Genomic DNA, 136,100 nt, shown 5'->3' with positions numbered 1-136,100 from the left:
ATGTCACTTCTTTTTTGCGGATCTGCAGCGTTTTTGTACCCATTCCATTATAGAAATCCGCAGGGGTAAAAAACGCAGCAAATCCGCACTTGCGTTTTCTGCCAAGAGATGCAGAATCCGCACCACAACATCCTAAACCTATTCCGCAACGTGTGCACATGGCCAAAGGATGAGCACTTGGTCAGCCAGTAGATGGATGAATGTCCTACAGATGCAGTCTGTGACTCACGGATTCTGCAGCGAGAGATGAGCTTATCACACAGAATGGTCAGGTTTATACAAGGATTTTCTAAGTTCTATCCATCTGACATTTCCAGTGAGGGATCTTAGGCCATGTTCACACAGTGCGTTTTTTACTGCGGAACCGCAGCTGTTTTCCATGCAGGGTACATAACAATGTAACCCTATGGAAAACAGTCACCGCTGTGCACATGATCCGTAATTTCGTTTAAAAAGCCGCGCAGAATAGCTGCGGCAAAAAAGAAGGAGCATGTCACTTCTTTTTCCTGAACCGCAGCGGTTCTGCACCCATAGACCTCAATTGTGAGGTCAAAATCGCAGTAAAACCCGCAGATCAAAAATATATCTGCGGGTTTTACTGCGATTTGATGTGCAGAACCGCTGCAGCAGGAAGTGCGGGGGAGCGGGCGGAAGTGCGTGGGCGGAGTGTGGCTGCCCCCCCGTGCTCCGATCCCGCCCCCCCGTGCTCCGATGCCCCCCCCCCCGTGCTCCGATGCCCCCCCCCCCCCCGTGCCCTAATCTCCCCCCCTTATACTTACCCGGCGTCCCGGTGTCCGTCCGGCCGTCTTCTCCCTGGGCGCCGCCATCTTGCAAAATGGCGGGCGCATGCGCAGTGCGCCCGCCGAATCTGCCGGCCGGCAGATTCGCTCCAAAGTGCATTTTGATCACTGAGATAGGTTATATCTCAGTGATCAAAATAAAAAAATAGTAAATGACACCCCCCCCACTTTGTCACCCCCATTGGTAGGGACAATAAAAAAATTAAGAATTTTTTTTTTTTTTTTTTCACTAAGGTTAGAATAGGGGTAGGGTTAGGGGTAGGGGTAGGGTTAGGGTATTTTCAGCCATTTTAGCCCTAAAAAGCTTCCTAGGAAACACACAGTCTCTGCATAGAAAACTGCATAAAAAAAGGATAAAAAAACGCATCAAAAAAGGACCAAAAAAAGGACCTGCGTTTTCTGCCAAGAGCTGCAGTTTTTTAAAAAAACTGTCCTGAAAAAAAAAGGATGGAAATCCTGAACGTGTGAACATACCCTTATACTTTTCTTGAAAGCGATTACTTTAGGTCAGGATCACACTGGGGTTAATAGGGCCCAGTTGTGGAATTTATTACCGTGGCCCAATGTGAAAGCTACGTGGTCAAACAAAGCAGAACCATGATGTAAACAGTAAAAGAATCTAAAGAAACCCAAGAAAACGATAGGGTCTTTGTGACCTCGAAGTAGGTTGTTCTATCTGACAACCCTGTCTTTGTTTTTTGTTTTTTTTTGTCCATGAGGCTAGACACAAGATCTTTGTTGCTGAATCCATATAGAGTTTTCACAGACAGTTTTTAGAGATTTTGGTCCTACCTACTATGTAAATACAATACACCTTAGGCTACGTTCACATTAGCGTTCCGCTAATGTGCGTCGCTGTTGCGTCGGCGACGCAGCGGCGACGTGCCCCTATGTTTAACATGGGGGACGCGTGCGTTTTTTTGGTTGCGTTTTCCGACACGTGCGTCGTTTCCGACGCTAGCGTCGGACGCAAGAAAATGCAACAAGTTGCATTTTTCGTGCGTCCGATTTTCGTCAAAAAACGACGCACGCGTCGCAAAACGCAGCGTTTTTGCGTGCGTTTGCGCACGTTTTTTGTGCGTCGTGCGTTGCGTCGCCGACGCACCGGCGCGCAACGCTAATGTGAACGTAGCCTTACCCACACACTGGACACAAGCACACACGAGACACACAGACACAGATAAAGTACAGCAAATTACACTGGTCACAATTCCAGGTAATAATAATCTTTTTATTTCTATAGCACCAACATATTCTGGCGCACTTACCATTTTAGAGGGGGCTTGTACAGACAATAATAGACATTACAGCATGACAATAATCACATAAATCAACATATACCAAGAGGAAGCTTACAATCTACGAGGAAATAGGGGCGAGAGATAAGGTGGATGGTAGCAAGTTTGGTCACAAGTAACGGTCACCAGACAGTGTGTGTAAAAGTACAGACACAGAGGGCTATTAACGTGCATGAGGGATGTGAGGACAGATGGCGTGAGGGTCCTGGTTTTGAATAAAATATTGTGTGGGCAAAACAGGGATAGTTAGAGAAGTGAGGTGGGGTGATAGGACAGTCTGAAGAAATGCGTTTTTATGGTACCCTTAAGACTTAGTATTGGGATTAATCGGAGTGTCCTGGGTAGTGCTTTCCAGTTACACCGCACACATCCTACACATACATAGGACACGTGCTGCAAACTGTCCCACTCATGAGGTGGTCACAAGCCCAATTGCACACAAGATGCATAAAACACGAGACACATGCCATGCACATAAGACAAATGCCGCCCACACGAGACACGTGCCGTGCACACGCGAAACAAATGCCACATACAACGCATGCCTCACACACAAGACACTTGTTGAAAACACCCAAGAAAAATGGCGCACACACATAAGACATTAACCATACAAATGCCCCACACACGTAACACAGGCCGCGCACACATGAGACACAGGCTGTCATACACTTTACAAGGCCGCGCACACATGAGACACAGGCCCTCATGCACCTGACACCGGCCGCGCACACACGAGACACCGGCCGCGCACACACGAGACACCGGCCGCGCACACACGAGACACCGGCCGCGCACACACGAGACACCGGCCGCGCACACACGAGACACCGGCCGCGCACACACGAGACACAGGCCATCACATCTGACACAGGCCGCGCACACGCGAGACACAGGCCGCTCACACGCCTGACACAGGCCGCTCACACGCCTGACACAGGCCGCTCACACGCCTGACACAGGCCGCTCACACGCCTGACACAGGCCGCTCACACGCCTGACACAGGCCGCTCACACGCCTGACACAGGCCGCTCACACGCCTGACACAGGCCACTCACACAAGTCACGCATGCACTGAACATGTCCGTCACTCATACAGCTCACACACCAGACTCATGCTGCACATTCGCTTCTCACAAATAAGACAAATGCTGACACGCCATCCATGCGCTGTCCAATTACACATTGATTAGCCACATTTACTAGACTTTTGTGAAATATTAACTTGTCATAGAGACCCAGCTCCCAGGAAAAGAGACATCTTCACTTGCGATATTGCATACCAACGGGGTTTAGTGCCATATTTTTCCTCAAGGGGTAGGTGTAAATAAATATCTAGTAATGAATCATTAATCGTCTTGGTTCCTTTCACAAATGTTAAAGGGGAAAACTTTGTTTATTTCTGAACGACAAAGGTGACCAAGGCTATTTGTTGTGTTGGGTAGACAGGGCTCCCATCGGGTGTATGACCTTTGTATAGGTTGTACGCTGGAAGAAAACTCCTGACATGAACAATAATCAATAAACCATAAAGTTTTATTAACCCGATGGAGAGGCCTATTTTCACCTCCTTTGGGCCGCTATATATAAGATTTTTCAACATGGGAATTTTTAGGTGATGGGTGCCACTTGCGATTCATACAAGAAAAGGTATTGAGGTTCCCGTAAATCTCCGGCCGGGAGTTAGCGGCACAAAGTCTGAGCGAGTACGGCCCCCGAGATATTGGTCCTGATAGGTGGTCACAATGCGATGTAATATGGCGTGGTTCCGTTCACCCAACCGTACTTAGGTTATGATAGGTCTCCAATCATAACCTAGAAGAACATGTCACGTAGACACATACTTTTTGTAATATATTTAATTGGTTTGCAAGATCATTGGAATTTAGCCTCAACATTAATAAAACAAAAGAAAAAAACCAACAAGAGTAAAAATCCGGACGGTTCTCACAGATGGTAGACTGGGAACCAAGGTCTCTAAGATGCCAACCTTGAGATTTTAACCATAGCACATTGAAAGTCAAAATTATAACAAGATAATATCATAGGCTGAGATTCAAGGTCACTAAAGGAATCTGTGAGAAGAGATATGTTTGAGTGAAAGTTTGTGTGTAACCCTTAAAACTTCCTGATTATTTCAGTCTGAAAACCCCATTCCTCCGGGTTATGTCAGAATGTTCAAGAGTTGGGAAATGTGAATATGTGTCAGGAAGGAACCTATTACTTATAGCAGGTAAACATTGGGAGCTTTCTATGACCTAGGTGGCTCAGTGGTTAGCATTGTTGCTGTACAGCGCTGGAATCCTGGGTTCAAATCCCACCAGGAACAACATCTGGAAGGAGTTTGTAAGTTCTCCCCCTGTTTTCTTGTTTCCCCCACATTCCAGAGACATACTAATAGGGAATTTATATTGTGAGCCCCAATGGGGATAGAAATGATAAAGTCTGTAAATTGCTGTGGAATATGATGGCAATTTATAAAGGAGTATAATAACTCAATGGAGGTCATAGGCTCTTTAGATGCATCGATCCAGGGTACTGCTGATCGGCTGATCTGTAGTCTTTTTAAGCACGTTGACAAACATTTTATGTACCCAGCATGATCGTTAATACAATTGTTCTGTCCCCATACAGTACATGTTATCGGCAGCACATTACCTGTTTAAACAGGACGATGTGCTGCCGATAAACATAATTTTTGAGCCAGCTTACAAATTATTCTGGACAAACAAGTGTTGTGAAAAGGTAAAAAAAGGTCCATTAAAAAATATGTTGGGTGTGCACAGAACAAGCCCAACTGTCCAGTGTGAATTCTCCTGACCGAGTCCAGAAGCACCGTGTAAAAAAAAAAAAATATCACCAAAACTCACCGTGGGAACGTCGCCTAAGGGAAAATGTTTTGAAGGAAAAAAATCAGGTGTTACAGTTGTGGTAGGGGACACACAGGCTTTGTTTCTTGAAATGTATAATAATTGTCCGAAAATCTTCATGGAGTCCACTTGCCCCCTTATCTGCAGAATTAAGTTCTATTCAAGCCATGAAATAGAAATATATTTCCTGAAAAGTAGATACATTTTTTATATTCTCTTAAGAGCTTCATTTAAAGGATTTCTAAAAAAAAAAAAAAATTAAATACTCCCATGGCCAATCCATCTGCCCATTTACCTTTATAATAAAAAATTTGGATGACATTATGTATGTGTTTTTTGTGACATATTCATAGGCTTGTCGAAAAGGACAATCTTTTGTCCTCTACAATGGTCCCTCTGTTGTCATTTATAGCATTACTATTCTCATATGTAAAAAGAGGCCATTGTCATCAGAGCTACCAGCCTCTGCAACCTGGCACTGCTTATCCTTAGCACTGAGTATCATAACAGGGTTAAATATAAGAAATATTGTTTTATTTGCTGAACTTAAGATTAATATGTTACTTTTTGTTCCATAGATGGAGGCTGGTGGCGAGTGATGGTTGTCCATCACATTATATACATGTATTGTTAGCTATACGTTGCTCATGCTTTCATTCATTGTTACAATATAGTGTCTGCAGCTCGCGTCATATTCCTTATGTTTCAGATTTCATCTTTTTATGTTCTTTCACTACAATTAAAGGGGTTATCTGGGACTATTTTGTTTTTTTTTACTACAGTCCTAAGAACTAGTAGGCAGGCAGTTACCTACGTATCTGTCTGTTGTAGTAGGCACCGATCTCCGCTGTCCTAGACCGATCTCCGCTGTCATAGACCGATCTCCGCTGTCATAGACCGATCTCCGCTGTCATAGACCGATCTCCGCTGTCATAGACCGATCTCCGCTGTCATAGACCGATCTCCGCTGTCATAGACCGATCTCCGCTGTCATAGACCGATCTCCGCTGTCATAGACCGATCTCCGCTGTCATAGACTGATCTCCGTTGTCATAGACTGCTCCTACTGGCAATTCTCCAGCTTCTGCCGATGTCACTTTGACATTGAAGCGGTTCCTCTTCCGCTCTGCCCTGTTGATGGGATGTGACTGGCGATGTCATGCCGATTGACAACTGGCTCCCCGCTACCTAACTGCGGGGAGCCGGCTGTATATTTGCATGACACAGGCAGTCACATCTGGAGCAACCCAGAAGAGCTGCTGTGTTGATGTGGAGCAGAAGCATTGAATGACCGCTCTCTGCTGGTAGCGGATAGAACATACAGGTAGCAACTACCTGACTGTTAGTTTTTAGGCTCTTAGTAAAAAATATATAAATTTTCCTGGATAAACCCTTTAAAGGCTTCAGTAGGCAGCAAAAAGTTAGGAGACAACTGATCTAAGCAGCTGGAAAGATGTATCATGGAGCCTAAGGAAAAAACAGGGTATTTATAGATTTTCATTGTTCTCCTGCAGAGGACCATTAGTGCAGCTTTGCATGGTGACTGCAGGTTTCCATTGTACACAGCCCCATGTGCAGGCAGCATGTTATAGAGCAGGAGTTGAGTACATTGATGTAGAGTTTTGAAGAAAAAAAGAATTCAGTACAACTTTATTCAGATAAATCCTTGTTCATTATATGCTTTGGAGTCCAGTGGGCGGTGCTATTTAGTGGTTGAGGGCTATATACGTATGCACAGTTATACAGGGGTGGTATATATTTAGAAGATGCATTTTTTATGTTTTAGGAGATTAACTTAACTAATGCCTAAAAAAATATATACCGGTATATTTTTTCTAGGCAAATAGTTGCTCACTGACCATTATTAATGTCACTGACTGTCAGTCATTGACTAGGACCGCCCTCTTGACCTCTGTCTGTAATGAGCAGGGATTTACAGGAATATATGACATTAGTCCAGTATCACACAATTTTTTTTTCTCAAACGTGAAAAACAGATTACATCGGCTCCGCCAGGCGTCTACCATACATCGGCTCCGCCAGGCGCCTACCATACATCGGCTCCGCCAGGCGCCTACCATACATCGACTCCGCCAGGCGTCTACCATACATCGGCTCTGCCAGGTGCCTACCATACATCGGCTCCGCCAGGCGTCTACCATACATCGGCTCCGCCAGGCGCCTACCATACATCGGTTCCGCCAGGCGCCTACCATACATCGGTTCCGCCAGGCGCCTACCATACATCGGTTCCGCCAGGCGCCTACCATACATCGGTTCCGCCAGGCGCCTACCATACATCGGCTCCGCCAGGCGCCTACCATACATCGGCTCCGCCAGGCGCCTACCATACATCGGCTCCGCCAGGCGCCTACCATACATCGGCTCCGCCAGGCGCCTACCATACATCGGCTCCGCCAGGCGCCTACCATACATCGGTTCCGCCAGGCGCCTACCATACATCGGCTCCGCCAGGCGCCTACCATACATCGGCTCCGCCAGGCGCCTACCATACATCGGCTCCGCCAGGCGTCTACCATACATCGGCTCCGCCAGGCGCCTACCATACATCGGCTCCGCCAGGCGCCTACCATACATCGGCTCCGCCAGGCGTCTACCATACATCGGCTCCGCCAGGCGCCTACCATCCGCCGGCTCTGCCAGGCGCCTACCATACATCGGCTCCGCCAGGCGCCTACCATACATCGGCTCCGCCAGGCGCCTACCATACATCGGCTCCGCCAGGCGCCTACCATCCGCCGGCTCTGCCAGGCGCCTACCATACATCGGCTCCGCCAGGCGCCTACCATACATCGCCTCCGCCAGGCGCCTACCATCCGCCGGCTCTGCCAGGCGCCTACCATACATCGGCTCCGCCAGGCGCCTACCATACATCGGCTCCGCCAGGCGCCTACCATACATCGGCTCCGCCAGGCGCCTACCATACATCGGCTCCGCCAGGCGTCTACCATACATCGGCTCTGCCAGGCGCCTACCATACATTGGCTCGCCACGCGCCTACCATACGTGGGCACCTCCAGGCGCCTGCCATACGTGGGCTCCGTCAGGCGTCTACCATACGTCGGCTCCGCCAGGCGTCTACCATACGTGGGCTCCGTCAGGCGTCTACCATACGTCGGCTCCGCCAGGCGTCTACCATCCGCCGGCTCTGCCAGGCGCCTACCATACATCGGCTCCGCCAGGCGCCTACCATACATCGCCTCCGCCAGGCGCCTACCTCGACACTACATTTTGGGTGACGTACCGTGTAATCACTGGGTAGTGTACCAGCTGGCCTGTTCTACACTTCTTCAATTCTTAGGAAAGCTCTATAGATTTCCTCTCTATGAGAGTAAAATCCTGACATTTGACTTTCCTATTTGTATACTTTTTAGGCTATGCTCTATTCCTGTTGTTGTCTAGATTGGGCTATTTTTTTTTTAACCAGATGACTATTTTTTTCATTAAATTAAAAAAAAATAATAATTTATTTACCAATATGAAATGGCTCGTTGTGATCTGCTTTATGTTTTTATGTTGTGTATATATTGTAATGCATAAATTAGTATTTTTCATGTTTCTTAAATATCTATTTTCTTATAAATCAGATATGATGTTCCTTTTAATAAAAAGCTTTAAGCTGCGCCAGGCTTTGCTAGTGATTATTTGGCTGTGGGTGGTAACAGTAATGTCCAGTGTTTTGGGCGGATGCTATTGTGTCATTTTACTGACTTTTGCAAATTCTAATGTGACTTATACCAAATACTTTACATAGTCATAATAGTGTAGATCCGTTATACACAATGCAGGAAAAGGTAAGTGTGACAATCGCTACATCCATACATTTCATTGGGGTTGTACAATGAGGAAGATATGGGGGCTCCCGACCCCCATTCTACCAATCTATGTTCAATCGGCATCCCACCAGTAATCATACATTTATCAGCTATTGACAGGATATATTTTGTGAGATAACCCAAGATCGGAACAAATTCAATACTGTCAAAGCCCCTGAACCAGATGGCATTCATCCACGGATATTGAGGGAGTTGAGTGCAGTATTTGTTTCTCATCTTTTTATAATCTCTTGTTGGTGCCACAAGAATTGAAGATGGCTGACGTGGTAACGTTATTTAAGAAGATGGGTCTGTAAAATTTAACAATAAGTAGTATGCAACATTTTTGAAGGCATTATAAAAGATGACCTGAAAAAATACAGCTCTGGCAAAAATTAAGAGACCACTGCAAAATGTTCAGTTTGTCTGATTTTTCTCTTTATAGGTATATTTTTGAGTAAAATGTAAATTGTTCTTTTATTCTATAAACTTCTGACAACATATCTCCGAAGTTCCAAGCAATAATTTTTGCAAAGAAAAATAGTCAAAATTAAAACGAAAAATACCCAGTGCTTTCAGACCTTAAATAATAAAAAGAAAACAAGTCTATAATCATTTAGAAACAGCAATACTAATGTTTTAACTCAGGAAGAGTTCAGAAATCAATATTTTGTGGAATAACCATGATTTTTAATCACAGCTTTCATGCGTCTTGGCATGTTTTCCACCAGTTTTTCACTCTGCTTCTGGCGCAAAAATGTAAGCAGTTCTTCTTTGTTTGATGGCTTGTGACTGTCCATCATCCTCTTGATTACATTCCAGAAGTTTTCAATGGGGTTCAGGTCTGGGGATTGTGCTGCCCATGACAGAGTTTTGATGTGGTGGTCTCTTAATTTTTGCCAGAGCTGTATATTGATTGGAGAGAATATTATAATAACTGACAATCAGCATGGATTCCTGAAAGATAAGTTGTAACTAGCATGTTGTGTTTCTATGAGGAGAGGAGTGCAAATCTGGATATTGGCCATGTAACTGATTTGATTTATCTGGCCTTTGAAAAAGCAACAGCCTCTTAATGAAGCTCCAGAAGTAGGGAGTGGTGACACTACAATTCATTAATATGTATGATAAAAAGAAGAGGGTCCAATACTGACCCTTGTGGTACCCAACTGTTAACTGTGACCCATCTGAGTGTGTTCCATTAATAACCACTCTGTTTCTTATCAGTGAGACAGTTGTTAACATATATTTTCCTCCAGTCCAACTGCTGTCGTATTATGTAACAACCTTTTAAGTGCACCATATCAAATGGCTTTGAAAAATCCAGATAGAGGACATCCATGGCATTACTCAGGCTCAGTCTGGAACTTACCTACCACCTCATAGAAGCTGATCAGTTTAGATTTACATGGCTGATCCCTCATAAACCATGTTGATACCAAGCTATTCGTATTGAAATACTCCAGGATAGCATATCTTATAAAACCCGCAAAGAGCCCACAGTAGAGGTTAAACTTACAGGCCTCTAATTTCCATTCTCAGATTTTGTCTGCTTTATGAATATTGGCTGCACATTTGCTATGCTCCCGTCCTGTGGTACAGACCCTATCATTATGGAATCCTTGAATGTTAGAAATGATGGTCTGTCTGTCATGTTACTTAATTCCTGCAGTATTCGGGTTGTATGCCATCTGGGTCCCAGGATTTGTGTTCTTTAAGGTACCGTTACACTAAACGACTTACCAATGATCACGACCAGCGATACGACCTGGCCGTGATCGTTGGTAAGTCGTTGTGGGGTCGCTGGGGAGCTGTCACACAGACAGCTCTCTCCAGCGGCCAACGATCAGGGGAACAACTTCGGCATCGTTGAAACTGTCTTCAACGATGCCGAAGTCCCCGGGTAACCAGGGTAAACATCGGGTTACTAAGTGCAGGGCCGCGCTTAGTAACCCGATATTTACCCTGGTTACCATTGTAAAAGTAAAAAAACCCAAAACACTACATACTCGCATTCCGATGTCTGTCACGTCCCCTGGCGTCAGCTTCCCTGCACTGTGTAAGCGCCGGCCGTAAAGCAAAAGCAGAGCGGTGACATCACCGCTGTGCTCTGCTTTACGGCCGGCCGGCGCTGACACAGTGCAGGGAAGCTGATGCTGGGGGACGTGACAGACCTCAGAATGTGAGTATCTAGTGTTTTGGTTTCTTTTACTTTTACAATGGTAACCAGGGTAAATATTGGGTTACTATGCGCAGCCCTGCACTTAGTAACCCGATGTTTACCCTGGTTACCGGTGAACACATCGCTGGATCGGCGTCACACACGCCGATCTAGCGATGACAGCGGGTGATCAGCGACCAAAAAAAAGGTCCTGATCATTCCCCACGACCAACGATCTCCCAGCAGGGGCCTGATCGTTGTTCGCTGTCACACATAACGATATCGTTAGCGGGATCGTTGCTATGTCACAAAAAGCATGACGTTGCAACGATATCGTTAACGAAATCGTTGTGTGAAGGTACCTTTAGTGTTATTGAGGTGGTGCCATACGTTCTCCTTGGTTAAGCAGGTAACGTTTAATAGCAAATTAATGGTGTCCCTGATCATGTCATCCGTCATGGGATTTTCTTGTGAATATACTGTAGTGAAGAAAGTGGTTAGTAAATTGGCCTCAACAATTATGCAAACTAGGGGGCAGATCAGAAGTAGGTTACTGTGCACAATCCCGCTGACAGGGTCACTTTTATTTTGGGACTAGCCCTATAGAGAGACGAACGGGCAAATCTTGCTCAGTCTGATCCTGCAAACATATTGGCGTCCACCTGTCCTCTAACTCCTTCCTACAATCAATCACACATTTTTAGAAAAAAATTTTTTGTTCTGTAAGAAGTTTAAAAATTGGGAAAAACAAAATCAGGATTGTCGGCAGTTTGCATCAGTTTTTCAGTTAGTCACACATGACCTCCAAAATGGAGAAAACAAAAAAGCCGCTGACTACAGATCCTGAGCCTTGGGCATTGTTAGCATTTTCGGGAGCTGCTGCACTCGATTGCGGGTTATAGTGACCTCCACTGGAAATCCTTGGGTACTACAACACCTCTATTGTCTGCTTTGTATATAAATGTGGCTGTTATTATGAAACATGGTCTACAGTAAATGATGAGAAAAATGCCCACTATCATGAGTGAATACACGTCTTCATGAGTTGCTTATATTTTACACGTTGCATTTTTTCTCTTTTTCCTGCATTGAGCAGGGGATTGAACCAGGTGACCCAGGAGGTCTCTTCCAATGCTACCATTCTATGATTCTCGGGTGCAGTGTGTTGTCTTTCTGATACTCCTCATACTCCTCTTCGCTGCAGAAATTACATTGGCACTGGTATAAACCTACGTAAAGTCTGGTGTTTTTATAGTATCCCCTTAATGGGCACATCTTTAATACACACTCAGACTTCAGTTAGGATTCTGAACACCTCATCAACTCACCATTCACTTTTTAATTGGCTTCAATCACTTCTCAATTATCCCACACACCGCAGCTGCACTTGAGGAGGGCGGGTGAGACTCTAGAAAAGGACGGACTCAGCTGCGGGCCGTAACTACCCTGATGAAGAGGGCTGTTTACCCTCGAAACGCATTGGTATAGTGACCCTCCCGCTCATCCGTTCTCCCCCTTGTGGTGACGTCACCCCAGAAACTCCGTCCCCTCATTTGCCGCGGCATCCTCAGCGTTGCTTCCGGCCGGGCACGCGAGGACTCACCGGCTCCCAGCTGAGCGGCCGCACGCTATCTGCTTGCGGTCCTGCGATCATCACTTAGAACACAGCAGCCTCCTGGGATTTGAGGTACGCCATACAGCTCTTTAACACCAGCGGACCTGGCAGTGAGTACTACTAACGTATTATTATTTACAATATTTTTTACATACTCACTGTTACACTATATTATCTCCCCTTCTAAAATTCGCTATTACAGCTTAAAGCTAAACACATCCGCATCTATACGAGTATGTTGAGATACGCAAGCCACGTCCGCTACTTAATCAGTAGTAAGTACATGAATTATAGAGTTCACCCAGATAGATCATTTAGATTGATCACTATCTTATCCATAATAGGTGATTCCTGCAGAAAAGTGCATCCTCTACACCAGGATTCCCATTGGTGTAATATACACAAAGGACCAAGATTTATACTTTCTAGCATTCATCAAAAAGGATCACCATCCTATTACATTATCTACTGTAACTATAGTAAGTCCAATTGGATGAGCACTACTATATTGTTTCATTAGTGTCACTGTTATCAATACCATTTTCCCCCAATAGCGGACCACGCACCCCTCTACACTTCAGGAGCATCTTTTCCTCTAAAAAGCATTTGGAATCCAATCTGAATTTGTGCTACACCTTCAGTAAGTTTTTTTTCTTCCTTTAACTCCCGACAGTATAACAGAATCAACTAGATTCACTTCTCTATATCATTTACATATAGAAGAGCGCGGTGTTTATTATTGTTTTATACATTATTAGTGAAGAGCGAATATACTCGTTACTCAAGATTTCTCGAGCATGCTCGGGGGTCCTTCGAGTATTTTTTAGTGCTCGGAGTTTTAGTTTTTCTTGCCGCAGCTGAATGATTTACATCTGTTAGCCAGCATAAGTACATGTGGGGATTCCCTAACAACCAGGCAACCCCCACATGTACTTATGCTGGCTAACAGATGTAAATCATTCAGCTACGGCAAGAAAAACTAAAACTCCGAGCACAAAAAAAATTCTCGGAGGGCCCCCAAGCATGCTCGAGAAATCTCAAGTAACGAGTATATTCGCTCATCACTATACATAATCCTACAAGTAAATGTTGATCCTTTACCGAGCCTTGTCACATGACTTAGAATAATAGCCAAACCAGAATCTCAATTTGCAGACACTGTGACAAGGCTCATTAAAGGGTCAACATTGACTTGTAGGATTGCCACTTCCAATAGGTGGCACTAGAGTTCTAGTTCTCTTCCTCTCTGAAGAGACAATTTGCATAATTTGCTAACAAGATAAATTAATTGGGGACTCTTATGTCAGCCATGTATTACGATGTGGTGGGCATTAGGGAAACCTGGCTGGACAAAAGCCATGACTGAGTGACGGACATAAAGAGTTACACGCTTGCAGGAGAATGGAGCACAGGAAATAACATGCTACAAAGCCGTGACCTTAAAGGGACACTGTCACCTGAATTTGGAGGGAACAATCTTCAGCCATAGAGACGAGGTTTTTGGGTGTTTGATTCACCCTTTCCTTACCCGTTGGCTGCATGCTGGCTGCAATATTGGATTGAAGTTCATTCTCTGTCCTCCGTAGTAAACGCCTGTGCAAGGCAAGATTGCCTGGTGCAGGCATGTACTACGGAGGACAGAGAATGAACTTCAATCCAATATTGCAGCCAGCATGCAGCCGGCGGGTAAGGAAAGGGTGAACCAAACAGCCAAAAACCCCGCCTCCATGTCTGAAGATTGTTCCCTCCAAATTCAGGTGACAGTGTCCCTTTAACAAAACTCTGTGGAAGTGATCTAAAGGAGAGAAGTTGCAGGAATTAGGCAGTGTTGTGGGTCAAGTGATGGTGACGAAGCCAGCCTTCAATATAAAAGGTCAGCATGCCAAAACGGGAGAAAATTTGGCTCCAAGGGAAGTAGTAGGTGCTTCCGCTGCAAGTCCAGTGGCCGAGACAGGCCATAGCCATGTGTGCCAGCAAGGCCCAGACTCAGATGATGGGCAATCACCAAAGACCAGAGTCATGCCAGTCAAGGTATAGACTTCACCCGTCAATGGTCAAGGCTCCTAATCTAGATAATGCCTGCCAACAGTCAAGGACCAGCCCCCATCGATACAGACCAAGGAGACACTCGTTGGTGGTCAAGTACCGAAGAGACCTTGAGGATAGCCTGCCAGATAAAAGTTTGGGCCGGTCATCGGAGGAGACATGTGTGATGGCCCGCCTCTTTCAGCACGGATTTCCAACTAGAACTTGGTTGGACTGTATACCCTAAACTAATCCTAAAATTCTTTATTATATACTAACCCACATATCTGTTCATATAATTGTTTGCCAGTAATTCTCTAAAAATTGTTCCTGTGTGATTTGCCTTTAATTATAACCCTTTTACCCATATAATTCTGTTAAGTGAATAAAGTAAATTGTTCCCGCCTGTTGTCTCTGTGGTTGCATTCAGTCCTCCTGCTTATACTACATTCAAAAATGAAAAAAATGTAATTTTGTTAAATCCCACTTAAAACCTATGCTCAATGATAACATAGAAGGGGGGGGGGACTGTGACTATGTAGAGGCACTATGGGTAAGTGCACGTGGGGATGGCAATATTGGAAAGCTTCTTAATGGAGTTTGCTACAAGCCTAATACAGCTGAACATATAGAGGATTAAATGCTGCAAGAAATTAAAAAGGCAGCAAATAATAATGGGGTCCTTATTAACCCCTTTACCCCCAAGGTGGTTTGCACGTTATGGACCGGGCCAATTTTTACATTTCTGGCCACTGTCCCTTTATGAGGTTATAACTCTGGAACGCTTCAACGGATCCAGCTGATTCTGACATTGCTTTCTCGAGACATATTGTTTTTCATGATAGTGGTAAAATTTCTTTGATATTACCTGCGTTTATTTGTGAAAAAACGGAAATTTGGCGAAAATTTCGCAATTTTCCAAATTTGAATTTTTATGCAATTAAATCACAGAGATATGTCACACAAAATACTTAATAAGTAACATTTCCCACACGTCTACTTTACATCAGCGCAATTTTGGAACCAAAAATTTTTTTTGTTAGGGAGTTATAAGGGTTAAAAGTTGACCAGCAATTTCTCATTTTTACAACACCATTTTTTTTTAGGGACCACATCACATTTGAAGTCATTTTGAGAGGTCTATATGATAGAAAATACCCAAGTGTGACACCATTCTAAAAACTGCACCCCTCAAGGTGCTCAAAACCACATTCAAGAAGTTTATTAACCCTTCAGGTGTTTCACAGGAATTTTTGGAATGTTTAAATAAAAATGAACATTTAACTTTTTTTCACACAAAATTTACTTCAGCTCCAATTTGTTTAATTTAAAAAATTATCTTTTCGCCCCCAATTTTTTATTTTCCCAATGGTTAGAGAAGAAATTGGACCCCAAAAGTTGTTGTACAATTTGTCCTGAGTACGCTGATATCCCATATGTGGGAGTAAACCACTGTTTGGGTGCATGGGAGAGCTCGGAAGGGAAGGAGCGCCGTTTGACTTTTCAATGCAAAATTGACAGGAATTGAGATGGGACGCCATGTTGCGTTTGGAGAGCCACTGATGTGCCTAAACATTGAACCCCCCCCCCACAAGTGACACCATTTTGGAAAGTAGACCCCCTAAGGAACTTATCTAGATGTGTGGTGAGCACTTTGACCCACAAAGGGCTTCACAGAAGTTTATAATGCAGAGCCGTAAAAATAAAACACAAATTTTTTCCCACAAAAATTATTTTTTAGCCCCCAGTTTTGTATTTTCTTGAGGGTAACCGGAGAAATTGGACCCCCAAAAGTTGTCCAATTTGTATTGAGTGCACTGATACCCCATATGTGGGGGGCGGGGGGGGGCGGGAACCACCGTTTGAGCGCATGGCAGAGCTCGGAAGGGAAGGAGCATCATTTGGAATGCAGACTTAGATGGAATGGTCTGCAGGCGTCACATTGCGTTTGCAGAGCCCCATATGTACCTAAACAGTAGAAACCCCCCACAAGTGACCCCATATTGGAAACTAGACCCCCTAAGGAACTTATCTAGATGTGTTGTGAGAACTTTGAACCCCCAAGTGTTTCACTACAGTTTATATCGCAGAGCCGTGAAAATAAAAAATCCTTTTTTTTCCCACAAAAATCATTTTTAGCCCCCAGTTTTGTATTTTCCCAAGGGTAACAGGAGAAATTGGACCCCAAAAGTTGTCCAATTTGTCCTTAGTACGCTGATACCCCATTTGTTGGGGTAAACCTCTGTTTTGGCACACGGGAGAGCTCGGAAGGGAAGGAGCACTGTTTTACTTTTTCAACGCAGAATTGGCTGGAATTGAGATCGGACGCCATGTCGCATTTGGAGAGCCCCTGATGTGCCGAAACAGTGGAAACCCCCCAATTATAACTTAAACCCTAATCCAAACACATCCTAATCCCAATGGTAACCCTAACCACACCTCTAACCCAGACACACCCCTAACCCTAATACCAACCCTATTCCCAACCGTAAATGTAACCCTAGCTTTAGCCCCAACCCTAACTGTAGCCTTAACCCTAGACCTAGCCCTAACCCTAATGGGAGAATGGAAATAAATACATTTTTTAAATTTTTCCCTAACTAAGGGGGTGATGAAGGGGGGTTTGATTTACTTTTATAGCGAGTTTTTTAGCGGATTTTTATGATTGGCAGCCGTCACACACTAAAAGACGCTTTTTATTGCAAAAAATATTTTTTGCGTTACCACATTTTGAGAGCTATAATTTTTCCATATTTTGGTCCACAGAGTCATGTGAGGTCTGGTTTTTTGCGGGACGAGTTGACGTTTTTATTGGTAACATTTTCGGGCACGTGACATTTTTTGATCGCTTTTTATTCCGATTTTTGTGAGGCAGAATGACCAAAAACCAGCTATTCATGAATTTCTTTTGGGGGAGGCGTTTATACCGTTCCGCGTTTGGTAAAATTGATAAAGCAGTTTTATTCTTCGGGTCAGTACGATTACAGCGATACCTCATTTATATCTTTTTTTATGTTTTGGCGCTTTTATACGATAAAAACTATTTTATAGAAAAAAATAATTATTTTTGCATCGCTTTATTCTGAGGACTATAACTTTTTTATTTTTTTGCTGATGATGCTGTATGGCGGCTCGTTTTTTGTAGGACAGGATGACGCTTTCAGCGGTACCATGGTTATTTATATCTGTCTTTTTGATTGCGTGTTATTCCACTTTTTGTTCGGCGGTATGATAATAAAGCGTTGTTTTTTGCCTCGTTTTTTTTTTTCTTAGTGTTTACTGAAGGGGTTAATTAGTGATATAGTTTTATAGGTGGGGTCGTTACGGACGCGGCGATACTAAATATGTGTACTTTTATTGTTTTTTTTTTATTTAGATAAAGAAATGAATTTATGGGAATAATTATTTTTATTTTTTTTCATTATTTAGGATTTTTTTTTTTAATTTTTTTTACACGTGTGGAAATTTTTATTTTTATTTTTTTACTTTGTCCCAGGGGGGGACATCACAGATCGATGATCTGACAGTTTGCACAGCACTCTGTCAGATCACCGATCTGACTTGCAGCACTGCAGGCTTCACAGTGCCTGCTCTGAGCAGGCTCTGTGAAGCCACCTCCCTCCCTGCAGGACCCGGATGCCGCGGCCATCTTGGATCCGGGCCTGGAGCAGGGAGGGAGGTGAGGAGACCCCTCCCTGCGTGATGCTTCCCTGTACCGCCGGCACACCGCGATCATGTTTGATCGTGGTGTGCCAGGGGCGGCCCACCCCACATGGACGGAATAGTACGTCCATTGGCAGAAAGGGGTTAAGGCAGATTTTAACTATCCAGACATTCAATGGGACATAGAATCTTCTGGTTGTGCTAAAAGCTGCAATTTCTTATCCGCAGTTCAGGATAATTACCTCTCTTAGTTGGTAGATGAACCAACTAGGGGAGATAATCTGCTGGATCTGGGCCTGTCAAATAGACCAGATACAATTTCAGATCTACAGGTCAGGGAGCATTTGGGATGTGGCGACCATAATATGGTACGTTTCAATGTGATATTCAAAAAAACATTTAAAAGGGGAAACCTAAAACTTTAGGAAAGCTGATCTCAACAAATTAAGCAAAGAGCTTAATCATGTAGACTGGGAGCATGCCATGGTAACTAGGGATACCGATCATAAATGGGGCATGTTTAAAGAGCCACTGTCACCCCCTCCAGCCGTTATAAACAAAAAGAGCCACCTTGTGCAGCAGTAATGCTGCATTCTAACAAGGTGGCTCTTTTAGTTTTAGGTTCAAGTATTACTAAAATAAAGCATTTTTATACTTGGCCACAATTCTTGTCTCTAGCCAGGAAGGCGGGTCCTCACTCCCCAGCTCTAACCGCTCCTCTGCCGTCACTCCAATCTTCCTGCGCTTTCGGCGCCGCCCCCTCAGCGCTGTGTACGTTTCAAAACCGGCGCCTGCGCAGTGTTCTGCTGGGCTGCGCAGGCGCAGTAAGCTCTGGCCGTCTGACGTCCCAGCCAGGCTTGCAGACTGCGCCTCCGCGGGCATTGCGGCCAGCCACCTTTGGAATCCCCGCCCCACACTGTGCATAATGCATAACACAGTTAAGCTCCGCCCACTTCCACACTTCTTCCATTTAGGTCCGTCTACTTCTGCATGCGTCCTGCGTACCTATCTTTAACATTGGGTATGCAGGACATGCGGATTTATGCAGATGCGTTGTTTTGATGCGCCTGCTGACCGCACAGGAACACAACTTGTTGCATTTTGTGTGGACGGCGGGCACGTCAAAATGATGCATCCTCATACATCTGCATGTCCTGTCTACCCAATGTTAAAGATACGTACTCAGGACGCATGCAGAAGTAGGCGGACCTAAACGGAAGATGTGTGGAAGTGGGTGGAGCTTAATTGAGGAAGTACGCAGCCCTCCGCAAAGCCCCGATACACAAGTGTGAACCCAGCGTTATGGTGAGACAGAATAATCAAGAGGTCCGAGGTCAGTGAAAAGAGGGCTTGTAATAGACAAGAGGAATAGACAAAAGTGTAGTCAGGTTACAGTCTGAGGTCAGAGTATCAGGATGGTAGCAGATCAAGACAAAGGGATAAGTCAACTAGAAGGTCAAAAAGGTAAATTCACATAGGCAATGGAAACCAGAATACAACCTAGAGTAATGAGCAAGCACACACATACCTATTGAGCAAAGCTACAATTAATAATGGTCTGACCATTGTCAGAAGACTAAAGAGCCCTGTAATCACCCAGAACAGATGACATCGGCAGGAGGTCCCACAGATCCAGCCATAGCTGCCAATCAATACACAAACCCCTCTGCCTCAGATTGGCCAGCAGAGCTGTTACTCACAATCCTGACAGCTCAGCAAGGCCTTGATCCCATAGGGTGGCAGAATTGTCATTCACAGCGTCCCTCAGACACTGTACGTGGTGGGGTCGTGAGTGTTCACCACCTGATATAACTACTTTAACACAAGAAGAAATACATCTTATCTGAGCAAATTAAACATTGACAAATCCCCGGGGCCAGATGGCATTCATCCACGGATATTGAAGTAGCTGAGCTCAGTACTTGGCAGACTACTGTATCTCATCTTCTTAGACTCTCTTGTAATAGGGCTAGTGCCTTTGAAGGATTGGAGGATGGCTGACATGGTACCGATATTTAAGAATGGTAAGAAGGTGGATCCATGCAACTACCGTCCGGTTTGTCTGAAATCAGTAGTGTAGGCATCATAAGAGATGACCTGCAGAGATATATCGCAGTAAATCTATTTATATAATTACCTTAAATTGTCTGTCATCCATTTCCTTCTGGACGTCCTGGAATCCCAGAACTCCAAACGGAGGAAGTTCACCGACTGCCATACTGGATCACCCAAGTGATGGATGTCTCAATATGGAAATTGCTGCTGGTACCAACCTATTGCGCGGTGCCACCAGCGGAACACAGTCGCACCACACACACACACTCACACACACTATACACCGTACGCACCACACACACACACACACACACACACACACTCACGCAGCCTTTTGTGCGGTACCGTCGCGAACACGCCGCCGCCGGGATCAGCCAAATGATTCACTGACTGCCGCCATCTTTGTACAGAAGGAGCGCATGCGCAGTTTTAATGCGACCGCCGCATTATCTGTCTGCACAGATTAAAAAACGCAAACGTTAAAAAACGCAAACGCATGAAAAAAAGCATGTAAACGTGTCAAAACGCCGTGTTTTTTTCACCACATCCAAAAACGCATGCGTGTAAAAAACGCAGCGTTTGCATGCGTTTTTCCACCATGCGTTTTTTTTTTTAAAACGCATGCGTTTTAAAACACAAGTGTGAAACCAGCCTTAGTAACCCGATGTTTACCCTGGTTACCATTGTAAAAGTAAAAAAAAAAAACACTACATACTTACATTCCTGTCGCGTCCCCGGCCTCAGCTTCCCTGCACTGTGTAAGCGCGCTGGCCGGAAAGCACAGCGGTGACGTCACCGCTGTGCTTTGCTTTATGGCCAGCCGGCGCTGACACTGGGGGATGCCTGTTGTGAATTCCGCTCTTGGGCTCCCTCCGGTGGTTGTAAGTGGCACTTTTGTGAGTTCTGCTCTTGGGCTCCCTCTTGTGGTTTCTAGTGGTATGGCTGCTCCTTGGAGTTAGCTGTCATCAGCTGCCTCCACTTATCGTCTCTTCTGCTCTGCTATTTAGGTCTGGCTCTTTCTTCAGCCAGTGCCACTTGTAAATGGTTCCTGGTTGGATTCACATCTCTTTGGAGTTCCCTGTTATCCTGACTAGTTCAGCTTAAGGTACCGTCACACAGTGGCATTTTGATCGCTACGACGGCACGATCCGTGACGCTCCAGCATCGTAACAATATCGCTCCAGCGTCGTAGACTGCTGTCACACTTTGCAATGTACGACGCTGGAGCGATAATTTCATGACGTATGTGCGATGTAGAAGCCGTTGGTTACTATGCGCACATCGTATACAATATCGTGCACACCTTTGTTACACCATGCGATCATGCCGCCACAGCGGGACACTAGACGACGAAAGAAAGTTTCAAACGATCTGCTACGACGTACGATTCTCAGCGGGGTCCCTGATCGTAGGAGCGTGTCAGACACAGCGAGATCGCTGGAACGTCACGGATATATCGCTGGAACGTCACGGATCGTGCCGTCGTAGCGATCAAAATGCCACTGTGTGACGGTACCCTAAGCTAAGTTTTTGCTTGCTCTTTTCTGTCCATAGATTGTGGACTTATCCATTCTGTGCTTTCTGTGTTTATCCAGCTTATCAGTGTGAATTGATTCTGTCTTGCTGGAAGCTCTGGGAGGCAGATTTGCCCTCCACACCTTTAGTCAGGTGTGGAGTTTTTTTTTTTGTAAACTCTGCGTGGATTTTTGTAGTGTTTTATACTGACCGCACAGTATTCCATCCTATACTAGTATAGATGGTTAGCACTCGACTAAGTAGAGTAACGGTGCCAGTGAAAGGGAACCCAATGTTCCATAAACATAAGTCAGATATAGAATCACTGCACTCAGTAGAAAGGTATGCTTTCAAGTGGATAAATTTTATTTGTGATGATTGGTGAGGCGACAGTTAAACGTTTCGGCCGAACTCCGGCCTTTATCATAAAGTCGCCTTTTTGGTCATCTAGAAAATATTGGCACCGTATATGTTAATTTTTCCAATTGGACGCAATGTATCCAGCTTAGTGGATGATCCAGTGGGGGGTTGCAGCAGGTCAGGGGAGCAATGTCCTGACAGTGGCACCTTGGGAAATATTGGTGGCGCAGCGGTCATGCGGGAGCACAGGCGTGCTGGTGCAGTGTGTGTGCTGGTGCAGTATTCCATCCTGTCCTATCTATTTAGCTAGACTGGCCTCCTGTGCTAATCCTGGTTTCATTCTGTGTATGTCTTTTCCCTCTCCACTCACAGTCATTATTTGTGGGGGGCTAATCTATCCTTTGGGGATTTTCTCTGAGGCAAGATAGTTTTCCTGCTTCTTTCTTTAGGGGTAGTTAGCTCTTAGGCTGTGACGAGATGCCTAGGGAGAGTTAGGAGCATTCCACGGCTACTTCTAGTGTTGTGTTGAGCTTAGGGTCTGCGGTCAGTACAGTTACCACGTCCTTCAGAGCTCGTTCCATGTTGCTCCTAGACCACCGTATCATAACAGACGCCGAGATCAGCGCGCCATGACTGCCAGTGCTGCTCACACCTGGTAGGTGTATTAAATAATGTTATAGCTATTTAAGGTAGGGAACACGCCATGTTTTGTATACTGACCTTGAGGAAGACGCTAGAGGCGTCGATACGCGTGGGTCTTAAACAACTGCACAGCCTGCTATAGTTCCGCTCAACCTATCCTGCTAGGAGCCCTACTACTGCCTAACTTGTTTAGGGAGGGTAAGATATATAGGACCTGAATATCAGGGTCTAGGGATTCAGATGTTATTTATCTCGTCTTAAGGGGAACTTATTTTCTATCTCTCCTCTGGATCCTTACTTAGGGGGCACAGCAACGTGTGTCTGGATTTAGTCCAGGATTTTGGATTTGGTGTGTGGTAATACATTACATTATATTACGCCCATTTTTTGGGAATATTGACTTTGTGATCTATGTACTTATGCATATGAGCTGTACAATGTTGTTTGCTGTGTTATAGCATTTAACTGTTATTTGTATGGACCCGTTACCCCATGTCACATTATGGGGTTTTTAATTGTTTTTATGTGTTTTGTTTGATGTTCCCTTAATAAAGTTGTATTTTGCTTATTTTGAATTGTTGTGGTGATCCCAATTTTTATGCATACACTTTTTCTTGCTTGGTTCTATGTCATTTGAAGTATGCAGGTGGTGATCCCCCAAAGTGTACTGTATATGAAGATGGTGCCCGCTCATTAAGTGTGTTTTTGGTTGGACGCAGGGAATCTGACGCTGAGGAACATGACCGGAATGTAAGTATGTAGTGTTTTTTTTTTACTTTTACATTGGTAACCAGGGTAAACATCGGGTTACTAAGCGCGGCCCTGCGCTTAGTAACCCGATGTTTACCCTGGTTATCAGTGAAGACATCGCTGAATCGGCTGGTGTGGATGAGCGCCCTGATGTCCATGGAGACGGTGTCAGTATTGGGTACGGTCTAACACATTTGTTGGATAATCGCTGAATCGGCGTCACACACGCCGAATCGGCGTCACACACGCCGAATCGGCGTCACACACGCCGATTCAGCGATGTCAGCGGGAGATCCAGCGACGAAATAAAGTCCTGGACTTTCCCCAGCGACCAACGATCTCCCAGCAGGGGCCTGATCGTTGGTCGCTGTCACACATAACGATTTCGTTAACGATATCGTAGCTACGTCACAAAAAGCAACGATATCGTTAACGATATCGTTATGTGTGAAGGTACCTTTAGTTCTATTCAGTTTATTGTATTTGATAATATAAAGACTATACATGTTGTATTTAGTTTTATTTGAGCAAAAAAGCACTGAAGCAATGAATCATTTTTTATACATTTTAAATAGAGAATTAGAAATTTTAGAGCAAGGTACAGCTGTGAGTAATGACCAGAAGCATTTGTGTCTAAGGCCTCAAGCACACTAGGGAGAAAAAAATCGCGCAAAAATCGCACAAGAGGACTGAAATTTCAGTGTGAAAAATATACAGAAGAACAACTGTTATTTGTTTCCATGCTTTTTATTTTTGTTATAAAAATAATAAAAAAAATACAAGGAATAAAACAATTCCACACATATTTACAATAGGCTTCAGTGGGGGGCTGTGTGTGTGTGAGAGGCATGTCCTTCTTGTGTGACTAGCATTTCAGCACTCACTCAGCAGTCTGCACTGTCGGAACATACCTGGCACTGCCTGGGTATGTCCCTGGTACATTTGCCACACGTGTATTTGTAGCAGTCAACACATCTCTCAGTAGCACAATTGTTTATGCATCGATGGTTGACCTGACACTTCACCCTTTTGCCAGGGCTGGGTGTGGAAGGTTGTTATCGAAGCAGTTTCTCCTTGTGTGCCTTCTTTTCAGTCACATGAGAGCCACCTAACTCTTTTGCAAGCTCAACCAGGAAGTCCACCCGTATCTCCTGCACCCCAGTGCATGCCTAATAAAGAACATGAGCATTCAGTGCTGCCATGTCAATCATGTTGTAGAACACGGTGACTGGCCATCTCCGTGTTCCTGCACGCACGCTGTACTCCCGCACCATTTGGTCCATTACATCCACACCGCACTTTGTGTGGTTGTATTGTGTGACCATGTTTGGCTTCCTTTTATTGGTATCCTCAGTCTCAACCACGCTGTGCATGCTGCTGAGAATGTAGATGGCCTTCTTTCGTTTGGGTGCATACACTGTCAGTGTGGCACCAGTGGTTGAAAACACCTGAGTGGTGAATTCAGTGCGGTCCATCTGTCTAGCGGATTGAGGAAGTTCCCAGCGACTCTTGTTGACTGTGTCGAGGATAGTGGTTTTCCGGCTAAGCAGTCGTTGTGCAAGTGACAATGATGTAAAGAAATTGTCTGTGGTTACAGTTCTGCCCTTGTCCATGAATGGTTCCATCAGCCTCATCACTACAGTTTCGGACGGTCTCTCCCCGCTGGGAAGACTGGGGTCCTTGCCAAGATATGGGAGGACATTACAGATGTACTTTGATTTCAAGTCGCAAACCACCCAAAACTTGATGCCAAACTTGTCTGGTTTTGTTGCAATGTATTGCAGAAAACTGCAGCGAGTCTTTGACGGGAAAAGCTGTTCATCAATAGTGATGTGTCGACCAGGGTTGTAGGATGCGATGCAGTTGGTGACAAACGATCTCCGCACATCGGAGATTGCAGCAAACTTATCAGTCTCCACTCGCTCACTGCATGTGGACATGTCATCAAAGCGTAGGTGATGTCTTGGAAACGGTTTTGGGTCATAGTTGCAATGATCCTTGGGTTTGCCAGGTTTGCTGACGAGCTGTCACGTAGTGATGGAACCTTGGTCACCCCCGCAAGATAATGACTGAAATAAATGCCATTAGTTCCAGGAGACCCATGAACCAATCCACCTGCTCCGTGTGACGTGCATGTTGAGTAGTCCATTCTTGAATGCTACGAAGCATGTCAAGAGTGATAAAACAGAGGAAGCTCTGAAGGTGACTCTGGACACTTCGTCTGGCCTTAGCACTTGGCTCTCCATCTGTAGGGTGCGGTTCTATTGGGGTGAAATGGAGACGTTTCCCCACTTGTACTTCACGCCACACTGTGCCATCTTTTGCGGTCTCTGTCGGCTCACTTGCCAACCGAGCTCTCTTTTTTGGTAGAGGAGGAGTCTCCTCATCTGCAAGATAAATAATTTCAAATTAACATTTTGTTTTGGTTCTAAATAAGGCTAGGTTCATATTTGAGAGAATTTCAGTTCCCTGCGAATACAGCAGGGAACTTAGAAATTTTCTCAGCCTCCGCATGTTCCCCGCATGCGGGGAACGCGGTCCCTAGCAACCCGCTGTGTTTACTGGTTACCAGCTACACAGCAGGCTGCGGGGAGTGCGATTCGCACCCCCGCGTCCCCCCCCCCCGCACAGAGAACTCCTCAAGATGCGTTCCCTGCGGAGGGGGGATGCGGGGGTGCGAATCACACTCCCTGCAGCCCGCTGTGTAGCTGGTAACCAGTAAACACAGTGGGTTGCTAGGGACCGTGTTCCCCGCTCTCCCGCATGTGGGGAACATGCGGAGGCTGAGAAAATTTCTAAGTTCCCTGCTGGATTCACAGGGAACTGAAATTCTCTCAAATGTGAACCTAGCAAAAACATAGTCAGGAAATAAAAATAGGTAATTTGAAAAATCTAACCTGAAGACAGCTCAGAGTCCGAATCCGGTTGAAGGACTTTGTCTTCTCCACCAGAGTCAGAAGGGTTGGTGTTGTTCAGGATCAGTTCCAATGCCTGATGAATGGTGCGCCTTCTCTGCATTTTGTTTCTTGTGAACAAAATAGGTGAAGCAGTCACCTATTTATCCCCTACAGCGCAAAAGGCTGCATGCAAATTTGCTAAGGTGGGGGCTGGGGGGTGGGCAGACACACTCAGGAGCAGCTTACATTCTTTTGTTTACACTCTCTTACAAGACTTTTGTTGAGGTGGATCAACACAATTGCCCCCTGCAGATTCCTCAGGCAATGGCCACATTTACATTTACTGTGAGCGCCGGCCGTAAAGCAGAGCACAGCGGTGACGTGACCGCTGTGCTTTACGGCTGGCGCTCACAGTCTGTGCCGGAAGCTGACGGCGAGGGACGTGACAGACATCGGAATGTGAGTATGTAGTGTTTTTTTTTTTTTTTTTTTACATTTACAATGGTAACCAGGGTAAATATTGGGTTACTAAGCGCGGCCCGGTGCTTAGTAACCCGATGTTTACCCTGGTTACAAGTGAACACATCGCTGGATCGGCGTCACACACGCCGATCCAGCGATGACAGCGGGTGATCCAGCGACGAAATAAAGTTCTGGCCTTCTAGCTCCGACCAGCGATATCACAGCAGGATCCTGATCGCTGCTGCGTGTCAAACACAACGAGATCGCTATCCAGGACGCTGCAACGTCACGGATCGCTATCGTTATCGTTCAGAAGTTGCTTAGTATGAAGGTACCTTACGGGTCATTTGATCCTCTTTCGGGACTTCAGGGGGGAGCTCGAAATTTCTGGGACTTCTAGTGCTAATGGCCATAGAAATATACACTAGAAAATAAACCTAAAAGTTGCAAATGAAGTGCATTATTCTAGTCCTTGAAGACTTGGTACAATTAGATCTGCTGTGATTACCGTGCAAAATAAGCCAATTATTTCAGGTTTTGGAAGGATTTGCTTTTGTTTGCAAAAATTACATTGATCAAATAGGATTTTCAGGTTCTAGACAAAAGCTTTAAACATAGGAAAGGGCAAATTAATTTATGTCAACATGAGAAGGGGACGCTTCCTATCATGGCTGTCAGAAAAAGGTCACCTGATAAAAAGTTTATGTAAGTATCTTGGAGCTGATTACATTGTTCTACATATTTTCAAAAGTTGTCAAGTTTGATTACGAAATGAGCTATTTTTTAATGATTTTGACCTCCTGAATTAAAATGTGACAATTAAATATTTTAGTTGGTTCTTGTTCCTATGATATGAAAGCGTTTTCCTTTTACTGCTACGTATAATTAATGTACTACATCAAAAAGACGTCCCGGAAGAAGCAGGTGGCGAAACGTACGTCGGGGTGAGTGGACGCCGAACGGGTGTATAGATGAGATGCGGTAAGCACTATTTACTTCTAATTGTTAGGCTGGCTTACATGACTTTACTATATCTAGAGTGTAGCTTTGTGGGCACACATTAGGCTTAGGAATTTTCCTTGCTACCCCCTCCATGGCTGAGTAAATTTGTATTGATACTTTGTTATGTATTAGGACATGGGCGGTATTGATTGAAATCCTGGCATTTCATTCATGTTGGAATACTATAGATACTCTGTGCCAGAGTTTATGTCATGAGATATGATCGCTGCTAGCTTATAATACCGGTTCATATCTTTTCACCGGTTTTTCCTGTTCGGTTTCCACTATACGGTGTTTTTGCTTTTTTAATATTGTTTTTAATGTGGCTTAATAAAAGTTGTATTTTATTTGCATCATTTGTGGGATCTCTTCATGTTTCCATTTAAGATTATTTAATATGGAAGTTTTGGTGTATAGTATAATTAATGTAGAAAAATTTCAGTATATTGAAGCATTATTAGTTTTATAAATATAGAGATGCCGAATATTTTGTGATGCCAATTTTATGATATCTATTTAGAGGAAAGTTAGCAACAATTCAAATAACTAAATCTAAAGACTATTGCAAATTATAAAGGTACAGAAATTACACTGCAAAATGTGGTCCTCATTCAGTGACAACTCATTTTTGCTTGTCTCTTGTACTCCTGCATTGGATCATATCTTCCAATTGTCCAACAATAATCTGCAAGCATTGATAATTCCATTTTACTTGATATACAAGGGGCGTTCATTAAAGATTTCCTCTGACCCACTTGTGTTTATCACAGGACGCTGAAACTGCACAAGTGTAATGATATAAGTCTCTATAGGTTACATGCCAATTTGCAACTCAGAACTGATAACGGTCTTGATTTTACAGGTGCTGAAGTGGTGTGAGGTTTGAAAATGGACCGAGTGGAATACAGAGCAGTCATCAAGTTCCTATACTTGAAAGTATGCACACCAAAGGAGAAGTTCGATGACTTGAAAGAGGTTTATGGTGATGATTCCCTATCATATGACGTAGTCATGAACTGACATCATTAATTCAAATGTAGTCGGACTTCGGTGCAAACAGCTCCAATTCCAGGGCGACCCCACTCTGCTATTGATGAACACATCATCCAGCAAGTGGAGGTTGCCATTTTTGAAACTAAGCCGCTTAACCATTCGCCACCTAGCCCAAAATGTCATGATTTGTGTGGGATCCGTGGAAAAAATCATCCAAGACCATCTTCACATACATAACATATCCGGCTTGCTGTTTCCCGGCTTCTCACAGAATCAGGAACTAGTCAAAAGCTCTCAGGCTCTATTGACGATGTGCCGTGGAAACCAGGAGGACTTTTTCAACAGACTGATCACACAGGATGAAAGCAGGGTCCATCAATATGATCCTGAGACTAAAGTCCAGTCGATGCATTGGAAGCATTATGACTCACTGCCTCCAAAGAAGGCACGTGCCCAACTCTCGGTAGGCAATGTCATGCTCACAGTAGTTTGGGGTGTACTATGTCACTGGGGTGTACTATGATTCACTGCTGGGGAAATTGCGGGAGGCTATCAAAACCAAGAGATGTGGCATGCTCACCAAAGGTGTCCGCAAACGGCAAGACAATTATTATTATTATTTATTATTATTATACAATTTTATAGCACCATTTATTCCATGGCGCTTTATATGTGAAGGGGGCAGACATAGACAAGCACAATAAGCATGAGCAAAGCAAGGCAAACACAAGTACAGAAGGAGAGAGGACCCTGCCTGCGAGGGCTCACAGTCTACAGAGGATGGGTGAGGATACACTAGGAGAGGGTAGACAATGCGCCAGTTCACAACTCGCATGTTGCCCAAATGGAAGCATGCTCCTGTGGCTTTGAAATTCTACCGCATCCCCCTTATTCACCCAACCTCGCACCATCGGACTTCCATCTCTTTCCAACAATTAAGCTAATTTTAAGGGCAAGCATTTTCCAGATGATGAGACTGATTTCCGAAGTCACAACGTGGCTTTTGGAGCAATCTGTCAACTTCTACAACAGAGGTGTTTGAGATGAGATGAGAGAAGTGTCTGTCCCTAGGTGGCACCTATGTAGAGAAGGACTAATAACTGACAAGTTTTCTTGCTCTCAGTCCTCAAATAGTGGGTCAGGAGAAATCTTTAATGAATGCCCCTCGTATTTTCTCCATCACCGCAATATCTTGGTGAAATCTCTCACCGTTCTTGTTGCTCACTGCTACCCAGTTTGGCGAAAAAAAGGTCTAGATGTGAATATAAAAAATGAATCTTTAAGGACATGTTACTGGAATTGAAGGTGGCGCATTGCCATTATGCAGCAAAACGGCTTTTAGGCTTGTTTTGGATATATGGATGAAGAGCCTCCATTCCTCTGAATTATAACTTATCTTCAGAGCTTCCATTGAACTGTTGATGTTGTTGCTGGAGCGCCCCCAAGGGCAGCGGGGTACTCGGTACCAGGTCCTTTGGTTCACAGGGCGATGTCACGGTGGCTGACCCGGTCCGCGGCCCTGGGACATCCATTTAAAAGGGAAAGGTCTTTAAAGGGGAAATGTTTGTGACGCCACCTGTGGTATTCGGTCAGGGTGACCGACGCTGCTTTAAGGGGTCCGCTGGGGTAATGTTATGGCAGCTAGATGGTATACCTTCCCACAGATGAAGTATGTCCCCAGGGCTTCCCAGTGTGTAGATGGTGGATGGTGAGAGGCGCAGTGAAGAACGAGGACACAAGGTTGCAGTCTCTTTACCTTTACTGAAGACTTCAGCATCCACAGTCCAGAGCACCGGATCACAGGGCAAACAGAGTCTGGCTGGTTTTAAGGCAAGTCCAGAGTCCCCTTGTCCAGGTGGAAATCAGTAGCCTTCCTCTAGCGCTGCAGTGTTGTAGTCCCTTACTGCTAAGCTTCTCATAAGATCCTCACAGATGTTGTAGATGCTATGTGTCTCTCTCTGTCCCCCGGATAGGATAGGACAAACCCATATGACTGGTGGCTTGAGGCGTTTTTACAGGGACTCTATCATGCCCCAGCCTCTAATGGGTGCCACCTTGCCTCCAGGGTATAGGGAGGGCAGGTAACGTGAAATTACCTGCCCTGCCGGTCTCTGGAGCAAGGCATAAAGGAGCGTTGCTCCCTCAGTGTTCTGGCTAACAGGATCCTGCGCCTCAGAAGGAGGCAGCCTGTGTAGGGCTGATCCCCTCCTGGAATCCACTCCTTTGCTACGACTTCTGTCACCCTCTCTGCAATACAGTTCTCCTTCAGTGTCTTTTTCTAGAAGCTGCAGCTCTCAGGGCAGGCACAGCTCCGTGTCCTTCTTCCTCGATTTCTGACAGGATCCCACCCCTGTCAGGGACCAACTACCTGAGCGAAGCTCAGCCAGCAACTCACTAACTTTCCCTCCAGATGACCAGTTTTACCTAAGTGTGGGGAGTGACCTAATAAATAGGAGAAGAGCTCCCCCTGGTGGCCTGGAGTGTGAAATGTTTTGCATGTTTGTGATACCTGGATGCAGTTGTCCTTCTTTGCCTCCAAACGTAATATCACTCTCCCCTAGAGGGAAACGACATTACTGCAACGACCAGGACCCTGGGGCGTTGCATTGTATGCCACAAAATTGCCCTCCATGAAGAAGTATTGGACATGATCTTTGTATGGGTGTATTGCAGATGGATTGTTTGGATACTGTAAAGTCCACTTATTTTTCCTTGAAACTCCTTTCTTATTGGGGGGCACCATGCAGAAAAAGCAATTGGTAGTGTAATTAGTTGGATCTCTCATATCATTGGGGCTTCAAAAGGCATAGATTGTCTCTTCCCATGCAACCAATGGGTAAGATATCATGCACGTCTATTGCATCTTATTGTGTGGAGCCCAACTCTTGTCCTGGTTTCCTATTCTGCAGACAAAATTTCTTCTGCTACCTGATTATTTACGATTTGAAGGTTTTAAGCCCCACTGCAAAATCTGTACAATGCTCCTCTACTTTCATGTGTACTACTGGTGTAATAAAAAGTGATCAATGAGTCATATATACAACAAAATCATATCAATAAAAACTACAGCGCAGTATGCATAAAAAACCTTTCATACACTTCCTTTGAAGGAAAAATAACCCATCACAAAAAACAGAGACACAAAGATTTTTTTTTTTGTTTTTTACAAATTGTGGAATTTTTTTTGTCACTACTAATATATTTTAAAAATACAAGTTTGGTAATGAAACTGACATGGTGAATCATGCTATTCGGTCACAATGAATGCCATTAAAACAGAACCCGAAAAAAACAATTTTTCACAGTTTCACCCAGTTTGGATTTTTTTTTCTTCACATTTTCAGTACATGATATGATAAAATGAATGGTGTCTTTCAAAAGTAGAATTTGTCCCGCTAAACACAAGCCTTTATGCTGCTATATTGAAGAAGAATTAAAAAAGTTATTGCTCTTGGAAAAGGTGAAAAAAAACCAAAAGTGCAAGAACCCCCCCCCCCCCAAAAAAAAAATAGCATTTAACAATAACAATTTTGATTTTTTTTTTTAATTCTGTTGCACATTTTCAAAGATAAGTACAGACATCTGTGACGAGGATGAAAATGACTTTCATACAAAATGTCACCCACGTGGTACCACCATTTCAAGAATTCTTGTCCTATTGCCTTTGTAAATAAGGTGTTACTCTTCATATCTTATTTATGACCAAATTACTTCTGCTCTTCCTTATCCCGTGACACGGACACTCAGATTACAGCAGATTCTTAAGGTTCCTGTCAATTAAGATATAAATTCTGTAATATAATAAACTTATCGGCAAAAAGAAAAATCTAAAGACAATATAAACATGCTGGCACATCCAAGTATGACCCAAGGTTGTCTGACCCACTTTTCTTGATATCTGGAAATGCAGTTATATGTTTGTATATCACAAGCTGAGATATTTTCAAAAAGGTGGTACTAATCATGCAGGGTGCCCAAACTTTTGCACATGCCCATTTTCCTTTTTTAAATTTTTGAAATGTAAAGGACGAAAATATCTTTTTTTTGTTGCCTAAAATACAAAGGAAATGTGCCATCTTTAACTTTAGCCTTTTTAGAGATTATTTAATTTTCAACTTGCTTAATGATTCACAATAACAGTAATTTTGAACAGGGGTGCCTAAACCTTTACATGCCACTGTAAGTCCCCAATGCGCTCTTCATTAAACAAATAGCTTTTATTATACTCACTTATTGGGTGGTCTGGTCCAATGGGCATCACTGGTCTTGATTAGTGATGAGCGAATATACTCGTTACTCAAGATTTCTCGAGCACGCTCGGGAGTCCTCCGAGTATTTTTTAGTGCTTGGAGTTTGTTTTTCTTGCCGCAGCTGAATGATTTACATCTGATAGCCAGCATAAGTACGACGTGGGGGTTGCCTGGTTGCTAGGGAATCCTCACATGTACTTATGCTGGCTAACAGATGTAAATCATTCAGCTGCGGCAAGAAAAAATAAAACTCTGAGCACTAAAAAATGCTCGGAGGACCCCCGAGCGTGCTCGAGAAACCTCGAGTAACTAGTATATTCGCTCATCAGTAGTCTTGCTCCAACACCTCCTCTCTTCATACTTCACGTGGATGACACGTTCCACATCATCCACACAGTGTCCTCGATAACGAGCTCCTGCGCAGTCACAGTTTTCTCTGTCTTGCCAAGGTCAGAGCGAAGTAAAAAAGAAAAACCCAGAGACCGGTTCCCTTTGATCTCTGCGGTAGAGCTGGAAAACTTGGGCTCTTTGCAGTACTGCTCTTCATTCTGCAGTCATCATGTCACTTTAGGCCTGTGGCCTGCAGTACGGCATAGTGAATCACTGGACAAGCCATGGGCAAATCGACATAATGATGTTATTGCGCCGGGACACTGACGTTATGTATGAGCGATGATGTCACTGTGTGGGTTCATTAACACATTGTCACTGTCTGACAGTGGGTTCGCCGAGGTTCTGTCAGTAGATTATTATTTTTTTAATTTTAATAATACTTGTAGAGAGACTGTGGGGGCATCATAACATGTGGGGATATTTAAAGAGGTTATCTAGTATTTTTTTCACTTTGTGCCTAAAATCTAACAGGCAAGTACTTTCTATGCAGAGGCAACTACTTGACTGTTGTACCTAGCACGGGCTCAGAGCAGTGACTGACACCTCCTGCCAGCGATTCAGCTGCTCTACATCAATTAAGCAGCTCTTTTTCATCCAGGCTGCTCTGTCGATGGGGTGTGACCATCAACATCATTCTGAAGGACAGTTATGCAATGGGCAGCCGGCTGTCTATCAGCATGACGTTGGCAATCACGCCTTGTCAAGGTAGGAGAGTGGAACTGAAGTCCCTGTTGCATCGGCATGGTGTCCGTGGAAGCTGCTGAATCGCCGGCAAGAGAGACCTTAAGGCCTGAGTCACACATGCGAGAAACACGTCTGTGTCTCGCATGTGAAAAGCAAGCTCTGGCGCCGGCACTTGGTAGCGGAGCGTGCGGCTCCATATTTTGCTATGCGGCCGTATGCTCCGCTCCGAAGTGCAGGCGCCAGAGCTTGGATTTCACATGCGAGACACGGACGTGTTTCTCGCATGTGTGACTCCGGCCTTACCTGTGTATTAGCACAAGACCAACACCAGCTTACACACAAGGCAAAAAACTAAGACATCTAATTACATTGTTGTAAAAAAGATGGTTATAGGGAAGAAACAACAGAAGCACTATTGAGAAAAATATTATTATATAAATGTCACATTCACATTCTCACTGAGGGAAACAAGTGTATGCCAAGTGAGTCTTGCATAGAGAATGTCAGGGATGGGGAATATAGGGTTATACATGGTGACCATGAAGATAAATAGCTGTCCATGTAATACAAGAACGGCATGGTTCTGCCACAACAGGACCCACTATTCAATAGCGTCTCTTCATTTGACTTATAGAGGGTAGTCGTGAGCGGACCTGCACCTGTAGACACTCAGACTGTAGGGAAGAGTGAAACCCTGTGGAAGTTTGGGTATCCGGTACGAACCCAGAACTTTACACTTTGGATTTTCTCTTTCCTATCAGACTGTAGTCCAAAATGTCATCCCAAAGGGTTTCCATTTTTTTCAGTGGAGGTCATAGATTTAGTTAGTATACGTTTCTTATATAGCACTATCATATTCCGCAGCACTTCACAGATATTATCATCACTGTTCACATTGGGTTGCACAAGTATAAGTATGTCTTTGGAATGTTGAGGAAACCCACACAAACATCAGGAGAACATTCAAACTCCTTGGAGATGTTGTCCTTTTTGGGGTTTGAACCCAGGACCCAGCGCTGCAATGCTAACCACTGAGCCACCGTGCTGCTCCTAAGGATACTATGTAACCTTAGATAAATTTACTGTAAAATTCCTGATGTTACGCAGTCTAGGATTGCAGTTTTGAGGCGTCACATGGAGACTTGTGTTTATTTTCTTTCCATCCATCTAATAGTCCCACACCAAGTGTTATCTCTATAGCTGTTATGTGCCAGTTTCCTGGTTCTTCAAAAGCTTTATGTGAAGGTGCCAGGAATCAGCAGCTTTATATACAAGCGGCCGCTCTGATGTGCTCATAGACTTGTCCTCCAGCATGGCGACCATGCTTCTCCTGCTCTCACTTGTGCTTGTTGCGCTGCCATCTCTCTCTACCACAGGTAAGAGTAGGGGCATTGGTGATATGGGCACTCACCATCTTCACATTCTGGTTCTATTTCATTTATTTGACATTCCATGTATTTTGAGTCATTTTATTCGTATGCCAAATTGTTCCCATTTATCTCTCACATGTAAAGAGGACCTGTCACCAGGTCGAAAGAAACCGTTTTTTTGCTCTTATTTTATTTCCGCTGCTCTACTGATTACTCTTAAAAGGCAAATACCGTACTTTAATGGGTATACATTAAGATTTGCAAAGTGAGTGCCCTAAGGGTAAAACACCTTTCTAGAGTCGTCATTGGGGTTCTCAGGGCTAGACGAGGAGGAGCAGGGGTGCCTTCACTTGCCTCTCAGGGTGTCTACCTCCATGGATAGGTAAGACTTATGATTTAGGACCTTACAGGGATCTAGTATTGGTCACTTCGCCACATTTCCCCCCTTTTTATGTTCCCTTATTGGATTATTATTTATTCTCTGTATATATATTTTTCCCCTTTTTTCTCACTTCACAACTTTTAATGCCTACCCATGAAAGTATTTGTCTTTTAATAATAAAGGTTCCTTCACTTATACAACTGACTTTTGAGCTTTATATTTTTTTAAATTTGGTTCCCCTGAGTATTCCTTTTATTATTTTTTTTCTATAAATCCTTAAAAATGGTCCTAGAGATATGAGCCTTTATTTAGAACTAAATTGTATGGTCTTTACGAGGGGGCGGTGCTCACAGGATAATTATGCAGAGCAGTCTAAAGACATGCCCCCGAGGATCCTGTCAGCAGTCCCTTATTAGTAAAGATATAACAATTAGTAGAATGGCTAAAGGACCCATATCTCTGGAGCTGGATGGTGGATAAAAAAAAAAAAAAGGGGGAATAGCGGGAACAAAACAAGAGCAAAATCTGTCCACTTTTGCCCTAGTGACAGGACAGATGCATCAAAAAAGCAATAGCTTACAGTTTCAGAAAAGTGGATGCGATTTTTACTGGCTTGCGGTTCGTGTTTCAAATCCGCAACATCTCCTTTTCTCTTACGGGAACGCTGAGTTTTATGTGTAGTTTTGCTCCATTGCATTAGGTGCAGAAAATCTGCAAGTTAAAAATGCGTTTGTCCACATAAGGTTTTGTCAAAGCCAAATACCGAAAAGTTTAAAAAATAAAGTAGCTTTTTTTTAAAAACATGACCACCAACAAGAGACAAAAACGCAGCATAAAAAATGTGTAAAAAACACACTCAACAATTGAGTTAAAAACTCAAGTTACCTAATTTACATAATAAGTGCAGGAATTATGCAGAAAATCTGTTTTATATACATAAAAAATATATACATCATAAATTATATACATAAAAAAATCACCAAAATGGGAACGTAGCTTTAATGTGTTCTGTCTCTCAAGCTACTGGGGACACATTCACATAGCTGTTTCCATCATCTGCTAATTAATTGGCTCTAAAGGGAGACTGTGAGCACAAAATGACTGTTCAAACCAAGCACGGGTTGATTGGTGAACCCTTGGTATGGCTGAACTGATTGGCGCTCCTTACCACTTGATTTTCATATAGATAAATACATAATAATTTGGTGGGAAAGCACACTAGATGGCTTCGCCATGGCAAGGGAGCAACAAGCACCTGTGCTTGGTTTGGTAAGTCATTTAGGGCAGACATATCCCCCTTGCGTAGTGTCTCTCTAGTTTCCTGCAGTGTTATTGTGGGAACATTATTTCATCGATACTTGTGGTTTACAATCTATAGGCAGTAGCTTAATTAATTTTTTTTATGTGTTTTGTATGTTCACTCAGCTTCTTATTACATTTCCATTGTATTTATTTTAGTCACAACACCGATTCAAGATGCCACAAATCAAGGTAGGTCCTTTACATACATGTAAATTATATTTTGGTATTTTTGTTTTACAGGCTCCTTCATAACATTTTTTTTTACCACGCATGGTTAAGTACATGTAATAGACCCTATGTATATCGAGCATCTATAATTTTGTCCCTTTTTTTGCAGCGTTATGAATTTTGTAACATTTTGAATTGTTTATTTTTCTGAATATTTGACTTTGTAAAAAAAATGCCAGATCATGCTGCATTAAAAAAAAGAAAAACAGCTGAAACAGCTCCATGCACCTTGCAGAGCTACTCTTGGATACTCTGCTGTATCTAAGCCACTACATGGTGTAGAAAGCTGTGCTCTGCCATCTCTGTACACTGTGTATGTTCGGCCTCTGCAGGAGTCTCAGTGATCTGATATTCACTAGCTAAGTGCTGGAAAACCTCTTTAAGGCCAGTCTCACACGTCCAGATAATTCCGGTACGTGTCCGTGTGTCCGTGTGCTCACGTGGCACACGTGCGGTAGCCGTGTGCCGACTGAGGACCACACGGACCGTGCAGGAGACAGCGCTACAGTTAAGCGCTGTCCCCTGCTTTTGGTGCTGAAGCCAGCATTCATTCCTTCTCCCCAGCAGCGTTCGCTTGAGAGAAGGAATGAAAAATCAAGGTTTTTTTTTTTTGTTAAAAATAAAGTTTGGGGTCACCTCCCGCCTCCCACCCCTCGTGCGCCCGCCCGCTTGCAGAGAAATACTCACCCAGCTCCCGCGATGCCTCCTCTCAGCGCCGGCAGCCTGTCCTGTGTGAGCGGTCACGTGGTACCGCTCATTACAGTGATGAATATGCGTCTCCACCCCCTTCTTAGGAAATGGCGAGACAAACTAAATTTTTTTATTTTACAATGTTCTGTATTTTTTTTTTTACCACTGATATATCAAAACAACTAGACTGTTTTGGTATCTCCATAGTGGTACTGACCTGTTGGTCATTTTTTACTGTATAACGAATGGCAGAATTGCAGTTTTTTTTTTACAATTTTACTCCACTTAGAATTTTTTTCCTTATTTGTCAGTACATCATATGGTAAGATGAATAGTATCACTCCAAATTACAGCTTGTCCTGCAATAAATAAGCCCTCATATGGCAATGTCAACAGAAAAAATGTTACAAAAATAGCTCGTAAAAGAACGGGGGGAGGGGGAGGTGGATGGAGAAAAAAACAAAAAATGCAAAAGTGAAAAATTGGTCAGTCCTGAAGGGGATAAAGGGTGTCCAGGATACAAATAAAAATGTCTGCTTTCTTCCAGGAACAGCAGCACAGCTGTCCATAGGTTGAGCCTGGTATTACAGCTCAGCTCCACCAAAGTGAACCCAGCTGAGCTACGGCACAGCCTGTAGACAGATGTGGCGCTGTTTTCTTGATGAAAACAATATATATTTTTTTAACAATGGGCAACACCTTGAAAAATGCTGGCGAAAGATCATTATATTTTATCTAGTTCTTCTGTTTTACATCTGTCATTTATTTGCAGGCTTTTCAGTCCCAAAATTCAGTTCAGGTAAGTTTCTTTCTTTTCAAAATCCAGGCTATGGATGCAGTTTGTTTGTTTCCTGAGTTATTTGAATATTTGATCAGTTCTAGTATTTCTTTATCTATAATTATAAAAATCAGATTAAATAAGGATAATGATGAAAAATCTCCACAAAAATAGTCCAACCATGACATTGTTAGCAACACAAAATATAAATAAATAAATTTGATTTGAATACGCCTAAAAAATATCTTACCTTTTTGCATCTGTCTACTGAAGATGTAACCCTTCACATTAGGAAGATTAATAAAAGAAGCGTACAGATAGAAAAACGTGTGAAGAATCAGACTACATGGATGCACTTGTAGTCTGTAACCATGGAGATGTAAACAATTACATAGGAACTGTACACATAGTTGCACAGGTGGACATGGCTTTTAAGAGTATTATAACTTCCAACTTTTATGACCTGATAATGTGCACTGAAACACATTATTATTCTTTTTGTGCAGCACAAGCGTTGTCTCTGAGACTGGCAAATGGAAGCCGATGTTTTGGCCGGGTTGAAATCTACTTTAAGGGAAAATGGGGAACAGTATGCGATGACCTCTGGGATATGAGTGATGCAGAAGTGGTATGCCGCCAAGTCGGTTGTGGCCCACCCATTTCCCCTCACGTAGGTGCCTACTTTGGCCGGGGAGAAGGACCTATTGTTTTGGATGATTTAAATTGTCTTGGAAATGAAACGTCTCTGTGGAACTGCTCCCATCGAGGACTGGGCGTACATAACTGTGGGCATCCAGAAGATGCCGGAGTTACATGCAGAGGTAAGATGTGATCAGATTTTTTTTTCATCTCATGAAATGTTCAAAATGTATTGGGATGGTGATCGAAGGCCTCTAACCTACACATATTATTTACAGCACTTCTTATCAAATTTCATAGAATCATAGAATGATAGAGTTGGAAGGACCTAAAGGGTCTTCATTTCCGACCCCCTGCTCAATGCAGGATTCACTAAAACATCTCAGACAGATGTCTGTCCAGCCTCTGTTTGAAGACTTCCATTGAAGGAGAACTCACCACCTCTCGTGGCAGCCTGGTCCACTCATTAAACAGCCTCACTGTCAAAAAGTTTTTTCTAATATCTAATCTGTATCTTCTCCCTTTCAGTTTCATTCCATTGCTTCCCATGTTTCCATGTGCATATGAGAATAAGGATGATCCCTATACACTGTGACCACCCTTTAGATATTTGTAGACAGCTATTAAGTCTCCTCTTAGTCTTCTTTTTTGCAGGCCAAACATTCCCAGATCCTTTAATTGTTCCCCATATGACATACTTTGCAGTCCACTCCTGATATCTCATCTCTCAGCGTTTTCCAGTTTTTCAATGTCTTTTTTAAAATGTGGTGCTCAGAACTGGACACACTATTCCAGATGAGGCCTTGCCAAGGAGTAGAGGAGGATAATTGCTTCACATGATCTAGGCTCTATGCTTCTCTTAATAATACATCCCTAGAAATGTGTTTGCCTTTTTTGCTGCTGCATCACACTGTTGACTCATGTGCAGTATGTGATCTATTAGTATTTTTTCATACATGCCATTGCTTAGTTCTACTCCTCCCATTCTATAGCTGCAGTTTTTGTATTTCTCTCCCAGATGTAGAATCTTGCATTTCTACATGTTAAATACCATTCTATTAGTCACTACCCATTGTTCATGCTTATTTAGATCCTTCTGAATCCTTTTTCTGTCTTCTCTAGTGTTAACTATCCCTCCTAGATTTGGATCATCTGCAAATTCGATTAGTTTACCTTCAGTTCCCTTATCTAGATCATTTATAAAAATGTTGAGCACTGGGGCCAGGACAGAGCTTTAGGGTGCCCCAATTGAAACACTTTTCCAACTGGATGTACAACCATTTATTACCACTGTTTGAGTACGATCACTGAGCAAGTTATAAATCCACCTAACCTTAGCCTTGTCAATCCCATAGTTGGTCATTTTTTCAGTAAGGATAGTATGAGATACTTTATCAAATGCTTTACTGAAGCCAAGATATACTATTTCTACAGCATTTCCCAATTCACACAGTCAGTAATTCCATCATAGAAGGAAATTAGATTAGACGGCATTATTTGTTTGCTACAAACTCATGCTGGCTTTGGTTAAGTACTGTATTATTATCCAAGTACTTACATACATGTTGTTTAATAAATTGTTCACATATCTTTCCAGGTATAGAACTAAGGCTCACTGGCATGTAATCTCCTAGCTCCGTCTTCTTTCCCTTTTTGAATATAGGTAAATGTTGTTCCTTTCTCCAATCGTCTGGGACTTCTGTTTTTCAGGATTTTTCAAAGATTCTAGCTAGTGGTTGTGCAATTTCCTCTGCTAACTCTTTCAGTAACCTAGGATGTAATTCATCTGGACCAGGAGATTTAAATTAATTTAAATTAGCTAAGTGTTCTCTCACCATCTGTTTATGGAGAGTGTGGATTATCTTATTACTTCGATGGTACCATGCAGATCAGTTGATGTTTCAATTGCTTTCTTAGAGAACACAAATGCAAAATAATAATTTTAGTTTGGCCTTCTCAGCATCATTTTTGACCACTTCACCCTTTTCATCCTGTAAAAATCCTATATCATCGTAGGCTTTTCTTTTGCTTTTGACATATCTTCCCAAATCCTTTTTTACTGCTTTTGGTCTCCATTGCAAGCTTTACTTCATTACTGGCTTTACTTCGCTATTGGCTTTAGCTCTTCTAACACTTGCCCTGCATTCCCTGCAAACATGATATTCTTTTTTTAGACATGACCTCCTCTTTCCATTTGATATACATTTCTTTTTCCCCTTTTAACAAGTGATTACGTTCTGTGTTCATCCACACTGGTCTCTTTAAATGCTTAGAATTCTAACTTCTTTTCATGATTGTTACCGATTGTGCGGTGAGAATTTCATTTAGCAAAATCTCCCATCCTTCTTGGACATTTCTGTCCTTTAGAACATCTAGCCATTGGATCTTTCCCACCTTCTTTTTGAGTCCATTAAAATCTGTGTTTCTGAAGTCCAACCTTAAAGTCTGAGTACTCAGTGATCTTCCTCCTCTTGTAATCCAAATTCGAGGATAGCATGATCGCTGCCTCCTAAATTCCCAGTCACCTTTTATTCCTCAACCATTTCCTCCTTGTTGGTAAGAATTATATCCAAGATTGCAGATCCTCATGGTCTCTCTTCTACCTTTTGAAAGATAAAGTTGTCAGCAAGAGAAGATAAAAATTCTCTGGACACAGTACTTTTGACAGAGAGATTCCCAACAAATGTCTGGGTAGGTAAAATCTCCCATGATCACTATGTCATTCTATTTTTTAGAACAGAGACATCTGATGTAAAAAGAGTTTATCCATATCTTCAGTCTGTCCAGGTGGCCTATAGTAAACACCTACTATAGTGTGCTTTCTGTTCTCTCCTTGAAATCTTACCCAAACAGTTTCTACAAAGCTACCAGTCTCTGAAGCTTGAATCTCTGTGAAGATATAAGTTTTCCTAACATACAATGCAACACATATTCCCTTCTTGTTCATCCTGTTTCTAATAAATAAGCCTTTAAGATTTGTATTCCATGTGCATCATCCCACCAAGTTTCAGTGATGCCTATGACATCTTATCTCTTTTCCCATGTTAACAGCTCCAGTTCTCCTTGTTTGTTTCCCATGCTCTGTGCATTTCTATAGACACATTTTAGTTTGTATTCGGCTTCACTACCTCTATTTTCATTCAGAGTTTGTTGTTTTTGTTCTTTCTTTCCACTTCTAATAGCAGCGTTCTCAAAATAATTCATTTGCTGGATATTTTTTTCCTGGCCGTCTATTTCCCATCCCATTCCCACATTGCTGTAGTTTAACGCTCTCCTGATGAGTGTAGCAAGTCATCTATCAAACATGTGTTTTCCTGCTTTTGTAAGATGCCACCCATCTCTTGCAAGGAGTCCATCATACAGGTAATTCACTCGATGGTCAAGAAACCCAAAATGTTTGCTCACAGCACCATCAACGTAGCCAGTTGTTCACCTTTAGAATCCTGTTCAGTCTCGTTGGTCCATGTCCATCCACTAAGGAGATGGATGAGAAAATGACCTGCACTCCCAGTTCCTTCACTTTCTGGCCTTCGTCTTCAAAGTCTCTGCATATAGTTTCCAGATCCTTTTTTGCTGTGTCATTTATTCCTACATGGATTTGTGGCCATGGGTGGTCGCCTGTAGCACTGAAGAGTTTTGATTCGACACATCTTTGATTTGGGCACCTGGAAGACAGCACACTACTTGTGAAGTAATATCCAGGCAGCTTCCGTTCCTCTCAGTAGGGAATCCCTCTCGACCACCCTTCTCCTTTTTTCTTCACCATAGCACTCCTTTTTCTCCCTTCAAGAAGCTCCTGATTTCTTACTGGGATATTCTTTGTGGGCAAAGCACTTTTTTGAAGTACATCTTCATAGTTGTCCTGTGTGAGAGCCTGGTAGCTGTTCTTCAATGGTATGGGTGCTAATGGGTGTTAATGAGAGAGTTTTCTTATCATGATAGAATACTCACTGCCATTTTTCCTTGTATTGCATTGACTGAGGTTATGTTTTGCATCTTTGATTTATATTATAGTTCTAGGGGCCTGCAATACTTACACAAGCAGATCGTTTTCTGGCTCCACATAACAAGATCATATCCAAAATTATATGGAACCAGAAAACTGAAAGGGGTTGTCCAGAAAACAAGTTATCACTTATTCAAAGTAGAAATGATAACATGCTAACTGGTACAAATGCCATGAAGTATCTTGCCAAAAATATGCAAAACCTCACAGAACCATTCCTACTGTAAAGCACAGAGATGGATCGCTAATGTTTTGGGGATGTGTGCGCTACAAAGGCACAGGAAACTTGGTCAAAGTTGAAGGAAAGATGAATGTAGCACATTGTCAGCAAATACTGGAGGAAAATTTGCAATCATGAGCCTGGAAGCTGCACATGGGACGTACTTGGATATTCCAATATGACAACGATCTAAAACACATGGCAAAATTGACCTATCATTGACTAGAGCAGAACAAAGTGAAGGTTCTGGAGTGGCCATCTCAGTCTCTTGACCTCAATATCATTGAGCCACTCTGGGGAGATCTCAAGCGCGCAGATCATGCTAGACAGCCCAGGAATTTAGAGGAACTGGAAGCCTTTACCAAGAAGTGTGGGCAGATTTACCATCTGAGAAAATAAAGAACGTTATCCACAACTACCACGAAAGACTTCAAGCTGTCATTGATGTTAAAGGGGGCAATACACAGTATTAAGAAATGGGGTATGTAAACTTTTGATCAGGGTCATTTGGATGTTTTGGGTTGTCATTATGATGTAAAATGAGAAAGCACAGTAGTTTGGCAATAAATGGCTTCAACCAACCACTAACCTTGAGTGGAGAAAAAGTTTTGGTGTTATCATCCTTATTCTCTGAAAAAAGGCCAAGAAAGCAAAAATTCTGCCAGGGTATGTAAACGTTTGAGCACAACTGTATATATAGTAACAAGGTGAGATGAAACAAATCATATTCTTCTCTTACAGACCAAAACATCAATTCTACAACATCAGGTAATGAATTACTAATCACCCTATAAAATCTGAAATTATGTTATATTATTTTGCTATATATTATTATTAATATTATTTTACAGCTTTTAGTTGTATTGGGTACAGAGCACAAAAAAAATGTTCTTGGCTTGTAAGTCACTTTTGATATAATAATAATTGCACCCCCTGAGGAAGCTAGTAGGAACACGCAAAATACGCGTTTGGGAAAATGGTTAGACTTTGCATCATCCATGATCTGGTTATTTCGTCTGCTATATTTTTGGTCTTATAGTCATTTTTTTAGCATCAAAAATTCCTTTTGACTTTTCTTGTTCTGTCTACAAACAGTTTTTTGGAGTCTGTTACCATGGTGGAAAATGTCTGAATATTTTTAATTAAGACTATTTGCAAATTTGCTTATTTCTTATTTTACATGCATTGGATCAATGATAGAAAAATTATTGCAAAATTTTTTTTTTATCCTTTACTGTAACATTCCTGGCAGTGAAGTATATAGAATAGAGGTGATCCCATAGAAAAATCAGAATAGGTGCCCATTATAATGCAATTTTTGTCATCCAATGAGAATAGTGTTAGATGTTTTTTCGATCTTTCTATTTCTTCACTCTTCGGAAAAAATTTTTAAATCCATGGTATGTGCACTGTCGCCTCCAGATACTGCAGATGGCAATTTTAAAATTAAAGGGATTTTACCTAGAATTAGAATTAAATCACAAAAAATAGCAAAAGAACCATTACTTATTTGATAAATGCCTGCATCCCAGTACCATCTCTTCACTCCTGTGACCCCCCCACCCAACAGTGTTATTCTTTCAGAGGTCCTGTGATGTTAACCCATGTGACTGCTGCAGCCTATCACTGGCGTCAATTTCAAGCCACATTCACAAAAATTACTTTAACACTGAATTAAGTAATTCTTCGTTATGTAATATTCTAATACAGGTTTGCGAGGTCAGCACATGTATCTCTGCATTTTAAATATTACTTGCTACTGATTATTCTCTCCTAGGCCAAAACTCAATAACTTCACTTACCCTTCTCCTTTTGCACTTAAACGTTTGGTTCTTTTACAGGTCCGCAGCATTTTATTTCTCCAACATCAGGTATAAACAACTGGCACCCTAGAAAATGTTTTGGCTTTTCACCCCGAATTTGTGATATTTTTGCAAAAAAAAAAATTAAATATATATATATATATACATATATACAGTATATATACATACAAGTGCTTCTCACTAAATTAGAATATCATCCAAAAGTTAACTTATTTCAGTTCTTCAAATCAAAAAGTTGAATCTCATATATTACATAGAGTCATTACAAACATAGTGATCTATTTCAAGTGTTTATTTCTGTTATTGTTGATGATTATGGCTTACAGACAATGAAAACCCAAAAGTCTTTATCTCAGCAAATTAGAATACCGTATATACTCGAGTATAAGCCGACCCGAGTATAAGCCGACCCCCCTAATTTTGCCACAAAAAACTGGGAAAACTTATTGACTCGAGTATAAGCCTAGGGTGGAAATTCAGCATTTACCGGTGAATTTCAAAAATAAAAATAGATCATTATTTCCCCATAGCTGTGCCATATAGTGCTCTGCACCGTTCATATTTCCCCATAGGTGTGAACCATATAGTGCTCTGCACCGTTCATTGTGCCCCCTAGCTGTGCCATATACGGTGCTCTGCACCGTTCACTGTGCCCCATAGCTGTGCCATATACGGTGCTCTGCACCGTTCACTGTGCCCCATAGCTGTGCTGTACCATATACGGTGCTCTGCACCGTTCACTGTGCCCCATACATAGCTGTGCTGTGCCATATATGGTGCTCTGCACCGTTCACTGTGCCCCATAGCTGTGCTGTGCCATATACGGTGCTCTGCACCGTTCACTGTGCCCCATAGCTGTGCCATATACGGTGCTCTGCACCGTTCACTGTGCCCCATAGCTGTGCTGTGCCATATACGGTGCTCTGCACCGTTCACTGTGCCCCATACATAGCTGTGCTGTGCCATATACGGTGCTCTGCACCGTTCACTGTGCCCCATAGCTGTGCTGTGCCATATACGGTGCTCTGCACCGTTCACTGTGCCCCATACATAGCTGTGCTGTGCCATATACGGTGCTCTGCACCGTTCACTGTGCCCCATAGATGTTCCACATAAATTTGTGCCGCCGCTGCCGCAATAAAGAAAAAAAAACACATACTCACCTCCCTTGATTGCAGCTCCCGGCGTCTCGTTCCGGCGCCTCCATCTTCCCGGCGTCTCTGCTCTGACTGATCAGGCAGAGGGCGCCGCGCACACTGTATGCGTCATCGCGCCCTCTGCCTGAACAGTCAGAGAGCAGAGACGCCGGGAAGATGGAGGCGCCGGCCGGGAAGATGGATCGGCGCCCGGCGGCTGGAACGAGGACAGGTGAATATGCTATACTCACCTAGTCCTGGCGATCCTCGCGCTGTCCCCTCCTGTCTTCGGTGCCGCAGCTTCTTTCTCTATCAGCGGTCACCGGCACCGCTGATTAGAGAAATGAATAAGCGGCTCCGCCCCTATGGGAGGTGGAGCCGCTTATTCATTTCTGTAATGAGCGGTCCCACGTGACCGCTGAAGAGAGGAAGAAACTGCAGCGCCGAAGCCCGTGGGACGGCAGGGACAGCGCGAGGATCGCTGGGACTAGGTAAGTATGCCTCAGCGCCCTCAGCCCCTCACCCGCCGACCCCACCACTACCGTGACTCGAGTATAAGCCGAGGGGGGCACTTTCAGCCCAAAAATTTGGGCTGAAAATCTCGGCTTATACTCGAGTATATACGGTAATTAACAAAAAACACCTGAAAAGGCTTCCTAAGCGTTTAAAAAGGTCCCTTAGTCTGTTTCAGTAGGATCCACAATCATGGGGAAGACTGCTGACTTGTCAGATGTCGAGAAGGCAGTCACTGACACACTCCACAAGGAGAGTAAGCCACAAAAGGTCATTGCTAAAGAAGGTGGCTGTTTACAGAGTGCTGTATTGTCAAGAGGAAGATGAGAGACACCAGACCCAACAATGCAAATGAGCTGAAGGCTGCTATCAAAGCAACCTGGGCTTCCATAACACCTCAGCAGTGCCACAGGCTGATCGCCTCCATGCCACGCTGCTTTGAAGCAGTAATTGATGCAAAAAGAGCCCCGACCAAGTATTGAGTGCATTTACTGAACATACATTTTAGTAGGCCAACATTTCAGATTTTAAAATCAGACTTTCAAGCTGGTATTATAAAGTATTCTAATTTACTGAGATAATGACTTTTGGGTTTTCATTGGCTGTAAGCCATAATCATCAACATTAACAGAAATAAACGCTTGAAATGGCTCACTCTGTTTGTAATGACTCTATATAATATACGAGTTTCACTTTTTATATTGAAGAACTGAAATAAATTAACTTTTTGATGATATTCTAATTTAGAAGCGCTTGTACGTGCTGTGTTATGTCGAGGGACTAGGGTTTTGTTCCTCGATTCTCTGCAAACTCAAAAAATTATAGTTAACAACTAAATCTTCCACTATTACTATATTCCATGGCTCATCAGTGTTTTCAACAGGACCCTCATATTCTACCCAGAATTCTATATCTGCAACTTCTGGTAAGTTAATTAAGAATATGCAAAACATTGTGCAAGATGAGTACATTGGCTCAGTCCTATATATGATGTTGTCATATTGCCCAGACTTTCACAATTCTATCATTCATATCTCATTTTATTTATTTATTTTTTACTTTTTCTCATAGTTATTTGTAATATTTTTTTAAAATCTGAAAACAGAAGTTTTGTTAGTTATTATTATTATGTTTCCTTAATACTGTATTTGACTAAATATACTGTACACATAGGCAAGGATATTAGTCTGCATACTGATGCGTACTAAAAGGTTATTCCCAAAAATACAAGTTTTCACTTATTCACGGGATATGTTATAATTTACTGATTTGTGTGGTTGGACTATTTGGGCCCCAATTGATTTCAAGAATGGCACTCTGAAAAGCCTCATCTGAATGAAGTTGTGTGCCTTCTCTCCATTCCATTGGGTAACATTTCTCCTTGTGTAGAGTGACATTTCAAACATGCCGAGATGAGGAGACTTTTAAGCCACTCCCATAGGAAATACTCAAATTGTCTCTTCAGAGAGGAAGAGAATTAGAATTCTAGTGCCACCTACAAGAAATAGCAATCCTAGAAGTCAATGTCGACCCTTTAACGAGCCTTGTCACATGACTTAGGATAAATGCCAAAACCAGAATCTTAATTTGCAGACACTGTGTCTCGGGGTGCTGCTCCTCCTCAATGGGAAGTGTGAGATCTGGTTTGGCAGGGAAAGAGGCATCTGAGGATCCAAGGGTCCAGGTCAGACGCCTCTCACGTAGCCAAACCAGATACCACTTTGTGACAAATCCCATTGATTTATAATGGGGACTTTTGTATTCTGGAGTGGTGTCTGCCATTTAGAAGGGATTATGTAATGAATGTGAACAGGCATAGAGGATCAGAGTCAGAAAGCATATTTCTCTATAGTACATGTAATGTTTTAGTATTTATTGCTACTTTTATTTTTTGTAGATACAAGTCCATCACAGTCTACAGAAATGTCTACAGCCTCAGGTACATTAGCCCAAAAGTCTCTGCTATCTGACTGTAAAGAGCATTTTCCCCTTTCCGTGTACCAAATAACATCAACAGAAAAAATGTTACAAAAATAGCTCGTAAAAGAACGGGGGGAGGGGGAGGTGGATGGAGAAAAAAACAAAAAATGCAAAAGTGAAAAATTGGTCAGTCCTGAAGGGGATAAAGGGTGTACAGGATACAAATAAAAATGTCTGCTTTCTTCCAGGAACAGCAGCACAGCTGTCCATAGGATGAGCCTGGTATTACAGCTCAGCTCCACCAAAGTGAACCCAGCTGAGCTACAGCACAGCCTGTAGACAGATGTGGCGCTGTTTTCTTGATGAAAACAATATATATTTTTTTAACAATGGGCAACACCTTGAAAAATGCTGGCGAAAGATCATTATATTTTATCTAGTTCTTCTGTTTTACATCTGTCATTTATTTGCAGGCTTTTCAGTCCCAAAACTCAACAGTTCAGGTAAGTTTCCTTCTTTTCTAAATCCAGGCTATGGATGCAGTTTGTTTGTTTTCTGAGTTATTTGAATATTTGATCAGTTCTAGTATTTATTTATAATTATAAAAATCAGATTAACCCCTTAGCGACCGCCGATACGCCTTTTAACGGCGGCCGCTAAGGGTACTTAAACCACAGCGCCGTTAATTAACGGCGCTGTGGAAAAAGTCCATAGCGCCCCCCAGAGGCCGATTTTCTCCGGGGTCTCGGCTGCCGAGGGTAGCCGAGACCCCAGAGAACATGATTCGGGGTTTTTTTAACCCACCCCGCATTTGCGATCGCCGGTAATTAACCGTTTACCGGCGATCGCAAAAAAAAAAGCGATCTCTTTTTAATTTCTCTGTCCTCCGATGTGATCGCACATCGGAGGACAGAGAAAAGGGGTCCCAGGTGGCCCCCCAATACTCACCTAGCTCCCCCGATGCTCCTCGTGTCTCCTGGTGGGCGCCGCCATCTTCAAAATGGCGGGCGCATGCGCAGTGCGCCCGCCGGCCGGCACCGGGAGAATCTTTGGGGTCTCGGCTGCCGGGGGTAGCCGAGACCCCAAAGAGCACGATCGGGGTCGGTATTACCGACCCCTGTTTTGCGATCGCCGGTAATTAACTGTTTACCGGCGACCGCAAAAAAAAAAAAAAAAAAAAAAGTAAAGTGTAATTCTCTGTCCTCTGATGTGATCGCACATCAGAGGACAGAGAAATAGGGGGATTCGGGGACCCTAGCATACTCACCTAGGTCCCTGGATCCTCTTGCTGCTCCTCCTGGCCGCCGGCAGCAGAACATGGCGGACGCATGCCCAGTGCGCCCGCCATCTGTCTCCATCTGCCGGCCGGCAGGAGAACAGCAGTTGGGGCTAAAATTAGGGGTAGGGTTAGGGTTAGGGGTAGGGTTAGGGTTAGGGGTAGGTTAGGGTTAGGTTAGGGGTAGGGTTAGGGGTAGGGTTAGGGTTAGGGGTAGGGTTAGGTTAGGGTTAGGGGTAGGGTTAGGGGTAGGGTTAGGTTAGGGGTAGGGGTAGGGTTAGGGGTAGGGTTAGGGGTAGGGTTAGGGGTAGGGTTAGGGTTAGGGGTAGGGTTAGGTTAGGGTTAGGTTAGGGGTAGGGTTAGGGTTAGGGGTAGGTTAGGGGTAGGGTTAGGGGTAGGGTTAGGGGTAGGGTTAGGTTAGGGATAGGGTTAGGTTAGGGGTAGGGCTAGGGTTGGGGATAAATTTAGGGTTAGGGTTGGGGCTAAATTTAGGGTTAGGGTTGGGGCTTCTTTCACACTTACGTCGGTACGGGGCCGTCGCAATGCGTCGGCCCGACATACCGACGCACGTTGTGAAAATTGTGCACAACGTGGGCAGCAGCTGTAGTTTTTCAACACATCCGCTGCCCAATCTATGTCCTGGGGGGAGGGGGCGGAGTTACGGCCACGCATGCGCGGTCAGAAATGGCGGATGCGACGTACAAAAAAACGTTTCATTGAACGTTTTTTTGTGCCGACGCTCCGCCAAAACACAACTGATCCAGTGCACGACGGACGCGACGTGTGGCCATCCGTCACGATCCATCGGCAATACAAGTCTATGGGCAAAAAACGCATCCTGCGGGCACATTTGCAGGATCCGTTTCTTGTCCAAAACGACGGATTGCGACGGAATGCCAAACGACGCAAGTGTGAAAGTATCCCTAGGGCTAGGGTTAGGGTTGGGGCTAAAGTTAGGGTTAGAGCTGGGATTAGGGTTAGGGTTTGGATTAGGGTTCGTATTAGGGTTAGGGTTGGCATTAGGGTTAGGTTTGGGATTAGGGTTAAGGTTAGGGTTGTGATTAGGGGTGTATTGGGATTAGGGTTAGGTTTGAGGTTAGGGTTGAGATTAGGATTAGGGGTGTGTTGGATTTAGGGTTTTGATTAGGGTTATGGTTAGGATTGACATTAGGGTTGTTTTGGGGTAAGGGTTGTGATTATGGTTAGGGTTAGTGATTAGGATTATGGATGAGGTTGGGATTAGGGTTAGGGGTGTGTTGGGGTTAGGGTTGGAGCTAGAATTGGGGGGTTTCCACTGTTTAGGTACATCAGGGGGTCTCCAAACACGACAGCCAATTTTGCGCTCAAAAAGTCAAATGGTGCTCCCTCCCTTCTGAGCTCTGCCGTGCGCCCAAACAGTGGGTTACCCCCACATATGGGGCATCAGCGTACTCGGGATAAATTGGACAACAACTTCTGGGGTCCAATTTCTCTTGTTACCCTTGTGAAAATAAAAACTTGGGGGCTACAATATCTTTTTTGTGAAAAAAAAAATATTTTTTATTTTCACGACTCTGCATTCTAAACTTCTGTGAAGCACTTGGGCATTCAAAGTTCTCACCACACATCTAGATAAGTTCCTTGTGGGGTCTAGTTTCCAAAATGGGGTCACTTGTGGGGGGTTACTACAGTTTAGGTACATCAGGGGCTCTGCAATCGCAACATAATGCCCACAGACCATTCTATCAAAGTCTGCATTCCAAAAAGGCGCTCCTTCCCTTCCGAGCTCTGCCGTGCGCCCAAACAGTGGTTTACCGCCACATATGGCGCATCAGCGTACTCGGGATAAATTGGACAACAACTATTGCAGTCCAATTTCTCCTGTTACCCTTGTGAAAATAAAAACTTGGGGGCTATAATATCTTTTTTGTGGAAAAAAAAATATTTTTTATTTTCACGACTCTGCATTCTAAACTTCTGTGAAGCACTTGGGCATTCAAAGTTCTCACCACACATCTAGATAAGTTCCTTGGGGGGTCTAGTTTCCAAAATGGGGTCACTTGTGGAGGGTTTCTACTGGTTAGGTACATCAGGGGCTCTGCAAACGCAACATAATACCCGCAGACCATTCTATCAAAGTCTGCATTCCAAAACGGCGCTCCTTCCTTCCGAGCTCTGCCGTGCGCCCAAACAGTGGTTTACCCCCACATATGGGGTACCAGCATACTCAGGACAAATTGGACAACAACTTTTGGGGTCCAGTTTCTCTTGTTACCCTTGTGAAAATAAAAATTTGGTGGCTAAAAAATCTTTTTTGTGGAAAAAAAAAATATTTTTTATTTTCACGGCTCTGCATTATAAACTTCTGTGAAGCACTTGGGCATTCAAGGTTCTCACCACACATCTAGATAAGTTCCATGGGGGGTCTAGTTTCCAAAATGGGGTCACTTGTGGGGGATTTCTACTGTTTAGGCACATCAGGGGCTCTCCAAACGCGACATGGCGTCCGATCTCAATTCCAGCCAATTCTACATTGAAAAAGTAAAACGGCACTCTTTCTCTTCCAAGCTCTGCGGTGCGCCCAAACAGTGGTTTACCCCCACATATTGGGTATCGACGTACTCAGGAGAAATTGCACAACAACTTTTGTGGTCTAATTTCTCCTGTTACCTTTGTGAAAATAAAAATTTGTGGGCAAAAAGATAATTTTTGTAGAAAAAAATGCAATTTTTTTTTTTCACGGCTCTACGTTATAAACTTCTGTGAAGCACATGGGGGTTCAAAGTGCTCGCCACACATCTAGATAAGTTCCTTAAGGGGTCTAGTTTCCAAAATGGTGTCACTTGTGGGGGGTTTCCACTGTTTAGGCACATCAGGGGCTCTCCAAACGCGACATGGCGTCCAATCTCAATTCCAGCCAATTCTACATTGAAAAAGTAAAACGGCACTCCTTCTCTTCCAAGCTCTGCGGTGCGCCCTAACAGTTGTTTACCCCCACATATTGGGTATCAGCGTACTCAGGAGAAATTGCACAACAACTTTTGTGGTCTAATTTCTCCTGTTACCCTTGTGAAAATAAGAATTTGTGGGCAAAAAGATCATTTTTGTGTAAACAAAAGCGATTTTTTATTTTCACGGCTCTACGTTATAAACTTCTGTGAAGCACTTGGGGGTTCAAAGTGCTCACCACACATCTAGATAAGTTCCTTAAGGGGTCTAGTTTCCAAAATGGTGTCACTTGTGGGGAGTTTCCACTGTTTAGGTACATCAGGGGCTCTCTAAATGTGACATGGTGTCCGATCTCAATTCCAGCCAATTCTGCATTGAAAAAGTCAAACGGCGCTCCTTCACTTCTAAGTTCTGCGGTGCGCCCTAACAGTGGTTTACCCCCACATATGGGGTATTGGCGTATTCAGGAGAAATTGCATAACAAAATTTATGGTTACATTTCTGTTTTTACACTTGTGAAAATAAAAAAAATGGTTCTGAATTAAGATGTTTGCAAAAAAAAGTTAAATGTTCATTTTTTCCTTCCACATTGTTTCAGTTCCTGTGAAGCACGTAAAGGGTTAATAAACTTCTTGAATGTGGTTTTGAGAACCTTGAGGGGTGTAGTTTTTAGAATGGTGTCACACTTCATTATTTTCTATCATATAGACCCCTCAAAATGACTTCAAATGTGATGTGGTCCCTAAAAAAAAATGGTGTTGTAAAAATGAGAAATTGCTGGTCAACTTTTAACCCTTATAACTCCCTAACAAAAAAAAATTTTGTTTCCAAAATTGTGCTGATGTAAAGTAGACATGTGGGAAATGTTATTTATTAACTATTTTTTATGACATATCTCTCTGATTTAAGGGCATAAAAATACAAAGTTTGAAAATTGCAAAATTTTAAAAATTTTCGCCATATTTCCGTTTTTTTCATAAATAATCGCAAGTAATATCGAAGAAATGTTACCACTAACATGAAGTACAATATGTCACGAAAAAACAATCTCAGAATCAGCGGGATCCGTTGAAGCGTTCCAGAGTTATAACCTCATAAAGTGACAGTGGTCAGAATTGCAAAAATTGGCCTGGTCATTAAGTACCAAATTGGCTCTGTCACTAAGGGGTTAAATAAGGATAATGATGAAAAACATCCACCAAAATAGTCCAACCATGACACTGATAGATTTTCGCTTCACAGCAACACAAAATATAAATAAATAAATTTGATTTGAATGCACCTAAAAATATCTTACCTTTTTGCATCTGTCTACTGAAGATGTAACCCTTCACATTAGGAAGATTAGTAAAAGAAGCGTACAGATAGAAAAACGTGTGAAGAATCAGACTACATGGATGCACTTGTAGTCTGTAACCATGGAGATGTAAACAATTACATAGGAACTGTACACATAGTTGCACAGGTGGACATGGCTTTTAAGAGTATTATAACTTCCAACTTTTATGACCTGATAATGTGCACTGAAACATATTATTATCCTTTTTGTGCAGCACAAGCGTTGTCTCTGAGACTGGCAAATGGAAGCCGATGTTTTGGCCGGGTTGAAATCTACTTTAAGGGAAAATGGGGAACAGTATGCGATGACCTCTGGGATATGAGTGATGCAGAAGTGGTATGCCGCCAAGTCGGTTGTGGCCCGCCCATTTCCCCTCACGTAGGTGCCTACTTTGGCCGGGGAGAAGGACCTATTGTTTTGGATGATTTAAATTGTCTTGGAAATGAAACGTCTCTGTGGAACTGCTCCCATCGAGGACTGGGCGTACATAACTGTGGGCATCCAGAAGATGCCGGAGTTACATGCAGAGGTAAGATGTGATTAGATTTTTTTTCATCTCATGAAATGTTCAAAATGTATTGGGATGGTGATCTAAGGCCTCTAACCTACACATATTATTTACAGCACTTCTTATCAAATTTCATAGAATCATAGAATGATAGAGGTGGAAGGACCTCAAGGGTCTTCGTTTCCAACCCTCTGCTCAATGCAGGATTCACTAAACCATCTCAGACAGATGTCTGTCCAGCCTCTGTTTGAAGACTTCCATTGAAGGAGAACTCACCACCTCTCGTGGCAGCCTGTTCCACTCATTAAACAGCCTCACTGTCAAAAAGTTTTTTCTAATATCTAATCGGTATTTTCTCCCTTTCAGTTTCATTCCACTGCTTCCCATGTTTCCATGTGCATATGAGAATAAGGATGATCCCTATACACTGTGACCGCCCTTCAGATATTTGTAGACAGCTATTAAGTCTCCTCTTAGCCTTCTTTTTTGCAGGCTAAACATTCCCAGATCCTTTAATTGTTCCTCGTAAGAAATACTTTGCAGTCCGCTCCTGATATTTCATCTCTCAACGTTTTCCAGTTTTTCAATGTCTTTTTTAAAATGTGGTGCTCAGAACTGGACACACTATTCCAGATGAGGCCTGACCAAGGAGGAGTAGAGGGGAATAATTACTTCACATGATCTAGGCTCTATGCTTCTCTTAATACATCCTAGAAATGTATTTGCCTTTTTTGCTGCTGCATCACACTGTTGACTCATGTGCAGTATGTGATCTATTAGTATTTTTTCATACATACCATTGCTTAGTTCTACTCCTCCCAGTCTATAGTTGTAATGTTTGTATTTCTCTCCCAGATGTAGAATCTTGCATTTCTCCATGTTAAATGCATGTTATTTAGATCCTTCTGAATCCTTTCTCTGTCTTCTCTAGTGTTAACTATCCCTCCTAGATTTGCATCATCTGCAAATTTGATTAGTTTACCTTCAGTTCCCTTATCTAGATCATTTATAAAAATGTTGAGCACTGGGGCCAGGACAGAGCTTTAGGGTGCCCAACTTGAAATACTTTTCCAACTGGATGTACAACCATTTATTACCACTGTTTGAGTAGGATCACTGAGCAAGTTATAAATCCACCTAACCTTAGCCTTGTCAATCCCATACTTGGTCATTTTTTCAGTAAGGATAGTATGAAATACTTTATCAAATGCTTTACTGAAGCCGAGATATACTATATCTACACCATTTCCCAATTCACACAGTCAGTGATTCCATCATAGAAGGAAATTAGATTAGACGGCATTACTTGTTTTGCTTTGGTTAATTACTGTATTATTATCCAAGTACTTACATACATGTTGTTTAATAATTTGTTCAAATATCTTTCCATGTATAGAACTAAGGCTCACTGGCATGTAATCTTCTAGCTCCGTCTTCTTTCCCTTTTTGAATATAGGCAAATGTTGTCCCTTTCTCCAATCGTCTGGGACTTCTGTTTTTCAGGATTTTTCAAAGATTCTGGCTAGTGGTTGTGCAATTTCCTCTGATAACTCTTTCAGTACCCTAGGATGTAATTCATCTGGACCAGGAGATTTAAATTCATTTAAATTAGCTAAGCGTTCTCTCACAATCTCTCTGTTTATGGAGAGTGTGGATTATTTTATTACTTCGATGGTACCATGCAGATCAGTTGATGTTTCAATTGCTTTCTTAGAGAACACAAATGCAAAATAATAATTTTAGTTTGGCCTTCTCAGCATCATTTTTGACCACTTCACCCTTTTCATCCTCTAAAAAATCCTATATCATCTTTGACTTTTCTTTTGCTTTTGACATATCTCCCCAAATCCTTTTTTACTGCTTTTGGTCTCCATTGCAAGCTTTACTTCATTACTGGCTTTACTTTGTTACTGGCTTTAGCTCTTCTAACGCTTGCCCTGCATTCCCTGCAAACATTATATTCTTTTTTTAGACATGTCCTCCTCTTTCCATTTGATATACATTTCTTTTTCCCCTTTTAACAAGTGATTACATTCTGTGTTCATCCACCCTGGTATCTTTAAATGCTTAGAATTCTTCCTTTTCAGGATTGTTACCGATTGTGCGGTGAGAATTTCATTTAGCAAAATCTCCCATTCTTCTTGGACATTTCTGTCCTTTAGAACATCTAGCCATTGGATCTTTCCCACCTTCTTTTTGAGTCCAATAAAATGTGTGTTTCTGAAGTCCAACCTTAAAGTCTGAGTACTCAGTGGTCTTCCTCCTCTTGTAATCCAAATTCGAGGATAGCATGATCGCTGCCTCCTAAATTCCCAGTCACCTTTTATTCCTCAACCATTTCCTCCTTGTTGGTAAGAATTATATCCAAGATTGCAGATCCTCATGGTCTCTCTTCTACCTTGTGAAAGATAAAGTTGTCAGCAAGAGAAGATAAAAATTCTCTGGACACAGTACTTTTGACTGAGAGAGATTCCCAACAAATGTCTGGGTAGTTAAAATCTCCCCTGATCACTATGTCATTCTATTTTTTAGAACAGAGACATCTGATGTAAAAAGAGTTTATCCATATCTTCAGTCTGTCCAGGTGGCCTATAGTAAACACCTACTATAGTGTGCTTTCTGTTCTCTCCTTGAAATCTTACCCAAACAGTTTCTACAAAGCTACCAGTCTCTGAAGCTTGAATCTCTGTGAAGATATGTTTTCCTAACATACAGTGCAACACATATTCCTTTCTTGTTCATCCTGTTTCTAATAAATAAGCCTTTAAGATTTGTATTCCATGTGTATCATCCCACCAAGTTTCAGTGATGCCTATGACATCTTATCTCTCTTCCCATGTTAACAGCTCCAATTCTCCTTGTTTGTTTCCCATGCTCTGTGCATTTCTATAGACACATTTTAGTTTGTATTCAGCTTCACTACCTCTATTTTCATTCAGAGTTTGTTGTTTTTGTTCTTTCTTTCCACTTCTAATAGCAGCGTTCTCAAAATAATTCATTTGCTGGATATTTTTTTCCTGGCCATCTATTTCCCATCCCATTCCCATATTGCTGTAGTTTAACGCTCTCCTGATGAGTGTAGCAAGTCATCTATCAAACATGTGTTTTCCTGTTTTTGTAAGATGCCACCCATCTCTTGCAAGGAGTCCATCATACAGGTAATTCACTCGATGGTCAAGAAACCCCAAAAGTTTGCTCACAGCACCATCAGCGTAGCCAGTTGTTCACCTCTAGAATCCTGTTCAATCTCGTTGGTCCATGTCCATCCACTAAGGAGATGGATGAGAAGATGACCTGCGCTCCCAGTTCCTTCACTTTCTGGCCTTCGTCTTCAAAGTCTCTGCATATAGTTTCCAGATCCTTTTTTGCTGTGTCATTTATTCCTACATGGATTTGTGGCCATGGGTGGTCGCCTGTAGCACTGAAGAGTTTTGATTCGAAACACATCTTTGATTTGGGCACCTGGAAGACAGCACACTACTTGTGAAGTAATATCCAGGCAGCTTCTGTTCCTCTCAGTAGGGAATCCCTCTCGACCACCACTCTCCTTTTTTTCTTCACCATTGCACTCCTTTTTTTCCCTTCAAGAAGCTTCTGATTTCTTACTGGGATATTCTTTGTGGGCAAAGTGCTTTTTTGAAGTACATCTTCATAGTTGTCCTGCGGGAGAGCCTGGTAGCTGTTCTTCTTCGGTATGGGTGCTAATGGGTGTTAATGAGAGAGTTTTCTTATCATGATAGAATACTCACTGCCATTTTTCCTTGTATATTGCATTGACTGAGGTTATGTTTTGCATCATTAATTTATGTTATAGTTCTAGGGGCCTATAATACTAACACAAGCAGATCGTTTTCTGGCTCCAGATAACAAGATCATATCCAAAATTATATGGAACCAGAAAACTGAAAGAGGTTGTCCAGAAAACAAGTTATCACTTATTCAGAGTAGAAATGATAACATGCTAACTGGTACAAATGCCATGAAGTATCTCACCAAAAATATGCAAAACAGCACAGAGACAAGCCTCAAAACTTTTAAAACAAAGTATTTTGGCGTGATGAGACTAAAATTTAACTTTTTGGCCACAACCATAAACTTTAAGTTTGGAGAAGGGTCAACAAGGCCTATGATGAAAGGAACACCATTCCTACTGTAAAGCACAGAGATGAATCGCTAATGTTTTGGGGATGTGTGCCCTACAAAGGCACAGGAAACTTGATCAAAGTTGAAGGAAAGATGAATGCAGCACATTGTCAGCAAATACTGGAGGAAAATTTGCAATCATCAGCCTGGAAGCTGCACATGGGACGTGCTTGGATATTCCAACATGACAACGATCTAAAACACATGGCTAAATTGACCTATCATTGACTACAGCAGAACATAGTGAAGTTTCTGGAGTGGCCATCTCAGTCTCTTGACCACAATATCATTGATCCACTCTGGGGAGATCTCAAGCACACAGTTCATGCTAGACAGCCTAGGAATTTAGAAGAACTGGAAGTCTTTACCAAGAAGAGTGGGCAGATTTACCATCTGAGAAAATAAAGAATATCATCTACAACTACCACGAAAGACTTCAAGCTGGCATTGATGTTAAAGGGGGCAATACACAGTATTAAAAAATGGGGTATGTGAACTTTTGATCAGGGTCATTTGGATGTTTTGGGTTGTCATTATGATTTAAAAAGAGAAAGCGCAGTAGTTTGACAATAAATGGCTTCAACCAACCACTAACCATGAGTGGAGAAAAAGTTTTGGTGTTATCATCCTTATTCTCTGAAAAAAGGCCAAGAAAGCAAAAATTCTGCCAGGGTATGTAAACGTTTGAGCACAACTGTATATATAGTAACAAGGTGAGATGTAACAAATCATATTCTTCTCTTACAGACCAAAACATCAATTCTACAACATCAGGTAATGAATTACTAATCACCCTATAAAATCTGAAATTATGTTATATTATTTTGCTATATATTATTATTATTTTACAGCTTTTAGTTGTATTGGGTACAGAGCACAAAATAATGTACTTGGCTTGTAAGTCATTTTTGATGGGCTTAGGAAATATGTCCTGTGGTAGATCGGCTCACTCGGCTGCACACAGAGGTAGACACAGGTACTCTGTCTCTTTAAATCTTCCACTGGTTTATTATATACATGTGGCATAAACCAGTGGAAGTGAAAATAAACATGGCCCTTTAGACAAAATAGGAAAATAAAGCAAAATGGTATACAGTCTCTGCAGCTGCGGGGATCCGCCCGCTCAGGATATAACCACCGGGTTCAGTACGGTTTAACGCAAACACTTCTCTAGAGCTGCCGACTCCAGACACATTGGACACCAAGTGACTCAGAAGGCTGTCTATATAACTTCTAAACCCTACCCTAGGAAGGAGATAGGGTGAACAGACTCCCACCCGCTCTGCAGATGTTCATAAAAAAGCCTAGCCTTTAAAATCGCCAATTAACCCCTCTCAGTACTTAGTGTGCTGGAGCAAACTTCTAGGTTTCAGATCACTGAAGCTAACAGCCTCAGTGAAACATATCTCCCCTCCAGTACTTTGCCAGTGACTTTGTCACAGTCTCGACTACATCCAATGATATATACACTTTACAACATTTTTCCTTGCTTTACAAGCTTGTGTCGTCCTGTTGAAATTGTTAACAAAATTGTGTGTGTGTCATATATGCATACCAGAACACTCTCACCAATAATAAGGTGCACTATGCAGAGTCCCACTAACCAGGCTCTCCAATATGTGGTCCTCTTGTTCCCACTTGCTTTTTCAGGGAGTGCAATGATAATTGCACCCCCTGAGGAAGCTAGTAGGAACACGCAAAATATGCTTTGGGGAAAATGGTTAGACTTTGCATCATCTATGATCTGGTTATTTCATCTGCTATATTTTTGGTCTTATAGTCATTTTTTTAGCATCAAAAATTCCTTTTGACTTTTCTTGTTCTGTCTACAAACAGTTTTTTGGAGTCTGTTACCATGGTGGAAAATATGGAATATTTTTAATTAAGACTATTTGCAAATTTGCTTATTTCTTATTTTACATGCATTGGATCAATGATAGAAAAATTATTGCAAAAAAAAAATGTATCCTTTACTGTAACATTTCTGACAGTGAAGTACATAGAATAGAGGTGATCCCATAGAAAAATCAGAATAGGTGCCCATTATAATGCCATTTTTGTCATCCAATGAGAATAGTGTTAGATGTTTTTTCGATCTTTCTATTTCTTCACTCTTCGGACATTTTTTTTAAATCCATGGTATGTGCACTGTCGCCTCCAGATACTGCAGATGGCAATTTTAAAATTAAAGGGATTTTACCTAGAATTAGAATTAAATCGCACAAAATAGTAAAAGAACCATTACTTATTTGATAAATGCCTGCATCCCAGTACCATCTCTTCACTCCAGTGATCCCCCCACCCAACAGTGTTATTCTTTCAGAGGTCCTGTGATGTTAACCCATGTGACTGCTGCAGCCTATCACTGGCATCAATTTCAAGCCACATTCACAAAAATTACTTTAACACTGAATTAAGTAATTCTTAGTTATGTAATAGTCTAATACAGGTTTGCGAGGTCAGCACATGTATCTCTGCATTTTAAATATTACTTGCTACTGATTATTCTCTCCTAGGCCAAAACTCAATAACTTCACTTACCCTTCACGTATGCACTTAATCATTTGGTTCTTTTACAGGTCCGCAGCATTTTATTTCTCCAACATCAGGTATAAACAATTGGCTCCCTATAAAATGTTTTTGGTTTTTACACCGAATGTGTGATATTTTTGCAAAAAAAAAAAAAAAAAAATATATATATATATATATATATACACAGTATATATACATACAAGTGCTTCTCACTAAATTAGAATATCATCCAAAAGTTAACTTATTTCAGTTCTTCAAATCAAAAAGTTGAATCTCATATATTACATAGAGTCATTACAAACATAGTGTCCCTTAGTCTGTTTCAGTAGGATCCACAATCATGGGGAAGACTGCTGACTTGTCAGATGTCCAAAAGGCAGTCATTGACTCACTCCACAAGGAGCATAAGCCACAAAAGGACATTGCTAAAGAAGGTGGCTGTTTACAGAGTGCTGTATTGTCAAGAGGAAGACAATAGACACCAGACCGAACAATGCAAATGAGCTGAAGGCTGCTATCAAAGCAACCTGGGCTTCCTAAGCATTTAAAAAGGTCCCTTAGTCTGTTTCAGTAGGATCCACAATCATGGGGAAGACTGCTGACTTGTCAGATGTGCAGAAGGCAGTCATTGACACACTCCACGAGGAGAGTAAGCCACAAAAAGACATTGCTAAAGAAGGTGGCTGTTCACAGAGTGCTGTATTGTCAAGAGGAAGATAATAGACACCAGACCCAACAATGCAAATGAGCTCAAGGCTGCTATCAAAGCAACCTGGGCTTCCATAACATCTCAGCAGTGCCACAGGCTGATCTCCTCCATGCCACACAGCTTTGATGCAGTAATTGATGCAAAAAGAGCCCCAACCAAGTATTGAGTGCATTTACTGAACATACATTTTAGTAGGAGAACATGTCAGATTTTAAAATCAGATTTTCAAGCTGGTCTTATAAAGTATTCTAATTTACTGAGATAATGACTTTGGGTTTTCACTGCTGTAAGCCATAATCATCAACATTAACAGAAATAAACGCTTTAAATAGCTCACTCTGTTTGTAATGACTCTATATAATATATGAGTTTCACTTTTTGTACTGAAGAACTGAAATAAATTAACTTTTTGATGATATTCTAATTTAGAAGCGCTTGTACGTGCTGTGTTATGTCGAGGGACTAGGGTTTTGATCCTCGATTCTCTGCAAACTCAAAAAATTATAGTTAACAACTAAATCTTCCACTATTACTATATTCCATGGCTCATCAGTGTTTTCAACAGGACCCTCATATACTACCCAGAATTCTATATCTGCAACTTCTGGTAAGTTAATTAAGAATATGCAAAACATTGTGCAAGATGAGTACATTGGCTCAGTCCTATATATGATGTTGTCATATTGCCCAGACTTTCACATTTCTATCATTCATATCTCATTTTATTTATTTATTTTTTACTTTTTCTCATAGTTATTTGTAATATTTTTTTAAATCTGAAAACAGAATTTTAGTTAGTTATTATTATGTTTCCTTAATACTGTATTTGACTAAATATACTGTACACATAGGCAAGGATATTAGTCTGCATACTGATGCGTACTAAAACGTTATTCCCAACAATACAAGTTTTCACTTATTCACGGGATATGTTATAATTTACTGATTTGTGCGGTTGGACTATTTGGGCCCCAATTGATTTCAAGAATGGAGCTCTGAAAAGCCTCATCTGAATGAAGTTGTGGCCAGGCGTGTGTGCCTTCTCTCCATTCCATTGGGTAACATTTCTCCTTGCGTAGAGTGACATTTCAAACATGCCGAGATGAGGAGACTTTTAAGCCAGAATACTCCCATAGGAAATACTCAAATTGTCTCTTCAGAGAGGAAGAGAACTAGAATTCTAGTGCCACCTACAAGAAATAGCAATCCTAGAAGTCAATGTCGACCCTTTAACGAGCCTTGTCACATGACTTAGGATAAATGCCAAAACCAGAATCTTAATTTGCAGACACTGTGTCTCGGGGTGCTGCTCCTCCTCAATAGGAAGTGTGAGATCTGGTTTGGCAGGGAAAGAGGCATCCAGGTCAGACACCTCTCACCTAGCCAAACCAGATACCACTTTGTGACAAATCCCATTGATTTATAATGGGGACTTTTGTATTCTGGAGTGGTGTCTGCCATTTAGAAGGGATTATGTAATGAATGTGAACAGGCATAGAGGATCAGAGTCAGAAAGCATATTTCTCTATAGTACATGTAATGTTTTAGTATTTATTGCTACTTTTATTTTTTGTAGATACAAGTCCATCAAAGTCTACAGAAAGGTCTACAGCCTCAGGTACATTAGCCGAAAAGTCTCTGCTATCTGACTGTAAAGAGCATTTTCCCCTTTCCGTGTACCAAATAATTACATTTTTAAGTCATATTAATTGACTGGAAAAACTAGATTATCTGGCAAAATTTGTAACTGGCATTATAGGTCACTCATGGTCATTGATTTTCACCTGCAACTCCAACTAGGGGAAGTTCAGAGAATATATCCCCTGAATAAGATAATTTGCATAGTTTTAGGCGCTCGCTCAAAACACATTTGTTCAGAGCGGCCTATCACGTTCACTAATCAAAGTTATGTTTGTGTGTGTGTAACCCATTCACTATCCCCATCTATTCCCCACCCCCTGAAGATGGCTGGACCATCATTGTAAATACATCATTGTAAATACACACCTGTACTTTGTATCTCCCCCACCTCATTGTAGATTGTAAGCTCTCACGAGCAGGGTCGTCTTATTTCGCTTTAATTATTGTATTGTTAACGTTGTTACTTATGACTTTTGTGTTTGAAACTGTTAAACTGTAAAGCGCTGCGGAATATGTTGGCGCTATATAAATAAAGATTATTATTATTAATAAGAAGATTCGGTGAAACATGTTAGATTTTTAACCCCTTCCCGACCCATGACGCCACGTAGGCGTCATGAAAGTCGGTGCCAATCCGACCCATGACGCCTATGCGGCGTCATGGAAAGATCGCGTCCCTGCAGATTGGGTGAAAGGGTTAACTCCCATTTCACCCGATCTGCAGGGACAGGGGGAGTGGTAGTTTAGCCCAGGGGGGGTGGCTTCACCCCCTCGTGGCTACGATCGCTCTGATTGGCTGTTGAAAGTGAAACTGCCAATCAGAGCGATTTGTAATATTTCACCTATTATAACGGGTGAAATATTACAATCCAGCCATGGCCGATGCTGAAATATCATCGGCCATGGCTGGAAATACTAATGTGCCCCCACCCCACCCCACCGATCGCCCCCCCAGCCCCCCGATCTGGCCGGTACACTGCTCCGGCTCCCCTCCGTCCTGTGCTCCGCTCCCCCCCGTGCTCTTGTCCGCTCCCCCCATGCTCCAATCACCCCCCCCGTGCTCCAATCACCCCCCCTGCACTCCGATCCACCCCCCCCCCGGTGCTCCGTTCCACCCCCCGTGCTCCGTTCCAGCCCCCCGTGCTCCGTTCCACGCCCCCCGTGCTCCGTTCCACCCCTCCCGCGCTCCGATTCCCCCCCCGTGCTCCGATCCCCCCCTCTGTGGTCCCCCCCAACCCCATCATACTTACCGATCCAGCCGGGGTCCCGTCCGTCTTCTCCCTGGGCGCCGCCATCTTCCAAAATGGCGGGCGCATGCGCAGTGCGCCCGCCGAATCTGCCGGCCGGCAGATTCGTTCCAAAGTGCATTTTGATCACTGAGATAGATTATATCTCAGTGATCAAAATGAAAAAAATAATAAATGACCCCCCCCCCCCTTTTTCACCCCCATAGGTAGGGACAATAAAAAAATAATAAAAAATTTTTTTTTTCCACTAATGTTAGAATAGGGTTAGGGTTAGGGTTAGGGGTAGGGTTAGGGTTAGGGCTAGGGGTAGGGTTAGGGGTAGGGGTAGGGTTAGGGGTAGGGTTAGGGGTAGGGTTAGGGTTAGGGGTAGGGGTAGGGTTAGGGTTAGGGTTAGGGCTAGGGTTAGGGGTAGGGTTAGGGTTTCGGTATGTGCACACGTATTCTGGTCCTCTGCGGATTTTTCCGCTGCGGATTTGATAAATCCGCAGTGCTAAACCGCTGCGGATTTATGGTGGATTTACCGCGTTTTTTTCTGCGCATTTCACTGCGGTTTTACAACTGCGATTTTCTATTGGAGCAGTTGTAAAACCGCTGCGGAATCCGCACAAAGAAGTTACATGCTGCGGAATGTAAACCGCTGCGTTTCCGTGCAGTTTTTCCGCAGCATAGTGATTTTTGTTTCCCGTAGGTTTACATTGAACTGTAAACTCATGGGAAACTGCTGCGGATCCGCAGCGTTTTCCGCAGCGTGTGCACATACCTTTAGAATTAGGCTATGTGCACACGGTGCGGATTTGGCTGCAGATTCGCAGCAGTGTTCCATCAGGTTTACAGTACCATGTAAACATATGAAAAACCAAATCCGCTGTGCCCATGGTGCGGAAAATACTGCGCGGAAACGCTGCGTTGTACTTTCCGCAGCATGTCAATTCTTTGTGTGGATTCCGCAGCGTTTTACACCTGTTCCTCAATAGGAATCCGCAGGTGAAATCCGCACAAAAAACACTGGAAATCCGCGGAAAATCCGCAGGTAAAACGCAGTGCCTTTTACCCGCGGATTTTTCAAAAATGGTGCGGAAATATCTCACACGAATCCGCAACGTGGGCACATAGCCTTAGGGTTGGAATTAGGGTTGTGGTTAGGGTTGTGATTAGGGTTATGGCTACAGTTGGGATTAGGGTTAGGGGTGTGTTGGGGTTAGTGTTGGAGTTAGAATTGAGGGGTTACCACTGTTTAGGCACATCAGGGGTCTCCAAACGCAACATGGCGCCACCATTGATTCCAGCCAATCTCGTATTCAAAAAGTCAAATGGTGCTCCCTCACTTCTGAGCCCCGACGTGTGCCCAAACAGTGGTTTACCCCCACATATGGGGTACCAGCATACTCAGGACAAACTGCGCAACAATTACTGGGGTCCAATTTCTCCTGTTACACTTGTGAATCTAAAAAAATGCTTGCTAAAACATAATTTTTGAGGAAAGAAAAATGATTTTTTATTTTCACGGCTCTGCGTTGTAAACGTCTGTGAAGCACTTGGGGGTTCAAAGTGCTCACCACATATCTAGATAAGTTCCTTGGGGGGTCTAGTTTCTAAAATGGGGTCACTTGTGGGGGGTTTCTACTGTTTAGGCACACCAGGGGCTCTGCAAACGCAACGTGACACCCGCAGACCATTCCATCAAAGTCTGCATTTCAAAAGTCACTACTTCCCTTTTGAGCCCCGACGTGCGCTCAAACAGTGGTTTACCCCCACTCATGGGGTATCAGCGTACTCAGGAGAAACTGGACAACAACTTTTGGGGTCCAATTTCTCCTGTAACCCTTGGGAAAATAAAAAATTCTGGGCTAAATAATTATTTTTGAGGAAAGAAAACGTATTTATTATTTTCACGGCTCTGCATTATAAACTTCTATGAAGCACTTGGGGGTTCAAAGTGCTCACCACACATCTAGATAAGTTCCTTTGGGGGTCTAGTTTCCAAAATGGGGTCACTTGTGGGGGGTTTCTACTGTTAAGCCACATCAGGGGCTCTGCAAACGCAACGTGACGCCCACAGAGCATTCCATCAAAGTCTGCATTTCAAAACGTCACTACTTCACTTCCGAGCCCCGGCATGTGCCCAAACAGAGATTTACCCCCACATATGGGGTATCAGCGTACTCAGGAGAAACTGGACAACAACTTTTGGGGTCAAATTTCTCCTGTTACCCTTGGGAAAATAAAAAATTGCAGGCTAAAAGATCATTTTTGAGAAAATAATTTTTATTTTTTATTTTCATGGCTCTGCGTTATAAACTTCTGTGAAGCACTTGGGGGTTCAAAGTCCTCACCACACATCTAGATTAGTTCCTTTGGGGGTCTAGTTTCCAAAATGGTGTCATTTCTGGGGGATCTCCAATGTTTAGCCACACAGGGGCTCTCCAAGCGTGACATGGTGTCCGCTAATGATTGGAGCTAATTTTCCATTTAAAAAGCCAAATGGCGTGCCATCCCTTCCGAGCCCTGCCGTGCGCCCAAACAGTGGTTTACCCCCACATATGGTGTATCAGCGTACTCAGGACAAACTGGACAACAATATTTGGGGTCCAATTTCTCCTATTATCCTTGGCAAAATAGGAAATTCCAGGCTAAAAAATCATTTTTGAGGAAAGAAAAATTATTTTTTATTTTCATGGCTCTGCGTTATAAACTTCTGTGAAGCACCTGGGGGTTTAAAGTGCTCAATATGCATCTAGATAAGTTCCTTGGGGGGTCAAGTTTCCAAAATGGGGTCACTTGTGGGGGAGCTCCAATGTTTAGGCACACAGGGGCTCTCCAAACGCGACATGGTGTCCGCTAACAATTGGAGCTAATTTTCCATTCAAAAAGTCAAATGGCGCGCCTTCCCTTCCGAGCCCTGCCGAGTGCCCAAACAGTGGTTTACCCCCACATATGAGGTATCGACGTACTCGGGAGAAATTGCCCAACAAATTTTATGATCCATTTTATCCTACTGCCCATGTGAAAATGAAAAAATTGAGGCGAAAAGAATTTTTTTGTGAAAAAAAAGTACTTTTTCATTTTTACGGATCAATTTGTGAAGCACCTGGGGGTTCAAAGTGCTCACTATGCATCTAGATAAGTTCCTTGGGGCGTCTAGTTTCCAAAATGGGGTCACTTGTGGGGGAGCTCCAATTTTTAGGCACACGGGGGCTCTCCAAACGTGACATGGTGTCCGCTAAAGAGTGGAGCCAATTTTTGATTCAAAACGTCAAATGGCGCTCCTTCCCTTCCAAGCCCTGCCGTGCGCCCAAACAGTGGTTTACCCCCACATATGAGGTATCAGCGTACTCAGGACAAATTGGACAACAACTTTCGTGGTTCAGTTTCTCCTTTTACCATTGGGAAAATAAAAAAATTGTTGCTAAAAGATAATTTTTGTGACTAAAAAGTTAAATGTTCATTTTTTCCTTCCATGTTGCTTCTGCTGCTGTGAAGCACCTGAAGGGTTAATAAACTTCTTGAATGTGGTTTTGAGTACCTTGAGGGGTGCAGTTTTTAGAATGGTGTCACTTTTGGGTATTTTCAGCCATATAGACCCCTCAAACTGACTTCAAATGTGAGGTGGTCCCTAAAAAAAATGGTTTTGTAAATTTCGTTGTAAAAATGACAAATCGCTGGTCAAATTTTAACCCTTATAACTTCCTAACAAAAAAAATTTTTGTTTCCAAAATTGTGCTGATGTAAAGTAAACATGTGGGAAATGTTATTTATTAACTATTTTGTGTCACATATCTCTCTGGTTTAACAGAATAAAAATTCAAAATGTGAAAATTGCGAAATTTTCAAAATTTTCGCCAAATTTCCGTTTTTATCACAAATAAACGCAGAATTTATTGACCTAAATTTACCACTAACATGAAGCCCAATATGTCACGAAAAAACAATCTCAGAACCGCTAGGATCCGTTGGAGCGTTCCTGAGTTATTACCTCATAAAGGGACACTGGTCAGAATTGCAAAAAATGGCAAGGTCTTTAAGGTCAAAATAGGCTGGGTCATGAAGGGGTTAATATGGACAGCAGACCCTGAATATATAGTGTGGTGATATAGATTGACTTGTAGAGACCTGTTTTATGTGTTGTGGTAGAACTCAATGAGACACACAATTAGCAGGGAGATACTTGGTTCACAATGTTTTTAATATAGGCTCTAATGACATTTAAATAAAAGTGAAGTTTTAATGCACGATTACATGACTAGGGCCGGGTTCATATTTGCGTTTTTGTGCGCAGCGTGTGATCGGCATAGATCCGCATGCGTACATATCTTTAACATGGTGTACGCAGGGACATGCATTTGCATGCGTTCACATGCGGATGCATGCGTCGTTTCATGGTGTGCGGCGGTGTCCGTGAATGCAACATGTTGCATTTTTTGGGGCGTCAAATATTGCGCAATCATGCGTATGTGGATAAATGCGGATGAGTGCGTAAAAAACACATTACTGTCTATGGGAATGCATTGGTATGCAAGGACATGTGTACACATGCGTTCAATATGCATGCGTACTTTAGACTGTGCATGTCCAGGAAATTATGTCACCACCTCCACCATGCACATAAACAACGCATACGCATGCCAAAATGCATTTAAACGCATGCACACGCAGCGTTTTTTTGCGTCATGGGTCAGATGATGCGGAGGCGTAAGCATGCATTTTGGCATGCGTTTGCGCATGCAGATGATATGCTGCACACAGAAATGCTAATGTGAACCTAGCCTAAGAAGTGTTGTCGGAAGAAGGGTTTTAGTAAGCTATATTCAAAATTGGAATAAATGCTGAATACAGATGTGAACAGCTTCCAATGAGTTTCATACTATCCATGGCTAGTATTAGACAAAGGGGGAACCTGGGCATAAGTTTAAAGTGGGGCCCCAAATGCTCACATATTGCACCATCACACAAACATTTTACACATTTTACATCACACATTTTACATCACACATTTTATATGCTCTGAGTTCAGGCCGTTAACTGAGCGTGATCGACAATATTGAAGTCGTTTGACACTTTTTCACGAGTTTCTTTACAATGGCTGAGGAAGAATGATGGGCACAGATAGTCCTCGATACAGTATAATACAGTTCCCATACAGTATAATGCTTTATAGAATATAATGCAGCCCCCCTCAGAGTCTACTGCAGCCCCCCTCAGAGTATACTGCAGCCCTCTCAGAGTATACTGCAGCCCAACACACACTATAATGCAGCCCCCTCAGGGTATAATGTAGCCCCATCAGTGTATAATGCAGCCCCATCAGGGTATACTATGGCCCCCTCAGAGTACAATGCAGCCCCCCTCAGAGTATAATGCAGCCCCCCTCAGATTATAGTGCAGCCCCTTCAGAGTATAGTGCACCCTCTCCCCACCACACCCAGTATAATGCAGCCCCACTACACACACACATACACACACATATACACAATATAGTGCAGGCCCTCACACACAGTATAATGCAGCCTCCCACACAGTATAATGCAGCCCCCTCACACAGTATAGTGCAGCTCCCCATACACAGTATAATGCAGCCCCCCCACACAGTATAATGCAGCCCTCACACACAGTACATTGCAGCCCCCTCACACAGTATAGTGCAGCCCCCTCACGCAGTATAGTGCAGCTCCCCATACACAGTATTATACAGCCCCCACACACAGTATAGTGCAGCCCCCAAACACAATATTATGCAGCCCCCATACAGTATTATGCAATCCCCCACTCACAGTATAATGTAGCCCCTCCCCCACAGCATAATGCAGCCCCCACGCACATAGAATGCAGCCCCACACAGTATAATGCAGCCCTCCATACACAGTATAATGCAGCCCCCCATACAGTATAATGCATCCTCTCACACACAGTATAATGCAGCCCCCACACAGTATAGTGCAGTCCCCACATACAGTATAGTGCAGCCCTCCATACACAGTATAATGCAGCCCCCACTCACAGTGTAATGCAGTCCCCACCCAAAATACCGTATAGTGCAGCCCCTCCCCCACACAGTATAATCCAGCCCCTACACACAGTATAATGCAGCCCCACATACACAGTATAATGCAGCCCCCCCACACACAGTATAGAGAAGCCTCCCCACACACAGTATAGAGCAGCCTCCACGCAGTATATTGCAGATCCCCATACACAGTATAATGCAGCCTCCACACAGTATAATGCAGCCCCCAACACATATACACACACAGTATAATGCAGCCCCCCGCAGTATAGTGCAGCCCCACATACACAGTATAATGCAGCCCCCACACACAGTATAATGCAGACCCCACACACAGTATAGTGCAGCCCTCACACAGTATAGTGCAGCCCCCCACACACAGTATAATGCAGCCCCATATACGCAGTGTAATGCAGCCCCCTACACACAGTATAGTACAGCCCCCACACAGTATAGTGCAGCTCGCAATACACAGTGTAATGCAACCTCCACACAGTATAATGCAGCCCCCCACATATACACACAGTATAATGCAGCCCCCCACACAGTATAATACACCCCCCACACAGTATATTCAGCTTCACTACAGTATAAAGCAGCCCCACATACACAGTATAATGCAGCCCCTGCACACAGTATAGTGCAGCCCCCCTACAGTATAGTACAGCTCCCCATATACAGTATAGTGACGCTTTCCCCCCCAAGATACTTTACAATGGCTGAGGAAGAATAATGGGCACAGATAGTCCTCGATACAGTATAATGCAGTTTCCATACAGTATAATGCTTGATAGAATATAATCCAGCCCCCTCACAGTATACTGCAGCCCCCTCATCGTCTACTGCAGCCCCTTCATAGAGTATACTGCAGCCCCACACACACACAGTATAATGCAGCCCCATAAGTGTATAATGCAGCCCCATCAGGGTATACTGCGGCCCCCTCAGAGTATAATGCAGCCCCCCTCAGATTATAATGCAGGCCCCCTCAGAGTATAATGGAGTCCCCCTCAGATTATAGTGCAGCCCCTTCAGAGTATAGTGTAGCCTCTCCCCACCACACCCAGTTCAATGCAGCCCCGCTACACACACATATACACAATATAGTGCAGCCCCTCACACACAGTATAATGTAGCCCCCATACACAGTATAGTGCAGCCCCCCACACAGTATAGTACAGCTCCCCATACACAGTATAATGCAGCCACCTACACATAGTATAATGCAGCTCCCACACACAGTATAATGCAGCCCCCCACTCAGTATAATGCAGCCCCCCACTCAGTATAATGCAGCTCCCCACCCATATACAGTATAGTGCAGCTCCCACACACCGTATAATGCAGCCCCCCACTCACAGTATAATACAGCTCCTCCCTCACACAGTATAATGCAGCCCCACACACAGTATAATGCAGCCCCCACTCACAGTATAATGCAGCCCTCCAATACACAGTAAAATGCTGCCCCCATACAGTATAATGCAGCCACCCCACACAGTATAATTCAGCCCCACATATACAGTATATTGCAGCCCCCACATACAGTATAGTGCAGAACCCACAAACAGTATAGTGCATCCCCACACAGAGTATAGTCCAGCTCCCATACACAGTATAATGCAGCCCCCCACACATACAATATAATGCAGCTCCCCATACAGTATAATGCAGCCCTCCCCATACTGTATATTGCAGCCCCCCTACAATATAGTGCAGCCCCCACACACAGTATAATGCAGCCCCATGTACACAGTATAATGCAGCCCCCACACAAAGTATAGTGCAGCCCCCACACAGTATAGTGCAGCTCCCCATGCACAGTATTATGCAGCCCCCACACACAGTATAATGCAGCCCCCAACTCTCAGTATAGTGCAGCCCCCCTCCACACAGTATAATGCAGCCCACCACACACAGTATAATGCAGCCCCCATACACAGTATAATGTAGTCCCCAACACAGTATAATGCAGCCCTCACAGCCCCCCAAACACAGTATAGTGCAGCCACCCACTCACAGTATAATGCAGCCCTCAATACACATTATAATGGAGCTCTCCACACAGTATAAAGCAGCCCCCCACACAGTATAGTGCAGCCTCCCATACACATTATAATGCAACCCTCACCCACATACAGTATAATGCAGCCCCTACCCACATACAGTATAGTGTAGATGCCCACATAGTATAATGCAGCTCCCCACACAGAATACAGGCCCCCACTCACAGTATAATGCAGCCCCTCTGCTCACAGTATAATGCAGCCCCCCACTCATAGTATAATACATCCCGTACGCACAGTATAATGCAGCCCCCACAGTACAAAGCAGTCCCCACACACATAGTATAATGCAGCCCCCCACTCACAGTATAATGCAGCCCCCCATGCACATAGTATAATACATCCCTTACGCACAGTATAATGCAGCCCCCACAGTACAAAGCAGTCCACACACACATAGTATAATGCAGCCCCCCACTCACAGTATAATGCAGCCCCCACACACACATAGTATAATGCAGCCTCCACACACACTTAGTATACTGCAGCCCCCCTACACATACAGATATATACACATCCACACACACAGTATACATATACAATACTCACCCCTCCTCCTTGTTCCCCACACTGTTCCAGGTTGTGCTCCAGTCTCATCAGCTCCACTCCTGTTACAGTGTGGCGCATGATGAAGTGACATCATCATGTGCGTTCAGAGTCAGAAGGAGCGGGGGAGGGATGGGAGAAGCAGCATCAGATAACGTTCTCTCCTCCATCACTGCTTTCAACTGTATCACTGGGGGGATGGGCCATGTTGTATTAGCAGCACGCTCCCCAGGAGGAGCGGTGGCCCTAGACAGCTGCCTGGTATGCCTGCCCCTAACGTTGGCGTTGATCTTACCTGTGTAAACTAATATACATTAATTCCTCACTAGTTATCATTTAGCAGCAGAAAAAGGCAGCAGTATTTATCTGCCCAGGTCTCAGAACTAATGCACCCAGCAAAAAAAGCCAAAAATGCTGGGCTTGGCTGCACCCTGAAAAATTACGTGCAAACAAAAAAATACAGAATATGAGGTGATCATTTTTGGCCTTGTAATCTAGGATGTCTGTTCTTATGGGGCGCACTTAGATAGTGTTTAATAAGCGCCCTATACAACTACAATTTAATACTAAGCAATCACCCCCTCCATGAATTGGTAGGTTGTGAGTGGTTGTCTCATCAGTATCTTTTCCCTGTGTGGCCACCATCTTTACTACATGGGTTTGCTGCATTAGTTCTGAGACCTGGACAGGTAAATACTGCTGCCCCTTTTTTTGCTGTGTTAATTCTGGGAATCTTGGAGGATTTTTTTATTCCTGTTTTTGTGGCTTTGCTTTTAATTTCCCCGTATGTAAAAGAAAACTAACACTGTGCACGTTTTCAATTGACTCACAATTTTCCAAAAATTAAGAATAGTCAAATGTTTTGATAAGTATCTGGGCAAAAATACCACTGGGTACTCTAGAAAAAATGGGTAATGTACCTTAAAAGGAACTGAAATTATGGTCATATTGATTTTCAAGCTTCAGTAGAAATTGATAAAACTAAGCTAAAAAGATTATTTTAACAATGTAAAAGAAGATCCAAACAGTGATAAGTAACTATCTCTAATGCTTTATTACATGCCAAGGTTCATCAGCAGCTTCATCAGGACCCTCATATATTACTGATAATTCCACTTCTGCCACATCTGGTAAGTTCATAATTAATATATTAATACTGTATATACATAAGGTGATCATGGTGGATCAATCAATTATATGCCCTTATATTGTTTAGCCATCCATATTTCTACCGGTTATATCATAAACTCCTACAAATATTGCACCCCACATGATAGTAAATGTAAAAAAAAATAAAAAATATTGTTCTAATATCTATAAAAGAAACATACATAACAAATCCAGAATAATATGGAGGACGCATCCACACAGAAACGTGACTCGTGAGCTGCAAACTACATGGATAAGTATTAATATATAGTAATTAAATAATCTACACTGACAGGTAAATTATAGCAAGTACAAAAAGCACTGAATAACCAGTAAGAACAGAAAGATAAAACAAGGTACACAAAGGTAATCATAAACCATGAGTTAAAGGGAACCTGTCACCCTGTTTTTTCAGTATGAGATAAAAATACCGGTAAATAGGGCCTGAGCTGTGCGCTACAATAGTGTATTTTGTGTACCCGGATTCCCCACCTATGCTGCCGAAATACCTTACCAAAGTCGCCGTTTTCGCCTGTCAATTAGGCTGGTCTGGTCAAATGGGCGTGGTAACACCGCTGTTTCTTCCCCCAGATCTTGCTTATTGCGAACTCGCCTTCAGGAAAATGGCCGCCGCGATCTCCATCTGCGCACGCGCGGCATCCCGCGGCCATTTTCCTGAAACCCCGGGCAGCAGAGCACTCCATCTGCGCACGCACGGCCTCAGGAAAATGGCCGCCCCACCGATAACCAGGGGAATAGCGCCGATCGCGCTCTTTTCCTTCACCTGTGCAGTGGATTCAGCAGTTGGGCATGCGCAAACCACTACGCCACCAACGGAAAGATATGCAAGATCAGAGGGAAGAAGCAGCGATATCACCATGCCCATTTGACCAGACCAGCCTGATTGACAGGCGAAAACGGCGACTTTGGTAAGGTATTTCGGCAGCATAGGTGGGGAATCAGGGTACACAAAATACACTATTGTAACGCACAGCTCAGGCCCTATTTAACAATATTTTTATCTCATACTGAAAAAACGGGGTGACAGGTTCCCTTTAAAATACTGATCAAATACTGAACATGTGAACGTGGCCTAAGACAAGGCTTCTTAGGAAGATGTTAATTTAACTATATAAAGCAATACAGCAGTATATAGTAAAAGTGATCAAATATTCACAGGTCCAAGTCCTCATAGGGACTATTAAATAGTTAATATAAGAGTTAAATATGTTTGAAACGATATAAAAAAATAAAGTTTAAATCAACAAATAAAGTAATAAAAAATATGTGTTAAAGTCCATTCCATAAAATTGAAAAGTATTTAAGCCATCCATTGAACACTGTGAAGAAACAAATATTGACTCCAGATTTGAGCTTTTTCAGTCTCTGCACTTCCTCAAAAAACATGAAAAAATAAGATCAGTACATCATATATATCCATAAAAAAACACGTTATGCATTATGGGTCTCAGGATATGGTGAGACAAACTACATTTTTATTTTACTAGGTTCTGTATTTTTTTTTTTACCACTGATATATAAAAAGAACTAGACTGTTTTGATATCGCCATAATTGTACTGGCCTGTTGGTCATTTTACTGTACAATGAATGGCAGAATTACAGTTTGTTTGTTTGTTTTTTTTTACAATTTTACTCCACTTGGATTTTTTTTCCCCATTTGTCAGTACATAATATGGTAAAATGAATAGTATCACTCCAAATTACAGCTTGTCCTGCACTAAATAAGCCCTCATATGGCAATATCAACAGAAAAAACAGCTCTTGAAAGAAGGGGGGAGGGATGGAGAAAAAAGCGAAACTGCAAAAGTGAAAAATCGGTCAATCCTGAAGGGGTAAAAAGGTGTACAGGATACAAATAAAAATGTCTGCTTTCTTCCTGGAACAGCACCACAGCTGTCCATAGGTTGAGCTCAGCTCCACCAAAGTGAATCCAGCTGAGCTACAATACAGCCGGTAGACAGATGTGGCGCTGTTTTCTCGAAGAAAACAATACTTTTTTTAACATTGGACAACACCTTGAAAAATGCTGGTGAAAGATCGTTATATTTTATCTATTTTTTTTAATCTGTTTTATATCTATAATTTAATTGCAGGCTCTTCAGTCCCAAAATTCAACAGTTCAGGTAATTATCCTTATTTTCTAAATCCAGGATATGGATGCAGTGTTGAGTAGATATTTATTATTACTTTGTTTTCTGAGTTATTTCAATATTTGATCACTTCTAGTATTTTTTTATCTATAATTATAAAAATTGGATTAAAGAAGGATAATGATGAATAACCTCCACAAAAATAGCCCAACCTTGAAATTGTTGGATTATTTCTTCACAGCAAACAAAATATAAACAAATACATTTTTATTTGAATACACCTAAAGATGTCTTACCTTTTTGCATCTGTCTGGTGAAGATGTAACCCTTCACAGTACATTAGGAAGGATGGTAAAACAAGAGTACAGAAAAAAGAAAGTGTGAAGAATCAGACTACATAGATGCACTTGTAGTCTGTAACCATGGAGAAGTAGACAATTACAATGTGCACTGAAACATATTACTATCCTTTTTGTGCAGCACAAGCGTTGTCTCTGAGACTGGCAAATGGAAGCCGATGTTTTGGCCGGGTTGAAATCTACTTTAATGGAAAATGGGGAACAGTATGCGATGACCTTTGGGATATGAGTGATGCAGAAGTGGTATGCCGCCAAGTCGGTTGTGGCCCGCCCATTTCCCCTCACATAGGTGCCTACTTTGGCCGGGGAGAAGGACCTATTGTTTTGGATGATTTAAAGTGTCTTGGAAATGAAACGTCTCTGTGGAACTGCTCCCATCGAGGACTGGGCGTACATAACTGTGGGCATCCAGAAGATGCCGGAGTTACATGCAGAGGTAAGATGTGATCAGATTTTTTTCATCTCATGAAATATTCAAAATGTATTGGGATGGTGATCGAAAGCCTCTAACCTACAAACATTATTTACAACACTTCTTATCAAATTTCATAGAATCATGGCATGTTAGACTTGGAAAGGGCCTCAATAGTCAACGTGTCCAACCCCCTGCTTAATGCAGGATTCAATAAACTATTTCAGGCAAATGTCTGTCCAGCCTCTGTTTGAAAACTTCCATTGAAGGAGAACTCACCACCTCTCATGGCAGCTTGTTCTACTCATTGATCACCGTCACTGTCAAAAAGTATTTTCTAATATCTAATCTGTATCTTTTCCCTTTCAGTTTCATTCCATTGGTTCTCATGTTTCCATGTGCATATGAGAATAATGATGAACCCTCTACACTGTGACATCTCTTTAGATATTTGTAGATAGCTATTAAGTCTCCTCTTAACCTTCTTATTTACAAGCTAAACATTCCCAGATCCTTTAATCGTTCCTCGTAGGATATACATTGCAGTCCGCTCACCATCCTGGTAGTTCTTCCCTGAACTTGCTCCAGTTCTTCAAAGTCTTTTTTAAAATATGGTGCTCAGAACTGGATTCCAGATGAGGCCTAACCAAGCAAGAGTAGAGGGGGATAATTACTTCATGTGATCTAGACTCTATGCTTCTCTTAATACATCCTAGAACCGTGTTTGCCTTTTTTGCTTCTACATCACTTTGTTGACTCATGTGCAGTATGTGATCTGTTAGTATACCCGTCGTTTTCACACATGCTATTGCTTAGTTCTATTCCTCCCATTCTATAGATGTAAATTTTGTTTTTCTTGCCCAGATGTAGAATCTTGCATTTCTCACTGCTAAATACCATTCTATTAGGGTACCGTCACACTATACGATTTACCTACGATCACGACCAGCGATATGACCTGGCCGTGATCGTAGGTAAATCGTAGTGTGGTCGCTGGGGAGCTGTCACACAGACAGCTCTCCAGCGACCAACGATGCCGAGGTCCCCGGGTAACCAGGGTAAACATCGGGTAACTAAGCGCAGGACCGCGCTTAGTTACCCGATGTTTACCCTGGTTACAAGCGTTAAACTAAAAAAAAACAAACAGCACATACTTACATTCTGGTGTCCGTCAGGTCCCTTGCAGTCTCTGCTTCCCGTACTCACTGACTGCCGGCCGTAAAGTGAAAGTGAAAGCACAGCCGCTGTGCTCTGCTTTCACTTTACGGCCGGCAGTCACAGTGCTGGAAGCAGACTGCAAGGGACCTGACGGACACCAGAATGTAAGTATGTGCTGTTTGTTTTTTTTTAGTTTAACGCTTGTAACCAGGGTAAACATCGGGTAACTAAGCGCGGTCCTGCGCTTAGTTACCCGATGTTTACCCTGGTTACAAGCGAACGCATCGCTAGATCGCATCGCTAGATCGCTAGATCGGTGTCACACACACCGATCTAGCGATGACAGCGGGAGATCCAGCGATGAAAGAAAGTTCTAAACGATCTGCTACGACGTACGATTCTCAGCAGGATCCCTGATCGCTGCTGCGTGTCAGACACAGCGATATCGTAACGATATCGCTGGAACGTCACGAATCGTACCGTCGTAGCGATCGAAATGTTATAGTGTGACGGTACCCTTAGTCGCTGCCCATTGTTCAAGCTTATCTAGATCCTTCTGAATCTTTTCTCTGTCTTCTTAAGTGTTAACTATCCCTCCTAGATTTGCATCATCTGCAAATTTGATTAGTTTACCTTCAGTTTCCTTATCTATATCACTTATAAAAGTGTTTAACAACACTGGGACCAGGACAGAGCTTTGTAGTACCCACTTGAAACACTTTTCCAATTGGATGTGCAACCATTTATTACCACTCTTTGAGCACGATCACTGAGCCAGTTATGAATCCATGAAACTTTAGCTATGTCAATCCCATACTCAGTCATTTTTTCAATAAGGATAGTATGAGCTATTTTATGAAATGTTTTGCTGAAGTCAAGATATACTATATCTACGGCATTTCCGTAATCCACCCAGTTAGTGATTCCATCATAGTTGGAAATTAGATTAATCTGATATAACTTGTTTGCTACAAACCCATGCTGGTTTTGATTAATTACTGTATTATTGTCCCCAAGTACTTACAAACTTGCTGTAATAATTTGTTCAGGTATAGAAGTAAGGCTCACTGGTCTGTAATCTCCTGACTCCATCTTCTTTCCCTTTGTGAAGATAGGGACAACATTTGCCTTTCTCCAATCTTCTTGGACTTCTCCTATTTTCCAGGATTTTTCTAAGATTCTGGCTAGTGGTTCTGTAATTTCCTCTGCTAACTCTTTCAGTACATTAAGATGCGATTCATCTGGACCTGGAGATTTAAAATCATTTAAATTAGATAAGTGTTCCCTCAACAGCTCTCTGTTTATAGATAGTGTGGATTATTTTATTCATTCAATTGCACCATGTTACAATTGCTTTCTTAGAGAACACAAATGCAAAATAGGAATTTAAAAGTTTGGCTTTCTCAACATAATTTTCAACCACTTCCCCCTTTTCATCTTGTAAAAATCCTATAGCATCTTTGACTTTTCTTTTGTTTTTGACACGCCCCCCCAAATCCTTTTTTACTACTTTTTGTCTCTATTGTAATTTTTACTTCAGTACTAGCTTTACTTCGTTACTGACTTTTGCTCTTCTAATGCTTGCCCTGCGTTCCCTGAACACAGCATTATATTCTTCTTTAGATATGGCCTCCTCTTTCCATTTGATATACATTTCTTTTTTCCTTTATAACGAGTGATTAAGTTCTGTGTTCATCCACCCTGATCTCTTTAACTGCTTACAATTCTTCCTTCTTTTTGGAATTGTTACCAATTGTGCGGTGAAAATTTCATTTAGCAAAATCTCCCATCCTTCTTTGACATTTCTGTCCTTTATAACATCCATCCATTGGTCCTTTCCTACCCACTTTTTGAGTCTATTAACATCAGCATTTCTAAAGTCCAACCTTAAAGTCTGAGTCCTCACTGGTCTTCCTCTTGTAATCCAAATTTGTGGTTAGCATGGTCGCTGGCTCCTAAATTCCCAGCCACCATTACTTCCTTTTTATACAATTCAAATATTTCTTGAGCGTTTTTCCAAGAATATGGGGGTGGGAAGTAAACAGCCACCAGACATAATGGTTGCCCATAAATTTTACAAAATAACAAAACATACTGCCCATCTTTATCTACATTGTTAGGACTGGCGGAACGCACCAAGAGAGATGATATAGATGCGTTCGCAGTCTGGGGTCCACCGTGCAGGTGAAACCTGCTGCTAGGAAATGACAGACAATATGGCGGTATACAAAAGAATACACGCGTGGGTTAAACCTCACCCAGCGTGAAGAAAGCGATCCTGTTGCGTCACAGGACCGCGGTACCGCACATAGAGCGCGAGCAAGTGGTCAGCGAACTAAACCCCAACAGGGATTGTAGTCCGATTAGACCCTTGCTGGCACTACACCGCTACTGGGTGTGAAAGGAATTATATAATTAAGGCACCGAAGTGCGAACTGTGCCGTGCTGGCAGGCACCACTAAGCACCCAGACGTGGGTCAGGAAGCGCACACTGGCGCGTGGCACCGCACTGGCGGTCACAGCAGTAGACGCTGACACGTGTGTGACACGTTGAGTGATAAGTCGGGCGCTAGATAGCAGCCATACTCCATATGCGAACAATCATACAATAGGGTAGGGGTATTTAAAGAACGACTTGCACTCACAACAAACACACGTATTAAATTGTACACTAGCGCATGGCCGTGCGGTCATGTGCAGTTTATATAGTTGCAGGACAGGAAGCGGCCACAGAAACTTTGCCCTTCCAAGACCTGCCAAGAGGACCAATAGAATGCGCTGCAGAGTCTGAGCACATGACCCTCGATCTCCAACGGGAGATCTTGCCCTGGGCATGCTCAGTGTGCGCAGACAAGGACTTAGTCCCAGAGAAGTCCACTCGCTGCTGACCAGTATAGGCTTTACAGGCAGAAGCTGGAGAAGCAGCAGTAACTCTTCTCACAGAGTCAGACTGAGCGAGACGCTGGGATCGACGTCCCTGCTGAGCAGGCTCCACTGCGGCTGGAGGAGAATGGGAGACCGCAGCGGAGACGGATCGAGATTCCCCCTGTGCAGCAGAGGAAACTCGACTCCTAACATACATGACTTTCAATTTCTTCAAAAGGCGCGGACGCCCCAATCAGAACCGAAACCCCACCTAGCATATGAAGAATACACAGAGTGATAAGACTTCCCAATCCACTTCCTTTTTAACACATCTACCTTTTCTGTAAGCAAATGTGTCTCCTGGAGGCAAATGACATCCAGGCCCCGTTTTCTCACATATTCCATAATTGCCGTTCTCCGAGTACCCTCCGACAATCCTCTTATATTCCAACTAACAATTTTAATTGTGTCTCCTACCATAAAGCCTCACAAATACAAATTCCTGACCCCTTGAAATAGGATGCTGTTCCCAGTAAGCTATAAGTCCCAATTTCCAGCAATAGACCCCAGCCCCCCCCCCCTCCTCCCACCCCAATATTCATTAACAAAATAACCCATAACTGCAGGGCTGGCTCCAGGTTTTCATGGGCCCTGGGCGAAAGAGTCCCGGGGGGCCTTTAACACATACCACAATTCATAATGCACCGATACGACAGAGAACTATAGGTATAGTACAATGCCAAAGATTTCACTTACTTCTTACATTACATGAGTGATATCTATTGTACATTCTACATTAGCTCAGAAACCGGACAGTATAGTCCTCTATACAGAATAATGAGCCCCATATATTGCTTCAAACAGAATAATGAGCCTCATATATTGCCCCATACAGTATAATGGCCCCATATAGTGCTCCATACAGTATAATTGGCACCACATAGTCCTCTATACAGAATAATGAGCCCCATATATTGCTCCAAACAGAATAACGAGCCCAATATTATGCTCCATACAGAATAATGAGCCTCATATAATGCTCCATACAGTATAATGGTCACCACAGAGTGCTCCATACAGAATGAGCCGCATATATTGCTCCATACGGAATTGACCCCATATAATGCTCCATATAGTATAGTGAGCCACATATAATTCTCCATACAGTATATGATGGGCCCCATCTATTGCTCCATATATAATGGGCCTCATATAATGCTCCATACAGTATATGATCCGCCCCATACAGTATACTGAGTCCCATATATTGCTCAATACAAAATGAGCCCCATATGATGCTCCATACAGAATGGGCCCCATATAATACTCCTTACAGAATGTGTCCCATATAATGCTCCAAAAATAATTAGCCCCATAAGATGCTCCATGTATAATGGGCCCCATATAATGCTCCATATATAATTGGCCATATAAAATGCTCCTTATATACTTAGTCCCATGAGATGCTTCATATATTATTGGCCCCATATACTGCTCCATATGTAATTGGCCCCATATACTGCTTCATATTGAATTGGCCCCATAAGATGCTCCATATTAAATTGGCCCCATATAATGCTCCCTATAGAATTGGCCCCATAAGATGCTCCCTATATTAGTAGCCCCATATAATGCTCCATATATGGGCCCCTTCTGATGGTCCCCATAAATTGCTCCAAATATAAAAAAAAAAAATGAAATACTCACCTCTCGTTGGTTGACACTGCTCTGCTCTGGACTCCTCACCATTGGCGTCTTCCTGCTCTCTGTGCTGCGACTGCTCAGGCAGAGGGCGCACACCGGTGACGTCATCGCGCCCCCTGACCTGAACGTCACAGTCAGAGGACGGAAGACGCTGCAGCGATGGAACCGGGAGAGGTGCTGTAAGTATCGCAAGTGCCGGGGCCCGGAGCATGCGGGGGGTCCACTTGAGGGGGCCAGCACTATAGCGCGCCAGTATCCCCGACGGCGAGTGGGCCCCCTGGCTGCTCAGGGCCTGGCACTTACCCGGGTGCGCCGAGTGCTGATGCTGGCTCTGCATAACTGATCCGCTGTTGTGTTTCACCTTTCTTACCAGAGAGTAGGTAGCCCAGCGTCTAGCTACCCTTCCCTCAGTACCTGTAAAACGCTGTAACTAGAACACCTCCCCAACCCCTCCACATATAGAACAACATTATTACAATAAGTCCCCTGAGAACCGCAACAACTATTAAACCAAAGTCCAGAGGTATCAATAAGCCAGCACCATCTTCATCTCTAACATCTTCCTTTCACTTCCCTCTTTCTTTGTCAGCTGTAAGCTTCTGCTTATTTAAGTCCAGACACTTAGTGGCTTCTTCTGGTGTTGGAAAAAAGTGAACCCCACCCAGGGCTACAACCCTTAATTTCGCCAGGTATAGAGTAGAATAAATCAATTTCAAGTCTCTCAATCTCCTTTTAACCGCTAACTCATCCTTTGCTTTTGCACCTCAGCCGAGTAATCTGGGTAAATGGAGATCTTTTGGCCATTAATGTGCATGTCCTCAGCTGTACGAGCACTCATCAATATGGAATCTCTGTCTCTATAGTTCAGGATCCTAGCAAAGATAGTACAAGGAGGGACCCCGGCAGGAGAGGTCTCATAGGAACGTGGTGAGCCCTTTCCACTGCAAATAACTTAGACAGGTTATCAGCGCCTATCTTGTACAGGAGCCATTTTTCAATAAATTTTGTAGGGTCATTTCCTTCAGTCTTCTCAGGGATGCCCAATAGTCTCACATCATTCCTGCGTGAGCAATTCTCCAGATCCTCATTCTTATTAATCAAAGCAGCACATTTTTGCAGACACTGAGTATGGGGCCTCTGCAATTTTAGAGAGTTAATCCTCCAGCACACTTAAGGTACCTTCACACATAACGATTTCGTTAACGATATCGTTGCAACGTCACGCTTTTTGTGACGTAGCAACGATCCCGCTAACGATCTCGTTATGTGTGACAGCGACCAACGATCAGGCCCCTGCTGGGAGATCGTTGGTCGCTGGGGAATGATCAGGACCTTTTTTTGGTCGCTGATCACCCACTGTCATCGCTGGATCGGCGTTTGTGTGACGCCGATCCAGCGATGTGTTCACTTGTAACCAGGGTAAATATCGGGTTACTAAACGCAGGGCCGCGCTTAGTAACCCGATATTTACCCTGGTTACCATTGTAAAAGTAAAAAAAAAAAAAACAGTACATACTCACATTCCGATGTCTGTCACGTCCCCTGCTGTCAGCTTCCCTGCACTGACTGTCAGCACTGGCCGTAAAGCAGAGCACAGCAGTGACGTCACCGCTGTGCTCTGCTTTACGGCCGGCGCTCACACAGTCAGTGCAGGGAAGCTGATGGCGGGGGACGTGACAGACATCGGAATGTGAGTATGTAGTGTTTTTTTTTTATGCTTTTACAATGGTAACCAGGATAAATATCGGGTTACTAGGCGCGGCCCTGCACTTAGTAACCCGTTGTTTACCCTGGTTACCCGGGGACTTCGGCATCGTTGAAGACAGTTTCAATGATGCCGAAGTCTTTCCCCTGATCGTTGGTCGCTGGAGAGAGCTGTCTGTGTGACAGCTCCCCAGCGACCACACAACGACTTACCAACGATCACGGCCAGGTCATATAGCTGGTCGTGATCGTTGGTAAGTCGTTTAGTGTAACGGTACCTTTACTCTCTCCTCCACCTCTCCCACTCTCTTATCCATTTTGGTCATGTCTGCCTTTATTGTATTAACTTCTGCTATAGTCCCATCCACTCTATGAATGAGAGTTGTTATTGCAGTTTTGCATGATCTGATCAGATCATAAATGTCTCGCAAAGTGGGTTCCCCTGTGATAAGCTCCTCCACAGTCTCTTATTCCACACCATTATTTTCCTGCTTTCCTTCCTCCCCCTCTGGCCCCCCTGTACTGTATTATCCTCTGAGCCTTTTCCTTGCATTTTCATTTTCTCTCCAGCCTATTCCTCTTCCTCTTCAGCTGTCTCCTTCCCTGCTCCATCCACCCAGGCATACTTTTCAAGCTTAGCAGCCACCTCTAGCCTCTTTGCATATGAGGCATTTGCAGCGTCCGCTCTCTCAGCCGCCTCCACACTGTCGGCGCCATCTTGGGTCCGGGTCACTGCTCCTGCCTTGGCGTCCTGCTGCCTTTTCCGGACCATATCCGCAGCTCTGCACAGCTTCACACGTCGGGGATGACCTCCAGTGACTTCCCTCAGCCGCACAACACTTTATCAGCTCCCAGAGAGATCTTATCCTCAGGATAAATGCAGGGTCACAGCGGAGGAGCTCCAGAAGCCGACCGCTCACATCAGGTTCTAGGCCATGCCCCCCCACCTTTACTTCCTCAACCATTCCTCCTTATTGGTAGGAATTAGGTCCAATATTGCAGATCCTCATGTTCTATCTTCTACCTTTTGAAAGACAAAGTTGTCAGCAAGAGAAGATAAGAAGTTTCTGGACAAAATACTTTTGACTGAGAGAGATTCCCAACAAATGTCTGGATATTTAAAATCTCCCATGATCACTATGTCATTCTTTTTTTTATTACAGAGACATTTGATGTAAAAAGAATTCATCTATATCTTCAGTCTATCCAGGTGGTCTATAGTAAATACTTACAATAGTGTCCTTTCTGTTCTTCTCACCTTGAATTCTTACCCTAACAGTTCTACAGAGCTACAAGTCTCTGAAGCTTGAATCTCTGTGGAGATATATACGTTTCCCTAACATACAATGCAACACCTACTCCCTTCATACAGGTAATTCACTCCATGGTCAAGAAACCTAAAACGTTGCTCACAGCACCATCAAGTTGTTCACCTCTAGAATCCCGTTCAATCTCCTTAGTCCTTGTCCATCCACTGGGAAGATGGATGAGAAGACAACCTGGCTCCAGTTTCTTCACTCTCCGGCCTAGGTCTTCAAAGTCTCTGCATATTGTTTCTAGATCTTTCTTGCTGTGTCATTTATTACTACATGTATTAGTAGCCATGGTTAGTCATCTGTAGCACTGAAGAGTATTGAAACCCTATCAGACACATCTTTGATTTGGGCACCTGGATGACAGCGCACTTCTTGTGAAGTAATGTCCGTTCGGCAGATAGCGGCTTCTGTTCCTCTCAGTAGGAAATCCCCCACGACCACCACTCTTTCTCTTCTTCTTAATCATAGCATTTCTTTTTCTCCTTTCAAGAAGCTTCTGATTTCTTACTGGGGTGTTTTTGTGGGCAAAGCATTTTTTTGATGTACATCTTAATAGTTGTCCTGTGTGAGCTTGGTAGCTGTTCTTCAGCGGTATGGGTACTGACTGCCTCATCATCTTACTGCTTCTTTGGGTCACATGCTTCCAATTCTCTTCTTCTGCAGGTACATTCAAAGGTTCTTCTCTTCAAACATTCTGAATAGTTATTTCTACTCTGCCATTAGCTTCTGTAGGAACATTGAAAAGTTCTTCTCTTGCAACATTCTGAAGAGATTCTTCTGCTCTGTCAACGAAAAACTCATCTTCTTTTAATGAGCTTCAGTGTAGCTATTCTCTCCTGAAGACTTTGCACCTTTATTTTATAAGCTTGCATTTCTGGCATGTAAAGTTTGTATTTTCCTCCGGCAAGTCTATAAAGATATAGAAAATATTGCAGCACACTATATGGGTAACCTCCTTCTCCATAGTTAACAAAACAAATTTCTGTGGAATCGCCGTAAAGATTTTACTCCCAACAATACAAGTTATCACTTACTCAAGGGATATGTTATAATTTACTGATTTGTGTGGTTGGACTATTTGGACCACAACCAATTTCAAGAATGGAGCTCTGAAAAGCCTCATCTGAATGAAACTGTGGCGAGTCATGCGTGCCTTCTCTCCATTCTAAGGGGTAATGTCTCTCCTTTCGGAGAGTGACATGTCAAACATGCCGAGATGAGAAGACTTTTAAGCCACTATGCTCCTCTGGGAAATATGCAAATTGTCTTTTCAGCGAGGAAGAGGACTAGAACTCTAGTGCCACCTCTAGGAAGTAGCAATCCTAAAAGCCTAAAAGTCAATATTGACCCTTTAGCGAGCCCTGTCACATGACAGAATAAATACCAAAACCAAAATCTTAATTTGCAGATACTGTGTTTCAGGGTGCTGCGCCTCATCAGTGCAAAGTATGAAATCTGGTTTGGCTGGGTAAGAGGCGTCTAAGCGTAATGCAAGGGTTCCCCCATTGCCCTTGACTCTTAGGGCTCATGCTCATGACCATATTTTCGATCCGAGTGCTGCCCGTGAAAAACACAGACAACTCTCGGACCAATATTATTCAATGCGGCAGTGCAGATGAATAATTTTTGTTTTACTGACCAAATCTGTGTGTGAAAAAAAATCACAGCATGCACTAGATCCTTCTGTAAATCGGATGAGACTTACCCATTCAAGTCTTTGAATGCGAGAAAAAAAATCGTCTGCTATATGGAGCCACAGTGTAACATCCGATTTTTACAAATATTTTGCAATTCTGTAATGTGAAACTGTAAATTGTTCTGTAAACATTAATAGCAACAGACTGTGTGTACGGCTGACAAAAAAATCATCCCATTTTTCTGGATGAAACTGATTTTTCTTATATGTTCGTGTGCACCTACCCTTATTGTGGATCATTTTCAGTTTTTAAATTCTATGACAGAACAGAAAACGTAATTGCCTTTCCTTAATACTCTACTTTATTTGTAGCTTCATCAGTGTCTACACCAGAACCCTTCTATACTATCCAGGCTTCTACCTCTACTCCTTCTCGTAAGTTCATCATTAATATATTATTATCTGCACATTCTAAAAGATGAGTATATTGGAGCAAATCTGTATATGACGTCATATTTTTTCTATATCTTACCAAAAAAGCAAGCTGTAAATGAGTTGCCCTGCCAGGGCCGTGGGGTAGCCAGTACCGGATCCTGCGTTCACAGGGGGATGTCATGGTGGCGACCTGGTCTGTGGCCCTGGGCGCCCATGTAAAAGGGAAAGGTCTTTAAAGGGAATAAAGTTTATGTTCGTGACCCCACCTGTGGTATTCAGTCAATGGTGATCGACGCTGCTTTAAGGGGTCCTCTGGGGTGATGTTATGGCAGCCAGATGGTATAACTTCCCACAGGTGAAGTATATCCCCTGGGCTCCCGCTGTGTAGATGGAAGATGGTGAAAGGCGCAGTAAAGAATGAGGACAGAGGTTTGCAGTCTCTTTACCTGGTTTACTGAAGTCCTCAGGCAGCCACAGTGCAGGGCATCAGATCACGGGGCAGGCAGGGTTCGGTCAGCTTGGAGGCAAGTTAGGAGCCCCCTTACCCAGGTAGAAATCAAAGCCTTCCTCTAGCGCTGTGATGTTGTAGTCCCTTACTGCCTATGGCTTCAGATAAGGTCCTCACAGATGTTCTCTCTCTGACCCCTGTATAGGATAGGACATAACCCCTATGACTGGTGACTTGAGTCTGTTTACAGGGACTTTAGCATGCCCCGGGCTCTATGTGTTGTCACCGTGTCTTCAGGTGTGTGTGGGGACAGATAACTTGCAATTCAGCTGTCCTGCCGGTCTCTGCTGTAAGTCATAGAGTCCTTACAACCTCGGTGGTCCGGCTACCGGTAATCTGCGCTTCAGAAGGAGGCAGCCTGATCTTAGCTGGTCTCCCCTGATGTTACCCTCCTGTGCTTCGCTCTCCTGCACACTCACTGAACATTGTTCGGCTTTCTGTATGTCTCTCCCTCCAGGGGCTGCAGTACTTCAGACTATAGGCCCCTTCAGACCTTCTGACACTCTATGTCGGTCTGCTCTCTTCTGTGTCTCTCACTTTCTGAACTGAAGCAGAAACTGGACCCTTTCCGTCCAGATCAGGATGTAATTATAGGGGAGTTCACCTTAAACAGGTTTAGAGTTCCCCCTACTGGTCTGGAGTGTGAACATGTTGCATGCATTGTGGTTACCTGATAAAAGATCTCCTTCATCACTTCCAAATGTAACATCACACTCCCCGTGAGGAAAGCAATGCTATAGTGACGACCAGGACCCTGGGGCGTCACGCTAATCAAATATATAATCTTTATTTGTATGGACCAAACGTATTACGGCTTAGAGTGAATATGCCACATTTCCAATTAGGATTTATATAATTTATTGTGGAGAGGATTGAAGATGGTTGTGGATTTCTGTAATTTATACTATTAAAAAAATAGTGTTTATGAATTACTATATATATATGTATGTATGTATGTATGTATATGTGTATATATAAAAGCAGTGCAAATATAGGGAATGAGGATAATGAACAGTGCAGACCTGGGGCATCACAATATGGTGGATCCACAGCTGGCACATTTTCATTATGATTTTTTTTCTTTCTGATATAATCATTTTTTATTCTATGCACATACAGTAAAGGATGATGGAGTTGGTATTGTATGTTTTTCTTTTTTTTAAATTCCCGAAAAATACATCAGGAAACTGAAAGAAGGACATAAGTCATGGAAAAATATATGTGATGATATGATTTTTTCCCCTTTATGCCCTTTCTTATTTCTCATCTAAAACAAATTACAGATAATTATAAGTGCTCTTTTCTTAGTACTTGTATAAAAGGGTGGGTCTGTGAACAACATTTACACCTACAGGTCCCACTGCTGGAATCCGCAGTAATCACAACTAAAGTAGTTTTATGTCCCTCATTGGGATGAAATGGTAATCATGCACGTACACTACAAAGGGGAACTTTTATAACATTATATACCATAAAAGCGTATCTGTTTTTGCATTAGCTATCACTCGCTTTCCATTTTGGACCCTCGTCATCTTGGAATTTTACAGTGACTTCTCCTTCTGGGAACGAGCAGTACGTCTTTTACTGGAATGGCTACAAAATTTCTATTTTTACTGGAGCACCACATGAGGACTTTACGTCCAATGCCTTTTGCTTTTATTTTGCTGCCATTAGCAAGATAGATTGTTTCTTTGTTATTTAAAGGGGTTTTACTATTTGAAAAACCCTAAACGCTTTCATACAAATAAGATAAGAAACACAAGCACTCACCTTCTCTGGGTCCAGTGCAGGCGCTCAACCGCTGTTTCTGCTCTGATATCAAGACTACAGTGCACATTACTGCTGCAGACAATCGCTGAGCTCAGCAGCTTATGCTATCTACACCCAAAGAGAAACTGAGCTAAGTGATAGGTTGCAGCCATGATCTCACAACTGAGACTTCAAAACACAGAGATCGGAGCAGCTGTGAAGAGCTGGTACTGAACTCGGGGAAGGTGAGTACTTAATTGTTATTTTATATATTAGCCTCAATTCACATCTTATGTATACATCCATCTACTGTGTTTTCAAACAGACTGCATACTGAATTGCAGCGCCCCAGGGTCCTGGTCATTGCAGTAATATAATTTCCCTCTAGGGGGAATGATGTTATGTTTGGAGGCAATAAAGGAGATCTCTTTACCAGGTAACACCAACACAACACATTTCATACTCCAGTCCGCCAGGGGGAGCAATGCTCCTATTTATTAGGGCACTCTTCACAATTAGGTAAAACTGGTGGTCTGGAGAGGAAGTTAGGCAGAAGCAATCTGAGCTTTGCTCAGGCAGCTGCTATCTGAGCTCCGCTCAGGTAGTTGGTTCCTGACAGGAGTGGGATCCTGTCCTAGACAGAAGGACACGGAGCTGTGCCTGCCCCACGTGCGGCAGTTCCTAAGAAGGGACACAAACAGAGAACTGTATTGTAGAGAGTGAGAAGAAGTCTTAGCAAAAGGAGTGGATACCAGAAAGAGTTCTGCCCTGCACAGGCTGCCTCCTTCTGAGGCGCAGGATCCGGTAGCCGGAAAACCGAGGGAGCAACAGTCCTTTATGCCTTGCTCCAAAGACCGGCAGGACAGCTAATTGCAAGTTACTGATCCACCCACCACCCAGGAGGAACAGTGGCAACTATCAGAGGCCGGGGCGTGCTAGAGTCCTTGTAAAAAGCCTCAAGCCACCAGTCATACGGGTTTGTTCCTATCCATCTGGGGGACAGAGAGAGACATAACATCTAGAACATCTACAACAGTTGTGAGGACCTTATGACAGGCTCAGCAGTAAGGTACTACAACATCCAGGTGCTAGAGGAAGGCTACTAATTTCCACCTGGATAAGGGGACTCTGGATTTGCCTCCAAACCAGCCAGTCTCTGCCTGCCCTGTGGTCTGGTGCCCTGGACTGTGGATACTGAAGCCTTCAGAAAAAAGGTAAAGAGACTGCAACCTTGTGTCCTCGTTCTTCACTGCGCCTTTCACCATCCACCATCTTACACACTGGGAAGCCCTGGGGACACACTTCACCTGTGGGAAGGTATACCATCTAGCTGCCATAACATCACCCCAGCGGACCCCTAAGCAGCGTCGGTCACCCTGACCGAATACCACATGTGGTGTCACTAACATATCCCTTTAAAGACCTTTCCCACCTTTTATCAACGGACCTCCCGAGGGCCACAGACCGGGTCAGCCACCATGACATCCTCCTTGAGAACCGAAGGACCCGGTACTGAGTACCCCACTGCCCACGGGGGCGCTCCAGAATCATAGAGTTTCATTGATCGATGCACACATAAGTTTTAAATACATTTCTGTATCTCAAATCTGTGATACTCAAAGGATGTCCTATTCTTGATAGTTTTGTGGATCAGACTTAGCCATTATTGACTATGGGGATCCATTAAACACTCATACAACTATTATTATGAATGTATGGTCTCTGTGCAGTAATAACTTCCAAAAATTCATCTCTGGAAGGTAAAGGAAACCAGGCATGTTCCCAGACATTATTAGCCTGCAGATAAGGGGTTAATCTGCAGTTAATAGTGTTGTAAAGCTGCTCAGATGCTGCACTGAGAGCCCCACTGCCAGGAGGAAATGAACTTTATACCTCCCTGCAGCTTTCAGCTTAGGGTATGCTCACACTGGCGTATAATATGGCTAAGTGCTATTCAATGTTTTATCAGATAGCACATGGCCCACTGCTATACTATGGGGCAGTACAGATTTGTGATTAATTTCTCATGTTGCGAGTGGCTCCGATATTTGGATCACACCTGCCCATACAAGTTTATGGGTGCGTATGAAATATCAGACTGCAGCCGGACGTCATCCGAGTGCAGTCCGGTGTACACTCACAAACAATGGAGAAGAGGGAGAAATTAAGTACTCCTTCTTCTACTCAACCTGTTCTGTGATTCTCTCATGCGAGAGAATCAGATCACACTCAGATGACACTCTGATCAGTGACAGTGTCATTAGCATAATCGGGCGGATTCTCTCGTATGAATCTACACCAGGGTGAGTGTAGCCTTTTATTCAATGAGGCGCCGCCGGTGCAGATTCAGTCACCACTCAGTACAAAGTGAGAGGCGACTGTAACCACGCCATGGCACTGACTGACAGCCGACTCACCAGTGTATGACCTAAATTGCTAACACTAATGTTGGAAAAGATGGCAAAGAGGCCACCACCTCTTGGTAAGTATATAAAGCCCATCGATTTAATGAAGACTGGTGCTCAGTTATTTTAAGGGCTGGGATGAGAGCTGATGATAGGTAGAAGATTCATTCAATAGCATTTGCTTCCCCACTGTTAGGCTACGTTTCCACGGTCAGTAATCGGCAGCGCTTTGGATGCAAAACATGTCCGCTCCGTCCAAAGCGCTGCCGGCTTTTGAACACAGGTGATTCCGCATGTGTTCAATGAACCGTGCAGAATCACCACTCCCAATACATTGTAGAGGTGAAATTTATCTTGCAGAGACTCGCCTCTCTCCAAGATAAATTGACATGCTGCGGTCTGGAAAGACGTGCCGCATGTCCGTCTCCGCGGGTGAGCAGTGCACGCATAGTGGACATGGGATTTTTTGAAATCCCATCCACTATGCTGCAACATCTGGATGCTGCGGGTTGGATGCTACGGATGTACGCAGCATCCAACCCGCAGCATTTACTGAACGTGGGAACATACCCTTACAGTCACAGCCTGAAACTCACCTCCCTCAGGGATGTCCTGTGGATTCAGAGTTCAGACTGATTTAAAGGCAGGCATACTCAGCCTCACAAATTTTCCCATAGGTCCCATTTCAATGCTTTAAACGTCCTTACTGGTCTCTTGTTCTTCTTCCTTGTCCTATTTCCAAATATCAGAAAAGGAAGGAAATGCCCACTCAGCCCATCACTTGGTTAGACAGGTCACTGCTGTGGCCAGTGATTGGCTGAACGGGCATTTACATTGTCTTGAGATTAGCCCATGAAGTGGAGACCAGGTAAGGATGGAATAGGAGCTGCAGGAGATTGTTGGGGTAGGTATATCTTCTTTTATTGTTTTATACCATTTTTACAAATATTTTTATCCACACGACAACCTCTTTAAATAATCTTCATAGTCTGTGCAGTGTTGAAGGGAAAACACCAAGGCTTAGGAGGACAATGAGGTCTAGTTGGTGGTGACGGCAAAGTACAGGCTAAAGTACTGTTTTACTCCAGCCATTATTCTTCTGCTGAATTGTACATTTTATATTATTTAGTAAATGTAATTTATTACTGTTCTTCAGATAGAAATGACGTTTACACATGTGGAGAAATATTAACGGGAAGCTCTGGCAGATTTACCAGCCCCTTATATCCCAGCTTTTATCCTCTCAATTGTCACTGTACGTGGGAAATCCGAACAGCACGAAATACTTTCATAGAACTCAACTTTCCAGGCATGGAGTAAGTCTTGATTGTGTCTCCAGCTAAGGGGTTAATAATGATAATCTGTTGGCGGCTTTGTAGCTATTATTGATGACCTGATGTATAATGTGAGGTCTTCAGTATTTCCCACCACCTGCATATGTAATAAATTCTGTCCTTCACCTTATGGCTATCCTCGCAACTGTTTCTTAGCCAAGTATATCATGTAGAAAATCGATGCTCGATCTCCAGGTCATAGCATTATAGAGGATGTTACAACCTCTGCCATTATTATTGAACTGTACTTCGTGGAATACATATACAGGAGATATTACATGTGTGTGTATGTGATCTTCTTACTGTTTTACTTTTGTTGTATTTTTCCATTTTTTTTTTTCTTTAACAGATTGGAAAGTTATGAAAATTGTAACCATGATTCTGTGACGGTATATGATGGACCTCCTGGAAGTTCTATACTAGGGAGAATTTGCCACTCAAGAAAACACACATTTCATTCATCATCAAATACAATGACCGTTGTGTTCACAACTGACGGATCTGTACAAAATTTTGGTTATGAAGCTTATTATAATACGTCAACTTCAACCAATTCAATGTCAGGTACGAAAATCCAAACCATTCATAACAATATCCCATAATCAGTGCTGCCACAGTGACCCCATTTAAAATTCCAGTAAAAAATAATTTGTTGCCAGAGTGCATTCATTAACAGCTTCAGATAAAATCGCCCCCCAACCCCTACACCCCAGCAAACCAGTCTGACCCTATAAACTGTGCTATACCTATTGCTAGTATTCTCATTGGAGATGCATAGGCGAAGCATCTGGATGTTTAAATGCAACAAATAACTAAAAGATCGCACTTCATAGGTTTGCTTGTTTGTTTGCAGTCTTTCACCATGTACCCACACATGTCGGGGTATATTTTAACCACAATTAGTAGAGACTGTATTTTTTCAAAAGCTTTCGAGCAATGAATGCTATATTACAAATCCGCACATAAGTAAAATTTGCTAATGACTGGAAGCCATCTTTAGACACAACCCCGTCCTATTCTGCCTCAGAAAAATCTGTTTCTAAAATTAAATTACAATTTGACTGTCTTTAAAGATTACGCATTGATAATATTTGCTTTCCAATATTTGCAGAGAAATGTGGAGGCATCTTTACAAATTTACAAGGAGTATTTCATTCATCCAGGATTGCTTCTCCAGATTCTGACTACTGTGTCTGGCACATCAATGTTATCAACAATTACAAGATTCAGCTTCAATTTTCACAGTTCCAGTAAGTGCGAGAATATCATTAAACAGTAATAAAATTGTAATTTTTTTTCTTCAAAAAAAAAAAAAAAAAAATGTGGAAGCATTTTAGTTATTTAGGTTTCTAGACTTAAAGCTGTTGTAGAATATAACATTTTTATACTTTCAGAATGTGCCAAAAATGTCTGAAAAATGTGGGTCTGACCTCTGGAGCACTTATTTTAAGAATCTTTAGATATGCCGTAAATTTTGGGGATAGGAATACCCTTAGGTCACTTGAAGAACCTGATAAATTTGTGCATTAGACATTTAGTTTGTTAATTTCAATGACTCCTGTGTTGAGAATGAAATACCAACTACCAAATTCACAAGCTAACTACAGCTGATTACTGGGGTTCAGCAAATTTGCTTGACTCCATGCGATCATAATGATAAATCTCCAGTGTAAATTAAAGAAAATCTAGAAAATTTCTTTACTAAGGGCCCTTGACCATAAGCTAAAAATTAAGTTGTCCTTGCATTATACTTTTTCTTTATATAAAACACCCCCGAAGCACTAAGCAAAGCGAGACTTAACTCCTGCAGCTTTGTTTGTATAACTACATAGACTTTAATAACAAACGGGGTCTCCTTGCATGTGTTGTGACTGTCACACAGCCGCGACACATGCAGCTGCGGCACCAAACAGCTGATCAGCCGGAGCGCTCCGGGTATCCGGGTTCCCGATGCGGCTTCTTCGGTAAGCGCTATAGCTTGCCGAATAAGGAGGGAGCTGACGATGTTCACTCGTCTCTAGTCTCTATACATGTATTCACATCGTGGTTACCCCTTTTATTATGGTTTAGTTCCACATTCCACATTACAGGATTTTTAGCGACTGCTATTTCGCTTTTGCTCCTCTACCATCAGTCACAATTTGGTAGAGTTGCATTTTTTAAAGTACGGTAATCTGTCATTGCTCTTGAATTTTACATAGAGATAAAAGTTTACTTGTACGCACAGTCTTTCCATAGCATGCAGAATTGGTTGATGGCTTTCTTAAAAAGCCTGTTATCTGGATTACTCCTCATTCCTTCCCGCACTAAAAAAGGCTGAACGACCAGTCCAATGTGCGAGAAAACAGATAAATTCCAGCAGGAAAACATGTATCTAGTTAAAAGTCCAACATTTATTGTGCAAAAATTTAAATTTATCCCATATGGTATAGCACAAAAAATATTTACGGTATCTAGCTGCTACAACACCATGCACATATTTGCGTTAAGGCACAGCAACCGGAACCTACTGATATTATGTTAATCTTGTTATTTGAATAAAGCTGTGGCCATTGTGACAACCAAAATAATGCATTTTGTGTGTTTATTTGTCTAGGTGTCCAAGCTGTTTTACTGTAGAGTGGGGGTCCGTCCCATATCCAAAAGTCCTGCGTTTTGTTTGACTGAATTAAATGGTTTAGATTTTGTCTTTTACTGAAATGTTATTAGTATTTTATCCGTTTTATTTTATATTATTCTATTACATCATCTTTAGCTTTTTATTTCTTGTTAGTTTTTGTACTATAATATATTTTGAGTTTGATGATAGTAGTGATTTATTGTACACTGTCATTTTCTTTGGCATTGAATAAAGATATTTTGTTCTTTTTTGCCTTTTTAATGGCTAGAGTGAAAGATCCCATGTCCTGTCACTCCTTCTCCTTGTCGGTCTATGATGGGACACCACAAAGATCACCCTTACTTGGACAACTTTGTGAGACAACTGCTCGGGATTTTAGCTCTTCATCGAACAGCATAAGCATTGTGTACACCAGACTGCATGATGATACTGACTTGGGCCTGGAGTTCTCTGCTTCATATTACTCCGTCTTCCAGAACAACACAAATGGTAATGTATAGTTCAGTAACTAAACGAGCATTTTGTCCTAAAAATGTAGCTCCTTTTTAGGAACTGATTTAAAATGGGGAAATTCTGATGGAGTAGAAAATGTTATAGGAAATTTTCCCTGGGAAAAGTATGCAAAATAGCTCTTCTCCAGAAAGACTCCTTTTCTCTAGTACAACCTATACAAAGATATAAAAAGTCTGCACACTCAGTAAAATGCCAGGCTTTTGCCATGTTTAAAAATCTTACTAATAATCATCATTTCAGAACTTTTTCCACCTTTAATGCCAGCCATAATCTGTACAAATCATTGGAGAAACAAACAAATACTTTTGAGGGGAAAAATAAACATAACAAAACTAAAATAATGTAGTTGCATAATATATATATATATATATATATATACACACACTTTAATATTGCTGACCTATCCTTAGGATGGGTCATCAGTATCTGATCAGTGGGGATACGGCACCCGACACATCTGCCGATCTGCTGTTCCCAAGGCCGACGGCGACCGGATGAGCTAAAGTTTAGCTCTTCTATTACGATTTTCCTAAAATTTTTAGTTGTATTTTACAGCAAAGTCATGGTCCATCAATGGCTTACAACACAGCAAAGGGATCTCATTATTGAAAGTTATGTCAAGAAATGAGTACAAAAAAAATTCCAAGGCAACAGATATACCATAGAACTGTCACTCACCTGTCTCCGAAATATCAAGCTCCTCTTCCTGCTGCCCTCTGTTGTGCTCCATGTCTGGTTTTGCAAGTTGCCCCTCATGGTTTTATTCACTCTGGGCTCTTCAGCTATATGCAATTGATGCTTTACTATGGTTAGGGAATACATTCTGTTTGTAGTCTTTTATCTAAATATCTTGGTTTGACGTGGTTTATTCTCTCCCACCAAGAGCACCCAGAGCCTATACTTGATCATACCCTTGGCCAACAATTCCCACCAGTCATACATGCATAACCTGCTCCCCTGAATTTGTTAAGAACATTTGGATAAAACCACTGTGGGAGGTATAATGTGGATTATCACTAATTACCCCAGAAAGTGTGAATTATTAGGCAAACTAAATAATGGATTCCATGTTTTTTGGGTGATATGATGGATCTAATTGTTACCTGGGGGTGGTATCTGTTGTGACATTATCTTTGTGTGTTATAATAAATTGAGATAAAACTTATTCTTTACATTTTGCAGTAACTTTGTCCTGCCATTCAGACTACATGGTTGCACGAGTATCTTCACGGTATCTAGACTCCTTGGGTTACTCTTCAGATAATATTTTACTAAATGATCCCCAGTGCCGCCCCCGTATTCTGTCTGACTGTTTGGAGTTTCACGTTCCTTATCAAAGTTGTCTAACAGTTAAGCAGGTAGGAAAACTTGTATATGAGACATATAACTAAGGTATAGGTCCCAGTGTCGTTTATCTTCCATAGACTCCCATTGTAAAATTTAAAAAAAATAGACTTAGTAAACATTTTCTAATGCATGGATGTCAATATTAATTTATTAGACATAAGTAAATCAGAAAAAGTATAACTGCCCTATGAAGGCCAAAGTACACTTTTTTGAACATATGTCACTTTTTTTTTTTTGGGGGGGGGGGGACTGGTCTCTTCTTGCCCGGTTATTTCCTTACAATGTGTACTGACAGTGCTCTCTGTTGCCAGCCTGTTTCTTCTAATTAGATCCAGCGAGGGAGCGCACTGTCACTGTGCATTGAGGAGAATATTCCACAATAAGAAAGGAGCTAACAGTAAGCAATATGGTGGTGTTTTGAGGTTGTTTTGCTGCCTCTGACACTGTGTGCCTTGAAGGTGTGCATCATGAAATCTGAAGATTACCAAAGAATTTGGGGTCACAATGTGCTGCCTAGTGTCAGAAAGCTGGGTTTGTGTCCTATGTCATGGGTCTTCAAGCAGGACAATAACCCCAATGACCCCAAACATAATTCAGGAAGCCCCCAGAAATAGACAAAAGCGCTGGAGAGTCCTTAAGTGTCAAGCAATAAATCCGGATCTAAATCCCATTGAAACCCGTGGAGAGATCTTAACCCCTTCATAACCTTTGGATTTTCCATTTTTACGTGTTCGTTTTTTGCTCCCCTTCTTCCCAGAGCCATACATTTTTTATTTTTCCATCAATATTGCCATTTGAAGGCTTATTTTTTGCGAAACAAGTTGTACTTTTGAACTACATCATTGGTTTTAGCATGTCATGTGCTAGAAAACGGGAAAAAAATTCCAAATGCGGTGAAATTGCAAAAAAAGTGCAATCCCACACTTGTATTTTGATTGGCTTTTTTTACTAGGTTCATTAAATGCTAAAACTGACCTGCCATTATGATTCTTCTGGTCAGTACGAGTTCATAGACACCAAACATGTCTAGGTTCTCTTTTATCTAAGTGGTGAAAACAAATTCCAAACTTTGCTTAAAAAAAAACAAAAATTGCGCCATTTTCCGATACCCGTAGCGTCTACATTTTTCATGATCTGGGGTTGGTTGAGGGCTTATTTTTTGTATGCTAAGCTGGCGTTTTTAATGATAGCATTTTGGTGCAGATACGTTCTTTTGATCGCCCGTTATTGCATTTTAATGCAATGTAGCGGCGATCCAAAAAACTTAATTCTGGCGTTTCAATTTTTTTTCTCGCTACGCCGTTTAGCGATCAGGTTAATCCTTTTTTTATTGATAGATCGGGCGATTCTGAACGCGGCTATACCAAATATGTGTAGGTTTAATTTTTTTTATTGATTTATTTTGAATGGGGTGAAAGGGGGGTGATTTAAACTTTTATATTTTTTTTATTTTTTTCACATTTTTTTTAACTTTTTTTTTTAACTTTTGCCATGCTTCAATAGCCTCCATGGGAGGCTAGAAGCTGGCACCACTCGATTGGCTCTGCTACATAGCAGCGATCATCAGATCGCTGCTATGCAGCCGAAATGCAGGTGGGCTATGAACGCCGACCACAGGGTGGCGCTCACAGCAGGCCGGCATCAATAACCATAGAGGTCTCGAGGACCTCTATGGTTACAAAGCAGAAGCATCGCTGATCCCCGATCATGTGAACGGGGGTCAGCAATGGGCTCATTTTCTCGGCCGGAAGCGCCGGTTAAATGCCACTGTCAGCGTTTGGCAGCGGCATTTAACTAGTTAATAGCGGCGTGTGAATCACGATTTCACCCGCCGCTATTGCGGGCACATGTTAGCTGTTCAAAACAGCTGACATGTCCCGGCTTTGATGCAGGCTCACCGCCGGAGCCCACATCAAAGCGCGGTATCTGACCTCGGACGTACTATCCCGTCCGAGGTCAGAGAGAGTTTAAAATTGCTGTTGGGAGAAGCCACATTCAAATATAAGAGAACTGGATATGTTTGCAAAAAAAAGAGTGGTACAAAATTTCCAGGTGAAAGGTGTAAAAAGCTTGTTGATGGTTATAGGAAGTAATTAATTGCAGATATTTATTCCAAAGAGTGTGCAATCAAATATTAAGTTGAGGGGGCCAATAATTTTTCTCCATCCATTTTTGCGGTTTTGGGTGAAATTATGTCCAATTTGCCCTTTTAATCTTTTTTTTTGTGTTGCCTCAGTACACACAAAGGAAATAAACATATGTGTAACAAAACGTGTAATTGGAATAATTTTCTTGGAGATATACCGTATATAGTCGAGTATAAGCTGAGATTTTTAGCCCACTTTTTTGGTCTGAAGTCCCCCTCTTGGCTTACACTCGAGTCATACCCAGTGGTTGGCAGGGGAGGGGGAGCGGGGGCTGTCTAATTATACTCACCTACTCCTGGCACGGTCCCTGCACGTCCCTGCTTCCCGGCGCCCCAGCTTCTTCCTGTATTGAGCGGTCACATGGTACCGCGCATTACAGTAATGAATATGTGGCTCCACCTCCCATTGGGGTGGAGCCGCATATTCATTACTGTAATGAGCGGTAACGGTGACCGCTCAGCACAGGAAGACGTGCGGCACCGGGAAGCAGGAACGTGCAGGGACCGCGCCAGGAGTAGGTGAGTATAACGGGGAGGGGGAGCGCAGCGCTGCACGATATTCACCTGCTCCTCGTTCCGGGCGCCGCTGCGTCTTCTGCAGTGACGCTCAGGTCAGAGGGCGCGATGACGTGGTTAGTGTGCGCCCTCTGCCTGAATGTCACTGCGGAAGACGCTGAAGATGGAGTGGCGCCGGAACGAGGAGCAGGTGAATATTGAAAGTGCCGGGGGCCTGAGCGACGGAGAGGGGAGTATGTAATTTTTTTTTTAATGCAGCAACAGCAAATGGGGCAAGTGTCTGTATTGGGCATTTTATGGGGCCATAACATTTGTGCAGCACTATATGGGGCAAGTGTCTGTATGGGGCCATAACGTTTGTGCAGCACTATATGGGGAAAGTGTCTGTATGGGGCCATAACGTTTGTGCAGCACTATATGGGGCAAGTGTCTGTATGGGGCCATAACGTTTGTGCAGCACTATATGGGTCAAGAGTCTGTGTGGGGCCATAACGTTTGTGCAGCACTATATGGGGCCAGTGTCTGTATGGGGCCATAACGTTTGTGCAGCACTATATGGGGCAAGTGTCTGTACGGGGCCATAATGTTTGTGCAGCACTATATGGGGCCAGTGTCTGTATGGGGCCATAATGTTTGTGCAGCACTATATGGGGCCAGTGTCTGTATGGGGCTATAATGTTTGTGCAGCACTATATGGGACAAGTGTCTGTATGGGGCCATAATGTTTGTGCAGCACTATATGGGGCAAGTGTCTGTACGGGGCCATAATGTTTGTGCAGCACTATATGGGGCAAGTGTCTGTATGGGGCCATAACGTTTGTGCAGCACTATATGGGGCAAATGTCTGTATGGAGCATCTTATGGGGCCATAATCAAAGTTTGTGCAGCACTATATGGGGCAAATGTCTGTATGGAGTATCTTATGGGGCCATAACATTTGTGCAGCATTATATGGGGCAAATATCTTTATGGAGCATCTTATGGGGCCATAATTAAAGTTTGTGGAACATTATATGGGGCAAATGTATGTATGGAGCATCTTATAGGGCCATAATCAAGGTTTGTTTAGCACTATATGGGGCAAATATCTTTATGGAGCATCTTATGGGGCCATTATTAACCTTTATGCAGGATTATATGGGGCATTTTTTAATATGGAGCATCTTATGGGGCCATCATAATCTTTATGAAGCATTATATGGGGCTCCTGATTCAATATGGATATTCAAAAACACTTAACCTACTGATGTCTCAATTAATTTTACTTTTATTGGTATCTATTTTTACTTTTGACATTTACCGGTAGCTGCTGCATTTCCCACCCTAGGCTTATACTTGAGTCATTAAGTTTTCCCAGTTTTTTTGTGGCAAAATTAGGGGGGTCGGCTTATACTCGAGTATATACGGTACTTCATTTTCTGGCCAACGCTTTTTCCCATGACTGTAGGCTGTGATGTAACACTGAGCTGGATATTAATTTTCTTTCTTCTCACCAGGTTGTCAATGACACCATCAGCTACACAAACACTCTGTTCACTTATTCTATGGAACCAGCGGTAATTCGCAGTAAGAAATTAAGTCTCAGTCTGAGATGTCAGATGTACCAAGATACGATAGTAGATTCCTTGTACTTTGCCGATGACATCATGGAGAACTCCTTAACCCAACATGGCCTGTATTCTGCTAACCTAACCTTCTTCAACTCTCCAAGTTTCCTACACCCGGTGCAGCAGTATCCATATTATGTGGCACTCAATCAGAATTTGTACCTACAAGGCACCTTGGACACCACAGATCCCTCCCTGGTCTTGTTTGTAGATACGTGTGTGGCTTCTCCGGATCCTTACGACATGTCAAGAAATGTTTATTATCTCATTCGTAATGGGTAAGTTATGGCACCGTATAGGTGTTGGTGATATCTCCCTTTGGCATAATTATGTTTTCTATCTAAGAAAAATGCATATTGCAGTTAACAAATAATGCCTCGGATGTAGTTTGTTAATACATAGCAAACCACACTGTGCTCACTTTCCTCGGGTCTACTGATGAGTTTCTGTCACTTCTCTGAGTATCTGGCATTGGCTATGGTGCTGACAAAAGCAAAGCTGTCAATCGGTGAGCGAACTCAGCAGCTCTGCCCGTGTAGGCTGAACCTATTCATCAGAGTCGTTGAGCTTATCGATTAGCCACCACACAGTGGAGACACACGGGTGGACACGGGATGGTGAGTATAACCTGGTTTATGTTTTAATAAAGTGCAGCCAGAGTAGAATATTGTCTGAAAGGGAAAAACACTTAAGGCCGGCGTCACACTAGCGAGGTTTACGAATGTATGAGAGGCGCAGAAAATACGAATTGCACACGGTACAATGATTCTCTATGGCCCAGCTTCTATCTGCCGTATTTTACGTATCCATATTATACGGTCTTGTACAGCTGTAGAAAATTGCAGCATGCTGCGTTTGTCAGCGTATTGCGCAAAAAATACGCCAATGCAAGTCTATGGGGGCGAGAAAAATACGGATTACACACGGACCAACAGTGTGACTTGCGAGAAATACACCAGACATCTCCAGGCGCCAGGAAATGTGCCAAGCCCTCAATCAGGAAGCTCAGACATGCTAATTAGCTGAAAAAGCCAGACAGACATCCTGGAAGTCTGGTTCTCGCCTCCACGGAGTTGCAAGCAGCATGGCATCCATAATTAATGTGGATATGCTCCTCATCCTGGTCCAAGAAAGGCCTGAAATATGGGACCAGCGGGATCCCAACTATTCAAACCGGGCCAGGAAAGAGGCTGCTTGGAGGACCATCTGTGGGATCCTATTCCCAGATTATGATCAACGGCCACGTGCGGAGCTGACACAACTTTGTAAGTACACTCATGTTGCGACATTAATTAACCTTGAAAAATGCTTAACCTACATGATTTCACGCAGATTATTTTTTGGCGTAGTCTTTTTTTTTTTTTTTTTTTGTATTTTTGAGCAAAAACAAAGATGCTGAACATGAGAAAGGGTTTACGTACATAGATAATATAGGTGTTGCTTTGGGTACTATTTTTGTGAATGCCAGACTGGTACAGAGGGGAGTGGACCCTGTCCTTGTGTTGTTTCATTTTATTGTGTATAATGTTTTTGTGGTTTTAAACAATTTAAACTTTAGGAACTTCATTTAAGAAGGCATTTTATTAGCATCGTTAAAATATGATCAATCAATGCCAACTGTTTTAAGCAATGTGCAGAATGAGCTTATAGAATATTTGTTACTATGTCATTGCAGTGGAAGATGTTATGACACGATGGCGCAGCATCAGGGACCAATATCGCCGGGAAAGGCAGCAGCGGGCAAGAAGTGGGTCAGCAGCTCCAACCAAAAAGCGAAAGTATATATACTATGATCAGCTTTCCTTTTTGGATCCCAGTATGGATCTAAGACCGTAAGTAAAAACATCACAACACAATAAACATATGTTAGCAATTGACTCAACTCTTAATTAGGGGTATTAATTTTATTTATTTCATAACAGAACACAGTCCATCCTCACTGAGAAGGAGACCGGTTCGGACTCAGAGGTTGTCATTGATCCGGTTGGTGTAGAAGAAGAGATGGCAGACCCATCTTTGGCCTCTTCTACTTCCATCCTTCCTGGACCATCGGCTTCTGCATCCCAAGATACAGCAACAAGTGGCCAAGATGCAGCACCACCACCCTCAGCAGCACCTGATGCTGTAAGCCAGGAAGAGCATGGACACGGCAGCAGCCCTACTGTCCCACTGGTGTCCTCCCCACAGGCAGCTGGGCCTTTACGCAGAGGCCGCAGAAGGAGAGAGCTGCAAGACAGTAGGAGGAATGTGGATGCTGGGGTTCTTAATTATTTGGCCAGGGCAGCCACGGATGATGGTGAGGAGGCCTTTGCTCGCAGCCTGGCCCGGTACCTCCGTTCCCTTCCCCGTGAGGTGAGGCTACGTGTGAGAGGGTGTATTAAAATCCTGATTGATTTATGCACCTTCCCAAATGACCCCTATGAGGTTTTGGAATTTATTGAGAGAAGGCAGCTTTCACCACATAACCTCTTGCGCCTTCCATGAACTCAACAGGTGCATGGTCAATCAGGATTTGAAGCACCTCCTCCACGTGTGCCTACACCTCAACCCCTCCCCACCCAAAATCAACTAAGGCCAGCACCGTACCATATGGCAGCCTACAACCAACTTTCCCAATATGCCCACTTTTCCAGGGCCAGTGCTGTAGGCTGGTCCCAACCTGGGTTTGGATAACATGGCCATATTGGGGGTGGCTATGAGTCTAGGCAATATGTTCAGCAGCATGAGGGCCAGAGTCAGATCTCTTATGGGCAATACCCAATTGGCCAATATGCTCAAGGCCTGAATTTGGATCCGCCACACACAGCATCCACACAGGGTGAAGGACAATTGACCCAACAAAGGTCACCTGAGCAGGACCCTGAGCTTCCGCCATCACCTCCACCAACGTACAGAAATCTGTAACCCAAAGTTATTTCTGTTTGTATTTGTTCCGCCTAACCATGTTTTGGTTAACTTTGTGCTGTATTAGCACTTTGTTCTGTTGTGTTTAAAAAAAAAAAAAAAAAAGACAAAGCCATATGAAACAAATATGGTTTAAAGTTAACAAAAAAAGGCTTTTGCTATAAGTAAAAAATGTAGTCAAAAGCCAATTGACGTTTGTGGGACAATCATTCTTACATCACACACATATGCTCTGTTCATAACCATATGGTAATTAGGTAAATACAACACACAGAGTACAGTTTCTCTAGCCCAAAAATATTTTATGGTGATAATATATTTTGAAAATAATGAAATCACAACTGAGAAACAACATAATCTTGCCAGGAAGTAGCACCCTGAGGAGAAACAAAATAATTTGTGAAAATATCTCTCACTTTTATCCCAGAAAGGGGATGGCACGGAGGAGGGCCATGTGGTGTAGATCTACTCACATTGGGCAACATTTCTTCACCAATAACAGATGACGGGCAATCATGAAGTCTAGTAAAATTGTGCAAAACAACACACGCTTTAATAACTTCATTAATAGTAGCCTCACCCAGCAGAATGGCAGACTGGAGGAGACGCCATTTGGCACACAGAATCCCAAAGGCACACTCCACCAGTCTACGCGCCCTGGAAAGCCTCAAATTAAAAACACGCCGCCGGTGATCCAGGTTGCGCCTGGGATAAGGCCTCATAACATTCCTTGTCAATTGGAAGGCCTCATCTCCCACAAGAACATATGGCACTGCTCCAGCATTGGAGCCTGGGAGTTGTTGTGGTGGTGGGAAGTCTAACTGGTTTTCACGTAGCCACCGACCCATAATGGACGAATTGAAGACCCTTGAGTCTCCTGTTCGCCCATAGGCCGCAATGTCTACAATTATAAACCTGTAGTTACTGTCAAGTACAGCTAACAGAAATACAGAGAAAAACTGCTTATAATTGTAGAATTGGGAGCCAGAGTTCGACGGCTTACGCACCCTGATATGTTTCCCATCCAGGGCTCCAATGCAATGTGGGAAGTCACAGGTGTCATTGAACCAACGGGCTATTTTTAGCCAATCAGCCATTTTTGGCTCAGGCATAACAAGTTCATGTAGTTTCGCCCATATTTCACTACATGTTGAGCGCACAATGCCAGAAATGGTGGAGCGACCAATGAGAAACTCCAGGTGTAGTCCCGCATTAGACAATCCAGTTGACAGGAAGCTGAAAGGACACAAAAAATCGTATTAGTTAGGTAACAATAGTTTAGACAAAACATGAAAAAGCGCAAGTATGTTGTTTAATAAAAAACACAGGATTATCAATGAAATTAATCGATATTTACCTAGGGTACATAAGTAGAACATTAAAAATACATATTTTGATTGTGGTTTTGTCCTAATTATCACATATTTTTTCAAATAGCTGCTAGCAAACAACCCTGAAAAAAAACATCATCAACATACAGTATGTGAGGATGGTGAATACATCCCGTAAGGTAAGGAGAAGACGCTCCTCTGCGGATATGCTTTTTCGCATCCTGATGTCCTGATACGTGAGTCCCGGACGTACTGTCTCCAACAAGATATCAGATGTTGGTATTGTCATTCTACAGTATAGGTAGAACTTATCAGGATGTGCACGCAGAGCTGTATAGAGCCTCTGAAAATGGCCTTTAGTGAGGTGTTGGGTCAAAAGAGAATGCACCCACAATCTTCTTCTCCTCCTTCGCGGATCCGCAATCACAGGGTATGGCTGGCCAAACCGACGCGACAAGACCCAGTTAAACAAAACCCGAAGAGTTGGGGTAAAGTGCAGTAGGTCAGACATGGTGCAAACGTTAAGACAACACACCAACAGATGCACAACCACAAAATGGCCATATGGGAGGGTGCCACCTGTTGTAGAGGCCTTAAATAGGGTTGTTGATGCTGATTTAAATGAATTTCAGGCTCCAAAACTGTTATATGTCCATTTTGTCAGGTTGTGTGGAAAAAACGCAGTACAGATGTCATTCGGATTACATACGCAACATTACATGCGCAAAATACGCCACCACACCTTGCCAACAGGCTACATACGGATCACTATTTCTGGATTTTTTCTGCGTATTACAGCCGTAAAAAACGGACTGTATTTCCCTACGCTGAATGTGACGCCGGCCTAAGACATTTATCAAATAAGTTAAAGGGGGTATCTGCTTTAGAAAAAAAACATTTTAAAATAATATATAAAGAGAACTCTGAATAAATAAAGGGGTCATCCTTTCAGGGTTCTCAAGTATTAGCCTTGGACTCAAGTTCAGTTGAAATTATTGCCATGCAGGACCGCTTCCTGCACTGCAATAGGAGCCGCCAACCAATCAGAAGCTGGCAGCTGATGGCAACGCACACATCGCCGACGTGTGATGTCACTGTCATGCGGTAGCATGTCCGTGCCTCAAATGGTTAAAGAAGAGAATGCCGTTGGACCCTGGCCAGGTAAGGAGTTTTTTATTACCGAAATCTGCAATATGGTGGGGGGTGGTGGGACAGGGTGAGAGGACATATGTGGGGGCAGGATGGAGGCATATGGGGCGACAGAGTGAAAGGACATATATGGGGCAGGATGGAGACCTATGGTGCCAGGATGAGAAGACCTATGTGGGGGCCTTTCATATGGGGGGCATGATGGAGACATAGGGGACAAGTCAAGGATCCCGGGTGTAACTACTACCGGGTGGCTACTCGCTGCAGTAAGGGAGCCCAGAGCAGGACTTGAACCATGTGACAGAGGGGGAGTGGTCAGGGGCAGAGCCAGGCGCCGGGGTGCAAAGGAGGCGAACGTGCTGAGGTCAATAACCGGGAGATAACCCTGGTACTGGAGGGTGAGACAGAAGGATAGTCAGATGGAAGCTGGAGTTCAGAAGGCCGAGTAAGCGAATGACTAGAAACACAAAGCAGAGAAGCCAAGAGAATCAAACAGACCAGATCGAGCATGGAGAGCAAACAAACAACACAGTATGCACACGCACACCAGGGGGTCAGGCACACAGACAGAACCTAAGTATAGCTGACAGAGTATCCTAGTCCATTGTGGGCATAAATATCCCTCCCAGATCCAAAAGATGGCCACAACAATTAACCCTGAGAGGGCAGGGCATTAACCTTGTCCAAACCATGACAGGACATATATGGGGCAGAATCAGAGGACATATATGGGGGCAGGATTAAGACCTATGGGGTGGGGCAGGATGGAGACCTATGGGGCCAGGATGGGAGGACATATGGGGGCAGGATGGAAACAAATAAGGGGGGGGGGCAGGATGGCAGGATGGAGACATATGTTGGGGCCTGATAAAGACATATGGGGGGGTGGGTAGGATGGAGACATATGGGAAAGACAGGGTGGAGACATATGGGACCAAGATGGGAGGACATATGGTGGGCAGGATTGGAGGACATATGAAGGGACAGGATGAAATGACATATATGGGTTCAGGATGGAGACATATATGAGGTCAGGATGAAGACATATGGGGCCAGGATCAGAAGACATACAGCTCTGGCAAAAATTAAGAGGCCACTGTAAAATGTTCAGTTTGTCTGATTTTTCTCTTTATAGGTATATTTTTGAGTAAAATGTACCGTATATACTCGAGTAGAAGCCGAGATTTTCAGCCCAAATTTTTGGGCTGAAAGTGCCCCTCTCGGCTCATACTCGAGTCACGGTCGGCGGCAGGGTCGGCGGGTGAGGGGGAGAGAGGGCTGAGGCATACTTACCTGCTTCCGGGGCTACTGGCGCTGTCCCTGCAGTCCCACGGTCTCCGGGTGCCGCAGCTCTTCCCCTGTTCAACGGTCATGTGGGACCGCTCATTAGAGAAATGAATATGGACTCCACTCCCATAGGGGTGGAGCCGCATATTCATTTCTCTAATGAGCAGTAACGGTGACCGCTGATAGAGGAAGAGGCTGCGGCACCGAAGACCAGCTGTCCGGGGGAAGGAGCGGGACGCTGGGAGCAGGTAAGTATTTCATATTCATCTGTCCACGTTCCACACGCCGGGCGCCGCTCTGTCTTCGCGTCCTCTTGCACTGACTGTTCAGGTCAGAGGGGGCGATGACGCATATAGTGTGCGCGCCGCCCTCTGCCTGATCAGTCAGTGCAGAGAGACGCCGGGACGGGACGCTGAGGAGCTGCAAGCAGCAAGAGGTGAGTATGGCATTTTTTTTTTATTATTGCAGCAGCAGCAGCAGCAATGGCACAGCTTTCTATGGTACATCTATGGGGTAATAATGAACAGTGTAGAGCACTATATGGCACAGCTATGGGGCAATAATGAACAGTGCAGAGCACTATATGGCACAGCTATGGGGCAATAATGAACGGTGCAGAGCACTATATGGCACAGCTATGGGGCAATAATGAACGGTGCAGAGCACTATATGGCACAGCTATGGGGCAATAATGAACGGTGCAGAGCACTATATGGCACAGCTATGGGGCAATAATGAACGGTGCAGAGCACTATATGGCACAGCTATGGGGCAATAATGAACGGTGCAGAGCACTATATGGCACAGCTATGGAGCAATAATGAACGGTGCAGAGCACTATATGGCACAGCTATGGGGCAATAATGAACGGTGCAGAGCACTATATGGCACAGCTATGGGGCCATAATGAACGGTATAGAGCATCTATTTTTATTTTTGAAATTCACCGGTAGCTGCTGCATTTTCCACCCTAGGCTTATACTCATAGTAACATAGTAACATAGTAACATAGTTAGTAAGGCCGAAAAAAGACATTTGTCCATCCAGTTCAGCCTATATTCCATCATAATAAATACCCAGATCTACGTCCTTCTACAGAACCTAATAATTGTATGATACAATATTGTTCTGCTCCAGGAAGACATCCAGGCCTCTCTTGAACCCCTCGACTGAGTTCGCCATCACCACCTCCTCAGGCAAGCAATTCCAGATTCTCACTGCCCTAACAGTAAAGAATCCTCTTCTATGTTGGTGGAAAAACCTTCTCTCCTCCAGACGCAAAGAATGCCCCCTTGTGCCCGTCACCTTCCTTGGTATAAACAGATCCTCAGCGAGATATTTGTATTGTCCCCTTATATACTTATACATGGTTATTAGATCGCCCCTCAGTCGTCTTTTTTCTAGACTAAATAATCCTAATTTCGCTAATCTATCTGGGTATTGTAGTTCTCCCATCCCCTTTATTAATTTTGTTGCCCTCCTTTGTACTCTCTCTAGTTCCATTATATCCTTCCTGAGCACCGGTGCCCAAAACTGGACACAGTACTCCATGTGCGGTCTAACTAGGGATTTGTACAGAGGCAGTATAATGCTCTCATCATGTGTATCCAGACCTCTTTTAATGCACCCCATGATCCTGTTTGCCTTGGCAGCTGCTGCCTGGCACTGGCTGCTCCAGGTAAGTTTATCATTAACTAGGATCCCCAAGTCCTTCTCCCTGTCAGATTTACCCAGTGGTTTCCCGTTCAGTGTGTAATGGTGATATTGATTCCCTCTTCCCATGTGTATAACCTTACATTTATCATTGTTAAACCTCATCTGCCACCTTTCAGCCCAAGTTTCCAACTTATCCAGATCCATCTGTAGCAGAATACTATCTTCTCTTGTATTAACTGCTTTACATAGTTTTGTATCATCTGCAAATATCGATATTTTACTGTGTAAACCTTCTACCAGATCATTAATGAATATGTTGAAGAGAACAGGTCCCAATACTGACCCCTGCGGTACCCCACTGGTCACAGCGACCCAGTTAGAGACTATACCATTTATAACCACCCTCTGCTTTCTATCACTAAGCCAGTTACTAACCCATTTACACACATTTTCCCCCAGACCAAGCATTCTCATTTTGTGTACCAACCTCTTGTGCGGCACGGTATCAAACGCTTTGGAAAAATCGAGATATACCACGTCCAATGACTCACCGTGGTCCAGTCTATAGCTTACCTCTTCATAAAAACTGATTAGATTGGTTTGACAGGAGCGATTTCTCATAAACCCATGCTGATATGGAGTTAAACAGTTATTCTCATTGAGATAATCCAGAATAACATCCCTCAGAAACCCTTCAAATATTTTACCAACAATAGAGGTTAGACTTACTGGCCTATAATTTCCAGGTTCACTTTTAGAGCCCTTTTTGAATATTGGCACCACATTTGCTATGCGCCAGTCCTGCGGAACAGACCCTGTCGCTATAGAGTCACTAAAAATAAGAAATAATGGTTTATCTATTACATTACTTAGTTCTCTTAGTACTCGTGGGTGTATGCCATCCGGACCCGGAGATTTATCTATTTTAATCTTATTTAGCCGGTTTCGCACCTCTTCTTGGGTTAGATTGGTGACCCTTAATATAGGGTTTTCATTGTTTCTTGGGATTTCACCTAGCATTTCATTTTCCACCGTGAATACCGTGGAGAAGAAGGTGTTTAATATGTTAGCTTTTTCCTCGTCATCTACAACCATTCTTTCCTCACTATTTTTTAAGGGGCCTACATTTTCAGTTTTTATTCTTTTACTATTGATATAGTTGAAGAACAGTTTGGGATTAGTTTTACTCTCCTTAGCAATGTGCTTCTCTGTTTCCTTTTTGGCAGCTTTAATTAGTTTTTTAGATAAAGTATTTTTCTCCCTATAGTTTTTTAGAGCTTCAATGGTGCCATCCTGCTTTAGTAGTGCAAATGCTTTCTTTTTACTGTTAATTGCCTGTCTTACTTCTTTGTTTAGCCACATTGGGTTTTTCCTATTTCTAGTCCTTTTATTCCCACAAGGTATAAACCGCTTACACTGCCTATTTAGGATGTTCTTAAACATTTCCCATTTATTATCTGTATTCTCATTTCTGAGGATATTGTCCCAGTCTACCAGATTAAGGGCATCTCTAAGCTGTTCAAACTTTGCCTTCCTAAAGTTCAATGTTTTTGTGACTCCCTGACAAGTCCCCCTAGTGAAAGACAGGTGAAACTGCACAATATTGTGGTCGCTATTTCCTAAATGCCCAACCACCTGCAGATTTGTTATTCTGTCAGGTCTATTAGATAGTATTAGGTCTAAAAGTGCTGCTCCTCTGGTTGGATTCTGCACCAATTGTGAAAGATAATTTTTCTTGGTTATTAGCAGAAACCTGTTGCCTTTATGGGTTTCACAGGTTTCTGTTTCCCAGTTAATATCCGGGTAGTTAAAGTCCCCCATAACCAGGACCTCATTATGGGTTGCAGCTTCATCTATCTGCTTTAGAAGTAGACTTTCCATGCTTTCTGTTATATTTGGGGGTTTGTAACAGACCCCAATGAGAATTTTGTTACCATTTTTCCCTCCATGAATTTCAACCCATATGGACTCGACATCCTCATTCCCTTCGCTAATATCCTCCCTTAAAGTGGACTTTAGACAAGACTTTACATAGAGACAAACCCCTCCTCCTCTCCGATTTTTACGATCCTTTCTAAACAGACTGTAACCCTGTAAGTTAACTGCCCAGTCATAGCTTTCATCTAACCATGTCTCGGTTATTCCCACTATGTCAAAGTTACCTGTAGATATTTCTGCTTCTAGTTCTTCCATCTTGTTTGTCAGGCTTCTGGCGTTTGCGAGCATGCAGTTTAGAGGATTTTGTTTTGTTCCAATCTCCTCACTGTGGATTGTTTTAGAAATGTTCTTACCTCCCTTCTGAGTATGTTTTCCTGGGTCGTCTTTGTTCGAGTCTAATGTTTTTCTTCCCGTCCCCTCTTCTTCTAGTTTAACGCCCTCCTGATGAGTGTAGCGAGTCTTCTGGCGAATGTGTGTTTCCCAGGTTTGTTGAGGTGTAGTCCGTCTCTGGCGAGGAGTCCATCATACCAGTAATTCACACCGTGGTCCAGGAATCCAAATCCTTGTTGTCTGCACCATCGTCTTAGCCAGTTGTTTGCATCAAGGATCCTGTTCCATCTCCTGGTGCCATGCCCGTCTACTGGAAGGATAGAAGAAAAAACTACCTGTGCATCCAGTTCCTTTACTTTCTTCCCCAACTCTTCAAAGTCCTTGCTCGAGTCAATAAGTTTTCCCAGTTTTTTGTGCCAAAATTAGGGGGGTCGGCTTATACTCGTGTCGGCTTATACTCGAGTATATACGGTAAATTGCTCTTTTATTCTATAAACTTCTGACAACATGTCCCCGAATTTCCAAGCAATAAATTTTGTATTTTTTTTCTGAAAAAGAAAAATGGTAAAAATTAAAAACAAACAAACAAACAGTGCTTTCAGACCTCAAATAATGCAAAGAAAACAAGTTCATAATGATTTAGAAACAACAATACTAATGTTTTAATTCAGCAACAGTTCAGAAATCAATATTTTGTGGAATAACCATGATTTTTAATCACAGCTTTCATGCGTCTTGGCATGCTTTCCACCAGTCTATCACACTGCTCCTGGCGCAAAAATGTAAGCAGTTCTTCTTTGTTTGATGGCTTGTGACTATCCATCATCCTCTTGATTACATTCCAGAGGTTTTCAATGGTGTTCAGGTCTGGAGATCGGGCTGCCCACGACAGGGTTTTGATGTGGTGGTCTCTTAATTTTTGCCAGAGCTGTATATAGGGGCAGGATGGAGACATATATAGGGGCATGATGAAGACAAATGTGATAGAGCAAGGATGGAGACACATGGGAGTCAGGAATGAGACACATGGAGGCCAGGATGGGGGTCATTATTACAGGAGCGTGCCAGGTTGTAGGACATTATTACTGTAAGGGATATTATTACTGCTGTGAGGTATTTTATTTTTGAGGTTACTGTTTATAGTGGGGAGTACTATTACTCTGCAGGGCGACACTCGCTTTTTTTCTTCATCTGGTGTAGTGTAGAAGCTGGGGAAAAATTGGGGAATGTATTCTAAATATCTGTGTGTTATTTTCTGCAGAGACGAGTCCTGGCTGGAAGAAATTATGGCGGTCTGCACTGGATGAAGAAGAAAACCAAAGATGAAGGACTAACTAGAGATGTCACCGGTGATCACTGTATTACCTGTACACCGACTCTGTACACTGTATATGTGTACAGAGCTCTTGTATATAGTGGCATTTATGGTAATTTTAGTATTGTGTTTTTTCATTAATCAGTATTGTAGTATACGGTCACTGTGGTGGTAATATGTGATCAGGTCATGGTGTGGCGTTATTTGTTCCTTGTTTGTGGTATTATTCAGTTACTATGTGGTGGTAATATGTTGTCAGATCATGTGTGGTGGTATTTGTCCCTGGTATGTTGTATTATTGGTCATTTTAAAAATGTATGTGACACATACCGTTAAAGAAAAATAAATAAAAAATGACTTTAAAAGAGTATTGGATATTTTAAGAAATGGTTAATAGGTTAGAGTAGAGTAAGGCCAGGCCAAAAGAGTCTACTTTGTCGTGGTGGCGGCTTAATAAATCTTTTTGCCATCACAAAAGCTGCTGGCTATGTATGTGATATGGTGTTCGATGGGAACTGTTGATGTATGATTGGTGAGGATGTGGTGCAGAAGTAGCGTGTTTCCAAGAGTGGCAGTGGGACTGTGGACGGTTTGAGGGGTGGAGGTGGATCTGGTGTGGAGTCTCGAGGGGGCCTGCAAATTTTACGAGTATGGGGCCCTGAAATTACTTGTGGCAGCCCTGACCCTAGGCAAACTCGAGTAACGAGCACTTTTGCTCATCACTAGTCACGATCATTCATCTGGGATCCAGAGATATGTAAGGCAGCCATGGACAGAGCACCATGCGCTATGCTTATATGTAATTGAGAACTGTGTAGTGCCTCATTTTACCTGTGGCAGAGCTGCAGATTGAAGCGGATTATTGGGGAACTCTGAAACAAGATACATTGTGATGAGTATAATATATGTTGTTGTTTTTTTTGTTTGTTTTTTAAAAAAAATGATTTATTAAAGTGGACAAGTCCTTAGTTTACTCATTATATGACATTGAACTGCATATAGATTCCATTCCTGGTAACATCACCATAGAATCCAGTTGTCCTTTAAAAGATATCTGTCTGCAGGTTAATACTATGCAATCTGAGTGCAACATAATGTAGGGGCAGAGAACCTGATTCCAGTGATGTTTCACTTGTCTGTGTCTTGCTGTTTCAATAAAATCAGTATTTTGTCACTAGGAGATTATCACTACATGACTAGGTGACTCCTGTCTCCTGGTTCAACCACGTCTCCATCACTAATTAGCAGATTTTGTCAATATACAGTGTACACAGAAAGCTGCCAATCAGAGATGGGGGCAGGGTTACACACAGCTGAGCATTCAGAGAACTGCTAAGTGATACATTGCTGAAATCTGTCTCCCTGTCCCTACATTGTGCTGCTGTCAGATTACATTGCAAAAACCTGCTGACGGATTCCCTTTAATAGCATCTTCTTTGCTTTTTGATGTTCATCTCCTTGGGAGATATTTGTGACATAAACCTAAAAGTGGCCTTTTTTTCCTTATTAAATCACAGGTGCTCCAGAGTCTCAGACTATCACACCTTTCCATCGTCCTCACCAAGCACAGTGAGATTCGAATTCAATGCATTCAGCTTCTTGGATCGTTTCTCCAGTGTGTACATTCAGTGCCAGCTCGTTGTGTGCAAGCAGTCGGATAGAGGTTCGCGTTGTAACCAGGGCTGTAAGGCACGGCACAAGAGAGCGGTGGAGTCCCATCACGAGCAAATTCATGCTGTCGCCGGACCTGTTAAGCGCCTGAATAATTAACAGTTATTGTCAGGTCTAAGCGAAATTTAATGTAGAAATGTTTGCTGTTCTCTACAGAAGGAAACATTCACTGCAGAGTAATAGTGAACACTTGGATCATTTTCACTCATTCAGTAACAATGGAGATCCAATAAAACTGTGGAAAAATAATATGTTTATTAAATTTTTTGTTATGAAGAAAGTAATTTAACCTAATGCTCAAGCCTCCTAATAAATATGGCTCAGGTAGTGCAGCTCATCCAGGAGCTGTGGCAAGAAGGTTTGCTGTGTCTGTCAGCGTAGTGTCCAGAGGCTGGGGGCGCTACCAGGAGACAGGCCAGTACACCAAGAGATGTGGAGGGGGACGTAGGAGGGCAACAACCCAGCAGCAGGACCGCTACCTCAGCCTTTGTGCAAGGAGGAACAGGAGGAGCACTGCCAGAGCCCTGCAAAATGACCTCCAGCAGGCCACAAATGTGCATGTGTCTGCACAAATGGTGAGAAACCGACTCCATGAGGATGGTCTGAGTGTCCGATGTCCACAGATGGGGGTTGTGCTCACAGCCCAACACCGTGCAGGACGCTTGGCATTTGCCACAGAACACCAGGATTGGCAAATTCGCCACTGGCGCCCTGTGCTCTTCACAGATGAAAGCAGGTTCACACTGAGCACATGTGACAGAGTCTGGAGAAGCCATGGAGAACGATCTGCTGCCTGCAACATCCTTCAACATGATCGGTTTGGCAGTGGGTCAGTAATGGTCTGGGATGGCATTTCTTTGGAGGGCCGCACAGCCCTCCACGTGCTCACCATAGGTAGCCTGACTGCCATTAGGTACCGAGATGAGATCCCCAGACCCCTTGTGAGACCATATGCTGGTGCGGTTGGCCCTGGGTTCCTCCTAATGCAGGACAATGCCAGACCTCATGTGGCTGGAGTGTGTCAGCAGTTCCTACAAGATGAAGGCATTGAAGCTATGGACTGGCACGCCGGTTCCCCAGACCTGAATCCAATTGAGCACATCTGGGACATCGTGTCTCGCTCTATCCACCAACGTCATGTTGCACCACAGACTGTCCAGGAGATGGTGGATGCTTTAGTCCAGGTCTGGGAGGAGATCCCTCAGGAGACCATCTGCCGCCTCATCACGAGCATGCCCAGGCATTGTAGGGAGATCATATAGGCATGTGGAGGCCACACACACTACTGAGCATCATTTCCTTGTCTTGTGGCATTTCCACTGAAGTTGGATCAGCCTGTAACTTCATTTTCCACTTTGATTTTGAGCATTAGCAAAGACAGAAACAGCTGGGCCGTGTGAGGAAACTTGCCTTTGGAGACCCGTAGATTCAGGGTCTATACACATGAGATATGGTGAAAATATATATATATGCATGTTGGTATTAGATACAAAATAGTCTGAATATAGAGTAAAAGCTTAATAGTGTGTGACTATTCCTACAACTGCATTGGCATATAAAAGTTAGTAAATCATAGATGTAGGACTAATCTAATAGGGAACAAACCAACATAGTTTGCCTTAGAAACCCTCTCATTGTATTGTAGCCTAAAAAATCACAGCATGTATGAGGGTTAATAGCCTGTTAAGGAAGAGGAGGCTTTTTCTTATCTTCCATAGCTATATTAAGACAAATAATAACTGAGGCCATATCTCCTGTGTGGGGGACAGATCACCACAACAGCCCCATGCTGAGTTGCACCTCAAACCTCCTAATACACAGGATTTATCAAAACTAGAGCAAAGCAATTGTGGAGTAGTCTATAGCAGTGATGGCGAACCTTTTAGAGAACGAGTGACCAAACTGCAATCCAGAACCCACTTATTTATTGCAAAGTGCCAACATGGCAACTTAACCTGAATACTGAGGTTTTAGATGAAAAATCAACCTACATTAGCACACTACACAGTCTATAGCAAAGAGCACTCCTAAGAGGCAAGCGTAAGATACTAGCCACAGATTGCAGTGGAGGTCTCTTCTTGAGAACAGATAAAATTTTTGATCAAAAGTAAAACGGCAAAGTTGGTTGTTTTTTCAACCTCTTTGCAATTGTAACCCTTTATCATGATGAGAATAACACCATTTAAGGCAGGGATGTCAAACTCAAGTACACAGAGGGCCAAAGTTCAAAGCTTGGACAAAGTCTTCGGCCGACCTTGATTTTTGTTAAAAAAAAGTCTATAATTAAGGAAGTTTTTCCTTAAAACAATTGACTTTTGGACTTATAGTGTAATTTTATAATATGCTATGTAAGAGCAGTAAAAAGAATGTGGCTCAATCGCCTAATTTAAATATGTAATAACAAAGGATAAAAAAACCCTTGAATAAAACAGATAACAAAGTATGATGCAAAAAAAAGTGCTCCAAAACACAGTATGATAGCCCCACAGTGTACTCGGCCACACGCACAGTATGATGACTCTACGGTACCCCCCTCCCTCAGTTCCCCTAACAAAGATCCAACTGTAAACCCCATACATCTCTCCATCTATAATATAACGCTGGGAGCGTCACTCTGTCCGAAGCCTTTATAGACTGCGCAAGCGTCGGCGCAGTCTGGGCCTCACAGAGTGATGCTCCCGGGAGATCGTGGTATGCGTTCACATTGAACGCACACCGCGATCTCCAACAGAGAAGCAGGGACCGCCAGGAGGGTGAATATCGGCTATATTCACCTGTCCTCCGTTCCACCGCTGCGCTCCGCCATCTTCCCGGTCCTCGGCCTGTGACCTTCAGTTCATAGGGCGCGATGACGCACTTAATGCGCGCCGGCGCCGCCCTCTGACTGACCAGTCACAGCCAGAGGACCGGGAAGATGGCGGCGCGCAGCGGTGGAACGGAGGACAGGTGAATATAGCAAGTGCTGGGGAAGGGGGCCTGAACTAGCGGCGATACCGGCACCTGACCCCCACAGCGCGCCAGTGTCCCCGCCTGCTCAGGCCCCCCAGCACTCGGCGCCCAGCGACGATAGGTGTTATGACCTGGTGGTGAGGACAATAATGGACCTGGTGGTTAAGAGCACACGGAATGACCTGATAGTTACTAATAATACAGGACAAGCTCTGAGACGTGGGAACCCTGCTGACCGCAATCCCTAATCCTATCACACACACTAGAAATAGCCGTGGATTGCTCCTAACGCTCCCTATGCAACTCGTCACAGCCTAAGGCACTAGCTAGCCCTAAAGATAGAAAAATAAAGCCTACCTTGCCTCAGAGAAATTCCCCAAAGGAACAGGCAGCCCCCCACATATAATGACTGTGAGTTAAGATGAAAATCACAAACACAGAGATGAAATAGATTTAGCAAAGTGAGGCCTGACTTACTGAACAGACAGAGGATAGGAAAGGTAACTTTGCGGTCAGCACAAAAAACTACAAAAAGACCACGCAGAGGGCGCAAAAAGACCCTCCGCACCGACTCACGGTGCGGAGGCGCTCCCTCTGCGTCCCAGAGCTTCCAGCAAGCAAGACAAAAATCAAAATAGCAAGCTGGACAGAAAAAATAGCAAACAGAGAAAAACAAGCAGGAACTTAGCTTCTGCTGGGAAGACAGGTCACAAGAACGAACCAGGAGTGAACTAGACCAATACTGGAACATTGACAGGTGGCATGGAGCAATGATCTAGGTGGAGTTAAATAGAGCAGCCAGCTAACGAATTAACCTCGTCACCTGTGGAAGGAACCTCAGAAGCCGCAGCCCCACTCATAACCACCAGAGGAAGCCCATGGACAGAACCAGCCGAAGTACCATTCATGACCACAGGAGGGAGCTTAACAACAGAATTCACAACAGTACCCCCCCTTTAGGAGGGGTCACCGAACCCTCACCAGAGCCCCCAGGCCGACCAGCACGAGCCAAATGAAAGGCACGAACCAGATCGGCAGCACGAACATCGGAGGCAAAGACCCAGGAATTATCTTCCTGACCATAACCCTTCCACTTGACCAGGTACTGGAGTTTCCGTCTCGAAATACGAGAATCCAAAATCTTCTCCACCACATACTCCAACTCCCCCTCAACCAACACCGGGGCAGGAGGATCAACGGATGGAACCACAGGCGCCACGTATCTCCGCAACAACGACCTATGGAATACATTATGGATGGCAAAAGAAGCTGGAAGGGTCAAACGAAATGACACAGGATTGAGAACCTCAGAAATCTTATACGGACCATGAAGATCTATCTTGGTGAACCAACTAGCCCCCGAGCAAATAAATCAGACAGCAGCGGCAAAGGGTACTGAAATTTGACTGTGATCTTATTAAGAAGGTGGTAATCAATACAAGGTCTCAAAGAACCATCCTTCTTGGCCACAAAAAAGAACCCTGCTCCCAATGGTGACGACGACGGGCGAATATGACCCTTCTCCAAGGATTCCTTTATATAACTCCGCATAGCGGCGTGTTCTGGCACAGATAAATTGAACAGTCGGCCCTTAGGAAACTTACTACTAGGAATCAAATTGATAGCACAATCGCAATCCCTATGAGGAGGTAGGGCACTGGATTTGGGCTCATCAAATACATCCCGGTAATCCGACAAAAACTCCGGGACTTCAGAAGGGGTGGATGACGAAATAGACAAAAATGGAACATCACCATGTACCCCCTGACAACCCCAGCTGGACACAGACATAGATTTCCAATCCAATACTGGATTATGGACCTGTAGCCACGGCAACCCCAAAACGACCACATCATGCAGATTATGCAACACCAAAAAGCGAATATCCTCCTGATGTGCAGGAGCCATGCACATGGTCAATTGGGTCCAGTACTGGGGCTTATTCTTGGCCAAAGGCGTAGCATCAATTCCTCTCAATGGAATAGGATACTGCAAGGGCTCCAAGAAAAAACCACAGTGTCTAGCAAACTCCAAGTCCATCAAATTCAGGGCAGCGCCTGAATCCACAAATGCCATAACAGAATAGGATGACAAAGAGCAAATCAGAGTAACGGACAAAAGAAATTTAGACTGTACCGTACCAATGGTGGCAGACCTAGCGAAACGCTTAGTGCGCTTAGGACAATCGGAGATAGCATGAGTGGAATCACCACAGTAAAAACACAGCCCATTCCGACGTCTGTGTTCTTGCTGTTCAGCTCTGGTCAAAGTCCTATCACATTGCATAGGCTCAGGTCTATGCTCAGATAATACCGTGCACAACTTTACGCTCACGCAAGCGTCGATCGATCTGAATGGCCAAAGACAGACTCATTCAGACCAGCAGGCATGGGAAATCCCACCATGACATCCTTAAGGGCTTCAGAGAGACCCTTTCTGAAAATTGCTGCCAGCGCACATTCATTCCACTGAGTGAGTACAGACCACTTCCTAAACTTCTGACAATATATCTCTACCTCATCCTGACCCTGACACAGAGCCAGCAAGATTTTCTCTGCCTGATCCACTGAATTTGGTTCATCATAAAGCAATCCAAGCGCCAGAAAAAACACAACAACATCACGCAATGCTGGATCTCCTGGCGCAAGGGAAAATGCCCAGTCTTGAGGGTCGCCACGTAACAAAGAAATAATGATTTTCACTTGTTGAACAGGGTCACCTGAGGAGCGAGGTTTCAAAGCAAGAAACAATTTACAATTATTTTTGAAATTCAGAAACTTAGATCTATCCCCAAAAAACAAATCAGGAATTGGAATCCTAAGCTCTAACATCGGATTCTGAACCACAAAATCTTGAATGTTTTGTACCCTTGCAGTGAGATTATCCATACAAGAGGACAGACCTTGAATGTCCATATCTACACCTGTATCCTGAACCACCCAGAGGTAAAGGGGAAAAGAGAGACAAAACACACTGCAAAGAAAAAAAAATGGTCTCAGAACTTCTCTTATCCCTCTATTGAGATGCATTAATACTTTTGGCCACCTGTACCGTTATGACCTGGTGGTGAGGACAATAATGGACCTGGTGGTTAAGAGCACACGGAATGACCTGATAGTTACTAATAATACATGACAAGCTCTGAGACGTGGGAACTCTGCTGACCGCAATCCCTAGTCCTATCACACACACTAGAAATAGCCGTGGATTGCTCCTAACGCTCCCTATGCAACTCGTCACAGCCTAAGGAACTAGCTAGCCCTAAAGATAGAAAAATAAAGCCTACCTTGCCTCAGAGAAATTCCCCAAAGGAACAGGCAGCCCCCCACATATAATGACTGTGAGTTAAGATGAAAATCACAAACACAGAGATGAAATAGATTTACTGAACAGACAGAGGATACTAAAGGTAACTTTGCGGTCAGCACAAAAAACTACAAAAAGACCACGCAGAGGGCGCAAAAAGACCCTCTGCACCGACTCACGGTGCGGAGGCGCTCCCTCTGCATCCCAGAGCTTCCAGCAAGCAAGACAAAAATCAAAATAGCAAGCTGGACAGAAAAAATAGCAAACAGAGAAAAACAAGCAGGAACTTAGCTTCTGCTGGGAAGACAGGTCACAAGAACGATCCAGGAGCGAACTAGACCAATACTGGAACATTGACAGGTGGCATGGAGCAATGATCTAGGTGGAGTTAAATAGAGCAGCCAGCTAACGAATTAACCTCGTCACCTGTGGAAGGAACCTCAGAAGCCGCAGCCCCACTCTCAACCACCAGGGGAAGCCCATGGACAGAACCAGCCGAAGTACCATTCATGACCACAGGAGGGAGCTTAACAACAGAATTCACAACAGATAGGTGAGTATGTTTTTTTTTTTTTTAATTGCAGCAGCAGCAGCATACGGGGGCATATAGAATGGAGCATGTTAAGGGGGCCATCAACCATAATGGAGCAGTGTACGGGGGCATATAGAATGGAGCATGTTAAGGGGGTCATCAACCATAATGGAGCAGTGTACGGGGGCATAGAATATGGAGCATCTTATGAGGCCATAAACCATAATGGAGCAGTGTATGGGGGCATATAGTATGGAGCATCTTATGGGGGCCATAAACCTTTATGGAACAGCGTACGGGGCATACACTATGGAGCATCTTATGGGGGCCATAAACCATAATGGAGCAGTGTACGGGGGCATATACAATGGAGCATCTTATGGGGCCATAAACCATAATGGAGCAGTGTACGGGGGCATATACCATGGAGCATCTTATGGGGGCCATAAACCTTTATGGAACAGCGTACGGGGCATACACTATGGAGCATCTTATGGGGGCCATAAACCATAATGGAGTAGTGTACGGGGCATATACTATGGAGCATCTTATGGGGGCCATAAACCATAATGGAGCAGTGTACGGGGGCATATACCATGGAGCATCTTATGGGGGCCATAAACCTTTATGGAGCAGTGTACGGGGGCATATACCATGGAGCATCTTATGGGGGCCATAAACCTTTATGGAACAGCGTACGGGGCATACACTATGGAGCATCTTATGGGGGCCATCAAACTTTATGGAGCAGTGTACGGGGCATATACCATGGAGCATCTTATGGGGGCCATAAACCTTTATGGAGCAGCGTATGGGGCATATGGATGGGAGCAGCAAATTAAAGAATCGTGGCGCAGGATGGGAGCAGTACATGACAGAACGGGGGCGCAGGATGGGAGCAGCACATGACAGAACGGGGGCGCAGGATGGGAGGAGCACATGACAGAATGGGGGCGCAGGATGGGAGCAACACATGACAGGATGGGGGCGCAGGATGGGAGCAGCAAATGACAGGATGGGGATGCAGGATGGGTGCAGCACATGACAGGATGGGGACGCAGGGTGGGTGCAGCAGATGACAGGATGGGGACGCAGGATGGGTGCAGCACATGACAGGATGGGGACGCAGGATGGGTGCAGCACATGACAGGATGGGGTCGCTACCCTGTTTAGCGATCAGGTTAATGCTTTTTTTTTGTTGATAGATCGGGCGATTCTGAGCACAGCGATACCAAATATGCGTAGATTTGATATTTTTTTATTGATTTATTTTGATTGGGGCAAAAGGGGAGTGATTTAAACTTTTATATTTTTTTTATTTTTTTCACAGGCTAGAAGCAGGCACAGCATGATCGCCTCTACTACATAGCAGCGATCTGCTGTTCGCTGCTATGTAGCTGAAAATCAGGTGTGCTATGAGCGCCGACCACAGGGTGGCGCTCACAGCTGCCGGCGATCAGTAACCATAGAGGTCTCAAGGACCTCTATGGTTACAATTCTGAAGCATCGCCGACCCCCGATCATGTGACGGGGGTCGGCGATGACGTCATTTCCGGCCTCCCGGCAGGAAGCGGTAGTTAAATGCCGCTCTCTGCGTTTGACAGCGGTATTTAACTAGTTAATAGGCGCGGGCAGATCGCGATTCTGCTCGCGCCTATTACAGGCACATGTCAGCTGTTGAAAACAGCTGACATGTCCCGGCTTTGATGCGGGCTCACCGCGGAGCCCTGCATCAAAGCAGGGGATCTGACCTCGGACGTATTATCCCGTCCGAGGTCAGAAAGGGGTTAAAGGAAATCTGTCACCCCAAAATTCACCTATTAGCTGCGGCCACCGGCATCGGGGGCTTATGTACAGCATTCTGTAATGCTGTAGATAAGCCCCCGATGTACACTGAAAGATGAGAAAAACAAGTTAGATTATACTCACCCAGGGGCGGTCCCAATGCGGTCCGGTCCGATTGGGTGTCGCAGTCCGGGTCCAGCGCCTCCCATCTTCATATGATGAAGTCCTCTTCTTTGCTTCCTGCCGTGGCTCCTGCGCAGGCGTACTTTATCTGCCCTGTTGAGGGTAGAGCAAAGTACTGCAGTGCGCAGTCGCCGGGAAATGTTAGAGAGGCAGATTCCCTTTAAAAAGGTTCCTTAGTCTGTTTCAGCAGGATCCACAATCATGGAGATGACTGCTGACTTGACAGATGTACAGAAGGCAGTCATTGACACACTCCACAAGGAGGATAAGCCACAAAAGGTCATTGCTAAAGAAGGTGGCTGTTCACAGAGCTCTGTTTCCAAGCATATTAATGGAAAGTTGAGTGGAAAGAAAAAGTATGGTAGAACAAGGTGCACAAGCAACTGGGATAACCGCAGCCTTGAAAGGATTGTTAATAAAGGCCATTCAAAAATTTGGAGGAGATTCAAAAGGAGTGGACTGCTGCTGGAGTCATTGCTTCAAGAGCCACCACACACAGACGTATCCAGGACATGGGCTATAAGTGTCACGTTGTGTTTTCAGTAAATTTTGCTTGAGGTCTAGTGTGAAGTTTCCACAATCAGTGATGGTTTGGGGAGCCATGTCATCTGCTGGTGTAGGTCCACTGTGTTTTATCAAGACCAAAGTCAGCGCAGTCGTCTACCAGGAAATTTTAGACCACTTCATGCTTCCCTCTGCCGACAAGCTTTTTGGAGATGGAAATTTCATTCTCCAGCAGGACTTGGCACCTGTCCACACTGCCAAAAGTACCAATACCTGGTTTAAAAACATTATCACTGTGATTGATTGGCCAGCAAACTCGCCTGACCTAAAACCCCATAGTATCGTCAAGAGGAAGATGAGAGACATCAGACCCAACAATGCAGATGAACTGAAGGCTGCTATCAAAGCAACCTGGGCTTCCATAACACCTCAGCAGTGCCACAGGCCGATCTCCCCCATGCCACGCCGCATTGATGCAGTAATTGATGCAAAAGGAGCCCTGACCAAGTACTGCGTGCATTTACTGAACATACATTTCAGTAGGCCAACATTTCAGATTTTAAGATAATTTTTAAATGATTAATGATGATTATTGATTCATGATCAGTGTTATAAAGTACAGTATTCTAATTTACTGAGATAATGACTTTGGGGTTTTCATTGGCTGTAAGCCATAATCATCAATATTAACAGAAATAAACACTTGAAATAGATCACTCTGTTTGTAATGACTCTATATAATATATGAGTTTCACTTTTTGTATTGAAGAACTGAAATAAATGAACTTTTTGATGATATTATAATTTTGTGAGAAGCACCTGTATGTACAGCTAGAGTATTGTAAGCCATGAGGTGCATGGCTGTGAGAATTATGGTGGGAACCAAAATCCACAATGCAGAGATGGGATTCAAATTTTTAAAATGCTCCCTTCATAATCCCCTGGATCAATGTCCTGTCCCTGAGTCTAGTACCCATAAGTTATAATATAATTTTTTTTTAAAGAAAGGCATCTAGATGTTTCTTAGTGAATCGACCATTGCAATATCATGCTGCTGAGTAGTCCTCTACTTTAACATTGCTGACCTGTCGTATTGATTTGAATAGGGGTGGATGTGCAGTATCCAGCAGCGGGCACTATCAGTAGATGTAGTAGCTTCGCAAACAAGCACTTCCGGCTGCAGTTGGCACTGAGAACAACTGATCTGTTGGGGTTCAGGGTGTTGCACCCCAACCGATCAAACAGTAATGACCTATCCTGAGGATAGTCATCAATGTTAAAGTAGTGGACAATCTCTTTAAAGGGACACTGTCACCTGAATTTGGAGGGAACAATCTTCAGCCATGGAGGCGGGGTTTTGGGGTTTTTGATTCACCCTTTCCTTACCCGCTGGCTGCATGCTGGCTGCAATATTGGATTGAAGTTCATTCTCTGTCCTCCATAGTACACGCCTGCGCAAGGCAAGATTCGCCCAATCTATCAATAAAAAAAGCATTAATCTGATGGCTAAACAGCATAGCGAGAAAAAAATTCAAAACGCCAGAATTACGTTTTTTTGGTTGTCGCGACATTGCATTAAAATGCAATAACGGGTGATCAAAAGATCGTATCTGCACAAAAGTGGTATCAATAAAAACGTCAGCTTGGAATGCAAAAAATAAGCCCTCAACCAACCCCTAGCTGTTGTGATGGAGCACAAAGTCACTGACTCCGTCAATTACCCCAGCAGGTCATGGGTATCATTAGAAATATTGGTCTTGTAGAAAATCTTCCTTTCCTCCATCCAGGGTAATATTAGTAATATATCCCATCTGGTTCATGGAGACGGAGACAGCATGGGCCTGTGTGATTTCAAATGCCAGGGCTGAATTTCAGCCCCAGTCCATACTTGGTACACACATAGGAGAGACCAGTCAATCAACTGTGGGTGAAACAAAAAAAAACACAAAATTGAGCTTAAATTGAGTTGGTACACATGCAGAGGTTAAACGCATGTTCACATTGGCCACAAAACATTGAAACCTACAAGACAAAAAAGTAAACAAAAACACTGATGTAACTAAGTAAGAAAGCAAAAGTGCATTTAAATAACACAGAGCTTTTTAGTAATACTGTTTTTTGATAAAAAAAATAGCACAAAAGCCATCGCATTTCGTCACGGTAACCCTGACCGGGACAGTCCTACACTGTCTAATATTAAAACCTTACATTGTGTCAATGTTGACCTCTGTGTGAATAAGGGCAGACAAAAGGACTGAGCCCAACCAGTGAAACACTAGACTGGGGAAGCCTTATATAGTCTTTAGCTCAGAAACAGGGAGGCCACACCCCGGCTTGCACAGAATGCAACAATACAGAGAAAAAAAAACACAAAATTGAGCTTAAATTGAGTTGGTATACATGCAGAGGTTAAACGCATGTTCACATTGGCCACAAAACATTGAAACCTACAAGACAAAAAAGTAAACGAAAACCCTGATGTAACTAAGTAAAAAAACAAAAGTGCATTTAAATAACACAGAGTTTTTAGTAATACTGTATTCACACTGAGGTCAACATTGACACAATATAAGGTTTTAATATTAGACAGTGTAGGACTGTCCCGATCAGAGTTACCGTGACGAGGTGGGATGGCTTTTGTGCTATTTTTTGATCAAAAAACAGTATTACTAAAAACTCTGTGTTATTTAAATTCACTTTTGCTTTTTTACTTAGTTACATCAGTGTTTTCGTTTACTTTTTTGTCTTGTAGGTTTAAATGTGGGTGAAACAAGTTGGGGGCAATGAAGAACTAGTCTTGTCTCCCTTTGGTTCCTGGTCGGCTCTTCAAGCTACATTCTCCTTAAAATTCCGGTGCGTTATTAGAGGAAAAAATAATTGGCTGCAAACATGCAGCCAGGCTCTGGTTCATGCTGTCCGTTTTTTGAGCAGCATGAATCAAGTGACAGGTTCCCTTTATGTCAAGAAGTCTCAGCAACAGAAGTGAAAAAAAATGAAATCTTCCCTGGTCTGTCTGAAATCCATAAATGATTGAATTAATAATAAATGTATTTTTTATTGGGTCATTATAAAAATTTTCAGTGTAACATTAAACAAAGGAAAAGCCAAAGCATTACACATCATATAATGATCTAACATTTTTTTACTGATACCCCAACACTGCTACCATATGAGTCACTACTGCTACACCTACTGTGTGGTACTGTGTGCATTCCAAATTCTAAAGCAACCCTCTAGAATATAGTTCTGCTGGATGCAAGTGCCCTAGAAAACAGTGCAAACATTTTGCCCCCTAGAAAGTAATAATACCTACCCTCTGTGTGCTGCTTTGAGAGTCACAGTAACCTGAGTTCCCTATAACAATAAGTACCCACTTTACATTTAATACTATCCCAAGTCTCCCCCCTGTACAGAGAGCTCCCTTATACACAGTATGATGGTCTCTTATACACAGTATAATGCCCCCTGACTGTATAGTACCCACACACACAGTATACTAACCCCTTAGTAGCCCCTAAACTGTTTGATGGCTCCAACACTGCATGATGGCCCACGCACTGTAATCCCCACACTGTATGATGGCCCCCTAGGTAGCCTCTGTTTAGTATAATGCACCAGATAGTCCTCAACATAGTATAATGCATTCCCCATAGGCCTCCATATAGTATAATGTACTCCCCATAGACCTCCTTATAGTATAATATACTCCCCAAAGGCAGTCTCTATATAGTATAATGCATTCCCCATAGGCACACCCAATATAGTATAATGCACCCCCATAGGCAGACTCTATATATTATAATGCACTCTCCATAGGCCTCTTTACAATAATGCAACTCCTATAGGCAGATTCTATATAGTATAATGCACCCCCTTAGGCAGACTCTATATTGTATAATGCACTCCCCATAGGCAGACTCTATATTGTATAATGCAGCTCCATAGGCAAACTCTATATATTAAAATGCTCTCCCCATAGGCCTCTAGAGTATAATGCAAGCCCCATAGGCAGACTCTATATAGTATAATGCACCCCCCATAGGCAGACTCTATATTGTATAATGTATCCCCTCATAGGCAGACTCTATATTGTATAATGTACCCCCTATAGGCAGACTATTTTGTATTATGCACCCACTATAGGCAGACTCTATATTGTATAATGCACTCCCCATAGGCAGAATCTATGCTGTATAATGCACCCCCATAGGCAAACTCTATAGTAAAATGCACACCCATAGGCAGACTCTATATTGTATAATGTACCACCCATAGGCAGACTCTTTGCTGTATAATGCAAACCCCATAGGCAGACTCTACATAGTATAATGCACCCTCATAAAAAAATAAATAAATGCAATACTCACCTTTTTCCCCTGGTTCCTTTGCTGCTTCAAGCACAGGCACATCTCCGCACAGCGGGCGCCAAGTAGTGACGTCATCGCGTCAATGTCTGTATCAGGGATGTCAGACGCTGAGAGGGAGATGATGGGAGAAGGAGCGTGACACTCCTTCGTTCAGCCGATACAGTTGAACTTGTGATGACGGGGCTGCTTGGGGGCCCCACAGCGGCCAGGTGGCAGAGCAGGGAGATCAATTCTCCCTGCTCTGCTGCGGAATGTAACTGTATTGGTGCATTGTGCACGCTGATACAGTTACTGTAGTGTAGCTCAAGGTGGACCCCCTTAGAGCCCCCTCTGCCCCACCCAGAGATAACCCGAGCACTCCTTTCACTCTTTCTGGGCATTTTGCATGAGTCTGAAGAATTTGCTGATCTGTAAATGAGAGAGTGGATCAGCTACAAAGGTAAGTACAAGAAGGTAAGCTGGGATTTCTCGCAGCGACACCCCTAATTCTCTCCAGCCACACAACTTTCATATCTCCTCCCAAGCCAGTGGCACTTAAGAAGAGCGATCCAGACCTCCATTCCTCCTCCATGACCCCCAACAAGACCTAAAAGGAACACAAACCATGGTCAGAAGAAAAGAACCCCTATCTGCAAGCAGCGTCGCACTGGAGCACCTTGGACCCACCAGAGAAAATAATTCTTGGGGCCCACTATATAGCTACATAGAAATAAATACAGGACGACCAATTGTGCGCTAAAACATGCTAATATCAGAGTATAATATAAGGTAATTATGTAGCAGTGGTTGGGGTAGCCCCCTCGTAGAAAATAAAGTAGCCTCCATCATTGCCACCCCCACAACCATCATTGCCTTCTCCCCCACTACCTCATCATTGCCCATTCCTCCACCTCCATCACTGCCCATTTCAACACCTCCATCCAGGGCCGGACTGGTCATCGGGCACTTCTGGCAAATGCCAGAAGGCCGGTGTCAGTAGTGGGCCTCTTGATCCCTGCACGCTCTGCCACTGGGCCGACTCCCCCCATGCCAGTGCAGACTCACCCCACTGCCAGTGCCGCCACATTCAACTATACCGGCGTCCTCACCGGCGGTGAGGATTATATGTTTTTTTTTAATATATCAATGAGTGATAACTGGATTGTGGGGCTATTGGGGGGGGGGCGCTACATTACATTCTATGGGGGGCTGTATTACATTCTATGGGGTGTTTTATTATATTCTATGGAGGGCTGTATTACATTCTATGAGGGGCTGTATTGCATTCTATGGGGGTTGTATTATATTCTATGGGGGGCTGTATTACATTCTATGGGTGGGCTGTATTACATTCTATGGGGGTTGTTTTACATTCTATGGGGGGTTGTATTGTATTCTATGGGGGTGCTGTATAACTTTCTACGGGGAGGACTGTATTACATTATATGGGGCGGCTGTATTACATTCTATGGGGAGTGGTATAATATTCTATGGGGGCTGTATTACATTTTATGGGGCGCTGTATTACATTCTATGGGGGCTGTATTACATTTTATGAGGGGGCTGTATTACATTCTATGGGGTGCTGTATTACATTCTATTGTAGGTTGTATTATATTCTATTTGGGCTGTATTATATTCTATGGTGGGCTGTATTACATTCTATGGGGGGCTGTATTACATTCTATGGGGGGCTGTATTACATTCTATGGGGGGCTGTATTACATTCTATTGTGGGTTGTATTATATTCTATGGGGGGCTGTATTACATTCTATGGGGGCTGTATTATATTCTATGGTGGACTGTATTACATTCTATGGGTGGTTGTATTATATTCTATGGGGGGCTGTATTACAGTCTATGAGGGAGGATTGCATCATACTCTTTTATGGGGCTACATTATATTCTATGGGGAGGTAGGCTGTATTATATTCTATATTAAATGTATTCTACGTAATACATTTATTATATTCTATGAGAGGTGATTGCATCATACTCTATGAGGGGGCTGCATTATATTCTATGGGGAGCTGCATTATACTATATGAGGAGAGCTGCATTGTATTCTATGGAGGGGCTACATTATATTCTATGGGGGGCTGCATTATGCTCTGTGACGGGGCTACCATATATTATATATGAGGGACTGCATTATACCATATGAGGGGGCTGCATTATATTCTCTGGGGGTCACATTATACTCGGGGCTACAATATATTCTGTGGGGTGACTGCATTATACTCTGGGGTGGCATCATTATACTATATGTAGGCTGCATTATACTGTATCGAGGACTAAGGGAAATACATTATAGTATATGAAGAACTATGGGGTGCATTATACTATGGGAAGTGAATTGTACTACATGGATGACTATGGCGGTGCATTATACTATATGGAGCACTATGAGGAGTGTATTATGGTATATGGAGGACTATGAGGAGTGTATTATACTATATGAAGAAATGAGCAGTGTATTTTAATATATGCAGGACTGAGGAGTGTATTATACTATATGGAGAACTGAGGTGCACATTATAATATATGGAGGACTATTATGTGTATTATACTAAACAAGCAAAATACTGCCTATTCATCGAGTGATTGGAGTGATTGGATTGTTTATGTGGGAACAGAAATCCTTGTTCTCAACAGCACATTGCCGGTGTAAATGGAGCGCCCCGTCAGGGCAAAGGGGTACTCGGTACCGGGTCCGGTGTTCACAAGGGGGTGTCATGGTGGCTGCAACTTGGTCCGTGGCCCTGGGACGTCCGTGTAAAAGGGAAAGGGGATAAAGTTTGTGTTCATGACGCCACCTGTGGTATTCGGTCAGGGTGACCAACGCTGCTTTAAGGGGTCCGCTGGGGTGATGTTATGGCAGCTAAGATGGTATAACTTCTCATAGGTGAAGTATATCCCCAGGGCTTCCCAGTGTATAGATGGTAGAATGGTGAGAGGTGCAGTGAAGAACGAGGACACAGGATTGCAGTCTCTTTACCTTGTTTACTGTTGGTTTCAGCAGCCACAGTCCAGGGCACCAGATCACAGGGCAGGTAGGGTCCGGCCGATTTGGAGGCAAGTCAAGATTCCACTTGTCCAGGTGGAAATCAATAGCATTCCCTTGCGCTGTAGTGCTGTAGTCCCTTACTGCTAAGCCTCTCGTAAGGTCCTCACAGATGTGGTGTTTCTCTCTCTGTCTCTCTGTCCCCCGTATAGGATAGCACAAAACCCATATGACTGGTGACTTGAGCCTGTTTATAGGGTCCAAAGCCGTATATAGTGAAAGATAAACTTATGCACTCAGCTTAAATGGAGTTTTTTGTAATTTATTGTAGTCATCAAAATAAACGTTTCGGCCTCAATGCTTGGCCTTCTTCAGTAACTACATACAAAAGAGATTGTATTTACAGAATATAACAAAACTGTTGGTCAACCGACATATAGGCAGTGTATAACAAAATAAAGTATATACAAAGAATGGGGGAAGGGGAGAGGGAGGAGAGATATATTTAACAATAAGGCCTAATAGTATTTAGGATACCTAGAAAGCAGGGAAAATAGCGTATTATGCTCAGACAAAATGCACCCAACGAACAATCGGTACAGCTGGAATATGCACCCAAGACAAAATGAACCCCATTAATAGACAAGGTAAGCTTGTTTAATTGTCAACATACCAATTTCCATAAGGAAGATATGGAAGCGTCCCTTGGACGTGATGTGGGATGTACGGCACTAGTGCTGTAATAAGGTGAAAAAATTCAGTAACTGTGAGTGCCCATATACAGTGTACTATATGGAGTGCATAGGTAGCTGCAAAATAGAAGGTGAGATTTTTTTTTTCTCCTTTTTTTCTTTTTTTCCCTTCCCCTTTAAAAAAAAAAAAATGGCAAAGTGGAAGTGATGCGGAAGTGTTGCGGCTAGGCTGTGCGGTCCACAGTGGAAGTATTTGTGTCCCAGCAGACATATTGAGAGAGGCTGATGATGATCTTACAGGCTCCTGAGTCATTGTGATGTATCGCTTATAAACAGAGGTGCACACAGGGTGAAGATGTATAGACGGACAAGCAGACAGCATCATAAACGTTCTCAGTACAAACGACTCTGCAAATAAGAATGCAATAATTAGAATCATGCATAATAATCACGGCATATTATCTTGATGGATTCTCTATATGAGCCAATTAAAGCCTGTATGATCAGGGTACTTGAATACGGTACCTGGGTGGATTATAGAATACAGTATTTATATAAATGACATCAAGTCATAGTCCCTATTTAACCCACGAGGATGCAGGGTATCGAGTGTGTGTATCCAGTATGCCTCTCTTTGTTTTAACAGTCTAACACAGTCCCCTCCTCACTTGGGAATAGAGACCTGTTCAATTATCTGAAATCTCATTTGTGAGACTTTGTGATTATGATCAGTGAAATGTTTCGAGATGGGCAGTAAGAGATTTTTACACCTCACGGTAGACTTGTGCTTTGAGATCCGGTCTTTAATAGGCTGAGTGGTTTCGCTTACGTAACCTAGACCGCAGGGGCATCTAATTAGATAAACCACATTGGAAGTATCACACGTGTAGTAATCTTTGATTTTGAACTGTTTACCCGAGTAGGGGTGAAAGATGGAACTGCCTTTCTGTACGTTGCCACACTGGTTACAGTGTAGGCAAAGAAATGTGCCGCACCTAGGCTGATGTAGAGTTATTTGACGTGACGATAATGAGTCCCTACCCAGGTCAGCTCTAACCAGTTTGTCCCTTATGTTTGGCACTCTTTTGAAACGGGAGAAATGGAGAATTGAATTCGGGGATATTAGGGTGAGCCTCTCATAGGAGATGCCAGTGACGGCGTATGGTCCTGTGGAGAATGTACGCAAACGGGTGATAGCCATGTACAAATGGAATACGGTTATCTATTTTAACTTTAGTTCGTTGATTGATGGTACTGCAAGAATCAAGAATATGGTCAGGGTAACCCCTCTTCCGAAACTTAGTGTGTAATTCGCTTCTGCGTTGATCGAGTAGTGTGTCATTGGAGACAATGCGCTCAATTCGCTGTGTTTGAGATTTAGGAATAGACCTCTTAACAGGATTGGGA

The 136,100-nt window shown here is 43.2% G+C and overlaps 1 protein-coding gene across 1 annotated transcript; it reads left to right on the top strand.

Moving 5' to 3' along the window:
* Window positions 1-28,840: 28,840 nt before the first annotated feature.
* On the top strand, window positions 28,841-117,640 carry LOC138666837 (scavenger receptor cysteine-rich domain-containing protein DMBT1-like). Its single transcript, XM_069755014.1, has 25 exons — window positions 28,841-28,934; window positions 37,450-37,515; window positions 39,017-39,043; window positions 39,529-39,843; window positions 44,629-44,655; window positions 45,729-45,758; window positions 48,231-48,284; window positions 49,257-49,298; window positions 49,753-49,782; window positions 55,037-55,351; window positions 60,221-60,247; window positions 62,053-62,082; window positions 63,280-63,321; window positions 64,291-64,332; window positions 75,283-75,345; window positions 77,480-77,509; window positions 77,957-78,271; window positions 89,003-89,065; window positions 94,884-95,043; window positions 95,411-95,625; window positions 96,173-96,311; window positions 97,950-98,170; window positions 99,377-99,552; window positions 103,700-104,088; window positions 117,238-117,640. The coding sequence occupies exons 1-25, from the start codon at window positions 28,841-28,843 to the stop codon at window positions 117,488-117,490; spliced, it is 3,165 nt and encodes a 1,054-aa protein (XP_069611115.1). The 3' UTR covers window positions 117,491-117,640.
* Window positions 117,641-136,100: the final 18,460 nt, after the last annotated feature.

This window comes from Ranitomeya imitator, chromosome 2 (genome assembly GCF_032444005.1).
Source record: "Ranitomeya imitator isolate aRanImi1 chromosome 2, aRanImi1.pri, whole genome shotgun sequence".
Taxonomy (NCBI): domain Eukaryota; kingdom Metazoa; phylum Chordata; class Amphibia; order Anura; family Dendrobatidae; genus Ranitomeya; species Ranitomeya imitator.
Note: the sequence above shows the minus strand (reverse complement) of the source record. Positions and strands in the feature narration are given on the sequence as shown.

Excerpts from the sequence above, each read along its gene's own strand:
- LOC138666837 (XM_069755014.1), top strand. The coding sequence starts at position 28,841 with ATGGACCGAGTGGAATACAGAGCAGTCATCAAGTTCCTATACTTGAAA. Across the intron at positions 45,759-48,230 it reads TTTTATTTCTCCAACATCAG|TGTTTTCAACAGGACCCTCA; the intron begins GTATAAACAACT and ends ATGGCTCATCAG. Across the intron at positions 75,346-77,479 it reads TTCCACTTCTGCCACATCTG|GCTCTTCAGTCCCAAAATTC; the intron begins GTAAGTTCATAA and ends ATTTAATTGCAG.